The 109,996-nt window shown below is 45.3% G+C and overlaps 1 protein-coding gene and 1 pseudogene across 1 annotated transcript; one reads left to right on the top strand and one right to left on the bottom strand.

Annotated features, from left to right (window-relative positions):
• Positions 1-19,123: 19,123 nt before the first annotated feature.
• Positions 19,124-108,824, bottom strand: DPYSL5 (dihydropyrimidinase like 5). Its single transcript, XM_004005741.5, has 13 exons — positions 108,698-108,824; positions 70,897-71,161; positions 46,300-46,458; positions 44,084-44,263; positions 43,172-43,240; positions 40,949-40,993; positions 38,743-38,818; positions 37,686-37,842; positions 32,583-32,724; positions 31,062-31,204; positions 29,267-29,474; positions 23,954-24,122; positions 19,124-22,083 (listed from the first exon to the last, which is right to left on the bottom strand). The coding sequence occupies exons 2-13, from the start codon at positions 71,155-71,157 to the stop codon at positions 21,998-22,000; spliced, it is 1,695 nt and encodes a 564-aa protein (XP_004005790.4). The 5' UTR covers positions 71,158-71,161; positions 108,698-108,824; the 3' UTR covers positions 19,124-21,997.
• Positions 60,011-60,108, top strand: LOC114114208 (U6 spliceosomal RNA; annotated as a pseudogene).
• Positions 108,825-109,996: the final 1,172 nt, after the last annotated feature.

Below are 109,996 nucleotides of genomic sequence, written 5' to 3'. Positions count from 1 at the left end.
GCCAAGGCTGGGTTTTCTTTCTTCTCTTGGTTTATGCTTTTCTTTTCTATTTTTTTTTTTTTTTTGGTTTATGCTTTTCAATAGCAGTGTGTTACTCTAATATTCAAATTCAATTTTCCTTTACTTGTGTTAAACATTCCTTTCCGTCTCAGAAGAAAGTCAATACTTTTACCCCCAAATGGAGCTAACAGAATCGTCTATACACACTTTTTTTTTTTTTTAACCAAGCTTATTGTCTCTCTACCAATGCATTTGTAAAAACGACTCCTGTTTCTTCATCTTGCCTACTAGCTGGCTTAGATTCTACCCCCTCATAACTAGCTCCCTCTTTGATATATTCATTGGTGTTCCTGAATTCCCTGTTCTAGGTCAGTTTTTGTGGATCTCTCCAGTTCTTCTAGATCCTTCTTCCTGTCCATACCTACTATCCTTGTCCTCCAGTGCTCTACCCCAGGCTCCCTATGCTCACCTGTTTGTGATTTCCTCAGCTTGGTTCTCTTGGTGCAAATTACTTCTGGGTCTCCCTCCCTCAGCCCCGACTCCCATGGGTATCTTAAGGTCACCTTGGTACCCATTTTGTGCATACCTCCTTTCATGACATACATCTTATAGTGTTGACCTTTATTTGCATGTGTCTCTTCATTCAGACTATGTTCCCCTTGTGGGCAGGAATTCTGTCTTATTCACCTGCTCCCTCAGCAGCTAGCACTGAATGTGAAACAAACAGTAAGTGTTTATGGAACTGGATCAAGTGAAGACAAAGGTTTTCTTCAAAATTTCTTCAAAGATTTTCTTTGATCCCAAATAAATGGGTGAAAGGAATCAAAAGATTATAAAACTTTAAAAAATATATTCTTCCTTATTTTCTCTGACCTAACTGCCTCAGAGTCTCCATCAACTTATCTTGACACATATTTAGTCTTTTTTTTTTTTTTTTTTGGCCAAAACGTGTGGCATGCAGAACTCACCTAACTAGGACTCAAACCCATGCCCCCTCCAGTGAAAGGGCAGAATCTTAACCACTGGACCACCAGGGAAGTCCTACACATATTTAATCTTTAAGTTCTACTGCTACTGTTACACTGCTATCTCACTCCCTTCACTCTCCATCATCGTACCAAAACTCTAGTCATCTATTAATTGAAACTGGCATTCTCTATTTCCTGACTTCTCCCCTGTAGCTAGTCTCCCTTCTACACTCTCCCTAATGTTTCCAGTAAATAACTTTTCTCACATGGTACTGACCTTCTCAATGTACTCTCATTACCCTCTATAATCAGGGCAAGCTCTTCATGCCTTCCTATTCTGCCATTCGTAACCCTGCTGAAATTGAGCACTCTTGGTGAACATCATTGGATTCTGCTGGGCTTGTTGACATGCTGCAATCTCTTCAAATGACTCAGAAGTAAGAATTCATAGGCAAACATTCTTTTCTGAGTCTCCCTGTATAATTCCCAGAGATTCTACCCCAGGACTATGGGTGTCAAAGCACTCTGACTAAGTCCATTTTCTCAGGGGAGAAGGAGAAGGCAGCTGACTACAAACAAAGTGAGTAGTAAAAGAGAGACACACAACAAATGATGAGTCAAGACTGTCTCTGCCCACCCAAGGCAATTCTCAGAAAGGAGAGGGTTCCTTGTAGAGGGTAATTCCCAGGACAAATCAGGGCACTCGGACAGGAAAATGTTCTAGAAAGAGAAAACTTTTTCCTAGCCACATAGTTGTAGACTTAAAGCCGTTCCTAGCTGTGTCTATAGGGTGTCTGGATATCACAAAACAAAGGAAATTTTCAGACTAAGTTTATTTTGTTTCTCCATTCTGAAGCTCCAGCTCATCCCTATGGTTGTAGGTGTGGACTTGGGTGGTACAGATGGTCCTGAGTAATCCTGAGAAGAGACTGTGATTCTAGTAACCCCACCCATTCATCACACATGGGATAAAGGACCATTCTACAATTTCTGCATACCCTTCACCCAGATTCTTCACATTTTTACCATGTGCCAGCAGTTATCCATTGCTGAAAAACAAATCACTTTAATTTAGCAGTTTAAAACAACAACTGTTTCATTATCTCTTTGTGGGGTGGGAATTCAGGAAGGGCTCAGCTGGGTGGTTCTGGCTCAGGGTTTCTCATGTGGTTACAGTCCAGATGGCGGCTGGAACTTAAATAACAGGGGACTGGCTAGACAACCCTCTCCATACTGTCTTGGAGCTAGCTTTCTCCCTGCATATTTGGTAGCTGTAGGTTTTGAGGGTGAATATTATAGTGAGAGAAAAGCTGCATCCCTTTTTATAACCTAGCCTCAGACATCACTTCTACTGTATCTATCTAATAATAAAGAAAGGGAACATAAACCCTATCTCTCAATGGAAGCAATGTTCAAGTCACATGATAAGAGCATGTTGATGAGCAATATTGTTGAATCATCTTTGGAAAATGCAACCTGCCACACCCTACCATCTGATGACAAGAATTAACATCCTGCTCAACGCAAAATACACTCATCGCTTGCCTCAAGACCCCCACGTCTCATTCCATGACAGCACCAACTTGAAGTCCAGGATCTCATCATCTAACTCAGAGCTCAGTGTGGGTATGGCTCTTCAGGTCCAGTTCTTGGTATCGCTCCTTGAGTACCAGTCCCCTTGATCTGAAAACCTGTGAAGTAAAGAGAAACATCACCTGCCTTAATGTCCCCGGTATACACTAGTGGCACAGACATAGGATAATGTCCACTATGGACATTATCATTTCAAAAAGGAGAAAAACAGACGGCACACACAGCGGTTACTAGTTCCTAGCGATTCTGGAATCCAGTGGACACATGTTGCCAGTTTCTGGTTTAGGGCTCAGACCCACTCCCATTTATTTATTTACATAAGTGTTGACAGGGACCTATTTCCCCCAGTGGATTACAATCCTTTCTTCTTATGTGTTTTGATGTTGAATTTGTCACAGATTTGTCTAATGGAAGAAATGCAAGTTGGCTCCTGTATCCTTTGGATTTGTCCCCGGCATTCTTTGAACATTCCCTTGCTTTCGGGCACAAGATGTTCCAGGCTCATCTTGTACTTTCCCTCCTCAGCCCTGGAATTGGCCATTCACCAGGGCGTCATGAGTCCTCTTGACTTTTTGACATTTCTTTTCTTTTTCCATTCTTCCTTGCTCCCTAAATCTGCCCTTAACCATCCTTGGAATTCCCATCCCATTTCCTTTTCTCCTTCCTCTATACGTACTTTTTGAGTGGCTTCAGATATTCCCGTGACTTCTGAATTTGTATCTCCATCCCCATCAGCCCTTCCAGCTGTGAGAACTGTATATGTAATTGCCTTCTAGACACCTCCAACCCTGTGTCCCACAGGCATCTCAAACTCAGTGGGCTTAAGTTACACTTATTTACCCTTCCTCCCTCAAAAACCCAATTTTCATATATTCCCTATTATTGTTAATGACATCACTATCCAAGAAAAACCTGAGGGTGGTCTTAACCCACATCTTCTCCTTGATTCCCTACACCAGGACCATTTTCCAATACTATTAATTCTATTATTATATATATCAGTTCAGTATATATCAGTTCAGTTCAGTTCAGTCACTCAGTCGTGTCCGGCTCTTGCGACCCCATGAATTGCAGCACGCCAGGCCTCCCTGTCCATCACCAACTCCCGGAGTTTACCCAAACTCATGTCCATTGAGTTGGTGATGCTATCCAACTATCTCATCCTCTGTCATCCCCTTCTCCTCCTGCCCTCAATCTTTCCCAGCATCAGGGACTCAGCTTTTCAAATGAGTCAGCTCTTCCCATCAGGTGGCCAAGGGATTGGAGTTTCAGCTTCAATATCAGTCCTTCCAATGAATAACCAGAACTATCTCCTTTAGGATGGACTAGTTGGATCTCTTTGCAGTCCAAGGGACTCTCAAGAGTCTTCTCCAACACCACAGTTCAAAAGCATCCATTCTTCTGCACTCAGATTTCTTTATAGTCCAACTCTCACATCCTTACATGACTACTGGAAAAACCATAGCCTTAACTAGACAGACCTTTGTTGGCAAAGTAATGTCTCTGCTTTTGAATATGCTGTCTAGGTTAGTCATAACTTTCCTTCCAAGGAGTAAGCGTCTTTTTATTTCATGGCTGCAATCACCATCTGTAGTGATTTTGGAGCCCAGAAAAATAAAGTCAGCCACTGTTTCCACTGTTTCACCATCTACTTGCCATCAAGTGATGGGACCAGATGCCATGATCTTTGTTTTCTGAATGTTGAGTTTTAAGCCAACTTTTTCACTCTCCTCTTTCACTTTCATCAAGAGGCTCTTTAGTTCTTTCTCACTTTATGCCATAAGGGTGGTGTCATCTGCATATCTGAGGTTATTGATATTTCTTCCAGCAATCTTGATTCCAGCTTGTGCTTCCTCTAGCCCAACATTTCTCCTGATGTACTCTGCATGTAAGTTAAATAAGCAGGGTGACAATATACAGCCTTGACATACTCCTTTTCCTATTTGGAACCAGTCTGTTGTTCCATGTTCAGTTCTAACTGTTGCTTCCTGACCTGCATACAGGTTTCTCAAGAGGCAGGTTAGGTGGTCTGGTATTCCCATCTCTTTCAGAATTTTCCACAGTTTATTGTGATCCACACAGTCAAAGGCTTTGGCATAGTCAATAAAGCAGAAATAGATCTTATTCTGGAACTCTCTTGCTTTTTCGATGATCCAGCGGATGTTGGCAGTTTGATCTCTGGTTCCTCTGCCTTTTCTAAAACCAGCTTGAACATCTGAAGTTCACGGTTCATGTACTGTTGAAGCCTGTCTTGGAGAATTTTGAGCATTACTTTACTAGCATGTGAGATGAGTGTAATTGTGTGGTAGTTTGAGCATTCTTTGGCATTGCCTTTCTTTGGGACTGGAATGAAAACTGACCTTTTCCAGTCCTGTGGCCACTGCTGAGTTTTCCAAGTTTGCTGACATATGGAGTGCAGCACTTTCACAGGTATGCAGATGTGTATATATATATATATATATTCTTTTTTAGCTGCACTGCACTGCATGTGGGATCTTAGTTTCTGACCAGGTATTGAACCTGTGCCCCTGCAATGGCAGTATGAAGTCTTAACTTCTGAACCACAAGGGCAGCCCTGATTTCATTTAAAAATGACTCATTTCTGTTCCCCTTATTAATCTCCATCACCTTTACCATCTCTTGCTTGGGTTACTGCAGAGCCTCCACCTGGTCTTTATGCCTCTAGTGTCTCCCACTTCGATCCATCCTCAACACCACTGCTAAAAGTCTCTTTCTAGAAGAGAAATCTTACTAACATAACTCCTCTGCTTAAATCCCTATGGCTGTCCTTCTCAAACTGGCTGAAGCAACTCCTGGGCATGGGAGAGTCTTGTAAAGAAACAGAATGAGGAGCTGTAGAATAGTTATGTCTTCCTCAAGCTTATATTTTATTTACAGATTTGGGACAACATTTTAAAATATTTTAAAAACAGACATACGATGAAGTAGAATGCAAGAATCACATACTTTTAAAGACAAGACATTTAAAGAGAGTTTGAACTCAAGACACCTCTAAGCCTGAACTCTCCAATCTTCCTTATGGGGTGGTACGTTAGTGGAAAGTTTGAGAAACACTGGCTTGAAGGATAAAAGTTCAGACTTTTTCACATGGTAGAGAAGCTCTATTATGATCTGGCCTGTACTAACCATTTCCACTTCATTTTCCACTCCTCTGGTGCCCTCAACCTCATTACTTCCCACCATACATGTCAGCCCCAAAGATCAAGGACTTGCAGTTGTTCAAGAAAGCAGTTCTGTTTCACAGTCAAGCCAGTTTTATGGGGGCCATCCCACTTGGAATCTCCCTTGCCCTTCATTCTGTGAAGTCCCACTCATTCTCCAAGACCAGCTGTAGTGTCGTCTCCTCTGTGACACTGTCAGGGACCTCGTCCAGACAACTGATCTGTTATTTTTGGTACCAGGTACTTTCTTTGTCATGGCCCCTCATCACCTCATGTTATCAGGCTTGTTCACAAATCTCCTCGCTGAAGGTCCTCACTCTCAGAGACCATTATCTTATTTACCTTTGTATTCTCAGCACTTCACATGGGACTGAAACAGCCAAGCAAGTGAAAAACAACTTGACCTTTTGTACTTTGACCAGGGTGACTGGGGAAGCCAGGTGGTAGAGGGAGTCTGAGAGAGTGGGTCGACTCTGGCTGGTGGGGGAGCTAGATTTTAAATTGGCACTTGCCGGCCTGCCCTGTTTGTGAAGTAGGCGCAGAGAGGAGCGGTGATGCTGGTCATGGTTACCAACAGTGTTCATTATTCTTCTGATACTTCTCGGGTATACTATACAGTCCATGGGGGTCACAAATAGTATGACACGACTAAGCCACTTTCACTTTCACTCCCCAGGTGGCTCTAGTGGTAAAGAACCCACCTGCCAATGCAGGCGATGTTAAGAGATGCGGTTCTGATCTTTGGGTCAGGAAGATCCCCTGGAGAAGGAAATGGCAACTCACTCCAGTATTCTTTTTTTTTAATATAAATTTATTTATTTTAATTGGAGGCTAATTACTTTACAATATTGTATTGGTTTTGCCATACATCAACATGAATCCGCCACGGGTGTACAGGTGTTCCCCATCCTGAACCCCCCTCCACCTTCCTCCCCATACCATCTCTCTGGGTTGTCCCAGTGCACCAGCCCTGAGCACCCTGTATAACGCATTGAACCTGGACTGGTGATTCATTTCACATATAATATTATACATGTTTCAATGCCATTCTCCCAAATCATCCCACCCTCACCCTGTCCCACAGAGTCCAGAAGACTGTTCTATACATCTGTGTCTCTTTTGCTGTCTCGCATACAGGGTTATCAATACCATCTTTCTAAATTCCATATATATGCGTTAGTATACTGTATTGGTGTTTTTCTTTCTGGCTTACTTCACTCTGTATCAGTTCAGTTCAGTTCAGTTGCTCAGTCGTGTCTGACTCTTTGCGACCCCATGAATCACAGCACGCCAGGCCTCCCTGTCCATCACCCACTCCCGGAGTTCACTCAGACTCACATCCATCGAGTCAGTGATGCCATCCAGCCATCTCATCCTCGGTCGTCCCCTTCTCCTCCTGCTCCCAATCTCTCCCAGCATCAGAGTCTTTTCCAATGAGTCAACTCTTCACAAGAGGTGGCCAAAGTACTGGAGTTTCAGCTTTAGCATCATTCCTTCCAAAGAAATCCCAGGGCTGATCTCCTTCAGAATGGACTGGTTGGATCTCCTTGCAGTCCAAGGGACTCTCAAAAGTCTTCTCCAACACCACAGTTCAAAAGCATCAATTCTTTTGATGACAGAATGTGGTCCACTGGAGAAGGGAATGGCAGACCACTTCAGTATTCTTGCCTTGAGAACCGCATGAACAGTATGAAAAGGCAAAGTGGTAGGATACTGAAAGAGGTACTCCCCAGGTCAATAGGTGCCCAATATGCTACTGGAGATCAGTGGAGAAATAACTCCAGAAAGAATGAAGGGATGGAGCCAAAGCAAAAACAATACCCAGCTGTGGATGTGACTGGTGATAGAAGCAAGGTCTGATGCTGTAAAGAGCAATATTGCATAGGAACCTGGAATGTCAGGTCCATGAATCAAGGCAAATTGGAAGTGGTCAAACAAGAGATGGCAAGAGTGAACGTTGACATTCTAGGAATCAGCGAACTAAAATGGACTAGAATGGGTGAATTTAACTCAGATGACCATTATATCTACTACTACGGCAGGAATCCCTCAGAAGAAATGGAGTAGCCATCATAGTCAACAAAAGAGTCCGAAATACAGTACTTGGATGCAATCTCAAAAACGATAGAATGATCTCCATTCATTTCCAAGGCAAACCATTGAATATCACGGTAATCCAAGTCTATGCCCCAACCAGTAACGCTGAAGAAGCTGAAGTTGAACAGTTCTATGAAGACCTACAAGACTTTTTAGAACTAACATCCAAAAAAGATGTCCTTTTCATTATAGGGGACTGGAATGCAAAAGTAGGAAGTCAAGAAACATCTGGAGTAACAGGCAAATTTGGCCTTGGAATATGGAATGAAGCAGGGCAAAGGCTAATAGAGTTTTGCCAAGAAAATGCACTGGTCACTTTGTATAATAGGCTCCAGTTTCATCCACCTCATTAGAATTGATTGAAATGTATTCTTTTTAATGGCTGAGTAATACTCCATTGTGTATATGTATCACAGCTTTCTTATCCATTCGTCTGCTGATGGATATCTAGGTTGCTTCCATGTCCTGGCTATTATAAACAATGCTGCGATGAACATTGGGGTACATGTGTCTCTTTCAATTCTGGTTTCCTTGGTGTGTATGCCCAGCAGTGGAATTGCTGGGTTGTATGGCAGTTCTATTTCCAGTTTTTTAAGGAATCGTCACATTGTTCTCCATAGTGGCTGTACTAGTTTGCATTCCCACCAACAGCGTAGGAGGGTTCCCTTCTCTCCACACCCTCTCCAGCATTTATTGCTTGTAGACTTTTTGATTGCAGCCATTCTGACTGGCGTGAAATGGTACCTCACTGTGGTTTTGATTTGCATTTCTCTGATAATGAGTGATGCTGAGCATCTTTTCATGTGTTTGTTAGCCATCTGTATGTCTTCTTTGGAGAAATGTCTGTTTATTTCTTTGGCCCATTTTTTGATTGGGTCGTTTACTTTTCTCGAATTGAGCTGCAAGGGTTGCTTGTATATTTTTGATATTAATTCTTTGTCAGTTGCTTCATTTGCTATTATTTTCTTCCATTCTGAAGTTTGTCTTTTCACCTTGCTTATAGTTTCCTTTGTTGTGCAGAAGCTTTTAATTTTAATTAGGTCCCATTTATTTATTTTTGCTTTTATTTCCAATATCCTGGGAGGTGGGTCATAGAGGATCCTGCTGTGATTTATGTCGGAGAGTGTTTTGCCTATGTTCTCCTCTAGGAGTTTTATAGTTTCTGGTCTTAATGTTTAGATCTTTAATCCATTTTGAGTTTATTTTTGTGTATCCACTCCAGTATTCTTGCCTGTATTCAACCCCACAGTTCATGGGGTTGCAAAGAGTCGGACATGACTGAAGCGAATTAACACACAAACGTGGAATAGGGCATTCAAGTAGGACTGATGCCCAGATATAGGAAACCCTTGACATGGCTTTAAAATGTACAAGGGGCTCATGGAAGCAGTGTGTAATTTTGTTAAGGAATGAATTTTAATCTCGAGACTTGAAGCAGGTGACCTTGTGACCTTATCTAGAGAGTGAATGTAACCCTTCTCCCTGCTGGAGCTGCACAAGCCTTGGGTCCAATAATTCCTTTTTGATGTGACCTTGGGCCATGGTTTTTCTCATTTGTAATTGTGATGGTTAAATGAGATAACATATGAAAAATGGCCGGCAGTACTCAAAACACAGTAAATACCCAATAAACGGTAACTATCAATAGTAACCAAACTCTTATTCTGTTCAAGAGGTCATTTGATTCTCCCCTCAGTTATATTCTGTTACATCATATAAGGTCAAATATACAAATTTAGAATTTGCAAAGATCTTAAGATAAACCTCTTTTGAACATTAATGACCCACTGTATCCAGAATAAATACCACCTTTAGAGCAGTGGCTTAGATTGCAAGATGTCACCCTGCTTTTGTGGCAAATGCCACCATGATAATCAGGTGGGTAATAATGGCTTGGATTAACTTGGATCCAACCATTTTTTTTTCTTAATTTTTTTTAAATTGGAGTGTAGTTGATTCACGATCTTGTGTTACTTTCAAGTGTACAGCAAAGTGAATCAGTTATACATATACATATATCCACTCTTTTCCCGTATAGACCACTACAGAATATTGAGTAGAGTGCCCTATGCTATACAGTAGATCCTTATTAGTTATCTGTTTTGTATACAGTAGTGTGTATATGTCAGTCCCAATCTCCCAACTTATCCCTTCCCTCACTTGCCCCCTGGTTACAATAAGTGTGTTGTCTATATCTGTAACTCTAATTCTGTGTTGTAGATAAGTTCATTTGTGTCATATTTTAGACTCCACGAATAACCAATACCATATAATATTTCTCTTTCTCTGTCTGACTTACTTCACTCAGTACGATAATCTCTAGGTCCATCCATGTAGCTGCAAATAGCATTATTTCATTCTTTCATGGCTGAGTAATATATTGTGTGTGTGTGTGTGTGTGCGTGTGCACTCAGTTGTGTCTGACTCTTTGCAGTCCTTTGGACTACAACCCACCAGTGTCCTCTGTCTGTGGAATTGTCCAGGCAAGAATAGTGGGGTGGGTTGCCATTTCCTATTCAATATGTGTGTGTGTGTATACATACACATATACATATATCTATATATATACATATGTGTTACGTCTTTATCCATTCCTCTGTTGATAGACATTTATTAGTAGGTTGCTTCCACGTCCTGGCTGTTGTAAACAGTGCTGCAATGAACATAGAACTGCGAGTGTCTCCCAGGACTCACTCTTTTGTCTGCCGCAGCATTTGCATCTGCATCCCCTGTTTCTGCAGCTCGATGGACACAAATCCAGCTTCTCCTTGTAGAGATCCCCTCCTCAAATGTCAAAGGCCGAGTTGTGGAAAGGAAGCGTTAGACAGAGATTAGGGCATGCTTTGGAAGCTACAAGAACTTGCGTCGATGAAATACTAAATCTATCACTCACTAACTCTACGGCAAGCTATTTAACTCAGTTTCTTCATCTGTAAAGTAGGGATAATAACAGTAAAAACCTCAGAGACTTAACATAAGGATTAGATGGGATCTTGTTTGTCAGGTGCTTGGTACAGTGTTTACCATGTTGTGGGCATTCAATAAACAGTATCTATTATTATTTTTATATAAAAAGTGAAGTGTGGATTTCCCTGGTAGTCCAGTGGTTGAAAATCTGCCTGCCAATACAGGGGACACCAGCTTGATCCCTGGTCTGGCAGGATTCCACATGCCTCTGAGCAGCTAAGCCGGAATGCCACGTCTACTGAAGCGGGCTAAAGACCTTGATCTGAAACAGAAGAAGCCACCGCAATGAGAAATCCATGCACCATAACTAGAGAGTAGCCCCCGTTCACCGCAGCTAGAGAAAGCCTGCACGCAGCAACGAAGACTCAGCACAGCCAAAAACACAAAGAAGTGTTATATTCTTTGTAAAGACCTTCCCAAAACAAGTAAAGCTCTTTGCTGGTACTTTTATTTGTCTCTCTCTCTCTCTCACACACGGCATTTCTTTTTTATAAAGGGGAAATTAACATTTATTTAGCTGCTACTATAGCCAGGCATGAGATGTGTACCATTTCCTATAACTGCCCTGGTCATCCCCTGAGGTTGGTATCATTTCCATTTTTACAATAAACAATAGAGACTCAGAAAAGTTAACTAACTTGCCTAAGATCACATAGCTAGTGAACATCAGAAGCAGAGCTTGAGCTAAAGACAACACTAAAACCCAAATGTCTATTATCCCATGCTTCCTAAGCCTACTGTACTATAATTATTTATCAATATATATTTTCCTCAAATTAATCTCTAAATGCAGAAGCTGCACTTGGTTCATTTTTGTATCTAACACATGCCTGGCAGATACCCCATAGGCCTGCATTGCATAAAAAATCTAAAACTCACGAAAGTAAACCTAGCCTTGCCAGATGAATATAAGATGCCTAGTTAAATTTGAATTTCAGACAAACAACAAATAACTTTTCAGTGTAAGTATGCCACAGACACTATATGAGATATATCTATATGCAAAATTTTTAAAAATGATTTGCTATCTGAAATTCAGATATCACTGAGCATCCTGTATTTTTGTTAAAACTTGCAACTTTAACCTAAACCTTGAGATTGGTTTTGAAAGCGACAACTTCCCCAGGGGTTCTCCTGATAGCAGAAGGGCTGCTGTGGCCCCTCACTCACACTCAAGGTTGACCTAGTCCCGAGCTGCTCTGGGGGCTGGGGTTGAGGCCACAGTGACGTGGACATATTGGCCTTTCTTAGGTCTCTTGTTGTTCTTCAGTTGCTAAGTCTTGTTCGACCCTTTGAGACCCCATAGACTGCAGCAATCCAGGCTCCCCTGTCTTTCTTTATCTCCCAGAGCTCAAATTCATGTCCATTGAATTGGTAATGCTATCTAACCATCTCATCCTCTTCTGCCCCTTTCTCCTTTCTCCTTCTGTCTTTCCCAGCATCAGGGCCTTTTCCAATAAGTTGGCTCTTCGCATCAGGTGGCTAAAGTATTGGAGCTTCAGCTTCAGCATCAGTCCTTTCAATGAATATTCAGGGTTCATTTCCTTTAGGAATGACTGGTTTTTTCTCCCTGCAGTCCCAGGGAGAAAAGACTCTCAAGAGTCTTCTCCAGCACCACTGAATTGTGGTGGATCAATTCTTCGGTGCTCAGACTTCTTTATAATCCAGCTCTCACACCCATTCTTGACTACTGGAAAAACCACAGCTTTGACTATACAGACCTTTGTCAGCAAAGTGATGTCTCTACTTTTTAATACACTGTCTAGTTTTGTCATAGCTTTCCTTCCAAGGAGCAAACGTCTTTTAATTTCATAGCTGTCACCATCTGCAGTGATTTTGGAGCCCAAGAAAATAAAATCTGTCACTGCTTGTACTTTTCCCCCTTCTATTTGCCGTGAAGTGATGGGATGAAATGCCATGATCTTAGCTTTTTGAATGTTGAGTTTTAAGCCAGCTTTTTCACTCTCCTCTTTCACCCTTATCAAGAGTCTCTTTAGCTCCTCTTCACTTTCTGCCATTAGAGTGGTATCATCTGCATATCTGAGGTTGTTGGTATTTTTCCTGGCAATCTTGATTCCAGCTTGTGATTCATCCAGCTCAGCATTTTGCATGATGTACAGACGCTCTCTGCGTATTAGGTTAGGTCAATCTTGGTGCCGTAAACCAAAGAAGCAGGCACTGATAAGCTTAAAGCGCCACCTGGAGGCCTTTATGGGTAGTACTGTGGCCAGGGATCCAGAACCTTGGGAAGCAGAGAAAGGCCAAACAAGGCAGAGACAGGGTAGAAGAGGAGGCCAGCACAGCAGTGGCAAAGGGCAGGGTAAGAAATATCTTCCTGGCATTTTCAGTGGATGGCTGCTGCTCTGGCCCCCCAGGAACTGAAGGCACTCACTCTCCAAAGGAGATCACTTCTTAGGGTTGTACTTCTCCAGGGCCCTCTGCCTCCCAGGTTGTTCCTTGCAGTCTCCGGGGAGTCTTTGTCTTATAAGACAAATTCTTTGTCCCCACAGCAGACCTACTGAGTCAGAAGCTGTGGGGGTGGGGTCCACTGGGCTTCATTTAAATAAGTCCTCCAGGTGATTCTTTCTTTTTTTAAAATTTTATTTTTTAAATTATTTATCTGTCTGTGCTGGGTCTTAATTGTGGCACATGGGATCTTAGACCTTTGTTTCAGCATGCAAACTCTAAGGTGCAGCATGAGGGATCTAATTTCCCCACCAAGGATCAAACCTGGGCCTCCTGCTTTGGAAACATGGAGTCTTAGCCTCTGAACCTCCAGGAAGTCCCCATTTAAGTGACTTTGATGCAAAGCTGACGTTGGAGAACTATCGGCTTAGAGGAAACACGAGCGGGTGAGCAGGGTGGAGCCCATGTTGAAGTGCACATAGAGAAAGAGCTGGCACATGAATGAGGTGGCTATTTGTCTTTGTGCCTCCAGAGGCAAGAGCTAGGGCAAAAGGCATGAGTTGCCAAGAGACAGAATTCAGTTTCAATTAAGGAAGTCATACTGAACAAACAGAGCTCTGGGGGACTAGGAGAGGATGCCTGGGGAAGGGAGGTCTCTGTCCCTGGACTAAATGTCCTGGTTCCTGGGCTAGATGATCTGCCAAGGATGTGGTAGAAATTTCTGCAGAGGTTAAATTAGATGTGCGTAAAGAATCCCTAAACTCAGAGAATCCATAATTCATTCATTTTTGCAAATCATCTTTCCTTCTTCAGTTCTCTTTTATCAAGAGTAAGGCAATATTTCTGGTTGTTTTGAGAACCTCTTTCAGCTAAGTATTTATAGCATATTATTACGAAAGAGCAAATAAAGGACTAACTGGCTTAAAAAAATATTTATTTTATTGAGCTGCACTGGATCTTGGTTGTGGCATGTCAGATACAGTTCCCTGGCCAGTCATCAAACCCTGGGCTTCCTGCCTTGCGAGCATGTAGCCTTAGCCACTGGACCACCAGGGAAGTCTCCCCAATGGCTTTTCTAGCTTTCTGGTCAGGATTTACTCAGGACTCCTTCCTCAGGTCCAACTGTCCTCCAGGCTGCTGCCCAGCTGTCTTCCAGGGGTTTCCCTCTACACCATTCCTGATCCTCTTACTTATGCTGAATCTCCTATTCCCTTTATCCCATGTCTTTCTGTTGTTTTTTTTTTAACTGCAGTTTAGTATGTTGGGATGCACCCTCAAATAGATTCCCAAAAAAGTGGTACAAAGAAGGTCAAAATTTTCAGTCTTGCATGTCTGAAAATGCATAAGAAAGGCAATGCCAAAGAATGCTCAAACTACTACACAATTGCACTCATTTCACACACTAGTAAAGTAATGCTCAAAATTCTCCAAGCCAGGCTTCAACAGTACGTGAACCGTGAACTTCCAGATGTTCAAGCTGGTTTTAGAAAAGGCAGAGGAACCAGAGATCAAATTGCCAACATCCGCTGGATCATGGAAAACCAGAAAAACATCTATTTCTGCTTTATTGACTATGCCAAAGCCTTTGACTGTGTGGATCACAATAAACTGTGGAAAATTCTGAAAGAGATGGGAATACCAGACCACCTGACCTACCTCTTGAGAAACCTGTATGCAGGTCAGGAAGCAACAGTTAGAACTGGACATGGAACAACAGACTGGTTCCAAATAGGAAAAGGAGTACGTCAAGGCTGTATATTGTCACCGTGCTTATTTAACTTATATGCAGAGTACATCATGAGAAACGCTGGATGAAGCACAAGCTGGAATCAAGAGTGCTGGGAGAAATATCAATAACCTCAGATATGCAGATGACACCACCCTTATGGCGGAAAGTGAAGAGAACTAAAAGCCTCTTGATGAAAGTGAAAGAGGAGAGTGAAACAGTTGGCTTAAAGCTCAACATTCAGAAAACAAAGATTATGGCATCCGGTCCCATCACTTCATGGGAAATAGATGGGGAAACAGTGGAAACAGTGTCAGACTTTATTTGGGGGGGGCTCCAAAATCACTGCAGATGGTGATTGCAGCCATGAAATAAAAAGACGCTTACTCCTTGGAAGGAAAGTTATGACTAACCTAGACAGCATATTAAAAAGCAGAGACATTACTTTGCCAGCAAAGGTCCGTCTAGTCAAGGCTATGGTTTTTCCAGTAGTCATGTCTAGTCATGTATGGATGTGAGGGTTGGACTGTGAAGAAAGCTGAGTGCCAAAGAACTGATGCTTTTGAACTGTGGTGTTGAAGACTCTTGAGAGTCCCTTGGACTGCAAGGAGATCCAACCAGTCCATCTTAAAGGAAATCAGTCCTGAGTGTTCACTGGAAGGACTGATGTTGAAGCTGAAACTTCAATATTTTGGCCACCTGATGCAAAGAGCTGACCCATTTGAACAGACCCTGATGCTGGGAAAGATTGAGGGCAGGAGGAGAAGGGAAGGACAGAGGATGAGATGGTTGGATGGCATCACCGACTCAATGGACAAGAGTTTGAGTAAACTCTAAGAGCTGGTGATGGACAGGGAGGCCTGGCGTGCTGCAGTCCATGGGGTTGCAAAGAGTCAGACACGACTGAGCAACTGAACTGAAAATGATTTTTCACAGATACTTGGTTGACAGATTGACTGTGTGCAGAATTCTAGGTTGGAAATTGTTTTCCCTCAAAAGTTAGAAAACATACTCCATGATCTTCCATCTTCTAGTATTTTGTTGACAAACCAGGTGACGGACATTTGATGTCCAATTCTTTGTGTGCAACTAGTGCCTTTCTCTTGCTAGCTCTTGAAGCATTAGTTCCATTCTTTAGAAATGTCTTGATGATATCTGGACACTCATACGTCACTGTACTGTGCACCTGAAACTAAAACAGCATTTTAAATCAACTATACTTCAATTAAAAAAAAGAGGAGATCTGCACATATTTGGTAGTTTATGTACTTGTAAGAGAAATTTTGGCTTATTAGAGTGCCCCAGAACTAACTTAAAATGTGTAACGTAAGACTTATGAGTTATAGACTTACAGAAATCTTACTATGTTTATGCTTGGCAGAGAAATATCTAATAAACCTCTAAGCTCACTATATTTATCAGTATATTAAATTGGTAAAATAATCATTTAATACTTGGGAAAGGTACTTAGAAAGGAAGTAGAATTTTAAATTAGTTTAAAATATTGTAAAGTATTTAAGTTTATGAATTGAATCAAAGCCCCCTTAAAAGTAAATGATAAAATTTGGTAGGCTTACAGCCTTTAATAGAATAATAAAGTCTATAAGCTAAACTGAAAAGCTTAGGAAGGTGCCCCCAAGGCTTCACCCTCTGTTATAACCACAGCCACTGAGGTCTCGTGAGGTCTCCAAGGCTGTGTGGAGCCTCAGGGCTTGTCATAGGAAACCCTGGTCCTTACTCATGAAAAAGGACCCATTTTCCTTGCCCTGTCCCCCATCTTTCGGTGATGGAAAAACATTTGACTCATGACAAGCATTTTAATAGCCTAATGTATAGGTATATATAAGGTGACCATACAATTTATTGTCCAAACCAAGACATATTTGAAAGTGAAAGAGGGCGCTGTTAAGAATTATTCTGGGGGCAATAAACTTAAAACAGGATTGTTTGGGCAAACCTGGACAAGATCCCTCTAGGTATAAATGTGTGGTTTGTAAATATATGAAGGTAGGCAAGTGAAGAACTCAGCTTCCATCTTTGTAAGATGTATCAAGTATCAACAAATGTTAGATCCTTTAATGCTTTACTGGAAAAACACCAAGAACCCTTTCAAAGGTGTTATTAGCAGCTATCAAATAACCTTTTGTTAACTTAGGACAATGAGGTCTACCCTCCTGGTGTGTTGTGAGGTTTCTTCTTTGCCTCAGGTGTCATGAGACTTCCTCCTTCACTAACTGCAAGGCAGTTCTTAGTGTTAGGCTGTACCTGTATCTAAAAGTCAACCTGTAATTGGAGTTAGGCATTTAAGGGTGACTGTTGCTTGACTCAGAGAAGGCAATGGCACCCCACTCCAGTACTCTTGCCTGGAAAATCCCATGGATGGAGGAGCCTGGTAGGCTGCAGTCCATGGGGTCACTAAGAGTCAGACACGACTTCACAACTTCACTTTCACTTTTCACTTTCATGCATTGGAGAAGGAAATGGCAACCCACTCCAGTGTTCTTGCCTGGAGAATCCCAGGGACAGGGGAGCCTGGTGGGCTGCCATCTATGGGGTCACACAGAGTCGGACATGACTGAAGCAACTTAGCAGCAGCAGCAGCAGTTGCTTAATTGCTGGCTGGTTCAGGTTCCCTCAAGTGCAGATTCTTATAAAGGACCAAGCCTTATTTTAAAGTCTGAATCTGTGGTCTTTTGTTTTTCCACAACTGCATACAAAGGAGACCAGTGTCTTCCTGGTATCTTGTTTTATTTTTTTTCTCTATGAAATACCTGATACCATGCACATGATCTGCCGAATGTGCGGCCATGCCATTTTTCATTCAAACACTTACACAAGGGATTTTTGGCATTTAATCACATTCTGGTGTGCTCCCATGTTATGAGGAAACAGACATTTTGGCTTAGTACCATCCCAGCAACTCAGCTTCCTTCACAAATCAGACAATGGTGTTTCCATCTGGCTCAGAAGTGCCAGTAGAACTTTTACGCACAGATCACTTCATTATTAACTGTAGTGCTCTGAGTGTTTCTTTAGGTCATGGGCTACCTTATTTGCAGGAGAGGTGTGAAAGTTCCTCTGCAGACAACTGTTTCCCTATTGTACCTAAAATTCCCTCATTAAGGCTTTATTTTGGAGGCTAAGAAATAAGTACAAGTGACTCCATAGTGGGCTTCCCAGGTGGCACTAGTGGTAAAGAACCTGCCTCCATTGCAGGAGATATGAGACGTGGATTTGATCCCTGGGTCTGGAAGATCCCCTGGAGGAGGGCATGGCAACCCACTCCAGTATTCTTGCCTGGAGAATCCCATGGACAGAGGAGCCTGATGGGCTACAGCCCATAGGGTCACAAAGAGTCAGGCATGACTGAAGAAGTGACCTAGCACGCACCCATGACCCCATGGTACTGGTAGCAATAATTTCACTCACTCACTAGTGTGAAAGTGTTTGATCAGAATAACCCCCCAATCTCTGCCTGAGTTAGCCTTGATGCAGATGGAAGGGTTTGAGGGCACAGTGGGCTCTCAGTGGAGCCGGAGAGCAGCCTGATAACTCCTCAAAGACACATTGGCCTTGTAAAATCCTTTGAAATGTGATTTTGTGAGTCCATGGTTCCAACGTGGAGAGTAGGCTATGGTGTTCCAAAATGGTAGCCAAGAAAACAAGTGACCAATGGTGGGTGGGGAAAGCCTAGTCCAACCCCACTCTCCCACCCTCTTTTTGTATCTAATATCTTTGTCTAACTATTCCTGTTTCAGATAACTCAACTCACCCTTGTCTTAGAAATTAAGCACCAGAAAACTTGGTTTTGTTCCCACCAGGAGAAAGGACTGACTATTAGCTGTTGGATCACTGAGGCTCCCATCTCTCAACATTTTTTTTTTGACCAGACCGCGAGGCATGTGGAACTTCCCTGACCAGGGATCAAACCTGTGACTCTTGCAGTGGAAGTGCACAATCTTAACCACTGGACCACCAGGGAAGCATTCAGTGATATTTTAATCTTCAAACTCTGTTCAGGCCTCCCAGTGAACTGCCACCTGCCACACAACACAAGTGAAGAACCAAAGCTGAGTTTTTTGGCCTTTTTTTTTAGTGGCTAAAGCCTCACCCCAGCCACTATGGAAGAAAAGGTCCCCCCACCAAACTCCCTCTTCTTTGAAGAAACACAACTGAGACCAAGAGAGAAGTAGCTATAGTTTAATACAAACCTGCACCAGAACACAATGAGTCGGGCTGTTGTATGTTTGCCTCAATAAGGTGGCCAAAGCACAAGACCATGTGCCGTCCTGGGGTTGACACAATCTTAGCACCATGACGTTTACAGAGGAGTGAGGAAGTCACTTGGGTGCTGGGGTGTTTGAGGCTCCATCCCGACCCCAGGCTGTGCCCGCCGCCTGGGTAGCTGGAGGGGGTTTGGGTTTCCGAGTGGTTTCTGTGGTTTCTGGGTCAGTATTGGAAAAGCCCTCATCTCGGCATTGGCTTGACCGAGACCTACTGTGGACTCCTAGCACTACACACACGCACACATACACACGCACACACGGTAGCACAATTTTCTGGTAACTTAACCCCACAAACCTAGAGAGCAGCTAAGGCAAGAACAACAGTATTTATTCAGCAAGTACAAGACCAAGTTTGAGAGCTGCATTCAGTGCAACCAGAGACCCTTTTCACTCCAACCAGGAGCCGGTGGGGCTGGTGATGGGGCTGGCTGGAACTCAGCACAGGGGCAGGGAATGGGTGGCAGGGCTGACCTTTCATTTGGTTCCTTGAACCTCCTTCTGATTTCCATCTAGATGCTTCTGGGCAAGGGTGGGTCTATGTAAGGGTCGGGGGCGAATGAAGTGGAGGGCCTTCGATGGACCACACCTGCAGGTGGTCTCCCAGAGCCACAGACCACGCATCTCTCAGGCGGAGGCACTCAGAGAAGGTAAAGCTTTCCTGGCCCAAGCAGGGATGCTCTGCCCGTTGGCTACCACCACTGCTTGGCTCTTTGGCATCTGCCCAAGGCCCATGACCCAGCAAGGGCTGAAAGGGATAAAGATGATGTGCATTGTACCAAGGGATCAGTGTCACGGTTTCCCAGGCTTAGATCCCTACTGACTGTCCCCATAGCTACCACTCTCCATGAGTGCCTTTGCTGCCTCTGCTTCCTGGGTTACCGTCTGGGTCCTCTCAGCCCCATAGTGAGGAAGGGGAGCATGAAGGGAGGGGTGAGGATGCAGAGGCAGCTCAAACCACATGGCAAGCCTCCAGCATGTAACTAGTTCTGGCTCAAATAGTGAATATGCATTAGTTTGTTTACAAGAAAAATCTATCTACCTGTGCAAAACAAAGCAGAATGCCTACTAGGGGAGTAAGTCATCTAGCTGGTTAAACTCTCAGAGGGGATCTGCAAGAGATGTCACTCCACTCCTTCTGTCCTCAGCTGGGGCAGACAGCCAAGTTCTAAAAAGGGCAGTCTGGACCTTTCTGGAGTCAGAGGGCCTGAGCTTTCTGGGCCACATCTGAAAAAAAGGGGAGAATAATGCACGCTTTGTGGTTGTGAGGAGCAATTGAGAGCTCATACGTGAAAGGGCTTTGAAAACATAAAAAGCACTGCAGAAATGTGCAGGGTATGACCACTGGCCCAAGAGTGCAGGAGCCGCGTGTCAGCCCAGGTGGAATGCGACGTCACTCCCCAAGGGGGAACAAGGCTTAGCAAGGGCAGCCTCTAGTGTTTCCATGGAAACCTCCTGGAGTTTTGGAGACAAGGGAGGCCCAGCTGAGAGATGGAGACCACAAGCAGGTGAGGGCGAGGTGCTAAACACAGGAGACCGCGGACCCTGTGTAACACTGTTGGCTATAGCCAGGTCCTACTGGCCTGGCCTCCTACCTGGCATACAGCCAGCCTGCTCCCCCTATCATGCCCCCCCCCCCCCCCCCCCCCCACCCCAGCAGGCAGGAGGCCTCTTGCCAATCACACAGGAGGAGCAACTGGGCCTCTGTCCAGCAGGGGGATACCTACAGGCAATTGGGTGTGTGTATGTTGGGGGGGGGGGCGGCTAGTGCTGGGAGTGACCAGGACCATACATGGGAAAGGCCACCTTGCTTCCTGAAGGTCTCTAGGGCCAGCATTCCGGGCACCCTCTCAGGATGCAGGAAACCAGGAGGGGAGCGGGAGGACCGGAAGACTTCAGATACGGAGAAGAGGGCCCCGAGAGTCCAGCACCCGCCTCTGGCCCCTGTTCTCAGTGCCCTAGGCTGTCTGGTTGGTGTCGATGCAGCATCTCTTAAGGTCCACATCTATTCCTGTTTCTATGCTATGCTAGTGACACAAAGCACCGTCAGTTTTCACAGGATGCACAAACAAGTCAAACCAAACCACTGCGCAAACCAAACGTGCAAAACGAAATCATATACACGCGCCTGGCACCAGCCTCATGCCCTCCCAGCCAGCCCAGCCCTTCTGGGCCTGGGACTGCCGGGACTTGGGGACGAGGCAGCCAGCAAAGGGCGCAGCGTGTCCCAGCCACTCCCAAACCGGGGCAGGAGTTGAATCGGGAGAAACGGGAGGTCCTGGGCATGGCTGGGATGCAGACACCTGTCTGACTTGGGGAAAACGACCGCGGGGCCAAAGGGGATGGGGAGAGGGTACTTTTCTTTTAAAACACATCTGCTAAAGTGCTCTGGACAACTGGCGGGTCAGCCAGGGGCAGGGCACTAAGGGCGGGGGTTGCCCAAGGCCAGCAGGGGGCGGTGCGAGGGAGGGGCGGGGCCAGGCTCTATGCAAGTAGGCTCTGTGCATAGTATGGGCTTCCTGGGCCCCAGGGAAGCTCGCCGGGGCCGAGGCAGGAAATGACTGCAGCAGGAGGAACACATCTCAAAGTGCCTGTTAGGGTTGGCTCGAAGCACAGTGAATCACGTGTCAGACATGGGGGAGGGCCCCTGGATCGAGGGGCCCCTCAGGTGGTGAGCTGCCCCGCGGCCTCTCCCGCCCCACCCCTGCAGCTGCGCCGGAGGGTGTGAGGCTGGTGGCGTAGGAGCATCTTCACTTGGGGGGCTGGGCAGTGTCTTTACCAAATGCCGCTTGACCTGCCTCCGGGGGGAGCGAGGATCCGAGCCGAGGCTCGCTTTGGAACATGGTCATCGATCTGAGAACCTGGAAGGAAGGAAGCACAGAGTGAGTTCCCCTGGGTAATAAAACCGGGTCCTCCCGTGCTTAGATCTAATTTAATCCTCAACACAATACCATCCCCTTTTACAGGTGGGAAGACTGAGGCTCAGGGAAGTTAACTTGCCCCCTGTCCCATAGTGTATGAGTATGTAAAGCCTGGACTTGAACCCCGGTCTTCCTGATTCAGAGCCTGCACGGTTAACTAACTGCCTTGCTACCCCTGCCTTCATCACTCCCAGCCCTGGAGGTACCCTCTTGTCAAGCACACAGACCATGGAGCCGCCTGTTAGCAAGTGGGCCTTTGTACATATGACTCAGTGAGCAAGCGAGGGAGGAGGGGGCGCCGTTGTCTTGGAAAAACATAGAAAAGCACCCCCAAAGGCCCCCACGTCTTGAAATCTCTAGGCTTAGAAAAGAAGTCCTGGTGCCCCAGGGAGTGCCGTGGAACATTCTTCCGCCTGTCTCCCAGTAGACAGGGTTTGAGGCGAGGGAAGGTGAGAGGCTGCCTGGTGTCTGCTGCACCTGAGAGCGGTTCTGTCCAGTCTTGGCTCTACCCAGACTTGGGTGGGAGCAGAAGCCAGGGGCCCGAGGGGCCTGGCTTCTCTCGGGCCTGGACGCTTCTCTTGGGGCTGACCCCCGCTGGAGGGGTCAGACTCAGGCAGCCGTGGGGCGCTCCTGGATTGGCCAGTCGGGCGCGCCCACGGACACTCCACATGGCGGACCTCTTTCTGAATGCACTCGGTCACTGGTGGGAGTTTTAACAGTGGCCCTCAGGGCAGGGGAGAAGTTATCTCTGTAGTGAGATTGGCTCTGAGATGATGGGGGAGGGGTGTGGAGAGGACCTCTCCCCACAAAGGCCGGTCAGCAGCTCAGACAGGAGCCACCTGAGCTGCTCTCGGCACACGGTTGCGCACGAAGGAAGCCCAGCGGCCCGCCGTGACCCTTGCAGCCCTGGGTATAGATCTTTGCCTCTCAGGTTAGGCTGGTTTGCGGCGGTGTTTCCCTGTCCCCCGGAGCATCCATGCTCTGTGTGGAGGCATGTGGGTCTACATCCTCTCACCCTCTGGGCCCAGCACAGAGCCTGCAGAGCAGAGCCTTGGTCTGCACCGGGGCTAGTCCTGGAGGCAGCTCAGCAAGACCCAGCCCTGACCCCTTTCACGTGGGGCTCACACTTTCCAGCAAAGCTGCTCTTGCAGGTCCAGGGCACCTTATGGGCCTCTACCTGTTCTCCAGGGAGGCTTGCGGTTTATGCCCACAATGACCCCCACCTTTAACTACCACCGAGCACCTGGGAGGCATGCAGCTATCAACAATAAAGTCTCTAAGCATAGACACACCCATATATTTCTGTTTTGTATATTCTGTACAGTACAACTCCTGGCAAGAAAAGAAGGTGGCAGAGGACAAACAGGCTAAGATGAGGGAGAAAAGGGTATAAGGGAAACACACCATGTCTTTCAGAGAGGCTGGTGAGGACAGGGTGGGAAATGCGGGACACAGAGTTAACCCTTCTGAGGTCTGATCATCTCTAGGGGCACCCTACGTGCCAGGCCCTTGAGATGTTTCAAGGGATGAAAACATTTGAACTTAGTAACCGAGGGGCAAGCCCCAGAAGAGCCGTGGCCGGGTGGAGTGGCAGGTGCCTGTGGACTGGGAGAGCCCTCTTCTCCCATCCCCAGTATTTGTGTGTCTCTAACAGGGGACCAGCACTCATCACCAGGCAGGGGATGGGAGACAGAGGGAGGAGGTGGAGTAAGCCCACTGCCTGGGTGCGACTCCTGGCCCCTCCGCCTGTCTCCCTACACCCCACTGTGGTGGAGACGCAAGTGCCAGGCCAAGTGGCCCTTGCTCTTACCAGAAAGGCTGAAGCTGGATTCATGAAGGTCCCTCATGCCCCCGTGTCGGGTGACAGGCCGGGTTGGAGTGTCTGCCAGCGGCGTTCCCATCTCTTTTTTCCCAGGATGCACAATGACAGCTACATCCCCCAGGTAGGGTGTGCGGTCCACTCCCCTCACCTTTAAGGTCTAGTGATGGCAGAGAAGGAGAAAACGGGAAAAGATGATACCATCAGAGCACGGACACCATCAACTATCAGGGCCAAGACACCACCGCCACCACCAGAGCTTCCCTGATGGCTGATGAGAGTCTAGACACTGCCACTCTGTTCAGAACCCAAATTATTGCACGTGACAAAGCCTTCCTACATCTTGAGTCCAAGGGTAAAGAATCCTCTTGTACTTCCTAAACAGGGCATATGTGTGAGCGTGTCCAGGTATGTGCATAAAGGAGATATCCACTGGCTCCCCCTTGACACTGGCGGAATGCTTTCCAAGGCAGCAGGGAGCCTTCGGAGAGATTCAGCTTTAGAGAGCATCCCTCACATGGAGCAGTGATCCCTTCACTTGCCAGGTTCTCAAGCTGCTGCTGTTGTTCAGTTGCTAAGTCATGTCTGACTCTTTGCGACCCCATAGACTGCAGCACACCAGGCTTTCCTGTCCTCTGCTCTCTCCTGGAGTTTGCTCAAATTCATTTCCATTGAGTTGATGGTGCTATCTAATCACCTCATCCTCTGTCTCCCCCTTCTCCTTTTGCCTTCAGTCTTTCCCAGCATCAGGGTCTTTTCCAATGAGTCAACTCTTCGCTTCAGGTGGACAAAGTACTGGAGCTTTTACTGGGATCGATCTGACAACTTTGTGGGAATAGAGGCTAAATACAGCTGATTTGAAGATTAGAATCCCCCACTAGCAATAGTAGTTAATTTTGTACTCACAAAGGCAGTAGAATTAACAGCCTGTATTCTGCAACCAGACTGCCTATGTTTCACTCCCAGTTCTGTTACTTGGAAGCTGTGTGACCTTATGCAAGTTACATAAACTCTCTGTGCCTGTTTTCTCATTTGTAAGTACAGAGTTGTTATGAGATCAAATGAAACAGAACACGTAAAACTCTGGCACATGGTGAGTGACACAAAAGTACCAGCAGTTGTTATTATTGCAGAGGTAATTTATGGGGCTTTATCATTTTAAAGGGTGGTATTGTGAGAAGTGTTTTGGAGTGTGTGCATAAGGTCTGAAGGAGCAGCATATATAATCTACACCCCAGGCACTCATCAGAGACAGAACCTCAATCTCCTTGCTGCTGCTGCTGCTACTTCAGTCGTGTCCGACTCTGTGCGACCCCATAGACGGCAGCCCACCAGGCTCCCCCATCCCTGGGATTCTCCAGGCAAGAACCCTGGAGTGGGTTGCCATTTCCTTCTCCAATGGGTGAAAATAAAAAGTGAAAGTGAAGTCGCTCAGCCGTGTCCGACTTTTCACGACCCCATGGACTGCAGTCTACCAGGCTCCTCTGTCCATGGGATTCTCCAGGCAAGAGTACTGGAGTGGGGTGCCATTGCCTTCTCCTTGCTGCTCAATGCTTATTGAAAACCTTGTTGAGAGAAACAATAGATATGGGTGATTTCTGGAATGCTCCTCAGCTTACATATTCCTTTGTATTCTCCAACAGATCTGTAGTTGAGCTCAGCCCTCAGAATGTCAAAGCTGGTCTGGAGTGTTTTAGCCTTTACCAGGCTGCACTTTGGGGTCCGGGTGGTATAGGTGGGAGTATGGACCTGGTGAACCCTGGGTGAGTGACCTTGGCAGGTCCTGGAAGCCCCTGGCTTCCTGGCTTTAGATACTAGTCCCAACCCCAGGGCTGGTTTCTCCCCGAGGACCCTGCTCTGTACGGACTGCATATTTATAATTTGGGGGAAATTAGGTTTTCTGCATACCTATATTCTATTGTGTGCTCAGTAACTCACTTGTGTCCAACTCTTTGCAACCCCATAGTCCGTAGCCTGCCAGCCTCCCCTGTCTGTGAGGTTTCCCAGGCAAGAATACCAAAGTGGGTTGTCATTTCCTCCTCCAGGGGATCTTCTCCACCCAGAGATCGAACTCGTGTCTCTTGCATCTCCTGCGTTTTGGTGGATTCTTTATTGCTGAGCCAGTGGGGAAACCCTGCATTCTGTTATGTAAGGGCTATACCGGAGAATAGGAAATAGAGATGGCTTTTTCTTGAGGACCTTACTTTGTCATTACAATAAGTGCTTTGGATAAAGGGATTCTGAGTTAAATTTATGTCAGCCCTAGAAACTGGGCTCTTTCACTGTGGCTGGCTCTCAGAGCAGCACAAACTGCTATCTGTCTGACATTTTTGTGAGGTTGGCTTTTAGAAGGGCTTCAAACACTTTGTCTGCCCTCTTTTGACCCTATTTCCTGACTAAAATGTTCTCTTTTGGGAAAGTCATAGAACTGTTGACAGATATTTTTTTTTTTGAATTGAGATATAATTCACATACCATAAAACTCCCCATTTAAAAGTATACAGTATAGTTGTGTTTAGTGTAATTCACAAGGTTGTGAATTACATCACCACTGTGTAAATTCAAAATATCTTCATCACCCCTCAAAAATCCTCATAAGTGAAAGTGAAGTCGCTCAGTTGTGTCTGACTCTTTGAGACCCCATGGACTGTAGCCTACCAGACTCCTCTGTCCATGGGATTTTCCAGGCAATAGTCCTGGAGTGGATTGCCATTTCTTTCTCCAGGGGATCTTCCCAACCCAGGGATCGAACCTGGGTCTCCTGCATTGTAGACAGACCCTTTACTGTCTGAGCCACCAGGGAAGTCCTTAAAAAAAATCCCCATACTCACAAGCAGTCACTCCCATTCTCTCTGACCAACCCTAAGCAACCACTAGTCTATTTTCTAAGGATTTGCTTCTTCTGGACATTTCCAACAAATGGAATCATATAATATGTTGTCTTTTGTGACTGGATTCTTTCACTTAGCATAATGTTTTTAAGGTTCATGCATGTTGTATATAGCATGTATTAGCATTCCATTCCATTTCATGGCTGAATAATATTCCATTGTATGGCTATATTAACACCACATTTTGTTTATTCAATAGTTGATAGGCATTTGAGTTCTCACTTTTTGGCTCTTATGAAAAAAATCCTGCTATCAACATTCATGGATAAGATTTTTTGCAGACATGTATTTTCATTTCTCTTGAGTATGTCCATACCCAAGAAAGGAATTGCTGAGTCATTTTGGCAACTCTATAACTTTTTGGGAATTGCCAAACTGTTTTCCAAAGTGGCTACACCATTTTACATTGATTTACAGTGAATGAGCTTTTTGATTTCTCTACATCATCACTGACATTTTTTCCATTTTCTTTTTTTAAATCATTGCCACCTTCTGTCAGATAATCTTGCATGTGAATGGATCGCTTTTCCATCTCTTTCTGGCATGTCCTGCAGAGGTGGGGCTGAGGCCTCCTGCCATTGTCCCTATCTGGGAAGCATAGTGGAGGTGGGACCCTTCACCTACCTGAGAGATCCTGAGTCTGTTTTCAGACTGAGTACTGGGATAACTACAGTCATGCTTTGTTTGGGTAGTCCAAGTCTGCTCCCCAGCAGAAGACCTGGATTAGGGCTGGGGCTCCTAGGCCGTTGGCCATGGTGTTTCTAAGAACACCCACCATTTCTGGACAGAACCTGGAAATAGCTAGGCAGCAGCCTTTTGAATCATGATGATAGTACTTTCTGCCAGAGGGGAAACCGCATGATGCTTCCACCTGTCAGTTTATCAGACTGCTTGCTTTCCAGTGATTTGAGTCCTCCACCATGAGGCCAGGGCTGCTATTGGTTCCCAGCACCTGGAGTCGTCAGGAAGGTCAGTCAGTCAGTCAGTTCAGTCGCTCAGTCATGTCCAGCTCTTTGCGACCCCATGAGCTGCAGCACACCAGGCCTCCCTGTCCATCACCAACTCCCGGAGTCCACCCAAACCCATGTCCACTGAGTCGGTGATGCCATCCAACCATCTCATCCTTTGTTGTCCCCTTCTCCTCCCGCCCTCAATCTTTCCCAGCATTAGGGTCTTTTCCAATGAGTCAGCTCTTTGCATCAGGTGGCCAAAGGATTGGAGTTTCAGCTTCAACATCAGTCCTTCCAATGAACACTCAGAACTGATCTCCTTCAGGATAGTAGGATCTCCTTGCAGTCCAAGGGACTCTCAAGAGTCTTCTCCAACACCACAGTTCAAAAGCATCCATTCTTCTGTGCTCAGCTTTTTTTAGAGTCCGTCTCTTACATCCATACATGACTACTGGAAAAACCATAGCCTTGACTAGATGGACCTTTGTCGACAAAGTAATGTTTCTGCTTTTTAATATGCTATCTAGGTTAGTCATAACTTTCCTTCCAAGGAGTAAGCATTTTTTAATTTCATGGCTGCAGTCACCATCTGCAGTGATTTTGGAGCCCAGAAAAACAGTCAGCCACTGTTTCCACCATTTCCCCATCTATTTGCCATGAAGTGATGGGACTGGATGCCATAATCAGTTTTCTGAATGTTGAGCTTTAAGCCAACTTTTTCACTCTCCTCTTCCACGTTCATCAAGAGGCTCTTTAGTTCTTTTTCACTTTCTGCCATGCCGCACGGGCGCAGCAGCTGCAATGGCGCACAGGAAGGCCAGGGCAGCCCTCAAAGATAAGGCTGGACAGTCAATCCCAGAACAGTGAGGGAAGAGCCAGTTCTTTTGGGTGAAACTCTCCCCAGCGTTCGGTATCCCTGGAGATGAGGAAGGAGCCTCAAGCTTCACTGAACACTTAGAGTGTTAATGGAATCCAAGGACTGGGTGAAATTCTCAAGATAAGACCTCAGGCTACCCCCACATGGCAGTGAGCTATTTCAGACCTGACCTGATCCCTTCAGTGCTGGAGACTCAGCAAAGCCCACCCATTCCACAGCAGACACAGGGCAATTGTGGGGAGTTTTGGGAAAGAGGATCTCCAGTGCAAATATGATAACCCTGGCTAAGCCAGGAGTGCCCTGCCCTGAGGCACCACAAGAAACCTGGGTGTCAGGAGTAGCTGTGAGCACCTCATAGTGTCCCCGGCTCCAAGGGACTTGGGGACCCTTCCCAGTAAATTTTACTCTGTTACAGGTGCTCCTTTTCTCCTATTTTGATTGTTCCCAAAGTGACTATTCAGGCAACAGGATTCTGGTGGAAAAAACAGTGAGAACATCTTTGAGACTTACAACAGTCATATAAGAAGTCCCCAACAGGAGTCTTCAACCCCTTCCCACATGTATTCTCCCCTCTCCCTCACCGTACCTTTTCTCTCTGGACCAGTTTCTTGTAGACAGTGTCTGGGAAGGATCGCAGGGGACAGAACTTGCCGGTGCCCTCAGCACACATGAAGACACCGTTCTCGTACACGACCCGGCCTCGGCTGATGGTGACCAGCGGGACGCCGTGGCAACGCATGTTCTCGTACAGGTTGAAGTCTCCTCCCTGCACTTGGGTGCTGGCGGAGATGGTCCTGGTGGGAAGGCAGTGGAGGGAGAGAATGCCATGAGAGGAGGTAAAGCTGTCACCTCTCAACAGAAGGGAAGATGCTCAGGGGAAGAGGTGATGATGCTCAGTGGAAAGGAAGGGCTCCCAAAGGCTAGAATGAATTACGTCACCACAAATTTATCTGTTGAAGTCCCAGTCCCCAGTACCTCAGAAGGTGACTATATTCGGCGATAAGGCCTTTAAAGAACTTATTAAAGTAAAATGAGGTCATACAGGTGGGCCCTAATCCAATCAAATGGGTATCTTTATAAGAGGAAATCGAGATGCCAGAAGTGCGCACACAGAGGAAGTGCCACATAGAGACACAGGGAAGAGATGACCTCTACAAACCAAGGGTCTCAGAATGAAATCAGCTCTGCTGGCACCTTGATCTTGGACTTCTAGCCTCCAGGACTGTGAGAAAAATGAATTTCTATTGTTCAAGCCTCCTGTCTGTGTTCAAGCCTCCTCCTATTTTGTTATGGGAGCACCCTAGCTGACTGACATACTGGCCTACACTCTAGGGGTCTTTCTGCCAACAGCAATCACTAACAGCCACACCCACAAGAGCAACAGGGACCAGCCCCCGGCTGGATGCAGAATCTGACTTCTCAAGTGCCCTAATGGAGAAGCAGGGCAGGGATCTGGGCAAGGGGCTGGGCAGTGGTGCACAGGGAAAACTTTTTCTGCAGTTCAACTTTTTACCTTCAAAATCCCAGCACATTTTTGTCTTGTTCACTATTAGCTTGTGCGTCTAGAAAAGTGCTTGGCAAATGGTAGCACCTAACAGATATTTGTTGACTGAATGAAGTTTAGTATTGGAAAACAATTCCCATCTCCCCTGGTCAAACCTCTGAGTAAAGATGATGCCCTGTATCCTGCAGCTTGATAATTCCTGATGCATTTCATTTACTCACTCAAGTTGTATTCATAAATGCTGTGGGTGTCAGGTGCTGTGTGCTCGAGAGAATGCACACTCTCAACGAGGGAAGCAGAGGGTTTGTGGAAGAGTCTGGAACTGAGTGTCAGGACATCTGTCTGGTTCAGCCTCTTACTAGCTATGTGATATGGGGAGTCCCTCTACTCTCTGCTCTTAGTTTCTTCAGTGAGTGATACTCACTCAGTTGTGTCTAACTCTTTGTGATCCCATGGACTGTAGCCCGCCAGGCTCCTCTGTTCATGGAATTCTCCAGGCAAGAATACTAGAGTGGGTTGCCATTTCCTTTTCCAAGTTTTTTCAATAGTAAAATGGAAGTAAGAACTCCAGCCTTGAGTGCTTCTAAGGGCTGTGAGATAAGCAAATGAGATCATTGATGTGATGCAGTTGTGAAAACCTGTAAAGTGCTGTGCGCATGGAGCTTGCCCTGTGGCAAGTCTTCAGACCTTCTTGTTCATTGTTGCATCCCTAGTGCTTGGACCATGGCAAAACCTCAAGTATTTGTTGAATTGAACACATCTCAGGGACATCCTGCTCTATGCTAGACGTAGGGGAAAGATGATGCTTTGGAGTTCTGTAACACAAGGTCCTTAAAAACCCCATCCCTCAGCCCTGGAGACAAGTAGCAGGCTTTACTTGGTGGCTTCGGGGTCCCACACCACCACGTCGGCATCAGCTCCAGGGATGATGCGGCCCTTTCGGGGATACAGGTTGAGAATCTTGGCTGCGTTGGAACTGGTAACGGCCACAAAACGGTTCTCATCCATCTTTCCTCCAACCTGAAACATGGCCAAAGTGTCAGGTCAACCAAGGTCCTGTGTGTGTGCCTCACACCCCCTGTCACTGTTGTGCGCTTTTAGTTGGTCTGAACAATGGTGCTGAGAAGGACAATGCCATGGGCATCATCTTGGATGAGACAATCTGCATGGCTTGGTTCCCACGTGCTCATTTCCTCCTCTCTTCTTCTAGTAACAGTGGTGGGTGGGCCCTTCTTCCAAATGGTGGCTTTCTTGGGGCAAATCTACCTCCTGTTTGTAAAACCAGGTCTACTCATGTGCTCACTATGGATAAATTGGGAGCTTTCCTAGATCCATGAAGGGACGTATATTCTGTGCTGGAAAGGCATCTTATAGCCCCACCCATGAGTGCACCATGGACATTCTTCAAAGGGGATTCCTAGAACTTCCCTGGTGGTCTAGATGTTAAGAATCGCCTTCCAATGCAGGGGACATGAGTTTGATCCTTGGTTGGGGAACTAAGATCCCACATGCTGCTGAGCAAATAAGCCTGTCCACCCCAACTAAAGAAAAACCTGTGAGCCACAATGAAAGATCCCATGTGCTGCAACTAAGACTCGGCAAAGCCAAATAAATAAATAAATTTTAAAAAGGGATTCCTGAGCTGCCTCAGGGTCTTCCCTGAGCTGGTGGCTTAGCCTTGTGTATTTCAAATTTCTTCAGGCTCATCCCCTAAAACTGCATCTAATCTGTGATAGGTCAAGACCAAACTACTTATTCTTCAGGGGCAGAACAGGTGGTATTCAAATGAAGTCCTAGTCTCTGTCTTTACTATTGGACAAAAGATACCAAGATTTTTAAAGAAAGTTCATATCCCCTGGCCCAGAAATCCATTTCTAGGAATCTGTCCTCAGAAAACAATTAGAAATGCTGACATACACTCATGAACAAAGAAATTCTGTGCAGTGTTATTGCTAAATGCAAAAATTTGAAGCAGTTGAAAGTTCCAAACATCAGGGAAGCTGTAACTGAATATGGTGCTTCCATGGGAGGAAATTTCGTTTAGTTATTAACAAAGATGTTTTTAAAGAACTTTTACTGATATAGGAAGACACTCAAAATACACTTTTATGTGAGAAAAAAAGATAAACCCAGTAATCAAAATAATGTATGCTTCATGCATAGAGCTTGGGAAGAAATATACCAAAATATTAATAATTTCTCAGTTTGGAATTATGGTTTTTTCTAGTACTTTTCTGTATTTTCCAAATTGTCATGCTAGGACTTCTTACTTTTCAGATCAGGAAAATAAAAAAGACCTTTTCTGTTTTGAGTGAAACAGGAGCTGTAGTTGACCCAGCCCTCCTAAGTGTGAAAATTCTTCTGCGGCCCAGTGCTGGGTGGGGTCCTGGAAACGTACCACGCCTCTCTCCCAGATGACGCTCATGCGGTCCTGAACCCCAGTCACACCGTGTGGGATCTTGGTGAAGTCCTCCTTGCCCATAGCTTTCTGTTTCGTGGTGAAAGGCCGGTGATCTGATGCCACAATGTTCAAAGTATCACTGGGTAAAGAGAAGGACATGACCAGTAAGGGGAGGGGAGGCCAGGGTCCCAGAGGGTGAGGGCAGGGAAAAACCTTTGCTTGGGAACCTGGCAAAGCGGGTTTCAGTCTCCACTCTGATACTTCAGAGCTGTATGACCTCTAATGAGTTAATCTGTGAGAACCTCAGTTTACACATCTGCAGAATGGGAATGTGTGCTGACCACGGCACAGAATGCCAGGGTCATAGAAGACATTGAGAGTGGTCTTTGTGATGTTGACTTTAAGAGTTAAGAGAATGAACAGAGAAAAATTGAACTTAAGAGTTTAAAGAGAGAGGGTGGAGGTAGTTTTACTTCCCCAGAAACATATACCAACTCCCTCTCATCTCCCCGCTCAACCCCCACCAGGCTCTGCTGGCAACAAGCACGTTCTTGGTGAAATACTCAAGTTCTGTGTTAAGCTTTGTGGGAAGAGGATGGACAAGACAGAAGAGAAGTCTGGCTCGATGAGCCAGCAATGACATGGCAGTGGGTCATCGCCGCGGCCGTCTGTGACCGTGGTCCTCAGATGGTTGCTGAGGCTGTGGTGGGTGAGGCACGGCCGAGCTCTTGAGGGGCTCCTGGGCCAGCTCAGAACTCGGGGTGGAGACTTATGTGGGTGAGAGTTCACATGGTGGCAGACCCTCTGCCTGAGGAGGCAGGCAGGTGGCTGGCCCGTGTTCAGAGATCTCCGTGGGCCTCAGAAGTGGTGAGGGGGAGCTCACCAGGCTTGCCCAGGCCAGGAGAGCCTCAGGAGGAAACACCCTAAGAGGGCAGGGAGGGGCCTGGCTGGAACTTGGGGGCCTGGTGGGAGAGGGGATGGCACAGCAGGGGCCCTGGAGTCTGGTTTAACTTGGAGGAGTTACCAAGCCTTGTGTGTGCATGTGGGCCAACCAAGATGCGATCCTCAAAGGGGAATCTTTGAGCAGAAGGCATTATTTGGCTTGGTGAGGCGGCATATTCTTAAGGCTCTCAGATGTTCAGGGTCAGGCTGCACATGGGGCTGCCTCCACTTGGGGCCTGGCAGGGCTTTCCCCAAATGACTACTATCCTTGGCAAAATCCACAGTGACATGACTTAGCTCCTCCGTGGCAGAGGCTGGCAGCTTCCAGCACCAAAGATGCTGCTGTGGCCCCCCTGAGAGACTGCACGAGGGGCTCCTCCACTGAGCAGAGGGTTTGTTTTAGTGTTCCCAGAGACCACCCCCCCCACCTCCCCCAGACCCACAGAACCTGCCAGCAATGAACAGAATCTTCGGTTTTCACTTTTTCTTGGGCATTCTCCAGAATCCTGGGTGGGGCTCAGATCAGAAAATGCTCATCAGAGTCACGGGCTGAGGACCCATGGACCCCATGCTTTAACTGACAAGTCTAACTGAGTCCTCGCCTTTCTTAAAAGGCCCACACACAAGTAAGTGTTCTCTAGGCAGGAGTGAATGAGGGGGGCACATTCCAGAAGGGCTTTTGGGGATCTCCAGTGCTGCCAGGAATCTGGGAGATATGACACACCCATCCTTATTCTTTAAAACATCACTAACTTTTGTTAAGTACTTTAAAAATGTGCTGTTCTGCACTTAGTCACTCTGACTCTTTGAGTTGTATCTGACTCTTTGTGACCCGATGGACTGAAGCCTGCCAGGCTCCTCTGCCCATGGGGATTCTCCAGGCAAGAGTACTAGAGTGGGTTGCCATACCCTCTTCCAGGGGATCTTCCAACCCAGGGATCGAACCCAGGTCTCCCACGTTGCAGGTGGATTTTTTTTACTGTCTGAACCACCAGGGAAGCCCACTTTAAAAATATATAAGTTCAAATGAAAGAATTTCTGGTCTCTTTAAGAAGTCAGATTTTAAATAAAGGACAAATCCTGACATCTACAGATTGTACTTTTTACCCTGATATACCTGAAGAGATCATATCCTAAAATAGGTAATTATAAAGCAGCTCATATTTTCTTATAGAAATATGTTAATTAGTGTGTGGGTTTTCTATCAAGTACTTTGCATAATACCAATTATCACTAAAATGTCATAAAAGCAAAATTATAGTAATCATGAATTCCTAAAAATGTTAAAAATATGCTCCAAATTCTATAAAATTATACAAGTTTACAATTTGCACTGATTAAAAAAGGGATTCAAACTATTCTCATAATTATTCACATGAAATTATAATTCTATTTAAATGAATAGAATTTAGTTGAATAATTTAAACAAATTTGACAAAATAAGCTAGAAATAAAAACTTGAAATTATTCAATTAATAATACTTTTCTTCCTCTGCTTATTTAAATTTGTGGGGGTTTGGGAATTCATTACCTTTTTGTTCTTTTCGTAAATTTGCTTGTGAGGTATTTCAAAAGATTCTTTGACCTTAGAACAGAGCCAAAACTATTATCATGGGTTCCTGATACTGGTTTGTTTTTCTTGTATTGATAATAGTGAAAAGGAACCTGGTTTTTCCCCCAAACAAGCATTTTTAAAAGTAAGAGCTGATCTAGCATTTCTCCCTTTACTCTCTCAAATTGGTTAAAACTCTCAGAGCTGCCACTGCTCAGAATCTTAGCACTTTATGGGACAGACTATAATTACTGCCACTATGCCACAGCATATCCTACCCCTCCAGGGGCCACCGCGGCCCCAGGACCCTACCACCTGCACTCCAGTCATATTTGGAAAGCCCCACAGTGCTCTCTGAGAAGGCAATGGCACCCCACTCCAGTACTCTTGCCTGGAAAATCCCATGGACGGAGGAGCCTGGTGGGCTGCAGTCCATGGGGTTTCGAAGAGTCAGACACGACTGAGTGACTTCACTTTCACTTTTCACTTTCATGCATCGGAGAAGGAAATGGCAACCTGCTCCAGTGTTCTCGCCTGGAAAATCCCAGGGACGGCAGAGCCTGGTGGGCTGCCGTCTGTGGAGTCGCACAGAGTCAGACACGACTGCAGTGACTTAGCAGCAGCAGCAGTGCTGTTTAGGTTGTTAACAGAGCAAGATGTTGAGCAGAAATTCTCCAGTTGTTACTCAAGCAACCAAGACTGAAAACAAAGGACATGGATAAGATAAATGCCCCTTATCTAACAACAGCCACCTCCAACTGGGGCTGGTCACGTCCCTCAACACCCCCCATCATCATCCTAGCAGAAGTGTATCACTATCCCCACGTCTATAAAAGCAGAAGACAGCAAGGGCGACTGAGGTGTTTGGTAAAATGGCGGGTTCTGTGGTCTTGCCCTTCTTCCTGTTTTCATGAGTTGAATGGTACTTTCCCTTTCCCCCAACTAGTCTACCTCAGAGTCAAGAGGGGACATTTAAAGAGGTTCACCTGTGGAGATCAGAGGGGACAGGAGCAGGCACCTGCTTGGAAGATGGGCGGGTGGGCTTGCCTGAGCCTCTGAATGAGGAGAGCCAGGTCATGGGGGTGGGGCAGCCTGTAATCCCATCAAAAGGAGCGGCAAAGCTGCATGAGCTTCCTCTGGGCCCAGACTCTGCAGAAGGTGATGAGGCTTAAGCTGCTGGCCCAGGTTCCTGTTCACAGGGAAGCTGGGAAGGGGCAGGTTAGAGGAGGTAAAGATGGGGACTCCCCTGGTGGCCCAGTGACTAACACGTTGCATTTCCACAGCAGGGGGCCTGGGTTTGATCCCTGGTCAGGGTGCTAGGTCCCACTAAAGATACCACATGCCGCAAGGAAGATCAAAGATCCCGAGTGCGGCAACGAAGACCCAGCAAAGCCAAAAAGATGGTTTTTTTTAAAAAAGAAGTCAAGCTGGACTCCATCTCCTGAGTCAGAGGATGGCACGAGAGTGGCTCAAGACAGCCCTTATCTGGGCACATACCCGGCACAAGGAGGGCCCAGAAGCCAGTCACTTTCTTCCAGAGAAGAAGCAGCAGCAGTTAGTACAGGGGTACAGGCCATGCTTGGGTGTGGAGCAGTGTCCCCCACCCCTTTAATCCTAATCCCCACCAAATTCCCCAAGCTGAGAGTCAGGAGGAGAGGAGACTGACTTTTAAACTGAGCTGGACTTTAATAACCAAAAGGGAAGAAAAAGCAATGGTTTTTACCATTACCTAAACCCTGATGCTGGGAGGGATTGGGCGCAGGAGGAGAAGGGGACGACAGAGGATGAGATGGCTGGATGGCATCACCGACTCAATGGACAAGAGTTTGCGTGAACTCCAGGAGTTGGTGATGGACAGGGAGGCCTGGCATGCTGCATTCCATGGGGTCACAAAGAGTCGAACACGACTGAGCGACTGAACTGAACTGAAGGGTTACTAGAGGCAAGAAAGAATTTGCAAGCCAGTACTGGAACCAAACAAAATCTTTCCATGTTTGTGTCCCACCAAAATCAGACTATCCACTGAAGCATATTATCTAGATTCAGACTGAATGGGAAAAGCAGTTTTGGAAAAACAGGAACTGGAGAAAAGAAGGTCTGGAGGAAGAGGTTAAGGAGAAAGAGGGAGAAGGTGTGGATGAAAAAGGAAAAGAGGAAAGAGGAGGGAGCAACACAGAAGGGAGGGATGCACAATGAGAGTAAACCACGTAGGAAACAATGAGAAGGGGAGGTGAAGGGGAAAAAGAGGAAGATCCAGAAATATTCTCAGATAAGTCAGAGTCTACATCCTATAGCTCCCAGTGGCCTTCAGTGTATGAGAGCAAGGTTCTTTGAAATTCTGAATGGCTACTGTTCACAGTTTTATATACGCTCTTTACTTGTCACCTCAGAAGCTCTCACTCCCAATCACGTGGTCATAGGAGCACCATGGCATGGCAGGAGCTTCGGAGATAGCAACAAAAGCAAAACTCATCCTTTGGACATAAGGAAACCCAACTTAGGTCTGACTGGGGGCCTCTACGATATCACCTTAAAGGTCTACAAATGCCCAGCATGGCCCGAATTGTGACACAAGGCTGCATCATGGTCCAGCTGAGGTGCCTTACTTGGCCAGCAGGCTCATGAGGTAGGTTGATGTGTTGGTGTCCAGTCTCAGGGGAGGCACTGTCACGTAGGCGGCTGCGTGGGACCAGTCCTGGTGGTAGTAGTGTAAGCCCGTGAGCGTGGCATGTGCAGTGGTGGTCTCAGCCAGCACGACCTTCCCTGCAAGAAGAGGGCAGTCCGACCATCACCAGGAGGCCAGTGAACCTGGGGGAGCATCGGTCTGAACCTCTCACTGGGCAGGGGAAGAGGCTGAAGTCAGAAAGGAAGGGACTAGCCTGAGCTCGGCTGGGCGTTGGAGACCTCAGCTGTGGTCAAGGCCAGAGTGCTCCCGTGTCCAAAGAGACAGAGGTGGAAGGCAGGGTCCACAGCACAGGTGGGACCCTGGAGGAGGTCTAGCTAGAGGAGAGGTAGGAGGCGGGGTGCAGAAGGCAGTGTGGCGGGAGGGCTGGAAGGCCCTAATTTATATCCCCAGGTTCGTGACTGTGATCTCTTACGCTTGTTATCAGGCCCTCACTGGCACCCTGAGCCGGGCCGGGAGTACAAGCATGGACAAAGCCTTCAGGTGTGGCCAGGTGCTCAGACACACAGGTGTCCCAGGGCTGGTACACTGGGTTCCTGAAGGGGATGTCCAGCTCCAACATTGTCATTTCTCCAGGGAAATTCGTAGGCATTTCCCCCTGAAATGTCCGCTGGAACTCATCCAGGATTTTATGTTGGTTACCAAGGCAACCACTAGCAAAACCCAACAGACCGAAAAAAAAAAAACTACCACCAACAACAAAACAAAACCAATTCATGAGTTGATTAAAAAACCTGGAAAATTTTTACCAGTCTGAGGAGAGGTGACAGACACTTCCTTAAAGCTGTTATGCATACAAATGTGCAGAGGAAAACCCTGATTCTAAGGGGCTGACCCCAGGCCTGGGCAGGAAGACAGCAGGAAAGAGAAGGGCAGGGTAGCCTCAGGGCCTGGCCTCAGGAGCCGGGAGGGAAAGTGCATGAAACTGCTGGGCACCCCTCACATAAGGGCTAACTGCCCAGCCCACCCTACTAACTCACCTTGCATCTTAGCAGCTGCAATAACATCACCGGCTGAGATGCTGGACACGTTGACCAGATAGATGGGACAGTGAGTCTAAACACAGGAAACATGGTGGGAAGGAGAGAGCATCAACCCCGTAACAAACATCAAGATGACCAGACCAGATAATCCTGGCCCCAGCACTTCCCCTCCATCGCTCAGCACCCTCCTTAGGCTGACGGTCTTCTGCACAGAATGCAGGCTTGGCAGCTGCAGGCTAGGGAAACCCCACAAAACAAGGAGGGGACAGGTGGTGCCCAGCACCAGAGCCCACAGGGGGAACATCTGGGTAAGATGTCAAGTGCTGAACCTCACATTTTCTACCAGCCAACACCAAGACTATTTACAACTTAAAATGAAGGACTTTTAATTTCCTGTTCGTGAACGTGAAGACCTAGATATAGTTGTGTATTATGTCCCATATCTAAAATCACGATGCCTGCCATCTGAAGGCTGCTTTATGCGCAGACAGAATGTACCCTATCCCAGAGAAGAAATGTTACCCAAGAGGTTCAGGGTCCAGTCTACATCAGACAGGACCAGTCTTGCAAATGGACACCTGGATTATAACACTGATTAACTTTTCCTCTACTGAACTGTGCAACCATGGTCCACGGTTTCACTTCTCTGGGAATATGTTTAAGCTAAAAAAATGAGGAATTGCCCTTTTGTTGTTCAGATCTTTCCTTACTCTGGGGTAAGTTTCCATCAGGAAGTAATTGCTAGTATAATTATTGTTATAACAGTAAAATGATGTCCTTGTCCAGCTTCTAGACTTATAAAGGGCTACTGGGAAACTTTTCCCAAATGTTATTCTAGTGCCTTCTTTTCTTATCAAATTAGGAGGATAGAGAATTTAGGAATTGGCCTGACATTTGATGTGCTTGGTACAAGTTTCCTGACTAATTCTGAGACCAACTGGACCTCTGACCTCTGTGTTCCCCTGGTGTCCCTAACACCACACCCTTCACCCTCTGCTCACAGCCTTCAAGGTAGCCCAGGTCTTTCCAGAGGAGAAGTTCTCAAGTGTTGGTGCCTGTTAAAATCATTAGTGGGCTTGTTAAAACATAGATTGCTGGGCGTCACCCCCAGTTTCTGATTCAGTGGGTCTGGACAAGCCTGAGCATTTGTGTTTCTGAGATCCTATTTCTAACAAACAATGTGGATGCAGCTAGACCAGAGACTGCACTTAGAAAACTAGTGTTTTAGAGGAGGTAGTTTGGATTATCGGAGAAGGCAATGGGGGCCCACTTCAGTACTCTTGCCTGGAAGATCCCATGGATGGAGGAGCTTGGTAGGCTACAGTCCATGGGGTCGCTAAGAGTTGGATATGACTGAGCGACTTCACTTTCACTTTTCACGTTCACCCATTGGAGTTGGAAATGGCAACCCACTCCAGTGTTCTTGCCAGGAGAATCCTAGGGATGGGGGAGCCTGGTGGGCTGCTGTCTATAGGGTCGCACAGAGTCGGACACAACTGAAGTGACTTAGCAGCAGCAGCAGTTTGGATTATCTGAGCAAAGGGAACCCTCTAATGACAGTTCAGGAGGGGAAATGACCTTGATACAGTGTTTTGCTGTGTATAAAGTGCTTTTCCTTCCATGATTCCTTTGATGCTCAGAACCATCCTGTAAGGAGTGGGTAATAACATCACTCCAATTTTGGATAATGAAACAGTCTGTTGGAATGGTTGATTGACTGGCATGTGAACAGAGCTTGTCTTTGATCAAGCTTGTCATTTCTCTTGCTTGTTCTCACCACCACGCTACATCATTGCTCCCTTACCCTGAACTGCACCAAGAAAAAAATCACGAATGGCCCAGAGCTAGAGGTCTGAATTGTGATTCTCTAAGTAAAAATCTTTGTTCCTCTAGAAGAAACAGATTCCAGTTGCTGTGAGGCTCTGTGGTCCCCACCTTGCCTCGCCTTCCTTGGGAGCTGTTTCCACTTGAGCAATGAACCAGATGTCAGTAAGCCCAGTGGGGTGGAACAGAGAGCCAGTGGCAAGCAGCGCTCCTATCATGGCTGTGGGAATAACAGTGTTCATTTAGCAAACGATGTCCATTTGGGGTCCTGTGAGCCAGACCTGGTGCTAGCACCAGAGCAGATTGGGGATCCACCGTCCAGGCTGGTTTCTGACCCCAGAGTTGAAAATGGGCTGAGAGTGAGCTGGGGTGTACTTACCCTGTTTGCAATGGTGATAACTCGGTGAGTGGCTTCTGCTTCCAGCTGTTAGGAACAGAGGACAGGAAGAAAACAAACTTCATCATCTCCCCAAGCAAGCTTACCTCTGCCTAATACCCCACCCTGTAGAAAGTGCTGGAATGTCTGACTCAGAGCTGGAGGGGCCAACTGCACCCACAGGCACTGGCCTGGGAGGAAATCCTGAGCAGGGGCACCAAGTTCCAGCCACCTCTGGTCACCTCAAGAGCATCCTAGGACTTAGTGTTCCAGGCGTGTCTTCCCTGGACGCTACTCAGGGCTTAATTCAAAGGCAACAAAACAAGAGCAAACAAAAACACCTCCCCTGGTTTCTGGTGTCTTCTCTCCACAGCCATCTCAGCACTATAGCAAAGGAGCAACACAGACTGATTTCAAGCAGGAAATTAGCCTAGATCAGGATTTCTGAACCTTGACACTATCGACATTTTGCGTGAGATAATTCTTTGTGGTGGAGGCTGAATGGACATTGTGGGCTCTTCAGCAGCAGCCCCGACCTCTACCTACTAGATGCCAGTAACATCCTCCTCCTGAGTTGGGATAACCCAAAATATCTGAAGCTCCAATACTTTGGCCATCTGATGCAAAGAGCCGACTCACTGGAAAAGACCATGATGCTGGGAAAGAGTGAAGGCAGGAAGAGAGGGGAACGACAGAGGTTGAGATGGTTGGATGGCATCACCGACCTGACAAATATGAGTTTGAACAGGCTCTGGGAGATGGTGTAGGACGGGGAAGCATGGCATGCCACAGTCCATGGGGTCGCAAAGAGTCGAACATGACTGAGTGACTGACAATATATCTCTAGACATCACCAAATGTCCCTGAGGAGCAAAATCTCCCCAGATGCTCCCCTTTAATCAGTAGATGATGGTGGTGGTAATTCTTGCTTTTACTACAACTACAGTCAGTGCCTTGCTCCTCTCCTGGTTGGACTCCAAAGTGCAGTCCTGCGCCCATCACCCACCCACCCCTGTTCTCACGGGCACTTTCAATGCATTGTCTTTATTGAAGTTGGTGTGTCTTTCTCTACCAGCTCCGAGGTGCCCAGACTGGAGCTACATTCAAGGGCTCTGACAGATAGGGACAGACCCAGGGCAGGAGTAAGGCTTATAAAGGGCTGACCCAGTATAAGCTGACTTAGTTTCTGTCAGATGGTAGAACCATCACATCCTGTCTCCAGCTCTTCATCCCTCAAGGCTGCCCCATCAATCCTTCATGGGCATCCAACCACCACTCTGCATTTAAGGCTTTGAAGAAACAGATAATAGCTTTCTCCTCACCAGTGGTGGGGGATATCTGAATAGGGCAATAGGGCAAGAATGCATTATTTATCTAATGTGATCCTTCAGAGTCAAATTCTTCAGAAAATGGGAACTGGAGGGCATTTGTGTCAACATCCTGCAAAACCATGCAAAGGTAAAATCAGAGGGCAGAGGAAGGGCAGGCCTTAGTTACCGTTCTCAGCGATGAATAGGAAAAGAGGGAGAGAGCTCACACATGTGCCTCTTGTTTCTAGTGGGAACAGTCCAGAGTTTTCCTCAGACACTCAAAGGGATCTCAGCCCCCAAATGCTGATTCACTGGCTTACAGCCTGGAGTTTCTTCTAGCATCTGAAGGCTCTTTCAGTCTGTCTTTTCTCTCCCAATTTAATTTTGGCCACTGCAACCCCTGACATGCTCGCATGGCCTCCCTCAGAAGGGATCCTTGAAATCAGAACCCAACTCAGGTGGGTTTGCTTCCCCAAAGTGGTCTTCCGCACAGAAGTTCAAGGCCTGGCCAGCTGTGGATAGTAGCAGTGTAGTAGAGTAGCAGTATTAGTTGTATACTCCTGTCCCGACTCTTGGCGACCCCATGGACTGTAGCCTGGTAGGCTCCTCTGTCTATGGAATTCTCCAGGCAACAATACTGGAGTGAGTTGCCATTCCCTTCTCCAGGGGATCTTCCTGACCCAGGGATCAAACCCAGGTCTCCCACAGGGCAGGCAGATTATTTACCATCTGAGCCACCAGTGAAGTCCCAGCTGTAGTATGGAGGAGGCTGCTCCTTGGGAAGCTTCCAGAAGGGAATTTCACCCATGGAGAAAGCAACACCAGACAACCTGTATTCACAGATGTCTCATGCATCCTAAAGATTCTATGAACCTATAGGAAGGACGTTGACAAAGAATGCAGACGTCTTTCTCACCTCCTCTGGACGGCTGATCTCAATGCCTTCTGGGCCTGTGATACCCAAATCTAGTGCTTCCTTTGCTCCCTGAATAATAGCAAAAGAAAGAAAATCGAGAGAATGAGAGAGATACAGAAAACATAACCCAAGGGACTATAAAATATGCTCAGCCCAGCCCATGCCAGTAGGCTTGCTGCTTTTCTCACTTCTGTAATCCTCATCTTTAAAAAAGGGCAGGCTTAATAAAGGGCTCCCCTGAGAGACAGCCCTCCCATTGTATTGGGGGTGACTTCATAATGATTGAAAATATTTTCTTCCTCTTAGAAATACAGTTCAGTCACCAGCCAACAGGCCTGGGACACTAAAGATAAGCACTCTTTATTGATCTGAAAAATCAGAATTTCCTCACTGGAAATCTAGTTAAATCTCCAGCTTCTAGAAATGCCTAGATTAGCCTTTACCCCAAGTGTCCTACTTAAGATCCAGGAGTAAAAAGGGTCTTGTCTGTCTTGGTCCCAGTGAGAAGATCTCTCTAATACCTCTGCTCCTCTGAGGAGGTCCAAAAAGTGGAAGGCTGACTCTTATTTATTCTTATTTTAATGTCACATCTCATTAAAAATACTTCTTAGAGATGCCCCACATTCTTTTGTGGTAATGGAACTTAAATATCATATTAGAATGAAGACATCATCATTCAAGACTTAGAAACCCTTTTGAACTAAAAAAAGGAAGATTTGTTTTTTTACAGACGCTAGATTTGGATTTGGGGGCAAAGATCCATCATCTGGGGTGTTAACATCTCACACTTTCTTTTAGAATTTCTTTTAGAATTTGTCTTATCTGAACCCTGTAGGATGGGTCACGGGTGGTCAAGATCCCTCTGAGAATTGGTGCCCTCCCCCTCTCGCCCATTATTCTCTACTGCCTTGCCTCAGCCACAAGCTCCCCATTTTCAGCATGGACTCGGGCGATGGCTCCAATATCCTTGCAAGCGTGAAACACTTGGTACAGCTCGCTGTCCCGTAGCATATACAAGTCCTTGTAGGTCATGAACATCTGAAACGAGTTGACTCCCTTCTCCCTCACCAGGGTCTCCATTTCCACTTTCACCTGGAGAGCAAAACATAAAGGCAGTGTCACCTGGTACAGACCTGGTGCAGATTATCAAGAGGCTGGCCAGCCACTGCTGGCCCAGCATGGAGGAGAGAGGTAGCTCAGTGGATGGAGCTGCCGCCTGACCACCCGTAACCTCATAGTATGTCACTCTCCTCCCACTCCCCAGGCTGCTGTGAGGTTGCATGAGCAAATGCACACGGAAGTGCTTTGAAAATTGTCCAGCATGCTACAAATACAGAAACGCTATCTGGGCATGTTTCTCGTATCACATAAGCTTGTCTATATTTCTGTCTCCAAATCACCTTTGTTGGTAAATGCACTAATGACTTTCATAGCTTGGTCAGTTCCCTCCAACCCCATAAGGAAGGGGTGTTACAGAGAAGGTATACAAATACTAAAAATCCAGAGACCTAGGGAAAAAATCTAATTTAGGGACAAAGCCAAACATGAAATAACGCTATGTGAATAAGGAGATTGATCCCAGTACTATTTATACTAGGTTAAAAAATGGAAGAAACACTGGTCTGACGATAGGTAAATAAATTGCGATTCATCTACTTGACAGAACACTAAGTGGCCATAGCTTGATGGTCATGAAGACCATGCAGCCAAATGGAGAAGCTCATACTTAAAGCAGAAGAGTTACTATGTAAAAAGCAGGTATGAAAGAGACCAGAAAGAAATGAGCTAGAATAGCAATGGTCATTGTACTGGGGGTGACTGGATTATGAGCTTCCTTTCTTTTCTATTTTTAAAATCTGTGATTAGAAAAAATTTTTTGATTACCATAGAAAAGAATTTAAAATTCTAGATACATGAAAGTCCCCACAATCTCTGGGGAGTTATGGATGACTGGCTTGGCCTCAATGTTGAGGATCTGAGTGGATCCTTGATTCCAGTCCCTTGCTGGGGGAGGGAAGGGAGAGAGGCTCAGGGTAGAAGGGGTCGGGGTCACCCAACCAGGAGGGTGTCCAAATTGGACAAAACCTCCATCTAAGATAAGGGATGGCTGGCATTCAGTATAGATGGCATCTTCTGCCCGGTACCAGGAGGGGAGTCTTCATGTGGGAGGTGGGTGGCTCTGCAGCCTTTCATGAGCACCCTTTTGGAAGTAATGGGCAAGACTGGGTGAATTTCACAATCACAGCTTGTACTCGAGGACAGAAATGCAGTCAGGCTTTCAGTTACCAGCTCAGAAGGGAGTCAGCCTCTTTAGATCAGGGTCCCCAACTGGAGAACTTGGTAAAATCTCTTAATGCTTGTTATTTTTAAGATCCCAGGGCACCCACTCAAGTACTGGCTCATGATTGATGAACACTTGATGAAAGAATGAATACTCAGGCTGCTTCCCCGGGGGCAATAAGCAGTAAAAACTCCAGAAGTGAAGCAAAGTCTAAATGCCTGTGAATCTGTTTTCAGGAAGAACAAGGAAGTGGGAAGCCAAGGAGCAGGGCTTAGACTCTGGCCCTGGAGCCTGGGCAATGGGAGGCCAGGGTAGCCAGGGGCACAGAGGCTGAACTGAGACAGGGCCCGGTGGGAGGTGGCCTCAGGGCACTTAGAGCAGGAGCTGGGGCCCAGCAGAAAACAAGCACCCATTCTTTCTGGGTAAGATGGTAAGATCCATTCTTACCAGGTGGCAGAGTCAGGACAGGACTCTCTGTTCTGAGACCTCAGTGCTGTTACTTCCAGCACAAAATGATTCGATCCTGGGGGCTGACCCCGCTACTCAGCAGTGACCCCTTTGGTGTCAGTGGTACCTAATGTAAAGCATCAGGGCCTGGTGGTCAGAGCAAGGAGCTGGTGCTTCCTGTGTATGTGCTGGAAAACTGGCTCTTTAAATTAGGCAAGACAGCCCCCGCCACATAAAATCTTAAGTGCTCTTTGGTTTAGCATTTGGGGGAGTTAGGATGCTGGCGGGAGGGGCATTCCTCACTGTAGGAGAGTGTCACCCACAGCTGGCTCTCACTAAATGGCCCCTCCGCCAACAAGAGCACTGGTTCTCCTTTCAGGGTTCCGCCCAGCACTGTTACCTTGGGAGCCCACCAGGTGATCCCCACGTGGAGGGCATAGTCACAGCAAACCTTGGGGTCGGCCAGACCCCGGCACTTCTCGTAGGCTTCCACAAGGGACGTCTCCTTGTCAGGCAGGACATGGCCGATGATCATTGTGGTGCCTCCAACGAGTGCTGCCTGAGGGAGATGGGAGAAGCCATCTGGTTACATTTCTACCCACATGTGAGTCGCTGCATGGGGAGACACTGGGTCCTCCGGTGGATATTCAGGACAACCACTGACTCCCACATAGGAGGCAGGGAGGTCCAAGTGCAGCAGTGTTCGGGAAACTGCGAGGAGCTGGAGCTCCTGGGTTACACACAGGAGCCAGTGTGTAACCTTCATCATGACTGTGGACCCAACACGCAAGCCTGCTTCTTCCTCATCTTGGGCTGTGGCTCGGTGCTTTGGAAAAACCACTTAGTGTGTTTCCTCAGCCTCTACTTCCCAATGTGATGATTCACCCCAAATGATTTCTGACCAACTTGGATATATGAGTTAAGTGAAGTAAAAGTTGCTCAGTTGTGTCCAGCTCTTTGCGACCCCATGGACTATACTGTCCATGGAATTCTCCAGGCCAGAATACTGGAGTGGGTAGCCTTTCCCTTCTCCAGGGGATCTTCCCAACCCAGGGATCGAACCCAGGTCTCCTGCATTGTGGGTGGATTCTTTACCAGCTGAGCCACAAACGAAGCCCTGAATATATAGATTAGGTAATTTTATAATATTATTTGTAATATTATCTAGTTACAGATATACATGTAAACCATAATGAAGTTATAACATTATTTTAGTTACAGATATATATGTAAACCATAATGAATAAAATATTAATTTGAATATATTGTTTTGTTTTATTCTCTCACATTTCGTTTAGTAATTCTGGTCAAAGTTTTTATAGACATTTTCAAATCGTTATCTTTGTTTTCAGTTTTTCCAAGAACATTATTTCCATTTGACTTGTTTGAAATAGCATTTTAGGTCCTTGTCTGATTTATCAGTGAAAAACTACCCAGGGTTTGATCCCTGGGTCGGGAAGATCCCCTGGAGAAGGGAATGGTAATCCACTCCAGTATTCTTACCTTGAGAATCCCACGGACAGAGGAGCCTGGCAGGCTACAGTCCATGGGGCTGCAAAGAGTTGGACATGACTGAGTGATTAACATTATCCCTATCATTTTTAAAATATTTTGATGCAGAGTCTTTACCTTGTTGGATGGCTGTGAAAGTCAAAAGTATCACTTTGTAAAGTTTTGCCCTAATATGTGTGTGTAATTATTCAGAATTTAGTTGTTTATCTCTGTTTTCTGTATGGGAGGAAATCAGCACAATGAAACTGTCTTGATGATTTCATGCTTCTCTATTCAGTTAAATCCTTCATCACAAATAAGAAATATTGGGGAATAAGGAAGTGAAAAAAATTAGTTCAGTGGCCAACAAACAAATAAAATGAAAGCTCTTGCAACACTGATTTTCCATGCTGACCCTGGCTGGGTGGGTGAGACTTGTTGCCCTGTTGTCCCGGGAGATGCAGGGGCCTGACTTTTTTCATAACTTGAAGTAACCAACAGAGGGTGCTAGTTCTTCGGTTCACACGTAGGACCCGTGATGTGGGAGGCAGAGAGATGTAGGAAGGGGAAGAGTACCAGATTGTAGCTTTACTAGCTGGCTTCTATTTCGGATTTGGCTGGATGGTGCCAGGCTGATTCACCCTCACAGCAGGTGGTTGTAGTCTATTTTGTCCTGAAATGCATTTCTTGCTTTTATGTGTGGACACGGGGGTGTCTGGTATATTGGGATTTTACACACTAAACTGTTTTACTTCTTCTGGGGTTCTAGATTGTTTTCCTTTGCACTCCCTCGTCCATCTGTGGCCTTGCGTCAAAAAGAAGGGAACCTGGAAACAGCACAGTGGAATAAGAGAGCCAAGACAGTTCTTAATATCTGTGGGTTTCTGAGAGTAGAAAAGATCTACCTGCTGAATCTCTAGGTTGGCTCAGATCAAGCTAACAAACTGTTACATAGAATATATGCTAGGCACCTACTGTAACAGATACAACTTCATAATGACTGAGAAGGCTAGGCCTGAGTTCGCAATTGTGAGTCCTTGCAGTTCTGAGACTGCAGGAGATTTTGGCCTCTGCGTCTGCCTCCAGCCCACACCCCGCAACCCTGGATCTGTTCTGCAGCTGCAGATCTAAGCTCTGCTCACCCCTGCAAGATGCTGCCCTGGGGCTTGGTATGCACACAGTGGGGGTCTGGCCCCCAAGCAGACAGATACAGGCTAATATAGGCCCTGGCAGTGCTGAGACCCTTTGTCAGTGGATTCCAGGGCCCCAGAGTATAGTCCAGGATTTTGGGACAGTGGGCTCTGGGCCTGGAGGTCACCTGGAGTCCAGAGCTCATGGCAGAGACTCCTCTTGCCTGGGTCCAAGGATGGTAACTGAAAAGTGTTCTGGAAGGAGTCAGAAGCATCCAACAGTGGTCCTGACTATCACATTTACTGGTTGTAATCCTGTGTGTCTACTCTGCTCTGCACCTTGCCTCTGGAGGCTCAGAGAAGGTCAGGTGGCAATGGATGTGAGAGCAACTATCAGCTGCAAAGGGCATATAAATAGCTGGAATAGTCATTACTGCTGTTACCTCAGGCCTCAAAGCAAGTTTAACAGGAGTAAACATTCCTTCAGCTGCAGGTTTGGAGCCCAGAGCAGATGCTGGATGCATAAGCGCTGGTTTCCTCCCAGGCAAGATACACACAGAGCTGGCCTCTAAAATATGCACAGCTCCCACCCACGGAATGAATGCCGACAAGCTCAGTCTTCACGGGAATGTGGCATCACAGATGTGACGGACCTTTTTACTGTCATCCCACACAAAACAGCCTTATAGAAATCAACAGCAGAGCATGACCCAATCCTGTTCCGGAGGCTTTCAGAAGGATGATGTTTACGATAATCAAAAGGCAATGTGACTGTGTGACTCCTGAATGTTCAGAACTGTGTTTGTGCGAGAACAGGAAGCTGTGAAAGATCTTTAGAAATCGGTAGAAATGATGTTCATGGAGGCTAAGTCTCAACAGGGAACAGGGGTGATGCTATAATGAGTGAAAAAGGCAGCATTCAATATGTGTACCCAAGATGCTATAGAAGTGTGTTTAAATACACATCCACCCACACAAAGAAACAAAATGGAAGGAAATATACCAACACATTAACAATGATTGTTTTTGGATGATGAGATTCTGAGTAATTTATTTTTTTCTAATTTTCCGAAATTTCTCTCTCAAACTGTATTATTTTCATAATATACATAAAAATAAATTTGAGGGAAACTAAAGCTTTTTATATTTTAGTCAGCCATGTTTATATGCTTAAAATACTTTCTTTTAAAGTCATGAAACATTTCAACCATACAGTAAAGTACAGAACATAATACAATACATACCCATGAACCCATTACTCAGAGTTAATAGATGCCAATTTTTACTGTCTGTACCTTACATATTTTTTAATTAAAAAATGAAAGAAAATATTTTCAATATAATAAGAGCTCTTCATCTTAACATTTCCATCCCTCAACCCTGAGGTTGATATAAACTTCTCCCATCCATGTTTTACACTTTCACTGTATTTGCTTTGCAAATTAAAAAAAGGTACACAAATGGTTTTCTAACTTCCATGTTCTTTTGCAACTTGCTTTTTTAATTTGACATCTTTAAGATTCATTGAAGTACAGATATTTCATTTACTTTAATTAATTCACTGTATAGAACACTCCTCCAGGCATGTATTCATTTCTGAGTTCAGGGACACTGCTATGCACAGTCCTGGCGCATCCTCACCCACTCCAGGGCAGTCCCCGCATTCAGGGTATATGCTGCCAGGAAGGAGAACGGCTCCTTCCCAACACATGAGCATCTCCAATCATGCCAGACTTGACCATGGAACAGCTAACTCAGCAGGGCCTCCTGGAACCTGGTGGCTGACCAGAATGGCCCACTTATCAACCCAAGCCCTTATTTATTTATTTATTTTTTGACATAAACTACTTTCCAGCCAAGCATTCCCCACTGTGCATGTGGCATTCCTTTCTATTGAGAATGTAGACCTGACATCTCTCACTACTGAGTTAACATGGACTTTAGGACCCTTTGTTTAACCAGCAGACACAGCATCATTACATCCATTTGGCAGGATATGAAACAGAATTTTATTACTTCAAAGGGTTGCCATTATTTTATTTTTGATATTGATGACATACTGCTGGGTAAATCTGGATTGATTTGATGCCCAGTCATGTCACTTCCACTTGCCCCCTAAGGAAAACCAGTCTATGTAATAGTGATCCATTTTACGACACAGTTTCCAGGCATACACTTGGCAGGAACTCATACTGAACTCAACCTAAACCTGTTGTTATAAATGTCACCTTTATGCTTCAGAAGTTACAGACCACTGTGGGCACTTGGGGGTCTTTGTACTGACCGTGGACCTGCTCAGCAAGTTGAAAAGAAATTTCGTATGTAATTTATTTGCTGATATCACAGAGCTGGAAAGAATAATGCCTTGGCCTTTCCTGATGTTGTCAAGACAAATCTGGAGGGTCACTCTGTAGCATCTCCTACTTGCTGCAGGTGTAATCATATATTGCTAAGTTCCCAGCAACAATGTTTTTCTTTTTTTCCTCTACCCCTCCACTCTGCACCTCAAAGGAAAAAGTTTGATTCTCTAACTCCAAGGCCAAGAACCAACAGGTCAAGACACAAACTTGGTACCATGATGTTGAGAAGGCATTTGGGCCTGAGCTTATCTGTGGGGTTTTTCATTAAGAATGAGGGAAGGACTTCCTGGATCATATTTTCATACTGATGCTCAGAAAAGGGGGGGTGTTTGGGGGAGGTTATTGGAATCAGAAGAGCTAGATCTGCTACTATCTAGATGTACAGATTAACGGCAACTCAAATTTCACAGGGGGAACAATCCTGCACTGAGAATCAAATAACAATTTTTTCCTTTTGGCTGCATAGTCTTACTTGTCCCAAGACATGTGGGATCTTAGCTTCCTGACCAGGGATCAAACCTGTATCCTCTGCATTGCTAGGCAGATTCTCAACCACTGGACCACCAGGGAAGTCCCTCAAATAACAAATGTTTGTATGTGCTTTGTAAACTAAGTCCAATGCAAATATTTTAACGTCTCTTAACATGACTGAGAAAGTCATCACTTGTTCAAATGGATCTGCTTCTCTTGGAACTGCTGAACCGTTTCCTTTTCCTTTCACATTGAAATTATCTTCTATCTTTTACTCATATTTGCTTGAAGTACAGAGAAAAGAAATAACCAGCTCAGTGGTTTCTCCCTTGTGTTGAATAACTTCCTTCATCTTCAGATATCTGTTGGCTGCTTATGGGCCCTCTGGAAAGCCAGCTCTTAAGCAGCAGCGCTCCTTGGGATTCGAGAGACACTCGAAAGAAGGACCTGAGCATTTTGTTAAATGAGATGATGTATGATGGTACTTAGAACCATGCCTAGCATTCAGTAAACACCATTCTCATCGTGAAACATACAGCCACCAGCCAAAGCCAGCTCCATGGGTATACGGCTTGTGCAGTCCCACAGTGCCTTGTACTTAGAAGGGCTCTGTCCTGGTTTAATCCTTGTCATCTTGAAATTCTTGATAATTTTTGAATGAGGAGTCCCACATTTTTATCAGCTGCACTGACCTGATCTAGGGAAATCATGCTTTTAACAAGTTTACGTTGGCTTTACTGTCAATTCATCCAGCTCACGTTGAGGGCTCAGGACCACGACGCTTTCTGCCATAACTCCGTGCCAGGCCACTGGAATGCTGACCACTGCCTCCACCCTCTTTTTTTTTTTTTTTAATTTATTTTTATCTTTTTTGGTTGCACCCTATTCCCCAACCAGAGATCAAACCCATGTGCTTTACAGTGGAAGTGCAGAGTCTTAACCACTGGACCACTAGGGAAGTCCCCTTCTGTCTTCGTTTAGAGTCTCCCCAACACTTTTTATCAAATGCTCATTTTCTCTGAAAAATAAACAAGATAACACAAACCCTCCCCGAAACACCTTTTCTCCCAGATACCAAGGAATGCATGATTGTTCCTCCAGCTGCACACAGCTCCCAGGCCTTTTATTGACCTGTTGAGTTCATTCTGCAGCTGACCGGTTTTCTCTAAATTGTACATTTATAACGAATTGCACTTCTAAACTTCCTTTTACTTTTTACTCCTACCTTCTGGGTCCCAGCCTCTATTGCCTCATCCAGGGCACGGTCCCACTTCCTGACCTTGCTGTGCTCTCACAGCATTACCATATCTAAAACTCATCCTTCATTCTTTGAATTTTCAGCAGAGGAGACAGGCAACATTCAACCTGCAATATACTTTGGGAAAAGAACATTTTCCCACAGTTAATCTGCCTGCCGTTTAAAAGCACATTATTCCTATATTAAGAGGCAACATGGTAGAGTGACGAGAAGCAGACAGATCTAGGTTTATATCTTAGCTCCATCACTTATGGTTATAAAATCTTGGGCAAATTATTTAATCTCTTTGAGCTTCATTTTCCTCATTGGTAAAATGGAGTAATAATACACCACTTGTGGGGTTACTATGAGAATTAAATGAGATAATGTGTGTAAAGCACTGAGGACGGTACCCACACATAGTAGGAGCCCAGTAAATACGAGTGATTTATACTACTATTATAACTATTATAGTTAATGAACACTAAGCGTAATTTCTGGGTAACACAAATGTGCACACCATGTTAGGTGTATCAGATGCTCCAGAAGAAGTGAGGAATATAAGTACCTTAAAATGCTTATGTGAGAAATGCAAGTACGGTTAGCAAACCAAATAAGACAAAAAGGTTCATTTCTAATAGAAATGACTTCAAAATAATGAGTACAAAGCAGCATAACTTTCCTCAATGGTGACAGCATCATCAAGTTCAACAAAAGACAGGGCGAGGGGAAGGACACATAGGATGGGAAGGCTGAAGGCTGGAAGTGGGCACGACGTGACCCTCTGGGGCAGGAAATTATGTGGGCAGAGCCGGGGACACCGCTGGAGGACAGAGAAAAGACCTGGCTGGTTTGGTTGAGGCAGGACGGATTATGACCAAAGCGGGTGGGCCTTGGTGACCTTGGATTCCATCGGTCAGCAAAGCGTGTTGTGGAGGTGGTGGTGATGAGGGGCTTCGGGAGGGTGGGGGTTTAGGAGTGCATTTACAGAGACGACTCTGGTCACGCCCATCCTGGGACATGTCTGTAGTCACGACAGGCTTCTGGGCAGAGAGAGAACATGAAAATCAGACTCCATAACACGACTCTGACTATGCAGTGCAAACTCAACTGCAGTGCTTAGATAATGAACCTCAACTTGGGGACTGGGATGAAGGTCATATGTGAAACCTATTTCTAGGAAGAAGCAGCAACTAGGTTTAATGACAGAAGAAGATGTGATATAAATAACAGGGGAGGTTTTATGACTATATGGCTGAAAAAACAGTATCAGGAGAGGAGCCACCAAATTTAGGACAGACGAGAGTTTTTAGACATCTTAAGGTAGAGCTGACTGAGACACAGGAGCAGAGGCGAAATCGCTAACTATAACCAGCATCCACTGAGCACATGCTCTGGGTTTGTTTTTCACAACAGTCCTATGAAATACATGTATTATCCCCATTGTTCAGGTAAAGAGACTGAGGGTTGCACTTCTGTTAGACTAGGAACGAAGTCTCTCCCCATCTAGAGGGAGGTGGATAGAGGAGGAGGTGATCTGAGGTGACATGGAGGGGAGCTGAGGGTGCCCAGGCCCTTGGTCCCAGACTTAGCAAAACAGAGGGAAAGTTCTGGGAAAATGAGAGGTGTTGGTCTGAGCCAAGATGGAGGTAAAGAAAAGCATACGGAAAATGCACTACAGAATCAACAAGAGAGGGCTGAACTGAACATGCCATGTTCAGGGGCCAGTTCTGTGAAGTCAGGAGCAGGGACAGAGAAATCAGGCTGGGATTGCCAAGGGAGTAGGCACCCAGGGGCCAGGGACGGCCAACAAAGGGGTCCAGGTGAGGTCCAGCACAGCCAAAACCAGGGAGGGGTCCTAGAGCAGAGTCAGGTTGGGGCTGAGAGTGACATTTGAATTTTTGCATTTGTTCAAGATATGTTTCTATTTGCTGATAGTGCATGGAGGTGGGAGGCTCTGGTAGGAAAGGCCTGAACTCTGGAGCCTGGCAGACCTGAGTCTGAGGAGTCCCGTGGTCTTGAGCAAGTGCACTCTGGCTTGGGACGATGGGGGTGCCATTCCTGGAAGGAGGGGTCCCCAGTAGAGGAGTGGGGTTGTGGTGGATGTGCTGAGTTTCAGGCAGGTGCGCAGAGGTGCCTAAGATGTAGCTGCAGACGCGGGAGTCATCAGTAACAGATCACCTGGGGAGAGAAGGTGGGGAAGAGGAGAAGGCAATCTGGGATAGGATCCCGAGAGGCGACCCCAGAGGAGAGGAGTTAGACAAAGACAAGGCCACGGGGAAGAGAGCCAAGAGGGAGGAGGAACGGCAGGCTGGCATGGGGTTATGGAAGCCAAGAAAACCCTGTCACCAAAGCAAGCATCTTCCTGGCTCACTGGCTTCAAGCAGAGGCGAGCTGCCCTAGAAGTTAAGACACTCTTGCAGGAAACTCAGGCCCCACTCTCAGGGGCGAGCAGACCAGGGTAACTTGCAGATCTCAAGGACAGTGGGCATATCCACTCAGGAAGCCCGATTTAAGCTGGCCTGGCTCCTGCTGCATAGGTAGGCCCTGGGCACACAAAGCACAACCAGATGCAAGCAAGAACAGGCCTGCTGAGAGAAAGTTCCAAGATTCAGCGTGAAATCCCACATCCCCTCCCCCCTTCAGCCCCATTAATAAAGAGCAGACCTGATCGCCACTCTGCAGGGAGCAGCTGGGTCAGGCACCGGTCAGAAGGAGGCTGTGCATTGCTCCCTTTTCCCCTCTGTTGCAAATTCCCGAAGACAAAGAGGTGCTGGCCCTCTCCAGGGCTGGTGGCAGAAGCTCTGGCTGTCTGGAAAGGCTAATTTCCAGCAGAGAAAGATATTTCCTCGGCTCTGGGATTCTCATCCCTGGAGGGGCCCCAGGCAGCAAGAGAGTAATCCCCATCATGGAAACTTTCAGAAGAAACTAGACCCAGAGAAACTCTCATGGAGGGATGCAGACCAAGATTGCAACGTGGCCCCCAAGAAGTGAACAAGGAGAGTCACCTGCACAGCAAAGGCTGCCCTCGCCTAATCTTCACAAACACTGGGTTGGACAGATGTTTCCACCATCTCCGTTTTTGAGAGATGAGACAAGACTGGGATCTAGGTATTTTTCCTCCAAATCTCATACTCATGGGTAACATGGAGAATAGATCTGATACTAACCAATAGCAACTAAGGGCAGAGCCTCATAGCCTGGAGCGATCCCACTGCATATTCAGGGTCTCCCAGAGGCTATACTTAAAATAGACCAGAAATAGGGAATTATATACATCAGCCATAACATTTTCTCACTTTGTAATTGGGAATACATGAATACCAAATGGTGGGAGAAATGTAAAAACATGCATGGTTTTCATCATGAAACGACACACATTTCCATAGGTAAGACAGGCCCTTTAAACCCTGAAATGAATTGTGTTAATTCCCCAGGCTCAACAGATTCACATGTCCCAGGCACACAGAAGCAGCCCAATAGCACAAGGTGACCTCCTCCCACAGAAGCCATTGGACCCTTGTGGCAGGCAGAACCCGGGCTGAACTCACTTTCAGGAGTGAAATGAACATTTACTGACAGCCTGCTCTGGGCAATGTTCTTAATATTTATTACCTTATTTGGTCCTCAAAATGACTCTATAATGGAAAGCAAGGACTCAGATATCTGTATACCCATGTTCGTAGCAGTATTTTTCATAATAGCCAAAATGCGGAAGCGACCACGTGTCAATCGACAGATGAATGGATAAACAAAATGTGGTATGTACATAAAGTGGAAGTGAATGTTATCCAGCCTCAAAAGAGAAGGGAATCATGACACATGCTACAACATGGTTCAATCTTGAGGACATTATGCTCTGTGAAGCAAGCCATTCACAAATGGGCAGAAACTGCATGATCCCACTTTTATTAAGTTGGAGTAATCAGCTTCATAGAGATAGAAAGTAAAATGGTGTTTTCCAGGGGCTGGGAGGAGTGGGGAGAATGGAAATTAGTATTTACTGAGGACAGAGTTTCAGTTGGGAACGATGGAAAAGTTCTGGAGATGGATTATCGTGGTGACAACATTGTGAATGTACTTAATGTCACTGAACTGTACACTTAAAATAGTTAAAATGAGAAATCTTATTTATATGTATCTTGTGTGTGTGCTTAGCCGAGACCGACTCTTTGTGGCCTCATGAACTGTGACCTGCCAGGCTCCTCTGTCCATGGAATTCTCCAGGCAGGAATATTCTGACCCAGGGATCAAACCCGAGTCTTCTGCATCTCCTGCACTGCAAGCAGATTCTTCATCACTAGCGCCACCAGGGAAGCCCCATATATATATATATATATATATATAATCACAATTAAAATTTAAAAAAAACATGATTCTATAGGGTAGAGCTTACTCTTCTCATTTTATAGATAAGAAAAATGGGGCTCAGAGGAAATCACGCAGCCAGACGGAATGAGTGTCCATCTGTTTCTGGAGTCCCATGTCTCTTTCATACGATACCGCCCCTTCCAGGGCTCAGGATAGCCCTGGCATGACTGCAGGGTTCCCGGGCTCCAAGATTCCTCTGTCAAAGGATGGAGGAAAGCCCAAGTGAAATTGGATCTAACTGCAGTTTAGAAACAGAGGGGTAGGTGGGGCTTGGGCTTGAATTACAAGGACGAAAGCTGAGAATTGTGCCAACATCTAAAATTATGAAACAAGGAGCTCCAGGCGTCTCTCTAATCCAGAATGATTATCTTCACTGCCGAGCACCCGATTTAAATTCATTGTGTTTAATACAAAGCCACAGAACAGAGCAGGCTGTCTCCCGACATGCAGTTACCATGGAGACCGGAGAGGATTCTCAGAGGGAGTTATGTGGCAGAGAGAAAGTGGCTGCCAGCTTCCGAGAAGGCAAGGGGCCTCAGAAAACTGTTCCAAAATAGAGCCGAGAGACGCCTTTTGTAATCCTCCTCCTTAGCAAAGCCCCTTCCGAACCCAAAGGGGCAAAGTTTACAGGCAAGCAGGGCATGACCATCTTTATTAAAAGCCTAGGTTGCCCACAGATGCCGGAGAGGAGCGGTTTATCATCAGTCCAGAAATAAACCACATGTAACCCCACTTGCTCTTCTTCCCTCATCTACTCCAATGTTGGCGAGTCTTCATTTTGGTCCCAAATTTCAGTGATAACAGTGTCAAACTGCTGAGGGAGGCTGCCCAGTGGCCACCCTGGTCACTGATGTTGGGGAATGTGGGCCAGAGTCAAGGCTGGGGCGGTACCAAGGCCCATGCCTGTACTTAAAAACTTTCACAGTATTTCACTCTCTGAGACTCAGCTACCCTACCTGGAAAGGAAGGAAAAGAAGGCCTGCCTGTGGGAGACTTTAAAAGATCATGAAAAGGGTGTAAGGAATACAGAAGTGCTGAACTGACAACTCAGACCAGTTCTACTGGAGGGGACAGGGCTGGAAGCTAGCTGTAGGTCCCATGGAGAGCCAGGCACTGCCTGGTGCCAGCTGGGGGTCTGGGAGCCCCAAACCCACCAGAGGCTCCACAAGCTCCATTCTGAACATTGTATTTTCCACACAGCAGGAAAAATAGACTCTTTGATGGGCCTCTAAGTCTGGGACTTAGAGATTCAGAGCTTGACTGCTTGGCCCAATATGTGCTCTAGTTATCTTAAGCATGGCAGGACACTTCCCTGGTGGTCCAGGGGTTAAGACTCCATGCTTCCAATGCAGGGGGTGTGGGTTCAATCCTTGGTTGGGGAACAAAGATCCCACGGGCTGCACAGTGCAGCCAAAAAATAATGAAAAATAAAATAAAATGCAGCTTCTTAAGACTGGCAAAGTGAGAGTCAGGGCAGCACACCAGGAAAGGGCTACAGCCTAGGCCTGGCGATAAAAAGGGTACCAAACAGAAAGGAAACCTGACAGAGGGAAAGCTTGAGAGGGGCAACAGCTAAATGGCTAGAATTTCAGCTCATGGAAGTTTTCCCCTAATCTAGTCTGTGTCTCTTCTCTGCTGACTCTAAATGTAAGACAAAGAGGGAGCAAGAAGGAGCAGAGCAAACTCTTCCCTATGACATCATCACAATTTATTGTAAAAAAGATCTGGATCTTGGGAAGATAATATATCAAGATCAATATGTAGCCAAGTACCACAGAAGACAACATGGTATGAACCTCATCTAAACCCCCAGCACCCGATTAAGTTTCTTTCAGCACACACACACACACACACACACACACACACACACACACACACACACACACACCACCAATTTTTTTCTCTCCAAATAACTAGAAAATTGTAGAGAAAATTCTTTACTTTTAGCTAACAGAAAGGGACCATGCTAAGGGCTGAAAATGTTTAATGCACTCAGTTTACAGTTCTCTTAAGTTTTTAGTTCACAGCTGGCACTAAAAAAGTTTGCTTCCAAGGAGACAGAATAGCCAAAACAACTTTGAAAAAGAAGGACAGGGACTTCCCTGGGTGGTACAGTGGCTAAGACTCCACATTCTCAATGCAGAAGACCTGAGGGTTTGGTTGCTGGTTGGGGAAATAGATCCTACATGCCCCAGCTAACCGTTCAACTGCTGCAACTAAAAAGATTCCACATGCCACAGGAAGTCTGAGGATCCTGTGTGCTGCAATGAAGACTGGACACAGCCAAATAAATAAATAAATAATTTAAATATTATTAATAATAATTATTATAAAGGGCAATAAAGTAATAAAGCAATAATAATAATAAATGGCCAGTTGGAAAATGTACTACTGGCTTTCAAGACTTGTAAAACTATAATATGTCATATTGGTATAAAGATAGATTAATAGATCAGAAGAATAGAAAAAAGAGTGCTAAAATAGACCCACACATAGATGGTCAACTGATTTTTGACATGGGATGATCTTTTCAACAAATGATGCTGGAAAAATTGGATAGCCATATGTGACAAACTGAATATCATATTTAAAAACTAACTTAAAATGAATCACAGACCTAAATGTAAAAGCTAGTATTATATAACTTCCAAAAAAAAAACATAGAAGAAAATCTTAATGACCTTGGATTTTGCGAAAAAGTTCTCAATTTACAACACAAAAATCAAACTATGAAAGAAAGAATCTATAAACTGACTTCAAAATGAAAAACTTTTGCTCTTCCAATGGCAGTGTTAAGAAAATCAAGAGGAAAGCCTGAGAGAAGACACTTGCAAAAAATATACCCAACAAACGACTTGTAGCTAGAATGTTTAAACAACTCTGACAGCCCAATAAAAAGAAGACAATTATGAGGTGGGAGGTGGGGTGATGGTGGTTCAAGAGGGAGGGGTCATATGTATACCTATGGCTGATTGATGTTAATGTATGGCAGAAACGATCTGTAAAAGAACTATCCTCTAATTAAAGACAAACAAAAAAGGAAGACACATAGTGCTCACTTCAGCAACAGTAAACTTGGAACAATATGGAGATTAGTGTGGTCCCCACACAAGGACGACACACAGACTTGTGAAGCATTCCATGTTTTTTAGTTATAAGGTCAATAAGTACTAGGGTTGTAACATGCAAATATTTGTGTGCAGTCTCTCAGTGGTGTCCGACTCTTTGCAACCCCATGAACTGTAGCCCTCTGTGCTTCTCTGTCCGTGGGATTTCCCAGGCAAGAATACTGGAGTGGGTTGCCATTTCCTCCTCCAGGGTATCTTCCTGACCCAAGGATCCAACTCACATCTCTTGCGTCTCCTGCATTAGCAGGTGGATTCTTTACCACTGCATCACCTGGGAAGCCCAGTGATGTAATATATAACATGATAAATATAATTAACACTGCTGAATATTAGAAGTGAAAGCTGTTAAGAGAGTAAATCCTGAGAATTCTCATCACAAGGAAAAAAAACCTTTTTCTTTTTCTTTTATTTTGTATTTGTTAACATATGGGATGATGGATATTTACTAAACCTACTGGGAGTCATCATTTCATGCCATATATAAATCAAATCATTATTCTATACGTCTTAAACTCATACCAGTGCTTATACCAAGTATATTTCAATAAAACTAGAAAGAAAAAAATATTTGAGCTTCCCCGGTAGCTCAGACAGTAAAGAATCCACCTGCAATGTGGGAGACCTGGGTTCAACCCCTGAACTGGGAAGATCCCCTGGAGGAGGATATGGCAACTCAAGTATTCTTGCCTGGAGAATCCCTCATGGACAGAAGAGCCTGGTGGGCTAGTGTCCATGGGGTCACAAAGAGTCGGACATGACTGAGCAACTAAGCTCAGAAAGAAAAAAAAAATATTTACCTATTCTTTATATTTCATTAAAAAAAGACCCAATGACTCAAAACATAGGGAAAAGACGCAAATGCTTCACCAAAGACAGAGGGTAAACAAGCATGTGTAGAGACATCCAACACTAGGGAAATGCAGTTTAAAACTACAGTGAACTACGGCTGATACATCTGTTAGAACGGCTAAAACAAGAAGGCTGACCATAACTAAGTGATGACAAAATGTGGAAGGAGCAGAAAATGTCACAAGCACTTTAGAAACCAGTTTGGCAATTCTTAAAAAGCTAAATGTGTACTGACGGTATATTCTAGGCATCCCACTTTTAGGTAATTACACAAGGAACAGTAAGCATATGTCGACACAAACATATGGATACAGATATTCACAGTAGCTTTATCTGTAATAGCCAAAAACTTAATAATGCTAAGTCAAAGAAATGAGACCAAAATACATACTGTAGTATTCCATTTATATGTAAATATTAAAAACGCAAATTAATCTATAGTGACAAAAAACAGATCAGTAGTTACTTGGAGCACAAAAGGATTATGAAACACAAAGAAACTTTTGGAGGGTGATGGATATATTTGTTATATTAATAGTGATGGCTTTACAGTATATACATATGTCAAAGCATATCAAAGTATACATTTTAAAAATGTGTGGGGACTTGGTGGTCCAGTGGTTAAGACTCTGAGCTTCCAGTGCAGGGGGAATGGGTTCTGTCCCTGGTTGGGGAAATAAGATCCCACACGCCTTGAGGCATGGCCAAAAACACAAATGAGACTTACTATATGCCAACTATACCTTAATCAAGTTGTTGGAGAAAAAAGTGTTAAACACTTAAAAAAAATTTTTTTTAAGAATTTTTCTATCAGATATTTTTTTAAGTGGGAAAGGAATCAAGGTATATTCTCCATTAGTTCTCTGTAAAAATTTTATTTATTTATTTATTTATTTATTTATGGCTGTGCTGGGTATTCGTCGCTGGGTGGGCTTTTCTCTAGTTGCAGTGAGCAGGCGCTTTGTATAGTTGCAGTGCGAGGGCTTCTCATCGGTGGCTTCTCTTGTTGTGGAGCACGGGCTCCAGGGCACATGGGTTTCAGTAGCTGCGGCACGTGGGCTTAGCAGTTATGACTTCCAAGCGCTAGAGCACAAGCTCAATAGTTGTGGCCAGTAAGCTTAGTTGCCCTGTGGTACGTGGGATCTTCTTGGATAGGGAATGGAATCTGTGTCTCCTTTTTTTTTCTTTAAAGTGGCTTCCTGGGTTACCCAATCATGATCTTCTTCATTCTATACATACTCTTCCCAAGAACAAAGTTCACCAATGTATATCAAGTTTAATTTTATTTTTAAATATTGAGACCACTGTAGAGAGTTTAAATTGAAAGCAGAAAGTTATTCATAGATTAGAGGATGAATTCACTAATCTGCAATGGCACTTTCAACTCTAAAAGTGTGTACGAGTGAGTTCATGTGTGTGTGTGTGTGAGAGTGACTGAGTGTGATACTGTGTGAGAGTATGTGCGAGTGTCCAAGTGTGTGTGTCTATAGTGTAAGAGATAAACATTGGTAAGTAAGAAAGTTCTTAACTATAGTTGACCTACAGCTTTATCCTCATATAGTCACAAAATTAGGGATCTTAGTCCTTAGCTCCTAAATTTTAATTAACAAGAAATAAAAAAAGGATCTGAAGGAGAGAAAAATGTATTGGTGGCAGGGATAGGCTTAGGGGAAAATGAGGCAGAAACAACCAAGGGGAAAAATGTGGTGCCTACACACACTTCTACCTGCCAATGGACCTTTCGAAGACATGTACCTGACCTTCAACATAGGCATATGGTGACTTCAGACTGGAGGCAACCTCAGTGAGAGTTGGGAGAAGAGATATTTCCTACTGAGATTTTTGAACCATTCTATAAGACCCTATTGAAATATTTCTTAAAATATTAAAAAATATGCAAGCTTTAAGAAAAAAGGAAGAAGAAAAAGACAGCATTCATGTACTATAGCATCAGCAAAATATACCTACAATACACGATGTTATTTTTCTTGATCTTTTTTTAAACCCCAGAGGATGAGAGTATAAAAGCAGAACCTTATGAGGTATGAAAGGTTTCCAAGATGTGTGGGTTTAATCACAAAGGATACATTTATCTTTATTCTTGAACCAAAAGTTTTAAAAAGCAACAATATCTCTGTATAGATCAGTTCTTTGCAAACACTCTTATTCTAGGAATTGAGGAGCTGCTTGGTCACCATAGGAGATTTCTTCCCCAACTAGATGTAAAAATGTGTAAGAAACGATAGATCTCCTCTCCCACATTTGTCCTAAGAAGGGTCACCTGGCCTACGTGTTGGCCTGCCAGTTAATGTAGATGTTATAATGAAAGTCGTCAGCCAAATTTCCTAACAGGAGATATCTGATTGGAAGCTCGACATCTTTAAATAGCGTCTGCTGCCTGCTGAGTTTATGACTAGCTATCTCTGTTTCTAAGAGAAAGAAAGGAGAGAGACAATGATCTGAAAGTCATCACCAGTACTATATAGGCTGCATTTGAAATCTGCAACAGAGTCAACCCCGACTATAGAGATGGAAACCAGTTTTTCTTAGGTTCCTAGTTGATGTCTAACAGCTCCTGAGGAGACTGTACAAATGGATTTTCCAGGGGTTGGTCCTCAATCGGCAGAATCTATTTAACAAACAGTCATATAGTGCTTAGTAAGCACCAAGTACTATCTTTTAAATATATTTTTTATTCTGTTCATTTTTTATTTTTGGCCAGGCAGCTTGTGTGATCTCAGTTCCCCGACCAAGGACTGAATCCAGGCCATGGCAGTGAAAGCACTGAGTCCTAAACACTGGACCACCAGGGAACTATGAAGTACTATTTTAAATTTTTTACCAGTAGTAACACCCATAAAGTATTATCATAATCTCCACTTTCCAGGAAACAGAGACACAGAGAGATTAACTTGTCCAAATCACACAGCCAGTAAATATGGAGCTGAAATTCAAACTCAGACTCCGGTGTGTCCATCTGAGTCTGTGCTCACAGCTGCCACTCTATGCTGACATTCATCTATTTCTTGAGCATCTACTCCATGTTTAAAGCTAAATGAGCCTGTGATGAGTCACAAGTTAGATATAAATTGTGGTCTTTGCCCCTCAAAGTTTTCAAATCAGTTAAGAGACAAACATTACACGGGAAGCAATTAGAAAGCCCCAGAATAACCCATTATTTCAGCTGGGGAAAAAAAAAGTGGATTCCTGGAGCTGAATTAGCTGGAGGAAAGACATGACATGAGCTTGGTAGGTGGTGAAGGTCTTCTGTGGATGGGTGGGAATGGGCGGCAGCAGGGAGCATGGGATGTCCATAGAGGAGGGGGCTGAGACAACCCCTTTCCTGGTGAATGGGCATGTGTTGGGAGTGAGGACTGAATGGAGAGGAAGGTCAGATGGGGAAGCCGTCCAGGGTGAAGATCCAGGATTCCAGACTAGATGGCAGGGAGTCACTGCAAGCTCTTGAGCAGGACATGACACTGTTGGTTAAACTGGGGACACAGGCAGCATGGGCACTACACGGACAGCAGAACAGTCTCACTGCAAAGCCCAAGTGGCTGGATCAACTAACCCAAGAGACCACAGAGAGCAGGGCCAGGCCTAGGGTGAAAGCAGGTAGTCGCAGCCTGGGGACGGACATTGATCGTGCATGTCCGCTGTGCCAGAGACTGGGTGAGCTGTTCTCCATGCATCATCTTCTTTAATCCTCACAGTGACTGTTTGCAGATGGTAAAAACAGTCAGCTCTAAGGCACTGGCATCAATGTTACTCCTCGACGGACAGTGGCGTGTTCATAAAGCCACCATCTCAGAGAGGCAGAAATCTCACTCCACGGTCTGCATCAGTTCTGTGATGCCTTTATTTGGTCCAGGCAAGTTTGGAGCCATACACTGTCGAGTTAACTATTTGCATGCAGCCCACAGAGAGGTCCTAGGCTGTCTGAAAGGGGTGACTGACTAGATCTGGGGTTTCGGGAGCCCCTGATTGATAGGGTAAAAAGGGCCTCAGACTAAGAAACTTACATTCTGGTCCAACTACATCGGGGACTTGGGGCCACTCCTTCACTCTCTCTCCCTACAATAGCAGGGTGGGAGACTTCTAAGATTTCTAAGATAGATTTCTAAGGTCTCTCCAGCTTTTTAGAGGAATGAAGTGAACTCGGTCGGGAACATCAATTAATAAGCGAGACCGTATCAGTCTGGATCTCAATAAGCAGAAAGTATTACTGCAAAGCTAAAAGACTGGAAAGACATTTTAGCTAGAATTAAACAGAAATGGACAGAATACTGGAGTCAAGAAGAAAGGAAGTGAGCAGCATTTACAGGTTTAATTCCAAAGGAGCAAGCTTCAGTGGCATAATAGTAAAAACAGTCTGCCCAGTGGATAAATGGGCTGCTTGGTAAGAATGTTGGCAGGCTGGATGCCAAAGGGAATTTATTCATGTCCTAGTGTGTTGTATCTCAGGACTCTGACAGGTTTAGTCCTCTGCAGTGGGAGAAGGGGAGAGGGTCAGGACCCTCCACTGGGGGCGGGACGAGAGAGGCCATTCTAGCCTGTGCCACTGAACATCCGCTAGGCTGAGTCCATGCTGGCCAAGCACTCGACCAGTTAGGACTTGGCTCCCCTTGTGGTTTGACTACAAGAATAGATATCCTGCTGCTGCAGATTTTGAGTTTGTGGGAGGCAGTCTCTGTGACCAGATGGCTCTGGCACAGACAAGAGGGAGATTCTGGGTCCTCAAAGAAAAGGGACAGGCCCAGCTGGACTTCCAGTGACAATATTTGACCATGGCCAGCTCCCAGCTCACCGATGCTGCCTGCTGGGGTACAGATAGGAGGGCAGAACGCAGCACAAGTATTAACACACTTGCTAACACACACTTAGCAAGTACAGGGGTTCTAGGCCCCAAGCTAGGGTTTGGGAGCCTAATCATGAGACCCCTATAATGTAACTAGAAGGAGAGAAACAAATAAATAATACTGGGAAGGGTGAGGTGAAGCAGGCCCAAGCTTTCCATGGTGATTCAGGTATCAGCCTGACACATAAGGTGAGGGTTAGATGGGCAACAGGGCTAATAGCCAGGACAACATGCCATTCAAAACAGCTGAGAAAGTTCCTTAATAATCCACACGCTAGTGTTAGAATCATCAAGAGTGCTTCAAAAAACATACTGATGGGGGAGAGGCAGACCCAAAGACGCTGACTTCATTAGTCTGTGTTGGAGGGTGGGGGGCAGCAGAGGGGAGGGGCCTTGACATATATTTTTAAAAAATTCCCCGAGTAGGTTTACTGTAATTTGCTTCCAAAGGTTAAAAACCATTGGCCTGGACAGTGGTTCTTAATATATCTTTGGAGGAGTGGGAGGCAGAAAAGGCATCCAGGAAGCTTTTTCCCATTGTCCATGGCTGCCCCCTTTATCACTGTCTCAGTGAAGGGGCTGTGCCTGTAGTTGAAAAAGCCTGATTCTGATATTCCCACCGGACCATGGAGAGCCATTGGTGGGGTGGAGCCCAATGGCCTGCATTAACACTCTTCTTATGTAATATTAGATTCATACAAAAGAGTAAATATAATGCATAAGTAGGCTAAGCAGAATAATAATAAAAAGACCCCCATGACCCAAGTGAAATCCTATACCTTTGTTAACACAATTGGTGTCACTGGCTCTCCTCCCTCCCCTCCTGTCCCAGGCTCCCCAAGGAGATAACGTCCTTCTTCAATGGGGGCATTTTTAACAAGCAGGGGGTCCTGGGCCTCTGAGAGGGCGGGCCTTCAGGTTGGGAGGGTGTGGAGGAGGCGGACAGGAGGATCAAGAGGATCAAGTGACCGGGCTGTGAGAAAGGGGGGGGCGGGCAGAGGCCGGGGAGCCAGGCAGAGCCTGCCACAGCCTCTAACAGAAGCAGAGGCGGGCAAAGCATTTGTTAAAGAAGTGCTAGAGAAATCCCTTTAGACCTAGTACAATGGAGTCCCAGATGCTCACAGAAAAGCCAGTCTTTCAACTGTTTTGTTTTCCCAGCCCTGGCTGCTGCCACCAAATTGACAAGCATGCAATAGCTCAGGGGGTGCAGAGTTCAAGGCCCTGTGGATCTGTTGGACAAGAACAAAAAGGTGCAACTTGATCTCTCTTTCTCTATAGGCTAATCACACAGGAGAGCTTTTCCTTGGGGTTATTATTCTATTATAAACCCAGCTGCTTATAGCAAATCAACTGCTACCTCTCTTAGAAGGTACGAAGTAGGTCAGCGATGATCTACCTGGGTGCACAGGCTTGGCTTGAGTGACACAGGCTGTATGAATAATTAAACCCACACATCCCGAAGATCAGCATTGCCTCTGAGAGCGTTTCTTGCCCTAGGAGACTGTCGGGAATTAGAGGTAAGAGGAAGCCAAAAAATCCAGCTGCAGGTGTACCAAAAGGGAGGAGCAATCCAAGAGCGGAGGGGAGTGAGGACTAGGGCAGGAAGCCAGTCTTAGGAGGCTGGGATGTCTAAGGAAGGACTCTGGCCAGGGTCTCCTGAAGGGGTCTGGGGAGGACTGGGTCAGGGGCTGTGTTTGTGAAACAGACACTTAATACTAGCTGGGGCACAAGGAGAAACATGCAAAAAGTCCGATCTTGCTTAGGGGGTGGTTATTACAAAGGCCCAGTTTAGGTGACACAAGCAGTCAGACTGGCTGGGGGTCTACGGGCCTTACATTTCCTATAACTAGCACCTGATATGGATTGGGGGTGCCTGAACCTGCAGGAACAGGGAGAAGCAGGACCTTTAAATCTCACAGGGGCTTTTATATGTTTTTCCAGAGGCAGCTGCTTCCATGGATGAGAAGCTTGGAAAAGATCAAAAGTTACCCACCGCCTTGTGCAAAGATGCACATGCAAAGGTCTTCATCGGCCATAAAGAGCTGCAGGCTCTCAGAGGAAAACTCGTCACTCCTGGCTAATGAGGCCCTGGCAAATGACAACGAGGAAAAGAAGACAAAGAAGGCCAGCCTGCCCTCCCAGAGGCTGGTAGGCAGCACAGTGACAGCAGGGCATCTGACTCTGGAATAAAGATTTCTCAAGGAGGGGGAGGGGGGATACCAGCAAGCTACAATTTTGGAGCAAGGCAGCACCCTGCACACAATTTTTGGTACACACTGCAGTATAGACCCTAGCAAGGATTGGTGTGGTAATCAGAGTTATACTGACGATAAGTACTGGGGCCTCTCTTAGAATCCTGCTGGGAGTATCAGTTGTTCCAACCAGATTGGAAAGTGATTTGGCAGCATCTTCTAAAGCTAAACGTGCGTGTCTTCTGTGACCCGGTACTCTCAACCCCCAGAAACATGCCCAGCAGAAATGTACACACGTTTGCTAAATGACATGTACACAACATTCACAGCCACAGCATTTGTAATAGCCCTGAACTAATGACCTTGTTGACGGTGGAATGGCTGGGTACTACGTGGGCTTTTGTACAGTGGGACGCTAGTAAGCAATGAAAGTGGAGTAAGCATGATGTGCAAAAACATGGGTGAATTTCACAAAAATAATACTGAGCAAAGGAAGTCAACACAAGGGGACAGACTGCCTGAGTTCATTTACATAAAGCACAGTCAAAACCAACCTATGGTGAATATACAGAAAACCACTGACATCTGCACTTTAAATAGGTGAATTGTATGGTATGCGTATCTCAATTAAGCTGTTATTTACAAAACAAAAAGCCTATGGTATTAGAAGTCAGGATAGTGGTTCTCCTTGGTAAGGAGTAGTGACTGGGGAGGGGACACAAGGGGGAATTCTGGGTGCTGGCAATGTTTGGTTTCTTGATTTGGGTGCTGGTCACAAGGGTGTGTTCAGTGTGACAATTCTTCGTACTTAGAATCTGTGTACTTCTCTGTATGTGTTCAATAAAAATAATCAGCGGGCTTTCTGGTGGTCCAGTGGTTAAGAACCTGCCTGCCAATGCAGGGGATATGAGTTCGATCCCTGGTCCACGAGGATTCCACACGCTGCAGGGCAGCTAAGCCCACGCACCACAGCTACTGAGCCCACGTGCCATAACTCCTGAAGGCTGTGCACCTAGAGCCCGTGCTCCACAACAAGGGAAGCCACCGCAATGAGAAGCCTGGGCACCACAGCTGGAGAGTAGCCCCCGCTCGCTGAAACAGAGAAAGCCTGCACACAGCAACAAAGACTCAGTGCAGGAAAAAAAAAAAAAATTAAAAAAAAATTAAAAATTAACCACAAACAAAGCAGGCCTGGCCTGGCAGGGCTCAAGTGCATCGACATGGTGAGCTGAAAGTGCTCACTCACTTCAGAAAGGCCCTGTCTGCCACCTGCTAGTGTGTATGAGGATGGGGCTCCCCATTTCATGAGTGAGGCATCACCTGCATGGCCTCAGAGTAATTCTCAGAGGAGAAACTAGGGAGGGTTCACAAAACACCTCTCTTCCCCAGGCTTGGCTCCAGTGGGCAGCTGTGGCCTGGGATATCATCCTCTCCTCAGCACAGGCTGGGCTATGGCCACTGTGACTCTTCACAGCTCAGCCTTCAGGGGTCTGATCTGCTGCTGCAGGACTGGGAAGGAGGCATATCTTCAGGGAGAGCTTCAGGGCCACTTGCTTGAGATGGGCTAGCCTGTAATGTTGCAACTCCAAGGCCAGCCTCTGCCTGCCCCAACCTGGCTCTTCAGGGTGGGTTTGGGGAGCACCAGCAGGAGGAGCATTGAAGCCCCCAGGAATATGGATCCCAGAGAGAGCACTGAGCATGGGAGAGGGGCTCCCTGAGGACCCCAGAGAGAACAGAAGCGAGATTTTAGGGCACAGGGCCACTGGGGATTTGCAGCAGTGGGCCAAAGTAGGACATAGGACTGTGGCCACTGGGCCAGTGGCCAGTGGACTCCTTTTAACCAGCGAACATTAGAGGCTAAATCCTTTATAGATCAGATTGTACAAAGGGCTGATGCCGAGGCCAGGGACTTATGGGCCTTGAGATTCTGATTCAATTCTGCATTTGAAAAAAATCTTCATAGATGAATCTGATGCACAGTTGGATGTAGAGACCCACATGAATAAATATCAATCACTTATTCATTCAACAAACATTTACTGGTCAGCTACTCTAATTCTAGGTCAGGGTCAGGCTCTAGAAACACAGAAGAATATGGTCAGGCCTTGCCCTTAAGGAGCCCATAGTCTGAGCTTCAGAAAGAAGCCTGCCTGTGACAGATAATTACAATGCAGAGATGACAGCAATGACAGGATTCTGGAGCACAGACTAATGGTGAAAAAAACCTATTTGTGATGCTTTTGAGAAAATGTAATTTCGTCCTGATTCATTTGTTTCACAGGTCTGAATTTTTGTATTTTGCATTGAAGCAGCTCAAGCCCAACTCAGTAATTTCTTGAATATTGTCCATGATAATTCACTCCGGAAAGAGGGCCCACCACCAGTGGTTTTCAAGCTGTTTTTAAAAACAAGTTAAGAAAGATAATCAAAGATAGCTAACTATGTCTGTTTCATAATTTCTACCATTAAAATAATCTAGAAGAAGCATATTGATTTTTCACAACTTGGGGGAAATTAATTTAGCTTGTCAAACATAAAGGAGTCCGTTAGACCAACCCCCTCCCCCCCATACATGCACAATAACAAACAACAGCTAATTCTTCTCTTCCTCTAGATCGGCACTACATGACGTACGAACATAAAAATAAAATCAGTTTCTGGCCTCGGTACCTCACTTAAGTGATGTGATCAGCAAAACGGGCCTAAATGCCTCCGTTTTCCATAATCATGGACATCTATGACATTTAGCCCAAAATTTCCTGTTTTAGTTGCACAGTGGCCCCTTTCAAGGCCAAATTTCTTCTTTGAGCAATACGGTGGGAGCACCCTGTTCATGAGGGTCTAGTCTAGAGCAGGCCCAGAAACAGAGGAAGCCACCGAGGAAGCACCTTCAGCACCCAGAAGCATTACCTTGGTCCCATGGTAGAAGTCGTCCACGCACGTGGCATTCATGAAGGTCTGGTGGAAGTGGGTGCTGGTGTCGATGCCTCCAGGGATCACCAGCTTCCCCGTGGCATCAATCACCTTGGCCCCTCCAGGGATCATGAGTTCACGGCCCACCTGCTGGATGATGCCGTTCTCGATGTAGACATCAGCCTCGTGGGTGCAGTCATCGTTCACAACCTTGCCTCCCTTGATGAGAATCCGCACGCTGGCTGAATTGGCAAGCATGTTCCTGTGAAAGGTGAGAGGGGGCCACTGGTCAAAGTCAAAGTCCCTTTTCATGGTCACCAAGGTCCCACCCCTTCCTGTGAGAGCCCAAAATAAATGGGCAGAGTTGAGGGAGCAGGGATGGGGAAGAAGTTTCTCCATAGCCTGAGGACACTGGTCCTCCAGCCAGCTGGGGTCACAGGCCTCCCGATAACCTCACAGCAGGACTACTTGGGAATCATGACACTGCGGCAATTAAGGTGAATCGAGAGCCCAAAGAAACATCGGTTTTCAGCTTCTCAAGATGTTGTGGGGGTTGTGAAGAATTTTCATATCTCTTGTCTCATTTTGGGCTTCCCTGGTGGCTCAGACTGTAAAGAATCCACCTGCAATGTGGGAGACCTGGGTTCTCATTTTATTACTACAGTCCTAGAAGTGGCATTTCACAGATGAGAAAACTGAAATTGCTATTAAGGAATTTATGGCTACTAACTAGCCAAGTCAAACCCAGAGGTCTTACATGAGGAATGTCCCCACTAAACCATATATGGTCCTGGAGATATTGGAGGCTCCTGGGGCATGTTTCAGAGGGCCAAATTCTCCAAGCCTCACAGCTGTTTAATTCAGGCCATTCTTCAGCTAGATTCTGCTGCACTTCACCGTCCTGTGTTTGCGTCAGGAAGTCCACTACCACACTGAAGCTCCCTAGCTGACTGCATGTTGATAAACTCATCTGAGGAGCTTTTGAAAAGCATCTATGCTCAAGCTCCACCACTGAAGACTCAGCTTTATTTGGTTCAGGCTGTGCCCCCAGAATCCGTTTTTCAAAAGCCACAGACCTCTACCATACACTTAAAGAATTAACACCAATCCCTTCCAGAAAATAGAGAAGGAAACCTTCCCACGTCAGTACCAAAACCAAAACAAAAACAAAAACCTCTGAAGTGATATCCCTCATGAATGTAGATACAAAAATTTCTAACAAACCTCAGCAAACAGAATTTAGCAACATGTAAAAGAATTCAAAAATCCCACCCATGTAAATGGGATTACCTCCAGGGATGCAAAGCTTGCTCAATTTTTGAAAATCAATCAGTGTAATCCACCATATTAACAGGCTAAAGAAAAAAAAAATCACACAATCATATAAATTGATACAGAAAAAGCACTTGACAAAATACAACAACCATTCATGATGAAGACTCTCAGGAAAGTAGGAATAGAAGTTAATTTCCTCACGTTGATAAAGAACATCAACAAAAAATCTGTAGCTAATGTCAGAATTAATGATGAAAGACTGAACATTCTCCCCGCTAAACTGGGAATAAGCCAAGGATGTCTACTCTTACCACTATTATTCAATAGAGAAAGTCCTAGCTAGCAATATGACAAAAGAAAATGAAATGAAAGACACAACAATTGAAAAATAAAAAAGTTGTTCTTATTCGCAGGTGATGTGATAGGGGCTATGCAGAAAATCCCGAAGGATCTACAAAAAAGTCTCCTAGAACAAATAAGTGAATTCAGCAAGGTCACAAGGTAAAAGATCAACATACAAAAAGCTATTGTTTTTCTATATACTAGCAATGAACACATAGATGCTCAAGAAAATTGAAATACTTAGGCATAAATCTAAGAATGCATATAGGATTTGTTTGCGGAAAAGTACAAAATGCTGGTGAAATAAATCAAAGATCTAAATAAGTGGAGAGACATTCTATGTTCATGGATCAGAAGACTTAACATAGAAAAGATGTCAGTTCTCCCCTAATTGATACACGTGTTTAATGCAGGTTGATTTTGGCAACTCTCTTGACCATTCGGTATCTGAATAGAAATGATTTTCATTTAGATTTAGAAAATATAAACCTGACCAAGCAGAGGGAGATATACCTCCCTCCCACAATGACACTGCAGCGTCATTGTGGTCTCAAAGAAAGCCGACATTTTTACTTAGTAAACTTATTCTTAAGGATCCAATCAACTGTCCCCTCTTCTGAGAAGCTTTCCCTGACTCCCTCACTACCTTCACTGACTTCATGGCACTGGAATCTGTCTCCACCTCTGCACTAAGTCCTCAAAGTCAAAGGCATAGCAGTGAGCACTGTATCTGCCCAATCCTCACCCTCAGCATCCAGTATAGGAAATTTAAACTGTGAAAAAAAACAAAAAAGAATGAATGGCCGCCTCTATTGATACTTGTGCACCCAACAATCAAATGGTTTAAAGCAGTAGGCCAATTCCACATTTGTTGTCTGGGACATTTGGCAACTCTGTATATAGGATAATGCTCAACTTTCATCCCTCTTCCAATACAGCACATCACTGTGAACAGAGCAAAGAAAGCGACACTCTCTCATCCTCATCATTTTATTTCACCTGCCACCAGCCAAGGTACAGGAAGCCTGTGTCCCAGGATGAAAAGGTCTTACAATTTGTTGAAGGAATAACTCTTGTAAGGAAATAAGTCAGCTAGTCGGAGAGCTTAGCCTGCTCTCCTGAGCTCGCTTGGTTAGGCAGTTGTTTTTTGTTTGTTTGTTTGTTTTGTCAAATTGACAAGGCTGGAGTGCACGGAATCTCCACACCAAGAAAGTTTACAGTCTGAATTCAGCTTAGACTGTCAGGTCCTCCTGCTCTTAGGAGAGGCTGGTCACTGGGGTCTGCTGCTGGGAGATGCTGGGAAATAAGGCAGGTGGTTGGGAGTAAGCCTCCTTTCCTTACATTGTCTCACATGAACATCTGGTCCCTGCCAGGCATCCCTCTGACCTTTGAGGAGAAGGGATCCCTCCCCTAGTGTGGAAGGAACTGGGTAGAGACAGTGGGGAGGAATCGGGGAGGCCAGTGGGGCGCGGAGACCGGGACTGTCATAGCAACAAGCCCGTTGTCTGAGGCTGGAATAAAGCTGACATACGTCAGGAGAACTTTTGTCCTAAAATGTGAAAACTGGAATTTTAATTTAATACACAATAATCAGGAAATGAATTTGGTTCTTAGGTGATGGACAAAACCTTTCTGGCCAAAGGAAGCCCAGAAAGCCTTCAGAGATGCAATCTCTTTCTTCCAAGGCCAGAAGTGACCTCAAAAGGAGAGATGCAAGTTCTCAGCGAGAAATAATGGTGATAAGACATGCACAATCCTCTGTGCAAATATATAATCCTCACCTTTAAAAAGAACTTTAAGTAAGACGGAAAATAGGAATATTTATGCTGGGAAATTGCTGCCCAGTCATTATCAGCATGGTAAATGAGAATATTGATTTGCTTATTAATCCACAATACATACTCATGGCACACACCTGGAGGGTGGAGACCCTGGAAGAGTGATGTGATAATGATTTACCGGGGTTTCTTGTCTGAGCTGTGATCCTGGAATCATAGTAAGCCAAGGGCGTCTTCTTCAATAGTAACAATAGTAACAAGGCTCTTAGTAAGCTAACACCCTGTGGCTGGAATTTAATTCACACAGCAGCCCCAAGAAGTAAGAACAAGGCAGGAGGTATTAACTCTATTTTAAGAGAAGGAAATAGAGGTTTTGAAATAATAGGTAACCCATCAGAGGTCACACAACTCCAGGGTCTGGGACTTACAGGGAAGGTTACTTACAGGAAGGTTATCAGAGTTACTCTGGGTAGAAGAGTTTCAGGCGATTTTTACATTCTTGACAGTTTTTTATATTTTTCAGATTTTATACATTAAACTTGTATTACCTTTTAAATTCTAAAAAGTTGTGTTAAGAAGGTTTTTTAAGCTACAAAGAAGCCAGAAAGAATCCAACTTGACCCTTCACTAATGTCCAGTGGGCTCAGTCCCTCCCTCTGCCATCCTCTATGTGAGGAGATGAAGAAAAGACCTGCTCCTCACAGCTGTACCTGAAGCCTTCTCTAGAACACTTGGGCTGCCACCATGACTCACCTTATCATTTTCCACTTCTTTGTTGGGAATCCCTGAAGGCTAACCAGGCTCTGAAGAGGCTGGGTTCCTGCAAATCTGGGGAGTCCTGCAGCCTCTCCGGTTGGGGGATCCCATTCACAGAAGCCTGCTTTAGTCCTGGAACTCTGGACTGGACTGGACTCCTAGGACTACTTTAGAGGAAACTCATTCTCAGAATTTAGAGGATTCTAATAATAATCTTAACAATTAGCAAACATCTGCTATATAATGGACCCTTCCCAATGCCCACCATATACATTATCTTATTTGATTCTTACAATGCCATGAGATAGATACTATTATTGCCCCCAGTTTTACCATAAAGAAACTGATGCTTAGAAAAGTTAAAGGAACTTCTTCAAAGTCACACAGCTAGTTTATAACAGAGTAGGGTTTGAAAGCCAGACAATCATTTTTAGAGCAGTTATGAATTGAATGTTTGTGTCCTCCCAAAATTCATGTGCTGAAGTTCTAACTTCCAGAGTGGCTATATTAGAAGATGGGGCCTTTAAGGAAGTTTTTAAGGATAAATGAAGTCATAAGGGTGGAGCCCTGATCAAATAGGATTAGTGTCCTCATAAGATGAAACATCAGAGAGCTCTCCCTCTCTCCCCTACCGACTCTCACCCCCATAAACCGTGCTTATGCCAAGAAGAATGGTCATGTGAGGACACAGCGAGAAGGCAGCCAGCTACCAGCCAGAAAGAGTCCTCACCAGAAACCAACCCTGTAAATAATGGCTTCAGTGTAAACAGTGGCCGGACTGATAGGTCTGATTGGCACAGAACTGTCAGCTCCCTCCAACCCTCTGGCAGACTTACAGCTTCACATTGGGGGGTGTAGTCATCACAACTACCTGAAAATCTTCAGTGTTTTGGGGGTTACCAAGGCCTTGGAACATTCCAGTGCTAGACTGGGGTGTTTGCATAATAATGTAGCACAGTTGTTAAAGCTCCCTGCCCAAGGTGTTTTGGGAGAATATCTTTTTAAAATGAACATTTGTGTGCATGAAAATATTCTATAACTTCATTCCTCCCCAGTGTCAAGCACTGGAGGCAACTCTGAAAGGACACAGGCCTTGCTCTCAAGAAACCCAGTCTTGGAACTTCCCGGGTATGGTCCAGTGGCAAACACTTCACGCTCTTAAGTTCTGTCCCTGGTCAGGGAACTAGATTCCACATGCTACAATTAAAACCCAGCACAGCCAAATAAATAAATAGTAAAGTATTAAAAAAAAAAAGAAGAAGAAACTAACTCAGTCTAGTGAGCGAGAGACACACAAATAATTGCACAGTTCAGTTCAGTTCAGTTGCTCAGTCGTGTTCGACTCTTTGCGACCTCATGAATCGCAGCACGCCAGGACTCCCTGTTCATCACCATCTCCTGGAGTTCACTCAGACTCATGTCCATTGAATCCATGATGCCATCCAGCCATCTCATCCTCTCTCGTCCCCTTCTCCTACTGCCCCCAATCCCTCCCAACATCAAAGTCTTTTCCAGTGAGTCAACTCTTTGCATGAGGTGGCCAAAGTACTGGAGTTTCAGCTTTTAGCATCATTCCCTCCAAAGAAATCCCAGGACTGATCTCCTTCAGAATGGACTGGTTGGATCTCCTTGCAGTCCAAGGGACTCTCAAGAGTCTTCTCCAACACCACAGTTCAAAAGCATCAATTCTTTGGCGCTCAGCCTTCTTCACAGTCCAACTCTCACATCCATACATGACCACAGGAAAAAGCATAGCCTTGACTAGATGGACCTTAGTCGGCAAAGTAATGTCTCTGTTTTTGAATATGCTATCTAGGTTGGTCATAACTTCTCTTCCAAGGAGTAAGCATCTTTCAATTTCATGGCTGCAGTCACCATCTGCAGTGATTTTGGAGCCCAAAAAAAATAAAGTCTGACACTGCTTCCACTGTTTCCCCATCTATTTGCCATGAAGTGATGGGACCGGATGCCATGATCTTCGTTTTCTGAATGTTGAGCTTTAAGCCAACTTTTTCACTCTCCTCTTTCACTTTCATCAAGAGGCTTTTTAGCTCCTCTTCACTTTCTGCCATAAGGGTGGTGTCATCTGCATATCTGAGGTTATTGATATTTCTCCTGCCAATCTTGATTCCAGCTTGTGTTTCTTCCAGTCCAGCGCTCCTCGTGATGTACTCTGCATATAAGTTAAATAAGCACGGTGACAATATACAGCCTTGACATACACCTTTTCCTATTTGGAACCAGTCTGTTGTTCCATGTCCAGTTCTAACTGTTGCTTCCTGACCTGCATACAGATTTCTCAAAAGGCAGGGTAGGTGGTCTGGAGCTAAAGTGTCAAGTGTCAAGGGGACATTTCTTGCCTAAAGACCTTAAATCTAACTTGATTTAGACTAGGTGTCTCTCACCAGGTACCAGATGCCAGAGCTGTGACTGGGTGAGACCAGCAGGTTGGTGATGGGAGGCATGTCTTTTGTTACACCAGTGTCTTCCCACACATTTCCAAATGGTCTGTATCACCAAGATGTCTCATTCCTCCTGATCCTCCCTTGATGTTGACTTGTGTGATGGTTGACATTCATTATGCTTCTCACCTCCTCCAGTAACCTCATTAGCACCTCATTCCTAGAGTTCTCCCTGCTAGCCTTTGCTAAAAGAAAGACATACTGGCATCTTTTCCCACAGTGTCCCTGCTGTCTGTGTGTGTACGATGTGTATATGTACATAACAAAGTGAGGGGGTGTGTGAATGGGGGGATACCTCAGACCTCCTAGGAGAGTCTCCCCAAAGAGAAAGGATTTGAGCACAGTTGTTGAAACTCATGCTTTTAAACAATGCAAATACTATAGGCCATGATGGTCTTTTCCTCTGCTCTAGTGGGGCAGCATATTCAGAGAACATCTTTATCAATGGTCATGGTCAAAAAGGTCAGGATTGGTTTTACTCATTTATGATGCTTTGAGTCACTGATTTTATTCCAAAACCTAACTCTTGCAACCCTATGGACTGTAGCCTTCCAGGCTCTTCTATCCATGGAATTCTCCAGGCAAGAATACTGGAGTGGGTTGCCATGCCCTCCTCCAGAGGATCTTCCTGACCCAGGGATTGAACCCGCTTATGTCTTCTGCATTGGCAGGTGGGTTCTTTACCACTAGCACCAACTGGGATGCCCCATAACTTATACACAGAGCCAGTCTGGCCCACTGGCTTATTACACACTATGGACTGAATGTTTAGGCTCACCTCTCCCACATTCATACGTTGAAGCCTTAATCCCAACATGATAGTATTTGGAGCTGGGGTCTTTGGGAGCTACTTTGGTCATGACAATCTTGTAGTTTCCTAATAAGAAGAAACACAAGAGCTCTCTCTTTCTGCCATATGGAGACACAGAGAGAAGACTGTCCACAAGCAAGAAACTCTCTCACCAGGAACTGAACTGGCTGGGACATTGATCTTGGACTTCTCAGCCTTCAGAGCTATGAGGAAGGAGTTTCCATTGCTCAAGGTACATTGCTCACAGTCTCTGGTATTCTTATTATAGCAGCTCAAGCTGACTAAGATACCACATTAGATAGTAATCAACATTATAGTCAAATCATCATTAAGTAACAACTGGGCCTTAAAATAAATACACCTCCTTTAAAGACTTCTGGGTATATCCTACACTCCCATTGGTTTAACCAAAAACTGATCATCCAGCTCTTCTGTCTATTCAAACAAAAACATTCAAATCACATCTCTGTCCTCCCAGGAAGAAATGGGGAAAAACACCAGATAGTTAAATGCTATTAGAAAAAATAATTCAGAGGTATGAAATTCTAGAGCTGCACAGATTCATCAAGTGGACCCTGATTTTCCCTCCAGTGCTGGACTTTAACAACAGGGACCTTGAATCGAAGGGAACCAGTCCAGGACTAAAGGGGTGGTGTTTTGCTACAAATATCAGAGATATTAAGAATCTTACAGTATATTCAAGGAAGCAATGATGCCTTCCTCAGAAAGATGGTGGATATCTCTAACATGCAAAGACTTATCCAAGTGTACACAGCTCATATCTCCCCAGTTTCCTGGTCCTTATGTTCTTGAACCAGTAGTGGGTCAGAGTTAAGGTGATATGCTGGCTAGGGAAAGAGGGACTTCCGTGTGGGGAGGGAAAATGCTGTGAGCTGGGAGCCAAGTCTTTCTTAAGAAAGCTTCTTCATGTTTAAAATAGTAACAATTATTGCTATCTGCTCTCCCACAACCATCTTGTGGGATGACAGTAAATTTCCTGCACTGCCCACCTTCCTGCCATTTTTACTGTCATTGAGCAGCTCCAGCAAAGAAATGCATGGTTGGGTGAGGGGTGGGGGGGCACTTTGCTGAGTGGACAGTCAAGGTTACAGCAGCTCTGCTTCTCATTCATGAAATGCACACACCCCACACTTCTAGAAGGTGCACAGTGTAAGTCCTGCCAAGGAAATGCCAACCCCAACACTGCGTTTGGAATTGCCTGCTTCTGTCAACACCTTCCACAGTTCCCTGAGCCTGCAGGGAGGTGTGAGACGAGGAGAGCGGCAGTCTGTCCAGCACAGCTGCCTCCTGCCAGCCGCTCAGCCAGCGGAAGCGGAGAGGCTCCGCTCTCGGCACAAACATCCAAGCCAAAAGACACACCGCAAAGGGACACTTCTTACAGGAAGACCGTGAAACTAACCCAACAGGTATTGGTTTAAGATGTATATTCCCTCTTAACAGGCATTGGTTGAAGACTCACATTTCCCCTTTGGGTAGAATCCACAGGAAACCATGAGATCTTTAGAGACAATTGGTCACTGTGATAGCCAGTAATATACAAGAGCTACACAACTGCCCTGTGACATGAAGGTCCTGTGCATTTAGGCAATGGCAACCCACTCCAGTACTCTTGCCTGGCAAATACCATGGATGGAGGAGCCTAGTGGGCTGTAGTCCATGGGGTCGCTAGGAGTCGGACACGACTGAGCGACTGCACTTTCAATTTTCACTTTCATGCATTGGAGAAGGAAATGGCAACCCACTCCATTGTTCTTGCCTGGAGAATTCCAGGGACGAGGGAGCCTGGTGGGCTGCCATCTATGGGGTCGCACAGAGTTGGACATGACTGAAGCGACTTAGCAGCAGCAGCAGCAAGAGCAACCTGGGGGTGGAAGCTGGAAGTGTGGTGAAGCCCCTCAGGTCACAGGGGACATGCTGAACAGCAATGGCTGGTCCCTTGCTCCAAGCTGAGAACATTTGTTATAGGATCAAAAGGTAATATAAGTCAGGGGTTTGGGACTATTTTTCTCCTGATCAGCACATGGGGAAGAGAAACAGACTAATGAGAGAGCCATCCCTGGAGGGGTGTTTGTGCTTAGTGCATCCTGGGATGATTCCGAAAGGGGATTTTCTTGGCGTTGAAAAATGAGAACAAATTAAAGGTTCAACACAGCACAAAAACCAAAAAGGGAAGTTTGAGGTGAGTGGAAACAGCTAAGTGTTTACATTAACAAATTTGATTTTTTTTAAAAAGTAAACTGCTTTCTACATAGTAAAGCACTAAACAATTCTTAACTAATATTAAAGTGCAGTGTAATTTTATAAGTAATTCTTGACTGGCTTTATAAACTCTTGAGTAGATTTTAAACAATTTTATAACCTACCTGTAAGGTATTAATATAAATAATAATGACACAAACACCAGTGAACTCAGCATCGTCATTACCACTCATCCTGGTACCCCCTTCATCCCAGCTCGCATCCCCCTTCTCAGAGGTAACTACTCCTCTAGTGGATTTGTATGAACTAATGACTAATAACAATTAGGTGACAAGTAACAAAAAAAGGACAAGATCACAGATGTTCCCATCCCATGACTACCTCTCCCCATATCCCGCAGTCACGCTTCACCTACTCCTGACTGCTTCCTTTACCACCTAGTTCTCTGCTTGAAACAGAAATCGGAGAACCCCCACTATGCTAATAACAAAGGAATGAGGCATGCTAGGGCTTCCCAGGTGGCTCAGTGGGTAAAGAATCTGCCTGCAATGCAGGAGATTCAGGAGAAGTGGGTCCCACCCCTGGGTCAGGAAGATTCCCGGAGGGTATGGCAACCCACTTAAGTATTCCTGCCTAGAAAATTCCATGGACAGAGGAGCCTGGCAGGCTCCAGTCCATGGGGTCACAAAGAGTTGGACACGACTGAAGTGACTGAGCATGCACACATGGGGCATTTTAACACCATCCAAAGGCCCACTGGACCATTCCACTGAGTTGTCCCAAGGCAGAATCAATCAGTTCAAAACCAACTGCACTATCCCCATCACCCGTCCAGAAATCTGGGACTTGTCCTGGATTCCTCTCCAACCTAGGCCAGTATCAGTGTTCGGAAAGACTGGTGTGCACCTCGGAGCTTTGTGCAAAATATTTTGCGGGACTCTGGAAGTAGAAGCCAACCATGGGGCGAAGAACTGGGAAAGGTAAAAGGGCAGGTCCTCCATCTCTCATCTGGGGCTCATCAAAGACTAGTGGGGACCTGGAGGCTGGGTCCTCCAGGCCTGGACAGGAAGAAGAGCTAGTGAGGCTGAGGGGTAGCACAGGGAGGGCAGAGGCTAGAGTGGTTGTGGCTGATGTTACCCTCCTCCCTTCCGCCAAGACACAATGGATCCTTCATCCAGTAGCAACACACTATTTCTGCATCGAACTGGCCAGGCAGGAAGTTGCTAACACCCCAGGGGCTCTATAACCCAAGGGCTGAGCAAGATCTAGGTTCTGGGTGGCAGGTGCCAGCTGGCCCAGGATGTTTCTAACTGGGGACCATGAAACAGCTGCATCTGGAATACTGCCACCAGCGTGGTCTCCATGTGGTAAAGAAGGTAGCACGGGACCGGTAGGGCAGGGCAGGGCAGGACTACAGGTGAGAGCCCAGCACCAGGGCAGCCTCTTCAGTAAGCAGTCTGTCAAATGATGGATGTGAATGTGGTGACCGAGGAAGGGCTTGCTCCTGAGAAAGTGAATTACCAGCTTAGACCAGGAAGGTGCCGTGAGTGGAGCCCAAGGGGCAGGCCTGGCTTCTGGCAAGGCATATGTGAATCCAACAGGGGTGAGTCCTTTAGAGCTAAGATCAAGTAAGTGCTTTTAATCCCATAGGTTCATCAGCCCAGCCCGGCCCTGCAGGGTGGGCTTACTGATCAAGCACCATGAGTGTGTAAGGGGGCAAAAGCGAAATTCCAAGGATTAGCCATGAGAGGGTGGTAAGAAATGGAGCTGTAGGCCACTTGTTCAACGAGATTAGCTACGAGAATCGAGCAGTTGTTAGAAGGCAAAGCCGAGTGCACATGTGAGTGTGTGTATTGCTGATCCAGGACGGGCTTCTCCATGTGCCTGCTGTGGGCACCCTGGCCTGGCATGACCAGTCAGTCACCCACTGACTCACTGAGGTCAGGCGCCTCATGTGAGATCCTGGGAGGCTGAACACCAACAAACACCAGTAAGTATGTGCAAAATCTCCCTTCCATGAGCCCAGCTGCTACAGGGCCCTGGAAGAAGGGCAGAGGAAGGGGCGCACACATTGGCGACATGACTTCCTGCCTCCTGATTGAGGCTTTAGGCAGAGAACACCTGGTTCTTCACGACCAGTGGAGTCACCACCGCCACTGCCACCCTCCCGGCTCTGGTCGCCCCTCTCCGGCAGATTCCTCAGCCCTGCTGTGCTGTCCATGCTCTCGCCAGCTGTCTCCAGTCCCCAGAAATAATTCCATCAGCTCCCGTGGAAGGACAGCAGCTGCAGCTTAAGGGTGTCCAGTGGCCCACAGAGTGGCTGCTGCCTAGAACGCCAGCCAAATGGTAGGGAGGGCCAGGTCCGTGGCCAGAAGAAGGGGGCAGTGCGTTTCTCACTGCCACCAAGATTCTCAGGCGGCAGACGGGAAAGCCAAACAGAGGAAAGGAATGAGTTTTTCCAACTGTAAAAGCATCACAGACCTGGGCTACCCGATAAAGTCTGGATTTTGCAAAGAAATAGAGCAAGAAAATAAAAATGCTTTTTTCTCTTTTAAACTGAAAATGAGTATGAACTAACCACAGCCACATACGATGTCTTGAAAACAATATAATTGAAGAAAAGAAGGAAAGAAGCAAGACACATAAAGTAAGGTCACTTAACATCCAAAAACAGGCAAAAATGATTTATAGGCATATAGTAGTAGAATCCTTCCCAGGTGGCGCTAGTGATGAAGAATCCTCCTGCCAATGCAGGAGATGCAAGAGATGCCGGTTCTATCCCTGGGTGGGGAAGAACTCCTGGAGAAGGGATTATGTGTGGGGACAACCACAAGCTTTCTTGAGAGCTATAAATACTCTAGTCTTTTACTAGGGTGGGAGCTAAGACAATTTAAATTATTCTTTAAACTGTCCATGTATATTCTGTGCTCTTCTGGATGTAACAGAATATTTAAAAATTAAAAAAAAAAAACTGAACTGCATGCTAGTACACAAAAATGATATATCAAGCATTATTAAAACTGGGTGAAAACATACATACAAAAACTAGACCAGATGAAAATAAACAACAAGGTTTTGTTATGGGATTATCGGTGATTTTCCCCTTCTAATTTTTCAAATTTTCTATATAATATCATATTAATTTTATAATGAAAAATATATATGATAACTTCAAACATCCTTCTATATCGTTTGGAAAAAAGTTGACATAAGGTGAAAAAGTTCCTCTTTTTAGGAAGTCTTGCCATCAACCTGCCACCTTCTGCCACCTAAAGCCTAAAATGACCAGGCTTTAGGACAAACCAATCTCCTCCTTTATTTTGACTCTTAAGTAGATTCAGAAGGACGTACACTTCTTTTCTCTGACTCCTTTAAAGAAGAGTCAGATATTTCATCTTGAGCTTAAAATGCGCTTCCAGTCCTCTCTCTCCCAAATGCGATGCTTTTATCAGCCACTGAATTACACCACTAGTGCTTCCGCTCAATCAATGAGCTCACCCCTCCTGTGCCGGCTTCTTCCAGCTGCCTTCCCATGGACCCAACTCATCACCATCATGAGGCAAATGGATATTTCTACCCCGATCCAGAATTCTTGGAGCCTGTGAAGAAAAACTCATCAGTGTTTGTGGACATGAGTGACTAATGGAACCCAACTTTGCAGAGATGGGCACAGTAGGGTGGGTGAGCCACTGCAAGCTTACCAACTGCTGGACACTAGCTCACATGGGTGAAACAGCTGGGCATTGCGGGAAGCACCGTGCACTAGGAGTGTTGGGCCAAGTGGGCATACTTAGGGGGCTAAAAGAAAGGACTAGGGGTAAACATGACCAACTTCGCCTTGACGGGCACAGTGATCCCATTAACCTGTGTCCTCATTTCAGAGACCTGTTTAAGGGACCAGCAACTGAGAGTGAGTGGGACACAAAGGAGGCCGGGAGGGTATGAAGAAGAGATGGAGGGGGGAATGGGTAGAGCAGTGCCACAACCAAACTTGGGTTCATCCCTCTAGCTGTGTGACTGTGGGCACATCCTTCAATGCTCCAAGCCCCTTTTCCCAGCTGTTAAGTGGCCATCAGCACCACCCACACACCAGCGCTATAAAGCTCTTTTTGTGTCAGGCTCACACACAAATTCATATAAATCTTACAGCAACCCTATGAGGTCATTAAACATTATCATCCCCATTTTATGGTGGAGGAAATTGGGTTGGAATTCAAACGGACTAGACTGGAGTGCCTTGAAAGCAAAGCCTATACCTTATTTTATCCTTCCCAGGGCTTGGGACGCAGAGCGGGCTCATTAAATGTCAGTTGAAGGAAAGCAGGAGGATTGGTCATACGAGATAGTGGTGGGAAAGCATTTCACAAGTGCGAAGTGTTAGCCAAAGGAGCCAGCTGCTAGCGATGGCAAGGAAGGGTCTCAAAAGAGAGTTCCGTGATGGTTGTGAGGGTGTTTGGTGCAAGCCTAGGGGCAGAAGAACACAGCAGGCATTCTTTGGGATGAAAAAAATGACAAGAGGCAGAAGCAAGCAAGGATGGGCTGGGAATGGCACTTGGGGAACTGCTTTGGGGCCAAGAGGTTAGGTGGGGATGAGGAAGCAGCTTGGAGAGCCAGGGTGTGAAGTCACGGAGGGTAGAGCAAGAGGCTCTGGCTTCTGAATGAGACCTGGGGGGCCTGGGGGGCCCTGGAGCCTTCAGAGAATGATTCCAAATAAGTTGGGGGATAGAACCATGATGTGGGGGCTGGCCTTCCTGCTTCTTACCTGTCACAGGCTAAATGGAGGCTAGGAGAACAGTGACAGTGGTGACTTTGGCATGAGGATGCAGTAGGTTAATTACAAGATGCTCACAGAATAGGAAAGGAAGGAGCAGAGCTCGGAAAGGACCAAATGCTGGGTCTCTGGAGGAAAAGGAAATAGAGTGGGGACGACAGTAAGAATGGCAGCCTGGGCAGACAGCAAGCAGAGAGCTGAGGACAGATGGAGCCCAGCTGTCAGGGCACGCCTGTACTTTGTGGAAACACACTAATAAACAGTGATTCACGCCTCTCTCTCCAGGAATCTCTTAGATCAGTCAGAAGAGGGCCACTGATCCAGCCACCCAAGGTAAGGAGGTGGAGGAGCCCAGAGTGTGAGTTTATATTTACTGAGTGCTGATGCTGGCAAAGATTGAAGGCAGAAGGGGAAGAGGGTGACAGAGGATGAGATGGTTGGATGGAATTACCGATTCAATGGGCATGAACTTGGGCAAATTCTGGGAGGTGGTGAGGGACAGGGAAGCCTGGCATGCAGCAGTCCATGGGGTTGCAAAGAGTCAGACGTGACTTGGTGACTGAACAGCAACAATCGTACTATGTGTCAGGGGCTGTGAAGGCTCTTAACACAGGGCATTTAATTAAAACAATGTCATACTTGTCCTTGGAGGTGATAGGCTACCTCCCTAAACAGATTGGAGGGGATGATTAGCCTCGGTGTCACAGTTTCATGGAAAGGAATTGGGGTAGGGGTAAATCTACACCAAAAAATACTAGAATCAAAAGGTGTGGGCCACGCTAATGGGCTAACAGTTTTATTCACTTGTGTGTTGAACTTTTAGGAGACACGGCAAACAAAACACTCTACTCAGACAGTGTCCATTCTACCCACTAAGTCTGGTTTTTATCCTCTTTTCTCCAAACCCACCCCCTGAGTCCAGGCCCTTGTCAGCTACCTGGACAGGACATCACTGTTACCAGGATACTTCTAATTGGTCCCCCAGCCTTCACACTGTTGGTGCACTGAGCTTGCTAAGATGCAAATCACATTACAGGGGCAGGCTTAGCACCTGCTAAATAGTACTGTATTAAAGTGCCAGATGCTGAAACCCAGCCCCCAACCCCACAAGGGCTCACAAGTCTGTAGAGAAAAGAAATTCATAAATGGATAATTTCAATATGAGTTAAGAGGATAGCTGTGTCAGTGTCGGGAGGGGCAGGAAGCACTTAACACTGACTGGGATAAAGGACTGCTTCTCAGAGGATGTGCCCTTGCGGGGAGTCTTGATAGTTAATTAGGAGTTCACCAGCAAGGTGAGGGAGAAGACAAGCATGTGTATTCCAAACAGCAGCAGAGAGGTGCATTTGGGATGGTTTATATATGTGATGTATGAGGATGAAGAAGAGGCAAAGCCTGGATCATCCACCATCTGGTGGGCTATGCCAAGAGGGTGGACCAGATGCTGAGGGCAGCAGGAAGGCTTGCTGATATGGCAAGCAAGGAAGTGACATCATTATATTTGCATTTTATATAAAAAATAAAAGTATAAAATAGAAGAAATATAGAAAGATACTTTTATAAATTTTTTGATAGGTTAAGCTTTTCTTAGTATAATTCAAAGGCAGAGACTATAAAACATAAAATTGATATGGATATGACTAAAATAAAAAAAAACCTGTGTTGCAGCAAAAGATATCATGATAAAGACAAATAAAAGCTGGTTATGCCATGTTTGCAACATATAACCAAGGATACCTATAATACATAAGAGCAGTTATAAATCTTAAGAGAAAGACAAGTATTCCAGTATAAAAAAATAGGCAAAGGATATGAATAGGTAACCCACAGGAGTGGGGGGAATACAGACAGCTAAAAAGCAGATGATGCTCATTTTTATTAATAATCACAGAAATGTGAATTAAAACAATGAAATCACATTTTTCACTTACTATAGTGGCACAAATAAGAGAGAATAATGCCCAGAACAAATGAGAAAAGCATGCACTCAGACAGCAGTTCAAATTGGTACAATTTTACCAGAAGGAAAACTGAACATCTATATGAAAACTTGAAATGTGCATTCCACATCCAAAAACTTCTTCTAAGAAAATAATTGGACCATTGCACAAAAATGTATTATGTGGGCATTTTGTTGCATTGTTTTTATAATAGCAAATATTTTAAGAACAAGCTGAAGGTCTGTCAATATGAGGACTATTTAAATAAATAATGGCATATTCACACAACAGAAGGCTACGCAGCCATTGTAAAGGACTGTGTAGATCTCTAAACACTGACAGGGGAGGTTGTCTATGATCCAGCATTAAGTGAAGAAAAGTAGGTTATAGAACAGGACCATGGCATGTTATTTAATTGTGTATTTACATATAAATGAGATTTCATCACATATAAATATTCATATATATGTACATAAACTCACACATAATGAGTTTTTTGCATAAAACACTATTAACTGCTGCAGTCTTGAAGAAAGAGAATTGTATCAGGACTCAATCTTTTTGTACTATTTGATTATACATTTTTTAAAATAAAAAAAAAAATTAGCTGTGGAATCGATGATAGCCCTGGTCAAGGGGGCGGTAGCACCGGAGGAAGTCTGCGCCAGGGCAGGCAATCTGTGAGCAAGTCAACATCTCTTGTACATTTATTCAACTACCATTCATCAGTACAGTATCTCGTGGCTTATGGGTTTGCTCTGCTCAGATGTCTCACTGGCCCTTCAAATTCATCGCATCTAAAACTCATCACACTCTTGTTGGCACCTGGCTCCTCTCCCAGTGTCTCCCATCTCAGTGAAAGACACCCCATCTCACACCCTGGGACCAAGCCAGCATTAGGGGCAGCATCTTCAGGGAGGTGAGCAGATGGGGGCCACCTCCACAGGCAATAGTGAATGGCCCCCTTCTTTCACTCTTTTCACCTGGGCCCCAGACAAGACAGCATCTTTTCAAATGGCTGCAAAATAGGAGCTGAACACCCTCTCTAACCCAGCCATCTGGCTGCTGCCTTTCTTGAATGAACAGTTGGAGAGAGGGAGTGATGGATTGTTTGGGGTTCAAAAGCTTTTCCTGGTGGCTGAGTCTGAAAAAGTAGAGATACCTTCATTCACTTAAACAAAAAAAGGTAATGAGCTTTTCCTTCAGTCCTTGCTGGGCTGTAGAGCACCTGCTGAGTGACTGCCGACAAAAGGGATGAATAAGTCTATATCTCTGAAAGCAAATAAATGGGAGTAATGGAAGTCTGGTTGTCTGCCCATCTAATTCACCCTGAATGCCAGCATTTCCTCTTTTTCTTGTTCACCTGCTCCTACTAGAAAAGAGGAGGGATTGGAACGGATGATAGATGCCCAATTACCTTTATAAACACAATTTATTCCCTTCTCTCCCTTCCCAGAAGGCTTGGCCAGATTCCCTAGGTTCCCAGTCCCTGGCTACCTCTGGGGACTAAAGACTGGAGCTGAACATGCTAAGGCACCCAGTTAGGACACCTGGCTCGGGACAAACCCTGACTGTGTGCTTCACCTCTTCTGCTGCTGGAGGTCAGAATCCCAGATTCCACATTAGGTACTCAATGCCCTGTGCCCAAGTCTGGCTTGGTCCAGGGCCCGCTATCTCATTCCCAGTAGGTTGGCACATTCATCCTTCTTGTTGCCTATCACCTTCTCTGGGAGTTGGGGCCTGCTCATCTGCATCTGAGGGCCCTCCACCTGTTGGTAGACTCCTGCCACCAGCTGCCTCCTCTCACCACCTATGCCCACACTCTGGTCACTGTGCTCTACCTGCTGTTTTCTGCCATGTGCCTGGGTTCCCTGCCAGTGGTGGCAACTAAGCCAGAGGTAACTTCTGCTCTTATGCTCCAGAGTGCACGTGCCCCAACTAAAGTCTGTGTCCCACAGCAAAGATCCCATGCGCTGCAACTAGAACTCAATGTGGCCAAATAAATGAATAAATTTTTTTTTTAATGAGCAAAAGATTTGAAAAGACACATCACAAAGAAGGTACAGATGGCAAATAAGCACATGAAAAGATGTCAACATCATTGATTATCAGGGAAATGCAAATTAAAACCATAATGAAATATCATTGCCCATTAAAAAGACCAATAATATGAAGGTGTTTATATTATTTGCAACTCTTTGCAACCCATGGACTATACAATTCATGAAATTCTCCAGGTCAGAATACTGGAGTGGGTAGCCTTTCGCTTTTTCAGGGGATCTTCCCAACCCAGGGATCGAACCCAGGTCTCCCACGTTGCAAGCGGATTCTTTGCCAGCTGAGCCACCAAGGAAGCCCAAGAATACTGGAATGGGTAGCCTATCCCTTCTCCAGCAGATCTTTCTGACCCACAGATTGAACCGGGATCTCTTGCATTGCAGGTGGATTCTTTACCAGCTGAGCTATCAGGGAAGTCCATGTTGAAATATCATTGCTCACTATAAAGACCAATAAGTATGAAGGTTAGAATGGATATGGAACAAATGGAACTCTTGTACATTGCTGGTGGAAATCTAAAATGGTGCAGCTCTTTTGGAAAATATTTTGGCCATTTCTTATAAAGTTAACATAGCACTTAGTAAGCCCACTTTGTAGGTAGTTGCCCAAGAGGTATAAAGATATGTGCACACAAAGACTTATCCTTGTAGTAACGTTTTTCATTATAGCCCCAAACTGGAAACAACCCTACTGTCTACTAGGAGGTGAATGGACAAACAAATTGTGAATACACTACTAATTCCAAATAAAACTAACAATAATAATAAAGAAACTAGCTCCCAGAGAATGGAAGAAAATTCTGAATATAAAGATTTGCTACAACTCTGTAATAAAAAGACATAACCCAGTTTAAAAAGGGGGAAAGGAGCTGAACCAATATCTCTCCAAAGAAGATACATGAATGGCTAATAAACACATGAACAGATGTTCATTTAGCCATCAGACTATGCAAACCAAAACTACAGTGCAATACCACTTCACACCAACTAGAATGATTATAATAAAAAAGATAATAAGAAGTGTTGGCAAGGATGTGGAGAGCAATTGGAACCTTCATACACTGCAGTAGAAATGTAAAGTGATGCACTGCTTTAGAAAACAATCTGGTAATTCTTTAAAAAGTTAAAGAATCATCCTACAACCCAGAAACTCCACTCTAAGTTTATACCCAAGAGAAACGAAAAGATATGTCCACACAAAAACTTACACACAAGAATGTATATAGCAGCATTATGTTTACAAATCCATGCAATGGGACATTATTTAGCAATAAAAAGAGAAGAAATATTGATTCATGATACAACATGGATGGACCTTGAAACATCATGCTTAGTGAAAGCAGTATTTGTACTGGAGTACATATAGAAACCACTTGTAATTTATGGGCTGTATGAACACAGGCGATGAGACTGGATTTGAGCTGTGGGCTATCATTTGTGTGCCCCATCTATAGATTTAGTAGGGTTTCTCAGTCTTGGCACAATTGAAATTTTGGGCTGGTTGTTTGTTGTAGGGACTACCATGTGCCTTGTAGGATATTTAGCAGTACTCTTGGCCTTTACCCACTAATGCCAGTGGTACCTGCATAGTTGTGACAACTAAAAATGTCTCCAGACATTGCCATATGGCCCCTAAAGGGGCAAACTCCCCCATGGTAATGAGTGAGTGTGTGAGTGAGTCACTCAGTCATGTCCGACTCATTGTGACCCCATGGACTGCCCCCTGCTTGGCTCCTCTGACCATGGAATTCTCCAGACAAGAATACTGGAATGGGTTGCCATTTCCTTCTCCGCTCCGATGGTAGAGAAACACAGATCTGTGATGATAGCACATCACTGGTTAGGGAGGAGAGGGAAAGGGGATTGAACAGAAAGAGGCACAAGGGGGGACTTGCCTGGTGGACCAGTGATTAGACTCTTTGGTTCCAATGCAGGGGGCATGGGTTCAGTCCCTGGTGTGGAACTAAGAGCCCACATGCCAGGCAGTGTGGCTAAAAAAGTACATAGCATAAGGAAACTTTGGGTGGTAACAGAAATATTCCATATTTCAATTTAGTAGTGATTACTCAGGTACATAAATATGTCTTAAATGAATGTTAAAAATGGTTGTGTCCATTGCATATAAATTACACCTCAGCAAAGTTAACCTAAAAGCATCAAACACATTAAAAAAGAGGACTGCTAAAGGGAACTCAGAAAAAGAAGAGATGTAATTTAGTAGGAATTATATTTAATGCCAAGCTTCCTGGCAGTTCAAGTAACTGGGGAAATGGTTTGGGAGGGAAGGTGAAAACTCTTCTTATTATTGAATAAAAGGGCAGCTCTGATTCACCCACCAGGAAAGGTACTTTGAACCCCCAATAATTTCTTGCTCCCCTCTATCTAATGGAACAGTCAAAAGAAGGCTTCAGTCAGAATGTTTTAGAGAAAGCAGTTCTGTTCTCTATGTAGATAATTCTAGAAGGAATTTATCAGATTACTCTGAGGAAAATAAGCATAGATGTATCTGACTGCAGTTTTGCAGAAGGTGCAGAAATATTTTCCCAATGGCCATTTTTAATATAGAACAAACATCAATAAAAGGCTGGGGAAATACTATTAAATTTTAACTTAGCAATGACATTCTTGGGAGGTTAAAGTGATATAGTCCAATTATAAATTTACATCTGGTGCTCTTACCTACACTAAAAAGAGAATACAAATATATATTGGACATCCTCCAACTGGTAATGGTAAGGAAGATGTCTAAATATTGCTCCTCTAGTTATGTCATTCCATCCCCAGCCATCCCTAAGCCAAGGTCATGCTCCCCACCTCCCTCTCTTCAGCTATTGTTCCAAAATTAAAGAACACTACCCTCACGGCTCAGATGGTAAAGAATCTGCCTGCAATGTGGGAGAGCTGGATTCAATCCCTGAGTTGGGAAGATCCCCTGGAGGAGGGGATGGAAACCCACTTCATTATTGCTGCCTGGAGAATCCCATGGACAGAGGAGCCTGGTGGTCTACAATCCATAGAGTTGAAAAGAGTCGGACATGACTGAGTGACTAACACACCCATAGATTACAATCAGGAAAAAAGCAGGCATGCCTTCTCTGACAACAATTAATGAATGATTTTCAATTTCCTAAAAAATGCAAATAAGATAATTAAATCCTCAAGATAAACATGGAAAAAGAGGTAAACTATGCTATGATTGTGAAACTAGAATCATACAATCTATGTGGCACCCAGGCGGTGCCAGTGGTAAAGAATCTGCCTGCCAATGTACAGGACTCAAGAGATGCAGGTTCGGTCCCTGGGTTGGAAGATCCCCTGGAGAAAGAAATGGCAACCCACTCCAGTATTCTTGCCTGGAGAATCTCATGGACAGAGGAGCTTGGAGAGTTATAGTCCATGGGGTCACAAAGAGTCAGACACAACTGATGTGACTTCATACACGTACTATGATTGTATACCTAGAAAGCCTAAGAAAATTGGTAAGATCACCAATTATAAGGCAAATATAATAAAAGTAAAATATTATTTCCTATGCTAGTAGCCAGCCAGCTAGAAATAGAAATAAGAAAAAATATTGTATTCACAGTAGTGAAAAACACTGGATAACACTTACGCATTAAAAAAAAGACTAAGAATAGTTGAGAAAAGGCAAATCTAAATATAAAGTATCTTATTTGTTTGTATCTATTTTGTTTAGAGGCTGCCCAGTGTTGAGGGTGGGAATCAGAGTAAATACAGATGGGCATGAATTTTTGGGGGGTGATAGAAATTTTCTAAAATTAAATTGCCTAATGAATTGTACACTTAAAATGTGTGAATTTTATTGTATGCAAGTTATATCTCAATATAAATTCACACAAAAAGAGACCAAGAATAAAAAAAACTAAGGCACAGACTCCTATAGAACTTCTCAAAGTATATAAAATAGGATCTAAACAAAATGAGACAAATACATTCTCAGACAGGAAAAGCTAATATTATAAAATGTCAATTCTCTGCAAAGTGATAGAGAAATGTAACAACAGTCCTATCAGAATTCCCAAAGGGTTTATTTTGAAATGGATAATGGAATTGAGGAGAGTCAAAAAATTGTGAAAAGAAACACTATGGGGTAGATAAAGGACTTCACTGGAATAATAAAAGATACTATATGAAATTACTGTAATTAAAGTTGTATGGTATCAGCATATGATGAGACAGATAAGTGGAACAGAGTAAGGTGCTTGGTAGCAGGTTTCAATTAAATCCAACAAAAGAGATATTTCATTTCAGCAGGGGAAAATGATTTACTTGCTAATAGATGGGGCTGGCATCACTGGCTATTTGTCTGGAAGAAAATTAAGCAGGCTCCCTACCTGACAGCATATATCCAAATCTGTAATCCATCTAGTTTTAATTTAAATATAAAATATTAAGCAATTAAAAATATTAAAAGGAAAGCCAGGAAAATACATGTACAGCCTAGTAGCAGGGGAGACCTTTTACATCAATCTAGAAACCAAGAAGCCAAAAAGTCACATTTCTGATTTTATAAAAATTTTTAAATGTGATATTATAGAAAATGATACAATTTGATATAGAAATGATATAGAAATAAAGTCAAAAAAAAAAGAAAGAAAGAAAGTCAATAAGCAGTAAATAGCCTGAGAAAACATGTGGAATGCATGACAGCTATAACTCTTACAAATTGATAAGCAAAATACAACCAAGAGAAAAATAGCCATAGGACACGGATAAGGGACATAGAAGAGCAAATCTAAATAACCAACATAAAAAAAGATGTTCAACCTCGCCAGTAACCAAGGAGGTGTAAATAAAAGCCACAATAAGGCATCATTTCACATTCATTAGAACTGCAAAAAATCCAGGGTGATACCTGATGTTGGCAGGACTTGGGGGCAGAGGGTGCAGGCTGGGAGAGCTTGGACAAACATTGCTGGTAGAAATGTAAATTATTACAGGCTTCTGGGAAACAGTCTGAAAGCCTCTATTAAAATTTTAAAAAGATCTCTGACTCAGCAACTTCACTCACTGGGTTCCATCCATAGAAATAAAAGCACAAGAACGCAAGGAGACATGTACAGAAAGCCCACTGCAGCGTGGCTGGTAGGGTGAAACTAGAAAACCGGAAACAAATTGAATACCCACCAGTGCGGAACGGAGGAAAAGCCTGTGGTACTCTCCAAAGGAAAACTGTGTCTCTACTTACAACACTTCTGACACTAACCACAGGAAGTTAGTGCAGGCTCCCCAGGGTTAGGGCTCAGTCCCATCAGATTGTCCCCAACTGCAGACGCCAGTCCCCTGTCCTGGGTTGTCACCTGTAATTCCGACCATCCAAATATAGATCTGGGGTTCCCACAATGCCCTCCTCAAGCTTGTTAATTTACTAGAACAACTCACAAACCTCAGAGAAACACTTATCTTACAACTAAGTATTTTTGCCTAGAGAATCCCCATGGACAAAGGATCCTTTAGGGCTGCAAGCCCATGAGGTCACAAAGAATCGGATACGACTGAGGGACTAACCACATCACAGCAGAGCACTGGATAAAACTTAGGAACAGCCAAATGGAAGACATGAACAGGGCCAGGTCTAGGGAAGGGACTTGGAGCTCCCATACCCTCTCTGGTGTACCACCCTCCCAGCACCTTAATGCATTCAGTGATATGGAAGTTCTCTAAACTCCTCTGGGTTTTATGGAGGTTCCATTACAAAGGCATGAGTGAATTGGGCATTGGTGATTAACTCAGTCTCCAGCTCCTTTTCCTCTCTCTGGAAGTAGGGTGAGGGCTGAGGGGTGGGACTGAAAGTTCCAGCTATCAATCACCTAGTTGGTTCCCTTGACAACCAGCTCCCAGCTCAGAGTTACCTTATTAGCATAAACTCAGGTAAGGTTGAAAGGGGCTTATTATGAATAACAAGATACCCCTTTCACCCCAATCACTCAGAAAATTAAGAGTTTTATGAACTCTGTGCCAACTAAGAATGACAACCAAATATTCTTATTATATCACAATATCAATTATCCATGCCATAGAATATCATGCAGTTTTCAAAGTTAGATCTATACCAATCGGCTTAAAGGTTTTTCCAAGATGTAATAAGACAAGCTGTATAGATGATATATTTTACCAATAAAAATTATGTATCCATGATATCTACACATATACATAAACATAAAAGGATCCTCTTGTAAAATGAACAAAGGTGAAAAATACCTAGGTATATATATTAATATGGACTTCCCAGGTGGCACTAGTGGTAAAGAGCTTGCTTGCTAATGCAGAAGACCTAAGTCAGGATTTGATCCCTGGGTTGGGAAGATCCCCTGGAGAAGGAAATGGCAACCTGCTTCAGTATTCTTCCCAGAGAATTCCACAGACAGAGGAGCCTGGTGGGCTACAGTCCATAGGGTCACGAAGATTGGACATGACTGAAATGACTCAGCACACAGGCACGTATATGTTTATACACAGTAATGTATAAGGAAGGAAATATGAGTGAAAACACTCGAGTTATCTGAGGGTGAGGAGGTGGTATTTAATTGGAGAAGAGGAAGAGAGAGGAAATGGGGGAGTCTAATTTTTAATAAAGAAAGGAAAAAAATGTCAACAATGAAAACTGAAAAGGGACTTGCCTGGCGGCCCAGAGGTTAAGAACCCGCCTTCCAATGCAGGGGACGTGGGTTCAATCCTTGGCCTAGGAACTAAGATTCCACACGTGGTGGTGGAGGGAGGCGTGGGGTGGTAGGGTGGTGGGGGGCAAAGACTCAGGAAGATAATGACAGAAAAGCAGTGGGTTCATGGGGGCTAAAATGGGTGAAGAAAACAGGGACTAGAAACAGGGATACAGGAGAGCTGTGAATTACTTTCCTATGCTGTTTAACAATTACCATTAACAAAGTGGCTTAAAACTGCCTATTTATTACCTCACTTGCTGTGGGTCAGGAGTCCTAAGCTCTTGGCTTAGAGCCTCACAGGCTACAGTCAAGGAGTTGGACAGGCTGTACTCTCATCTGGAGGCCTGCCAGGGAAGAACGCAATTGCAAGCTCACTCAGGTTGACACAATTCATTTCCTTATGGTCACAGGGTTCTAGCTAGAGGCCACTCAGCTCCCAGAGGCTACATAATTTTTTGCCAAGTGGGCCTTCCCAGCACAGCCACTTACTCATCAAGTCATGTCTCGAGAGCAAGTCTGCTCACAAGATGGGGTCTTAAATCATGTAACAGTCATGGAATGATATCCCCATCATGTTAACTGTGTTCTCGTGGTTAAAAGCAAGTCACAGGAAGAGACCACACCAAGGTGTGAACTCAGGAGTCTGCCTTTACGGTCCTTACAGAGAAAACATGCCCACAGGTAACCCTACACAAGGGAACTAATTCTGTAGGTGGATGAGGCGGTGTCTTTGTCACTAGAGACCAAAGACTGCCAGAAACTGTCTGCACTGACACAGTTCACTGAACTTAAATTCCGCTGGAGGTTCTCCCTCTGTGAAATGATCAAGTGTTGTCTATGGTTCTTTTTAGCTCTAATATCCTATGCTGACACCTGGCCCACTGTGGTGGCGGTGTTTTTCAGTCACTAAGTTGTGCCTGACTCTTTCACAACCCCATGGACTGTAGCCCACCAGGTTCTTTCTGTTCCATGGGATTTTCCAGGCAAGAATACTGGAGTGGGTTGCCACACCCTCCTCCAGGGAATCTTCCCCACCCAGGGATCGAACCTATGACTCCTGCACTGGCAGGCACGTTCTTTACCACTGAGCCACCAGGGAAGCCCATATGTATATATCTGACATGTGTGTTAGTCGCTCAGTCGTGTCTGACTCTTTGCGACCCCATGGACTGCAGCCTGCCAGGCTTCTCTGTCTATGGAATTCTCCAGGCAAGAATACCGGAGTGGATTGCCATTCTCTTCTCCAGAGGAACTTCCAAACCCGGGGATCGAACTCTGATCTCCTGCATTGTAGGGAGGTTCTTTACTGTTTGAGCTACAGGTAAGTCCATACATTTATATACACATACAACTTTACATGGATGGCAACATGCATTTAGTATCGGTCTGCCTGATTTCTTCCTATTCAGTGATATGTACTAGAGGTTGTTCTTTATCAGATCAGAAATTATCTGCCTCAGGACTTTCCTGGTAGTCCAGTGGTTCAGACTCTCCTTTTCCAATACAGGGGACATGGATCTGATCCCTGGTCAGGGAACAAAGATCCCACATATGGAGGGACAAAAAAATTATTTGTAAGGATGAATCATGATGTATTTAGCTAGCTCTCCAATTTTGAGAATTTAGGTCGGGTCTAAGTTGTTTTTTTTTTTTTTTTTGCTAGTACTAATAATGCTGCAACAATATCCTTTCCTGTATTTCATTGTGCACATACACTTGCACATCTTTAGGTTAGGATAAATTCCCAGAAGCGGCATTGCTGGGTTAAAGGGTGTAAGCCGTTCTCGTTTTGATACATGGTGCTGCAAGTCTGCTGGTTTGAGTTGGGCAGGAATCATGATGGTCTCAGCAGCAGCACAGTATGGCTGGCACAAACCATCTGAGCTGCCAGATAGAATCTAGTCTACACCTCCTCACCGAACAGAGGAGGGAACTGAGCCTTTGTGGCTGAACTTCTCGGGTGCTCTCTACTCCCTCTGCACCAGCCATCATATTGTCCAGCCTATTCACTTGACAAGCATGCACTTTGACAAGATTGTTATATATCTTTACAAATCTAAAAGCACCTAACTCGAGCATCCAGAGAATACATTAGCTCCACTGAGTACTTACAATGTGACCCCCAGGCTCCCTGTATATTTTCTCCTGAGTCCTCCTCATAAACCTATGATCTTTAAATCACAATGTAACCGAGGCTTGGGAAGATCAGGTGACTTTGTCTAAGGTCTCTGGTGTCTAGAAAGTAGCAGTCAGGATTCAAACTCCATCTCTCTCCCATGTGCAACCTCCTTCCTGGAAATTGCACTGTTCCTTGCAGGCACTCAGAAAATACGTGAGGGGAAGTTTGAGCCCACCTCCAAAAACAGCTCAGTGCAAAAAGTCCAGTTACTGGGTTATGAGTAAACCTCTCACTTGCTAGGCTGTTCCAACTGTCATTTCTGGGTCCTGGCTATTTGCATTCTACTGGCAGATATTTAGAATTTAACAAAGTATTGGATGCCTCTCACAACTGTTTCATCTCTTTGCAACTTGGTGACCATTTGATTTCTTCCACAATGGCCAACTTTTGGTGCTATCTGCTACTAAAAAATAATACAATTTTATAAAAATTTATTAGTAAAATTGGCTTTACTTGGAGTCCTTTGTATTCCAAATTATTATTATAGGTACTATTTGTAAAATGATTGATTACCTCTACATTTACACAAATTCTTACATTATTCCTACCTTTACACAAATTCTTTGATAAACAACTTGCCAGCTAAGACTAATTAGAAGGCATTCTCTGATCAGGGAATTTTGTGACATGTATTATCCATTTCAAGGAATTAAATGCATTTATGCATTTCTCCTCATGCGAAAACTATCCAGTATTATGACTAAAATTGCATCTCCCACACCACTCCCTTTTTTTTTTTTAAAGAAAATCTTGATTCTCAAAAACATAATATCAGCTGGTTAATAAAAAATCATGTATGTGATGTTTACTATGATATAAACACTACCTAAAAATTTAAAAATTGACCATAATCTAAATATTCATAAGTAAACACTCAAATATAGCACATTTCAATGAAACAGCAGGCAGTCATTGAAAGTTTACATTTCTAAATTAGGCAGAGACACAGAAAAGTTTTTTTCTCATGTCAAATGAAAGAACAAAATACAGTATCCACAATAGTGGATCCATGTTGTGCTTACAACTCTGTAAAAATTATGTTGAGTATATGGATGAGAGTTGGATGAAACAAGCAAACATTTCACTAGCTGTACCAGCAAAATGGTCAATAAGTGGTTTTATAACTGATTAAATATTGGAGGAGCATACATTTTAAAGTGTGAAACTAAGTCCTATATTAAAAGAGATGTGAAAATATCCAAGTGCTTAAGGGACTCAGAGATTAAGCAGTAAATCTATATTTTAGAGCAGTGGATAAATCTGATCTCGCTTGTATGAGGACCAATGAAACATGGCAGGCTACATGGCAAGAGAAAATTCTTTTTTAGGAACAACTTGGGTTGTGAATGACTGTCATAAGAAAAAACCAGGCAAGTTAGGGGTTCATGACCACCTTGTCACACTCCTTTGGTGGCAAAGGTTTCTTACCACCATCCTCTAATTGTACCTAAACTGCTGCCCTTGATCTGCATTGGCCACATTTATCATTGCCATCTCTCCTGGGCCAACAGTGAAGACCGGCTATGGAGAAGAGATGGATTTGCCTGTACCCACAGTCTGGAGGCTACTGTTCATGTCTTTGGGCCTCATCTGTATTGTTTTTCAGTAAGTTGCAGAGGTTCTTTTCCATTACAATCCTATTGTAAAAATAATGTGCTTTGGGAACTATATTCAATATTTTGTAAAAACCCATAAAGGAAAAGAATCTGAAAAAGAATATGTATGTATATTATATATATATATATATATTTTTTTTTCAGATAGAGATATATCTGAATCACTTTACTGTATATCTGAACTAACACAGCATTGTAAGTGAACTATACTGGAATTAAAAAGAGAGAAAAAGTAAATAAATAAGATTAGTGAACAGTGAAAGTGTTAGTTGCTTAGCTGTATCCAACTCTATGCAACCCCATGGACTATAGTCTGCCAGGCTCCTCTGTCCATGAAATTCTCTAGGCAGGAACACTGGAATGGATAGCCATTCCCTACTCCAGAGGATCTTCCTAACCCAGGGATCGAATCCAGGTCTCCTGCATTGCAGAAAGATTCTTTACCACCTGAGTCACCAGAGAAACCCTAAACAAGATTAACATCCCCCCAAATTGTGCAGTTTAAGTCTTTTTAAAAAACCCACAAAAATGGGACATATGCTGTAATTCTTATTCCCAAATAAGAAATCTGAACTTTCTCCTTCCACACCTATAGCCTGTGCTCTGAAACAAGAGAAGCCGCCACAACGGGAAGCCTGAACACAGCAAATAGAGAGTAGCCCCCTCTAGCTTGCCACAACTAGAGAATGAAGACTCAGCACCGCCAAATAGATAAGATACGTAAATAAGTAAAGTTAAAAGAAACACAGAAAAATACCCAAAAATAGTTATAATTAAAAAAAATCTGAACTTTCTGATTCCAAGTTGGTACTCTTTGAGGAATTTTTTAAGTCACCAAAATCACACAATTCAAAATTGCAATTTGACCCAATATAAGAATAGTTAACAGAATAAAAATCGCTTGTTAATCTTGTTCAAATCTGACTGGTCATCTCCCAAATGATCTTTGGACCCACACTGCAACTATAACCTGATTCTCAGCTTTTCCTTAAGAAACAGAAGTAAGGAAGTAGCTGTAGCAAGCCCAAGCACAGCCATTAGTTTTAAGATGTTCATTTCAGCTACCTTGGAGTCAGACATAGCCAGAGTTCTATTTTTCACTGAAGAGTAAGAGTTTAAAACCAATCTCTGATAAGCCACAAAATTATGCCAACATTTAGAGCTCCTAAAAACAGTTTAATCACAGCACTGCATGCCTTGGGATTGACTTTTTTTAAAAAATTTCACCATTAGTCTTACACTTTGGCATGGTCTACTAAAACATAACATATGCATATCCTTGACCTGAATCCTATTCCTAAATATATACCCAAGAGAAACACACGTTTGTTCACCAAAAGATGTGTGCGAGAATAGTCACAATAAAACTATTCACAGTAACATCAAACAAAAACTAGCCAAATATCCATTAACAACATAAGGGATAGTAAATTGTGGTACATTTACACAATGGAATGCTATATAGCAATGAAAATAAGCATATGAAATGCAGCAAATGTAATACTGAGCAAAAGAAGCCACTTTCTGAAAGAGTACCCAGTATATGATTCCATCCGTAAAAAGTTCAAAAACAGGCAAAGCTGATCTATGCTGATAGCGGTTAGAGACCCTGGAGGAAGAGTAGTGACTAGGAGGCGACTGAAGGGCGGGCTTTGGGGTATGTGCTAGTAACCTGTTTCTTGATCAGGTGAGGTTACATGGCCATGTTCAGTTTGTGAAAATTCAGTAAGCTATACACTTATGATTTGTGTATTTTTCTGTATATCTGTTCGGTTCAGTTCAGTTGCTCGGTTGTGTCCGACTCTTTGCGACCCCATGGACTGCAGCACTCCAGGTATATATATCTGTTACACTTTGCTAAAAAGTTTAAAAAATGAAAATACTTTAAAAATACAGGCTCAGCCCCCCAAACTACCATTTTATGTATGTGTGTGGCCCATATATTCGGCAACATGCCAAACTTAAAACATTCTGAGTAACTTCCTTTAAGTTGAGTTTCACATCTGTTGAAAAAGAGCAGTAAAAGAAAAGAAAAGAAAAGAAAAAGAGCAGTAAAGGAACCAAAAAGCAGTAAAGAAAAAAATCGGGGACAACATGTGAATTTTATAACAGAATGAATGTATCGATCCACAAAGACATAAATCTGGTTTAAGTGCTAAAAATGAGAAAGGAGACGACTTCTCCATCAATAGTGGGTCACGCTCTGGGGGATGACAAAGGGAAGGAGCGGACCAGACAAAGGCAGGGAGAATAAAGGCCTGAGAAACTGGAGGGAGCCCCTGGTGAATCTGAAATCAACAAAGGGAATGCCTGTCAGGGGACACTGAATGGACACAAAGGTAGTGTGACTGAGTCCTGGGCACTGCTACTGTGTACAAGACACTTTCACAAGGAGTGGAGACGGTGACAGACCCCAAAATCTTTGCTGAGCCAATGGAAATGGACAGGTGTTGGGACGTGAAGAGTGACATAATACCTAATTCAGAATGCAGATATTCTCCTGTTGTTTTGTTTTGTTTTGTTGGCCAGTCTTGAATGCAGGATCTTAGTTCCCCAACTGAGGATTGAACCTGTGCCTCCTGCTGGTGCCTTCTGCTGGGGAAGTGAGTCTTATCCACTGAGCTGCCAGAGAAGTACCTCCTCTCTTGCCTTGATTCAAGAGAATCTAGAATTTAGTCATTCGTAAAATCTCAAACTCACTTGAGTCAAATGAAATATTATCTATTAAATGCTTGCTGTGAGCAACAATTTGTGCTAGAAGCTACACGGATGAAAAAGAGAGATCCAAATTGTATTTTCAACAAGGTAAGGAGCAGCATTTTGTAGTGGGATAAATAGGCCATTGCTAATTCGTTCAGTTCAGTTCAGTTGCTTAGTTGTGTCCGACTCTTTGTGACCCCATGAATTGCAGCATGCCAGGCCTCCCTGTCCATCACCAACTCCCAGAGTTCACTCAGACTCACGTCCATCGAGTCAGTGATGCCACCCAGCCATCTCATCCTCGGTCGTCCCCTTCTCCTCCTGCCCCCAATCCCTCCCAGCATCAGAGTCTTTTCCAATGAGTCAACTCTTCGCATGAGGTGGCCAAAGTACTGGAGTTATTGCAACTAAGGCTCTTAGCTTGGGGTAGTGTTTGAAAAGCACAGACCCTGTGATAGTTTCTTTGAGTGTGTGTCACCTTGGCTAGGCTACACTAGTCAGTCATTCAGTCAAACACACATCTCTATGTGTTGCTGGGAAGGTATTTTATAGGTATGGTTATGCCAGTTGACTAAGATTTTCCCCATTAATGTAGGTGACCCTCATACAATGTAGTCAAATGTAGCTGAAGGACCTTAAGAGAAAAATCAAGGTTTCCCAGAAGAGGAAGAAATTCTGCTTTAAGACAAACCATTATGGGGTCCTTGCAACATCAGCTCCCACCTGAAAGCTTCTAGCCCACTGGCCTGCCCTACATAAATCAAACTTGCCAGCCCCCACAGTCTCATAAGCCAATCCTTATTAGTTGTTTCTCTGGAGAACCCTAACTCATATAGACTCTGAGCAGAGTCCTTGGGTGCAAAGTTTTTCTCTGTCACTTCTCATTTGCTTCATCTGTAAAATGGAGATAATAACAGTACTGTACTCAACTCATAGGAACTAGAACAACCCCTAGCACAGAGCAAATACTTTGAAAGTTTTTGTTAAACAGGTAATTCTGTGCTGCTAAGTTTATTTCTTAGCTAGAAAACTCGAGATATTTTTATTCCCAACAATTTGCCATCAACCAAACATGATCACTCTTTCCCACACCAAGAACAGAACAGTCTCAGAACAACAGCCGTCTCAACCAGTTATGGATGCCTGATGTTCTTTAGATGATGTAGGAGCAAGAGCAGTTGCCAAGCCAACTCTATACACAGGGAAGTTTTGTTAAAGCTAGGTCAGAGCAGTTCTGGAACATTCCTAACTCTACAAGTCCTCAGCTGCTCAAAACAGCTGCGCTTAAGGAGGCTGACAGTCAACACAGAGCTATTCCTACTATTTACAGAGTGGGACCTTCAGAACAGAGTCCTAATCTTTCTTTCTATTCCCACTATTGATAACCCTATAGCAGTTTACCCTGACCTCTGGGGATGAAAGATTAAACAGGGAATCAAAATGTTTTTAGGGGCACACATTCTGGAGTGAGAGGATGATGATGGTGCTGATGGTGATAACTGATATTTATTGAGCACTTACTAGGGGCCAGATTCTGTTCTCAGGCTATACATATAATATGTTATAGTCATATAAACGAATAGTCATATAAACCTCATTGAACAAATGAAGAAACTGAGTCCTTAAGAGAAAAATTAGTCGTTTAAGGATGGACAGACAGCAAGTGTTGGGGCTGGGACTCAACTTCCAGCTTTCTGGCTCAGAGCCAGGCTCTCCTTCCTGTGTACATTGCTTCTGAGTCTGGATTGTAAGGAGGGAGCCCATGTGGGAGGAGGCAAAAGAACAGCATAGAACTGGGCTGTGATTGATGGGAGAGGGTGAGAGGGTCAGGAGATGCTATGGTTAAGTCCATTTATTTTAGATGGAAGAAATTTCCAAGATTGAAATAGAACAAACCATATAAAATACTCTTTTAAGTATATAATGTGTCTGCTTTTATACATAAACATCAGTGTTCATTAAAGAGTCATACCACAGTATTTGCACCTTTCATTTTCATATAAAAATGTAAGACAAAGTGACCTTGAAATTATTTCCTATTTGTTTGCTAGTAGTACAGGAAAATCAGTTACCTTCTTACTTGTTTACTCTCATTTGATTTCATTTTATACCTGCTTCTCCTTACAGGTTTTCACATTGACAAAGGTTTCCTGTATTATTGCTCTTCTCTAGAAGAAGTGAAGTGAAGTCGCTCAGTCGAGTCCGAGTCTTTGCGACCCCATGGACTGTAACCTACCAGGCTCCTCCATCCATGGAATTTTCCAGGCAAGAATACTGGAGTGGGTTGCCATTTCCTTCTCCAGGGGATCTTCCCCACCCAGGGATTGAACCCGGGTCTCCCGCCTTGCAGGCAAACGCTTTAACCTCTGAGCCACCAGGGAAGCCCGATGAAGCCTAAACAAGTCCTCAAACCTGACTTTGGCCAATTTTACACACTTGCCTTGCTGGGTAACTGCTTCCAGTGGTGGAAACATGCAATGTATTTAGAATACTATTACCCTGACTTAAATCTGAAGAGGCTATGTTGACAACAGCCAAGTGTTCATGTCCCACAAACATCTTTTGTATACCTAGCTGAGGCTCCCAAAGTCAGGGAGATGGGAGTTACGAATGGCACTCTGTGGACTTCTCTGTTGCCAGTGGTTAAGACTCCATGCTTCCGCTAGAGGAGGTGCTGGTTTGACCCCTGGTCAGGATACTAAGATCTCACATGCTGCCCATGTGGGCACTCTAGAATCTAGGGACATAGCGTCCTTTTCTATGGCCACCTGCCTCTCCTATCTGTCTCCCAGGCATTTTCACAGGGCAGGTAGGAGGATACTGCAGAAATGGGCTGGTAATACTAATATTCCTGATCTATGAATTGACTCCCCATGAGGAAAAAATTGGATTGGATGTTCACATAGTGCTCTAAAATAATAGGATTACACCCTTAAGTCCATAAAATTCTTTCAAGAAGAATAAACCAACAAAATACGTCTCACTGGAAGTTTTTTTCATAAGAAAAAGACCTTTAGTACCAGATTTTGGGTGTTCTAATATAGAGATTCTTGCTTTTCACTTACTCTGGGCTCCTCTGTCCGTGGAATTCTCTTGGCAAGAATACTGGAGTGGGTAGCCATTCTCTTCTCCAGGGGATGTTCCCGACCCAGGAATTGAACCCTGGTCTCCCACATTGCTGGAGAAGGCAATGGCACCCCACTCCAGTACTCTTGCCTGGAAAATCCCATGGACAGAGGAGCCTGGTAGGCTGCAGTCCATGGGGTCGCGAAGAGTCGGACACGACTGAGCGACTTCACTTTCACTTTTTACTTTCATGCATCGGAGAAGGAAATGGCAACCCACTCCAGTGTTCTTGCCTGGAAAATCCCAGGGACGGTGGAGGCTGGTCAGCTGCTGTCTATGGGGTCGCACAGAGTTGGACACGACTGAAGCAACTTAGCTCCCACATTGCAGACAGATTCTTTACTGTTTGAGCCACCAGGGATCCAATATAGAGATTCCTGGTTTTCACTTACCCTGGAGATAGACAGGCCTATTATTTTAGTTAAACACATCCAATGAACAACATTCCAGCTAGTCCTTTGTAAATACTGAGAGGCACCTCTACAAAGCATCCTCCTTTAATAAAAGTATCAGGACATAGCCTACTGTTGCTACTGCTGTGTATAGCCCAGGTAGGAAGAATTCACACTGTCAGCTACCATATGTGCTGGGGAATAGCTGACAGTCACATCACAGTCCATCAATCCGAGTAAAATCTTGAGGTTTCAAAGCCAGGTTATGAGAGCCCAAAGGCTCATCAGTCAACTTCAGGCCAAATATGTCACAGCGATTTTTCCTATGATGGTCTGCTCGTCATTGAGCCAAGCTTCTTCCTTCACTCTTGGAATAAAAATGCTTCTGTCTTGCTTTTTGTTTGTTTTGTCTTTTTAAAATGAATGACCATTTAAAAGTATAAGTCTATGCTAAAGAGTCTACCTTTAATATCAACTAAACAATCATCAAAGAAAATCTGTAAAACTGAATGTTGGCTTCTGGCTGTCATCTCACATGTTAAGACGCTGCTAGCCTGGTGTGAAAGACACCAAGCAAGCAAGACTGAATGCAAGCAAAGCTCTGTTGAGTCCTTTTTGTGTTTCCATTTCTGTCCATCTGCTTTCCCATGGGCAAGGAGACGCCTCCTATCACAGAGTTGTCCCTCTCTTAGGTCAGCAGACACTACAAGTGAAATCTGCAAAGGATGGATACACTGGCTTGGGTGTGGTCACCGGCAAAGGGAAGCACTGGTCCCCTAGCTGCCGGCTTTAAGACCAGGAGCTGCACCCACAGCGGGTAATCTCTACGACTGCGTCTCTTCCATTTTGTCAGAAACCGCACCAGCCCTGATTGCTCCCTCTAAGAACGCACAGCGCAGGCGTCCGCCTCTTCAGACAAAGCGGGCTACTCAGGGAGCCCGCTCCGTACCGAGGCGACCTCCACAGGTCTTTCCCCACCCCGACCGTCTCGTTGGTTGGTCAGCAGCAAGGGGCAGGGGGCGGTGCCGCAGCCAGAAGGTACCAAAGCCAGGGGCGGCGTCTGTCTGCGGGTCCCACAGTCTGGGGGGCGGGATGCGCGACTCACATCAGAGAATTACCAGTGGGGTTTGTTGCCCTAACACAAACCCCAAGAGAAGAGCACGTGCCCTTTGATTTCTCCGGGAGGGTTTTCTGCACCAGAAAACTGCACACTCGAGTTCCAGGGGTGCCCTAGCTCCTGGTGCGGAGGACACCAGTGCCGGCTATTGTTCTCCGGGCCTCCCGGGAGGGAAGCGGCCCCCATTTCGCCTCCCTGGCATCACCTGCCGCTGGACCAAGCCTTTCAGCTCTGCGAAGAAAAGGGTGTGCCTGTGGCGCTGCGGATTATCACAAAACCCTAAACGAGTCCCTAAGGGCTGGTGTCAAGCCGGGAGACAAAGCTCCTCACAGGGACAGCCGGCTCGGTCCCCGATCCGCCATCCCGAGTCCGTCGCCCGGTCCAAGAGCCACGCCCAGCCAGCCACAGGACCGCCGGGCCCCTCGCCTGGGCTGAGGGTCTTCGGGCCGAGACCCGCCTCCCCCCACCCCCCAGCTGCCTGCCCCTCCCTTCCCTGGAGACCTCCCTCCCCAGGGAGACCCCTCCCTCTCATCGCGTGGGTCTCCTCCTCCCCAGCGTCTACTCTTCTCTAACCCAGGCAGTCTCCACCCTCCCGCATCCCTCCTCCCCTCCACATCCTTCATCAGCCCCAGCCTCGCCTCGCGCCACCTGCTCCGAGCTCCGACCCTCCCTGCTCAGACCCTTCTCTTTCCTCAAACCTGTTTCCAGTTCCCCGTGCTCCCACCCATCCCTATGTTCGCATCTTTGCTCAAACGGAGGCCTCGCCTCCGCCTCTCCATCTCAGCTCCTCTCCAACTCTGACTCCTGCCTCCTCCCCCGGTCTGGGGCGTCGCCCGCCAAGATCGATGCCCCCGGGAGCGCTCCCGCGCTGGGCTCGGGCGAAGGGACTCCGCTTGGCGCCCGCTCTGGGCTGGGCAGCGAAAGGCGGTCTTTGTGGTTCAGACAGGTGCCTCCAGAGGCGGCCGGCGAATAGTCTACCCGTTAGCCGGACGTGGACGGGCCGCTGGGTCCGGTCCAGACTGGGCAAACTCCAAGCCGGAGGCGAGAGGGACAGAGGGTGTGTGTGTATGCCGGGGGCGTGGGGCGGGCGGGGGGCGGGGGGGAGGCGGGAGGTGATCCGCGCGGGCAGAGGACGGCGCCGATTTAAGGTATTGGGCAGGACGGGCCCACGGCCAGAGAAGCCCCCGCCCAGCCCTCCAGTCATTCACTGCACCTCGACGAGGCTGGGCGTCTACTGTGTCCTAGGAGCGAAACCCTTCCACCAAGCCAGCCTCCTCACCCCAGTTCTTTGCAATCCCACGAGCATCTATTAAACGCCTACTATGAATAAGGTACCGCTCGGCGCTCCGGGAGCTCTGTGGGCTTACAAAGAGGAACCGATTCGGGTCCCAGTTTAGCCCGAAAAGGCTGCCCCGAATTCCAAACCACACCTCCCGCCGCGTTCCCAGCAGCCGGTTCCCTAGGCGCACTCCGACCCCAGCTCTATTGTGCCCCTCCCAGAGAAACAGATTGTGTGAGATGGACGTCCCAGCCCGGGGAGAATAAGCCCACCGCCCGCCCTGCCATCACCCACTCCTCCGGGATGCCGCGGCTGCGGGGTTCTGTCGGTGGGTGGGTTCTCCTCCTGTCTCGCCGCGGCGCCGGCGCTGCGGGTGCTCTGGGCGGCGCGGCTGCACGCGCGCTCGCTCGATAGCCGCCTTGGCGCGCGGGGGCTCCGAAGTCCGAAGCGGCGAGCGGGGGAGGGGACTTGGGTGGGGGCTGGAGGAGGCCTCCGCCAATCATGGGAGCGACAGCTCCTCCCCAGCACTCCCCACCTCGCGCTAGCAGGTTAGGGGGAGGCGGGGACCGGCGGCGCCCTGCATCCTCGGCGGCGCGCGCGGCCACCGCCTGGGGACTACAACTCCCGACAGGCCCTGCCGAGGGGCCAGGGTCCGAGAGGGGAGGAAGGGCGCGGCCCGAGAACCAGCCGACCCCCGGGTGCCATTCTCCGCGTTCCTTCGGATTTCCATGGTGACTCAAGACACTTCACAAAGCCCAGGCGCTTGGACGCGCTGATGCACGGGTCCCCTGGGACGGCTACCGCGTCCCCTCCCCCCACAAGACCCCACCCGAGAGGCTGGAACAATGTCCTCGTCGCCTCTCCTCGGCTGCTGGCTGCTGCCGGCCCTGTCCTTCTCTGCAGGCCGGGCTAAGGCCGCCTGATTACCGCCAAGATCCAATCCTACCCTGGGTGCCCAGCGGAATTGTAGGATGGAGAGGGCGGGATGTAGTTATAGGAAAATGTTCCCATGTACAACGTGATCGGCCACGCGGGGCCACCTCAGTTCGCATCTGTTCCTTCTGGGGCCTCGAACCCGGAGTTCATGCTCTCGGCTACCGCTTCTCCATCCAGGGCTCTCTGGTCCAAGCTGCCCGTCCAGTTTCTTGAAACCTCCTATCAGGGCATGGTGAAGCCTTTGGAAATGTTTTGTAACTCAATTTACCTTCGCTTCACCCTTTTTCTTCAACTTTTGCATACACACATAATCTAACAAAATCAACAAGTCTAAAAAGGGGAGGATCACCAGGCCTTTACCTCCTTCCAAATAGCCTCTCAACCCTTTACCGGTTATCTGTTCTTTCCTGTAGTTGTAATAATAGCTTAGATACAGTTCAGTAATTTGCCTGAACTTAATGCGTTGCTGTTGATACAGTGTTAAAATGCAGCACTGAGTCCTCATTCCAACCTGAGGGAACCCCAAGGGGCTGCTGCAGAAGCACCTCCCCAGGAGGGCCCCTGGGAAGTGGTGAAGATGGGGGAGTTCCCTGACTGTAGCTGCACAACCATGGCCCCAAGAGATGTTTCTCCTGGCAGGATATTTTCAAACAAAAC

Source organism: Ovis aries, chromosome 3 (assembly GCF_016772045.2).
Source record: "Ovis aries strain OAR_USU_Benz2616 breed Rambouillet chromosome 3, ARS-UI_Ramb_v3.0, whole genome shotgun sequence".
NCBI lineage: Eukaryota > Metazoa > Chordata > Mammalia > Artiodactyla > Bovidae > Ovis > Ovis aries.
This window is presented reverse-complemented; position numbering and strand designations above follow the sequence as displayed.

Excerpts from the sequence above, each read along its gene's own strand:
- DPYSL5 (XM_004005741.5), bottom strand. The coding sequence starts at position 71,157 with ATGCTTGCCAATTCAGCCAGCGTGCGGATTCTCATCAAGGGAGGCAAG. Across the intron at positions 37,843-38,742 it reads TGCAGCTGCTAAGATGCAAG|GGAAGGTCGTGCTGGCTGAG; the intron begins GTGAGTTAGTAG and ends CTCTTCTTGCAG. Across the intron at positions 29,475-31,061 it reads TGGGACCCCGAAGCCACCAA|GACCATCTCCGCCAGCACCC; the intron begins GTAAAGCCTGCT and ends CCTTCCCACCAG.